The sequence below is a fragment of the Hyla sarda genome, chromosome 4 (assembly GCF_029499605.1).
Source record: "Hyla sarda isolate aHylSar1 chromosome 4, aHylSar1.hap1, whole genome shotgun sequence".
Classification (NCBI taxonomy): domain Eukaryota; kingdom Metazoa; phylum Chordata; class Amphibia; order Anura; family Hylidae; genus Hyla; species Hyla sarda.
This window is the reverse complement of record NC_079192.1, coordinates 179,789,341-179,933,519: the sequence shown is the minus strand read 5'-3', so window position 1 is coordinate 179,933,519 and position 144,179 is coordinate 179,789,341. Positions and strand designations below refer to the sequence as shown.

The 144,179-nt window shown below is 45.3% G+C and overlaps 1 protein-coding gene and 1 pseudogene across 6 annotated transcripts; both read left to right on the top strand.

Moving 5' to 3' along the window:
- Positions 1 to 56,073: 56,073 nt before the first annotated feature.
- TMEM266 (transmembrane protein 266) lies at positions 56,074 to 126,061 on the top strand. 6 transcript variants are annotated; one of them, XM_056572947.1, is made up of 10 exons: positions 56,074 to 56,288; positions 64,705 to 64,801; positions 65,230 to 65,384; positions 66,375 to 66,448; positions 66,727 to 66,783; positions 67,294 to 67,432; positions 98,120 to 98,235; positions 99,523 to 99,700; positions 124,461 to 124,523; positions 124,989 to 126,061. In XM_056572947.1, exons 2-10 carry the CDS (start codon positions 64,788 to 64,790, stop codon positions 125,519 to 125,521), a joined length of 1,329 nt encoding a protein of 442 aa, XP_056428922.1. In that variant the 5' UTR covers positions 56,074 to 56,288; positions 64,705 to 64,787; the 3' UTR covers positions 125,522 to 126,061. The 6 variants fall into 6 exon arrangements, with proteins under 6 accessions (XP_056428922.1, XP_056428923.1, XP_056428927.1 ...); XM_056572948.1 differs by having other exon boundaries at positions 56,074 to 56,322; XM_056572949.1 differs by lacking the exon at positions 56,074 to 56,288 and adding an exon at positions 58,424 to 58,444.
- Positions 68,359 to 68,433, top strand: LOC130267878 (U2 spliceosomal RNA; annotated as a pseudogene).
- Positions 126,062 to 144,179: the final 18,118 nt, after the last annotated feature.

The following is a 144,179-nucleotide window of genomic DNA, read 5'->3' as shown; positions in this document are numbered from 1 at the left end:
GTCATGCAAGTGGGTGTTTGCATAAAGAAAAGATTGAATTCTATGTAATGCCACACTGTACTTCAGAGATTCTTCTTGGCCTTCCTTGGCTGCAACACCATTCTCCCCCACCTGGATTGGAGAACTGGAGAAATTATTTGCTGGGGACAATCCTGTCAAAAGCTTTGCCTCCAATCAGTTCAGTCTAAAATTGTTTTTCATCCTCCTCCTTTACCTGGTCTACCACCACCTTACCAAGATTTTTCTGATGTTTTCTGCATGAAACAGGCTGAGTCTCTGCCTCCACATCGTCCTTACGATTGCCCTATTGATCTTCTGCCCAGTACCACTCCTCCTCTTGGAAGGACATACTCTCTATCAGTTCCTGAGACCAAAGCCATGGCTGAGTATATGCAGGAGAATCTCAAAAAGGGATTTATCCGTAAGACCTCTTCTCCTACTGGAGCTGGTTTCTTCTTTTTTGGAAAGAAGGATGGCTCACTCCGTCCATGCATTGACTACAGGGGACTTAACAAAATCATGGTCAAGAACTGTTACCCTCTACCTCTTATCTCAGAACTTTTTGACTGTCTACGTGGTGCCAAGGTCATCTCCAAATTGGACTTACGTGGAACATATAACCTCATTCGTATCTGCAAGGGAGATGAATGGAAAACGGCCTTCAATACTCGTGACGAACATTTTGAGTATCTCGTAATGCCATTTGGTCCCTGCAATGCTCCAGCCGTTTTTCAAGAGTTTGTCAATGATATCTTCTCTACACCTGTGTTGTCATATACCTAGATGACATCCTGATCTTCTCTTCCAACTTAGAGGAGCATTGTACTCATGTTTGTCTGGTTCTTCAGCAATTAGGAAGAATCATCTTTATGCCAAACTGGAGAAATACCTGTTCGAGAAATCTAGTCTTCCATTTCTTGGCTACATTGTCTCTCACCAGGGCATGCAGATGGATCCAGATAAATTGTCTGCAGTATTGGATTGGCCTCGTCCTTTGGGCCTACGTGCTATCGTTAATTTATCCCACATTTTTCCTTGTGCTTGGTTGTCCTTGGTTGCTCCAATTGTGGCTCTCACTAAGAAGGCATCTAACCCTAAGTCTTAGCCTCAAGAGGCTGAATTGGCCTTTTCCCATTCAAAGTCTGTGTTTGCCTATGCTCCTGTGCTTACAAGACCTGATCCGCAGAGGCCCTTTGCTGTGGAGGTTGATGCCTCATCTATTGGAGCGGGTGCCGTTCTAACTCAGAAAAATGCCAACGGCAAGACTGTTACTTGTGGGTTCTTCTCCAAGACCTTCTCTCCTGCTGAGAGGAATTACTCCATTGGCAATCGTGAACTCCTTGCTATCAAGCTAGGTTTGGAATAATGGCAACATTTATTGGAAGGTTCTTCTCATCCGGTCAGCATCTACACTGACCATAAGAATCTTCTATACCTTCAGTCTGCTTAGCGTTTGAACCCCCGCCAGGCAAGGTGGTCATTGATCTTTTCCAGGTTCACCTTCTTCATTCACTTCCGTCCAGCAGACAAGAACATCAGGGCTGATGCTCTCTCCAGGTCCTCTTACGTCATTGTTTTGGACTCCACACCTAGGCATATTATTCCTCCTGACCATTTGATTGCTGCAGCTCCAGACAAGATTCAGCAAGTTCCTATTGGGAAAATGCTTTGTTCCCCCCAGATTTAGATGCAAGGTCCTGAAATGGGGTCATTCTTCCTTGACAGCAGGACATCCTGGAATACGCAAGACTCTACTTCTTATCTCCCGGCACTACTGGTGGCCCCATCTTGAACGTGATGTTTCTGATTTTGTTCGTTCCTGTGAAATTTGTGCCCGTGACAAAACTCCTCGACAGAGACATGCAGGACTCTTACAGCCTGTACCTATTCCAGAGACACCCATGTCCCATATCGCTATGGATTTCATCACCGATTTGCCACTATCACCTAATAACACTGTCATCTGGGTCGTTGTAGATAGGTTTTCCAAGATGGCTCATTTCATTCCTTTACCAGGTTTTCCTTCTGCCCCGCAGCTGGCGAAATACTTCTTTTGTTTACATGGTCTTCCTCAGCATATCGTTTCGGATCGAGGTGTGCCTTTGTCTCTAAGTTCTGGCGAGCCCTTTGTAATCGTCTGGGCATCAATCTGGACTTCTCCTCGGCCCACCACCCTCAGTCCAACGGTCAGGTGGAGAGGGTTAATCAAATCCTAGGGACTTATCTTCGGCATTTTGTTTCAGCTCGGCAAGATGATTGGGTCGACCTTCTTCCCTGGGCTGAATTCTCATATAATCATAAGGATTCTGAGTCCACGAGGTCGTCTCCCTTTTTTGTTGTCTACGGAACCCATCTCTGTCCTCCTCTTCCTCTCCCAGTCTCCTCCGGTGTACCAGCTGTTGATGAGCTGGTCCGTGACTTCTCTACCATCTGGCAACAGACTCGACAGTCATTATCTCAGGCTTCTTCACGCATGAAGGCGCAAGCGGATAAAAGTAGAAGACTCCGTCCTTCTCTCCTGGTGACTAGTGTCGCTCGCGAATATTCGCGATGCAAATTTTATTCGCGAATATCGCATATTCGCGAATTCGCGAATATTCGCGAATATAGCACTATATATTCGTAATTACGAATATTCGGGTTTTTTTTCTTTCACAGTACACATAACAGTGATCACACCTCTCTGCTTCCAGCCTGTGTGGTGTAAAGAAGGCTCTAATACTGTGTGAGACTGGCGTGCGAATTTTCGCATATGCGAAAATTAGCATATGCTAATTTTCACATATGCGAATTTTCGCTTAATGTTAATTTTGAATATGTTAAGTTTCGCATATGGTAATTTTCGCATATGCGAAAATAAAACAAGAATATTACGAATATGCGAATATTCGCGGATATATGACGAATATTCGTCCATTTATTCGCGAATATTCGCGAATTCGAATATGGCCTATGCCGCTCAACACTACTGGTGACATGGTGTGGCTTTCATCCAAGTACATCCGCTATAAGACCCCCTGTTACAAGCTCAGTCCTCGCTACCTTGGTCCCTTCCAGATTCTACAAAAAATCAACCCTTTCTCCTACAAACTCTGCCTACCTGCTATGTTACGTATTCCCAATTCCTTCCACGTCTCTCTCCTCAAGCCTCTTGTCATTAACCGGTTTTCTCAGAAGAATCTCATCCCCACACCTGTCTCCGGCTCTTCTGACATCTTCAAGGTTAAAGAGATTCTTGCTACAAAAACTGTGAGAGGTAAATAATTTTTTGGGGTCGATTACGGTCCTGAGGAGAGATCTTGGGAGCCTGAGGAGAGTATCCTGGACCGTGACCTTCTCAGGAGTTTTCTGACTCGTAAAAGGAGGGGGAGACCAAAGGGGGGGGGGTACTGTTACGTTATGCGCTCCAGCTCCAGGAGTTGTAGTTTTGCAACAGCTGGAGGCACTTTTTTTCTATAAAAAAAGTGTGCCTCCAGCTGTTGCATAACTACAACTCCCAGCATGCATGGACAGCCAAAGGGCATGCTGTGAGTTGTAGTAGTGTGCCTCCAGCTGTTGCAGAACTACAACTCCCAGCATGCCCTTTGGCTCTCAGTGCATGCTGAGAGTTGTAGTTTTGCAACAGCTGAAGGCACACTAGTTGCAAAACACTGAGAGTTTGCTACCTAACTCAGTGTTTCATAATCAGTGTGCCTCCAGCTGTTGCAAACTACAACTCCCAGCATGAACTGACAGATTGAATATGCTGGCAGTTGTAGTTTTGAAATAGCTGGAGACACACTGGTTGCGAAACTCTCAGTGTTTTTGTCAGGATCCGGACTGGCGGCTGGTGAGGACACAGGAGGTGGATCCTCTGTGCCAGAGTAGCGATGGCACGGGTCATACTGGGGGATCGGTTCTAAGTAGTTACTGGTGTTCACCAGAGCCTGCCGCAAAGCGGGATGGACTTGCTGGGGCGGTAACTACCAGGTCGTGTCCCCCAGTAGCGACTTGACCTCTCTGGCAGCTGAGACTGGCACGGTACACAAGGACTAGACAGAGGCGAGGTCAGACGTAGCAGAAGGTCAGGGCGGGCGGCAAAGGTTCGTAGTCAGGGGCAACAGCAGAAGATCTGGATACACAGGCAGGGGAACACACTAACGTTTTCTCAGGGCACAAGGCAACAAGATCCGGCAAGGACAGGAAGGGGAAGTGGGTATTTATGTGTTAGGGAGGTGATTAGACTGATTGGGCCAGGCACCAATTAGCGGTGCACTGGCCCTTTAAATCTTAGAAAGCCGGCGCGCACGCGCCCTAGGGAGCGGAGCCGCGCGCGTCGGGACGAGACCGACACCGGAGGAGGAGGGTGAGTGGAAAGGGGCGCGATCTGCAAGCGGCCACGCGGATCGTGTCCCCGTCGGCACGAACACAGCAGCGCTCGTGGTCAGAGACAAAGACCAGCGCTGCTGTCAGCAGAACGCCGCGAGCGCTCCGGAGGGACAGCGGGACCCGGAGCGCTCGGCGTTACAGTTTTGTAACCAGTGTGCCCCCAGCTGTTGCATAACTACAACTTCCAGCATGCACGGACAGCCAAAGGGCATGCTGGGAGTTGTAGTAGTGTGCCTCCAGCTGTTGCATAACTACAACTCCCAGATGGACATTTTCTGCCCACCCCCCTCCATGTGACTTCACACGAGCTGAGGTTTACATCGAGTTTCCCGCTGCAAGTTTGAGATGCGGCAAATTATCTGCTGCAGCTCAAACTCCCAGCAGGAAACTCGCTGTGAACCCCCGCCTGAGTGAATGTACCCTAAAAACACTACACTACATTACACACTGATATATTATTTTATTATCCCTTGAGTATACAAATTACCTACTATAACAGATACAAGACACAACACGGTGCGTGAGATCAGTGGGAAGGGCTCTGCAGCTGCTTTTTCCCACTCCTCAGATGCAGATATGTATTTAAAAAGTACTTGTCACCAAATAAACTTTTCTAAACTAACTCAGGCTATGTTCCCTAACTACACCTAACACCCCTCCCACCCTTAAAAAAATGTCAGAGCTTTAAATAGCTCTGTATCATACCTTTATTCTTGCTCACATAGTGCAATCTCCCAGCTGGAGAAAGTGGGCGTTTTCCAGCAGGCATGACATGCTGGGGGACCAATTCCTCCCTTACATGATTGCAGCGCTGTGATGAATAGAAGACCTCAGGCTCTGCGCAGCTTTCAGTGAGGCTCTATGCATGTTTCAGTGAGGCTCTTTGTAACTTTCAATGAGTCTCTTTGCAGCTTTCAGTGAGGCTCTGTGCGTGTTTCAGCAAGGTTCTATTCATGTATTAGTGAGGCTCTGTGCATCTGTCAATCAAGCTCAGAGCAGAGAAACACTTCCTGAGTTTGGTCTCCTGTCAGGCCAGGAGTAGACCAAACTCACTGTATTAATTGTGGCAGGGAACAGAACAGAGCCACCTATTGGCTGATTTTTTGTTTACATTTTTTACATTTTTTACATTATTTTTATTAGTTTTCAACAATTAAACAACAGACATATAAACATTTCCCATAAACCCTCCCCCTCCCCCTCCCCCAAAACAGAATCAAGGAAGGGGGTCCCACACAGAAAAACAGCACACACAGACAACACCACGGACATTCCAGTCACACACATATCCAGACATACCCTACGAGCTCCTCAGCAGCCATATAGCTAGCTTAGGTCAGGGAGGCACCCCGAATCGGGGAATTTGTAGAAACATCCAGCAACAACCATGGAACCCAAACCTTGTCAAATTTTTTCGGACATTTCCTACTGACATAAAGAGCGTGATATAATGGCACATATTTATTAACTAGCGCTATCCACCGAGCCAAAGGGGGTGGGGACACATCCTTCCAGGCCATCACTATAGCCTTGCGTGCACAAAACAAAAGGAACCGGATCAAAATGCATCTATAAGTACCCTTCTCCAACCCATTAACAACTCCCAGCAGACACACTTCAGGCATTAGTACAAAGGGGAATTCTAAGTGATCCGACAAGAAAGCCATCACATCCCTCCAGAAGGGCACAACGCAGGAGCAGTTCCAAACTGCATGTAGAAAGGTCCCCCACTCTCTCCCACATCTAAAACAGACCTCCGACCCCAAGACCCCCATCCGATGCAGTCTAACAGGGGTATAATACAAACGAAGGATAAACCTACATTGAATAAGCATATCCCGGGCACTAACAACTGTAGGATAATAAGTTTTACTAACCTCTATCCACATAACCTCAGATAGATTAGGAATATCCTCAACCCACTTCCTCTGTGCCACAGCAAACGGGTCCGGACCCACTGATTGCAGTAAAGCATAACTCTGTATAAGAGGCTTTGCCTGGTCGGTGGTCCCCAGGAGCTGCTCCAATTCGTTAAAAACAGGAGTAACCTCCAGTGAGCCAAACTGCACAGAGACCGCATGTCGCAGCTGAAGATACCGGAAGTGGGCATCCTCATTTCCAAACAGGTGCATGGCAAATTTGACTCCCCTGGAGCTCAAGAATCCAGCCGCCTCCAACCCCCGTAGGTGTTCCAAATGTGGATTACCCCACAGGGGTGCCCTTGGAGAGACAACCGGCTGAGGAAAGCGACCCGTAACTACCGACCAGACCGCCGCCACTGTCTTAATAGGCAGGTAACGATAAAGAGGGAACATATCTGTACAACGTATTAGTCAGCGTCTCATAAGAACCCATGAGAGCCCCCGCCAAAGTCATACAAGTGTTGGAAAGGTCCAGGTCGATCCACCAGGCTGCGTACACCAGCTGTAAGGCTAAGAAGTACCCTGCTTCTTAGGCTCCTGGAGCAAAGCCTGTCCCAACCTCGGAGGTTTATTCTGCGAGTAGAAGGATCTCAGAGCCCGGTTAAGGTAAAAAAAAAAAAAAAAAAAAAAAAAAAAACATTGGGAGGGATAATAGGGGATAAATGAAACAGGTAGAGAAACTTGGGGAGATAGATCATTTTAAAAATATTAACCCTACCAGCCAAGGACAAGGGCAAGGAGTCCATGCCTGTAAACGAGCAAGTGTAGTGTTGAGGAGGGGATCCAAATTAAGGGCCGAAAACTCTGAGTTGTTAGGGGACACCTCCACTTCCAAATATCGAAAGCGGGACACACCCTGTAATTCATTAGGAAGCACAGAGGGCAAAACCCCATTACGGGACAGGGACATAAGAGATGACTTAGCAAAATTAACCCACAGACCCGAGACTTCCCCAAATCTCTCCAATAGACAGAACAGAGCGTCCAGTGAGTCCCCAGTGTCAGCTAAGTATACTAAGGTGTCGTCCGCATATAGAGATATCTTCTCAATCAGGGAACCCCTAGTGACCCCCCTTATCACAGCAGAGGAGTGAACTGTCGCAGCTAGGGCTTCTAAAGCTAAAGCAAACAAAAAGGGTGACACGGGGCACCCCTGCCTAGTACCCCTACCCAGTCGGAACGACTCAGAAATCTCCAAATTAGTGCGTACCCGGGCCCTGGGGGAGTCATACAGTAAGCAAACCCATTTCCGAAAAAAGAGGTCCAAAGCGGAGGATTCGCATCAGGCACCAAATATAATGCCACTCAACTGAATCAAAAGCCTTATAGATATCAAGGCTAACCACATAACCAGGGGAGACGCCCCCCTCCGCTGCGGAGATGTTGAGCTGAAGTCGTTTTACATTTGCATCAGTCACCCTCCCCGGCATGAACCCAGTCTGGTCAGGGTGAACTATAGAGGAACTGACCCCCCGGAGTTTGTTTGCAAGGACTGTCGCTAAAATGTTTATATCCACATTGAGGAGGGAAATAGGGCGATAAGAATCCGGCAAGGTCGGATCCTTCCCTGGCTAAGCCAGCACCACAATCAGAGCCTCCCTCATAGAATCAGGCAGGGCCCCAGACTCAAAGGCCCCCTTTACAAATTTAGTAGGATGGGGACCAATTTCTCCTCATTCAACCTGTACCAGTCCCCCACCAAGCCGTCAAGTCCCGGTGTCTTCCCAGAGGGCAAGTCTTTAATAACCCTGAAGACCTCTTCAGCTGTGAGTGGGTCCTCCAGTCCGAAGGGTACGCAGGGTATAGAAGCCACAGGGCGGCTTTCCCTAGACATGTAGGCCAGCAATTTACCATTTTTATCTCCAAATTCGAATATAGCTGCCTCCCTCGCAGCCAGTTTCAAGTGAACCTGATCCCTCTGGACAATTAAAAGCGACCTCTGAGCCCTAGCCCACTCCCTCTCAGCCTCCGGAGTAGGGTCCCGCTCTACCTCAGCCTCAAGAACCCCTATTTCTGACTGCAGCACCCGCTCCCAGGCCCCCAGTAGTGCCCTCCTGCCCGCAACCCCCACCATAAATGCTACCCTAACCGTGGCTTTGTAAGCGTCCCACTGGATAAGGACATCCGGATGGGAGGCATTATGGGTCCAGTAATCAGAGTGAGCAGTCTCCAAGGCAGAAGATATCTCCTCCGCCTGAAGCCACCCAGGATGTATCCTCCACAAACGTGAGGAAGGTTTAGGGCCTAGGGACAAAATAACAAGTAAGTCAGAATGATCTGAGATCCCTCTACTAGTATAGCACACCTCACTCACCGCTGGCAGAAGATCAGCTGAAGCGAAAGCGAGGTCAATTCGGGAGAAGGTTCGATACACCGAGGAGTAGTAAGAGAAAACGGAGTCATCTGGGTACTTCCACCTCCAAAGGTCTGTAAGGCCTAACCCCAGACGCCAAGAAGTTAATGCAGAGGATCCGGGGTCCACAGCACTGGTGCGATCGAGTCGGGGGTTCGGAACAACATTGAAGTCTCCTACGAAAAGAACAGGGTCAGCATGGAAGGAAGTCAGCTTATCTACAATCAAGTCCAAGAGGGTCATCTGAAAGGGAGGAGGCATGTACAAAGAGACCAGGTTAAAGCAGAAGGAGGCCAACACACAAGGAAGTATCACATACCTACCAAAATGGTTGCAGGAAACCTGGAATATTTTCAGGGGAGGGGACTTAGAGACAAGGACAACGATAAAGGATAGGGGATAAGTTATAGATCGCGGGGGGTCTGAGCGTTGGGGCCCCCGTGATCTCCGGTACGGGGCCGCGGCAATGTACAGGAAAGGGGGCGTTCCGTCCCTGCATGACGTGGCTGCTGACACGTCCCCTCCATGTACCCCATAGAGATACATGGAGGGGGCGTGTCTGCCGCGGCTTTCTGCTGGGGACAAAACTTCACTTCCTGCAGACTGCCGTGGCCCCGTTCAGGAGATCCCGGGGGGGCCCAGCGCTCGGACCCCCCGCGATCTGTAATTTCTCCCCTATCCTTTGGATAGGGGATAAGTTATTTTGCGCTGGAGTACTCCTTTAACCCCTTAAGGACAATGGACGTACTCCTACGCCCCCGTTTCCGAGTCCTTAAGGACCGAGGACGTAGGAGTACGTCCTGTCCATTCCCAGCCCCCTGCCGTTAGCCGGAGGGGAGCCGGTGCCCGATGCCTGCTGAAATCGTTCAGCAGGCATCACGGCATAACGCCCAGGGGGGTCATTATGCCCCCCCATGTCGGCGATCGCAGCGCATCGCTCGTCAATTCAGACGAGCGATGCGCTGCGATTCCGTTCCCTGCCGCTCGCCGGGCGGGGATCGGGGCCGGATGTCTGCTGATTTCTATCAGCAGACATCCCGGCAGTGTGCAGGAGGAGGTCCGGAGGACCTCCTATACCTGCGATCGCTGCAGGACACCGGTAACTACTTACCGGTGTTCTGCAGCGCTTCCGGGTCATCAGGGTCACGTGTGACCCTGTGACCCAGATATAGATGGTGACTGGTGGTGTAGTATACACCACCAATCACCATCCATGCTGTACTGGGGGCTGGCATTGTGGCCACTCCCCTCAGTACAGTTGTGATTGGGTGGCCAAAGTAGCCACACCAATCACAATGTAATGGGAGGGGATGGTGGGGGCTAGGAGCACGTTGCTCCGTTCTGCCCGCCATTCCACAGAGATCTGGTGTGCAGGACGGAGCCCCGTGCTGCCCACCATCCCCTGAGCCCCCTTTCTGTGGCCCCTTGGCACAGAAATCGCCTGGGATAGCTTTAGATTAGGTAGGGACAGGTTAGGGTTAAAAAAAAAAACGTTTTTATTTTTGTCTTTTTTTCAGCGTACCTCAGTGGGTGTCCGTGGGTCCGTAGCACCTTTAGCTGGCGTGACCCCCGGTGTGACCCATAGGCGGTCCGTGCCACCAGTAGCAGGTGTGTACTGTGTGGACGGACCGTACCTGTGTGTGCAGCGTTTTTTTGGGGGGTTCAGGTGGGTGCATTTTTTTCGGGGTAAAGCGTTTTTTTATTTTATTTTTCGTTTTTTTTTTGTGTGGGGGTCTGTGTACAAGCCACCAGCCACTGTTCTGGGCTAAGTGGCTGGACCCCCCCACTGACTTCTGCGCCCCCTGCCGCCACAAGCGCTAATCAGTGCGCACACCACTGATTAGATAAACGCTTTTTTTTTGGCGCAGGGCTTTTTTGCGCTAGAAGTCCCCCTTTTTTTTTTAAAAAGGCTCCTTTTTATTTTATATTTTTTTCTGTTAGGGCGGGTTAGTTTAGTTAGGTTAGGGAGGGTTAGGGAGGTAATATCGCACCACACCACACGCAGCACACACACCAATAAAGTTCCCCCCCACACACACACACCCTCGTATCCACATTAGAGTAGGGAAATGGCCCGCAGAGGAGGCATATGACCTAATTGCCTCCGACACCGAGAGCGGCTCAGAGGATGATGAAGACCCCACCTTCCTTATTTCATCGTCCTCCTCATCATCTAGTTCTGATGATGAGCCACCAAGGCGGCGGAGGCGCCGCCGTGCGGTGCCGCAAACCTCCTCTGCCCTTGACCCTGTGCCCCATGCTAGTATGAGTCCCTCTGGCGCTCATACTAGTGAAGCCCCCCTGCCAAGGTCACTGGTACCTCGTACCGGAGAACTTGACTGGGCTGAGCCAGCGGACCACGAGCCCGTGATTCCTGAGTTTGTTGGCGACTCAGGAATCAAAATTAACATCGCCGGGTTCACTGAAAAGGACTTTTTCGGTCATTTTTTCAGTGACGACTTTGTTAATTTGATGGTTACACAGACGAATCTGTACGCCCAACAGTTCGTCGCCACTAACCCGGGCTCACTTTCAGCTAGACCCGGCGGCTGGACTCCAGTCGATGCAGCCGAAATGAGGACCTTTTGGGGCCTCGCGCTGAATATGGGTATAGTTAAAAAACCCAGTGTCAGGCAATATTGGAGTGGGGACGTCTTTTACCAGACACCCCTCTACAGTATGGCCATGGCACGCTCCCGGTTCGAGGCCATTCGGAGATGTTTGCATTATGCTGATAATGCGGCATGTCCCCCCCGAATTGATCCCGCGTATGACCGCCTGTATAAAATCAGGCCGGTCATCAATCACTTCGGGGCCAGATTTTGGGAGGCCTATGTCCCGGGGCGGGAGGTCTCTATTGATGAGTCTCTCATCAGCTTCAAGGGGAGACTCAGCTTCCAGCAATACATCCCGACCAAGCGGGCGCGGTATGGCGTGAAGATGTATAAACTTTGCGAGAGTACCTCCGGGTACACTTGCAAGTTTATAGTGTATGAGGGACGAGATTCCCGTTTTGAACCCCCAGAATGTCCCCCCACTATGGGTGTTAGCGGGAAAATCGTTTGGGGCCTTTTGCACCCATTGCTAGATAAAGGTTACCACCTTTACGTGGATAACTTTTATACTAGTATCTCTCTCTTCACATCCCTCGCCGCCAGATCCACGGTCGCTTGTGGGACAGTCCGGAAGAATCAAAGAGGCCTTCCGCCCCATCCCCTACATGCTCCTATCCCTCGGGGTGAGTCCCGTGCCTTTTCCCATGAGAACCTGTTGTTGGTCCGGTATAAGGACAAGAGGGATGTCCTTATGCTCACCACAATTCATGGGAATGGCAGCACCGCTGTCCCTGTGCGAGGTACCGTGGGACCGGTCCTCAAGCCCGATTGTATTCTGGACTACAATCGGTATATGGGGGGAGTTGATCTTTCTGATCAAGTCCTCAAGCCATATAACGCCATGCGGAAAACACGCGTATGGTATAAGAAGGTTGCGGTCTACATGGTACAGGTTGCCATGTACAACTCTTTTATACTGTACAGGACGGAGCCCCGTGCTGCCCACCATCCCCTGAGCCCCCTTTCTGTGGCCCCTTGGCACAGAAATCGCCTGGGATAGCTTTAGATTAGGTAGGGACAGGTTAGGGTTAAAAAAAAAAAGTTTTTATTTTTGTCTTTTTTTCAGCGTACCTCAGTGGGTGTCCGTGGGTCCGTAGCGCCTTTAGCTGGCGTGACCCCCGGCATGACCCATAGGCGGTCCGTGCCACCAGTAGCAGGCGTGTACTGTGTGGACGGACCGTACCTGTGTGTGCAGCGTTTTTTTTGGGGGTTCAGGTGGGTGCATTTTTTTCGGGGTAAAGCGTTTTTTTATTTTATTTTTCGTTTTTTTTTTTTTTGTGTGTGGGGGTCTGTGTACAAGCCACCAGCCACTGTTCTGGGCTAAGTGGCTGGACCCCCCCCCCCCACTGACTTCTGCGCCCCCTGCCGCCACAAGCGCTAATCAGTGCGCACACCACTGATTAGATAAACGCTTTTTTTTGGCGCAGGGCTTTTTTGCACTAGAAGTCCCCCTTTTTAAAAAAAAAAAGGCTCCTTTTTATTTTTTTTCTGTTAGGGCGTGTCACGATGCCGGCTGGCAGGAGGTGGATCCTCTATGCCAGAGAGGGATTGGCGTGGACCGTGCTAGTGGACCGGTTCTAAGTCACTACTGGTTTTCACCAGAGCCCGCCGCAAAGCGGGATGGTCTTGCTGCGGCGGTAGTGACCAGGTCGTATCCACTAGCAACGGCTCAACCTCTCTGACTGCTGAAGATAGGCGCGGTACAAGGGAGTAGACAGAAGCAAGGTCGGACGTAGCAGAAGGTTGGGGCAGGCAGCAAGGATCGTAGTCAGGGGCAACGGCAAGAGGTCTGGAACACAGGCTAGGAACACACAAGGAAACGCTTTCACTGGCACAATGGCAACAAGATCCGGCGAGGGAGTGCAGGGGAAGTGAGGTATACATAGGGAGTGCACAGGTGAACACACTAATTAGAACCACTTGCGCCAATCAGCGGCGCAGTGGCCCTTTAAATCGCAGAGACCCGGCGCGCGCGCCCTAGGGAGCGGGGCCGCGCGCGCCGGGACAGGACCGACGGAGAGCGAGTCAGGTACGGGAGCCGGGGTGCGCATCGCGAGCGGGCGCCACCCGCATCGCGAATCGCATCCCGGCTGGAGGTGGTATCGCAGCGCACCGGGTCAGTGGATCTGACCGGAGCGCTGCAGTAGCGAGAGTGTAGCGAGCGCTCCGGGGAGGAGCGGGGACCCGGAGCGCTCGGCGTAACAGTACCCCCCCCCTTGGGTCTCCCCCTCTTCTTAGAGCCTGAGAACCTGAGGAGCAGACTTTTGTCTAGGATATTCTCCTCAGGTTCCCAGGATCTCTCTTCAGGACCACAACCCTCCCAATCGACCAAAAAAAAAGTTTTCCCTCTGACCTTCTTGGAGGCCAGTATCTCCTTTACGGAGAAGATGTCCGAGGAGCCGGAAACAGGAGTGGGAGAAACAAGTTTGGGAGAGAAACGGTTGATGATGAGTGGTTTAAGAAGAGAAACGTGAAAGGCATTAGGAATACGAAGAGAAGGAGGAAGAAGAAGTTTGTAAGAGACAGGATTAATCTGGCACAAAATTTTGAAAGGACCAAGATAGCGTGGTCCCAATTTGTAGCTAGGGACACGGAAGCGGACATATTTAGCGGAGAGCCATACCTTGTCTCCAGGAGAAAAAATGGGGGGAGCTCTTCTTTTCTTATCAGCAAACTTCTTCATGCGTAATGAAGCCTGTAAGAGAGAATTTTGGGTCTCTTTCCATATGGTGGAAAGATCACGAGATATTTCATCCACAGCGGGCAAACCAGAGGGCAAGGGAGTAGGGAGGGGGGGAAGAGGGTGACGGCCGTACACCACGAAAAATGGGGATTTGGAGGAAGATTCAGAGACTCTGAAGTTATACGAGAATTCGGCCCATGGTAGAAGATCTGCCCAGTCATCCTGGCGGGAGGAAACAAAATGCCGTAAATAATCACCCAGGACCTGGTTAATTCTTTCTACTTGCCCATTGGATTGAGGATGATAGGCAGAAGAAAAGTTTAATTTAATCTTGAGTTGTTTACAGAGAGCCCTCCAGAATTTTGACACGAATTGAACGCCTCTATCCGAGACGATCTGCGTGGGCAACCCGTGAAGACGAAAAATGTGTACAAAAAATTGTTTTGCCAACTGAGGCGCTGAAGGAAGACCAGGAAGAGGGATGAAATGTGCCATCTTGGAGAATAGATCAACGACCACCCAAACAACAGTGTTGCCACGGGATGGGGGTAAGTCTGTAATAAAGTCCATACCAATCAGAGACCAAGGCTGTTCGGGGACAGGCAGAGGATGAAGAAGACCAGCGGGCTTCTGGCGAGGAGTCTTATCCCGGGCACAGACAGTGCAGGCTCGCACAAAATCCACAACATCCGTCTCCAGAGTCGGCCACCAATAGAAACGAGAGATGAGTTGCACGGATTTCTTGATGCCCGCATGACCTGCGAGATGGGAGGAGTGACCCCATTTGAGGATTCCGAGGCGTTGGCGTGGAGAGACGAAGGTCTTCCCTGGAGGAGTTTGCCTGATGGAGGCTGGAGAAGTGGAGATCAGGCAGTCAGGAGGAATGATGTGTTGCGGAGAGAGCTCTACTTCCGAGGCATCCGAGGAACGAGAGAGAGCATCGGCCCTAATGTTCTTATCGGCAGGCCGAAAGTGAATTTCAAAATTAAATCGGGCAAAGAACAGAGACCACCTGGCCTGGCGAGGATTCAGCCGTTGGGCAGACTGGAGATAGGAGAGGTTCTTGTGATCGGTGTAAATAATAACTGGAAATCTTGATCCCTCCAGCAGATGCCTCCATTCCTCAAGTGCTAATTTAATGGCTAGTAGCTCTCGATCCCCGATGGAGTAGTTCCTTTCCGCCGGAGAGAAGGTCCTAGAAAAAAAACCACAAGTAACAGCATGCCCGGAAGAATTTTTTTTTAGAAGGACCGCTCCAGCTCCTACTGAGGAGGCATCAACCTCCAATAGGAAGGGTTTAGATGGGTCAGGTCTGGAGAGCACGGGAGCCGAAGAAAAGGCAGACTTGAGCTGTTTAAAGGCGTCTTCCGCTTGAGGAGGCCATGACTTAGGATTGGCATTCTTTTTTGTTAAAGCCACGATAGGAGCCACAATGGTAGAAAAATGTGGAATAAATTGTCTGTAATAATTGGCGAACCCCAAAAAACGTTGGATAGCACGGAGTCCGGAGGGGCGTGGCCAATCTAAGACGGCAGAGAGTTTGTCTGGATCCATTTGTAGTCCCTGGCCAGAGACCAAGTATCCTAGGAAAGGAAGAGATTGACATTCAAACAGACATTTCTCCATTTTGGCATAAAGTTGATTGTCACGAAGTCTCTGAAGAACCATGCGGACATGTTGGCGGTGTTCTTCTAGGTTGGCAGAAAAAATCAGGATATCGTCCAGATACACAACAACACAGGAATATAAGAGATCACGAAAAATTTCATTAACAAAGTCTTGGAAGACGGCAGGGGCGTTGCACAGGCCAAAGGGCATGACCAGATACTCAAAGTGTCCATCTCTAGTGTTAAATGCCGTTTTCCATTCATCCCCCTCTCTGATGCGGATGAGATTATAAGCACCTCTTAAGTCCAGTTTGGTAAAGATATGGGCACCTTGGAGGCGATCAAAGAGTTCAGAGATGAGAGGTAGGGGGTAGCGGTTCTTTACCGTGATTTTATTAAGACCACGGTAGTCAATGCAAGGACGTAGGGAGCCATCTTTTTTGGACACAAAGAAAAATCCGGCTCCGGCAGGAGAGGAGGATTTGCGGATAAAGCCCTTTTTTAAATTTTCCTGGATGTACTCAGACATAGCAAGAGTCTCTGGGGCAGAGAGAGGATAAATTCTGCCCCGGGGTGGAGTAGTGCCCGGGAGGAGGTCAATAGGACAGTCATAAGGCCTGTGAGGAGGTAGAGTCTCAGCTTGTTTTTTGCAAAAAACATCCGCAAAGTCCATATAGGCCTTAGGGAGACCGGTTACAGGGGGAACCACAGGGTCACGGCAAGGAGAACTGGGAACCGGTTTAAGGCAGTCCTTGAAACAAGAGGGACCCCAACTCTTGATCTCCCCAGTGGACCAATCCAGGGTTGGGGAATGGTGTTGAAGCCAGGGTAGTCCAAGGAGAATTTCGGAAGTGCAATTGGGGAGGACCAAAAACTCAATTTTCTCGTGATGAGGTCCGATGCACATTAGGAGGGGCTCCGTGCGGAAACGTATGGTACAGTCCAATCTTTCATTGTTAACACAATTGATGTAGAGGGGTCTGGCGAGACTGGTCACCGGGATGTTGAACCTGTTGATGAGAGAGGCCAAAATAAAATTTCCTGCAGATCCGGAATCCAAGAAGGCCATAGTAGAGAAGGAGAAGGTAGAGGCAGATATCCGCACAGGCACAGTAAGACGTGGAGAAGCAGAGTTGACATCAAGGACTGTCTCACCTTTGTGCGGAGTCAGCGTACGTCTTTCCAGGCGGGGAGGACGGATAGGACAATCCTTCAGGAAGTGTTCGGTACCGGCACAGTACAGGCAGAGATTCTCCATGCGGCGTCGTGTCCTCTCTTGAGGTGTCAGGCGAGACCGGTCGACCTGCATAGCCTCCACGGCGGGAGGCACAGGAACGGATTGCAGGGGACCAGAGGAGAGAGGAGCCGGGGAGAAAAAACGCCTCGTGCGAACAAAGTCCATATCCTGGCGGAGCTCCTGACGCCTTTCGGAAAAACGCATGTCAATGCGAGTGGCTAGATGAATGAGTTCATGTAGGTTAGCAGGGATTTCTCGTGCGGCCAGAACATCTTTAATGTTGCTGGATAGGCCTTTTTTAAAGGTCGCGCAGAGGGCCTCATTATTCCAGGATAGTTCAGAAGCAAGAGTACGGAATTGTACGGCGTACTCGCCAACGGAAGAATTACCCTGGACCAGGTTCAACAGGGCAGTCTCAGCAGAAGAGGCTCGGGCAGGTTCCTCAAAGACACTTCGAATTTCCGAGAAGAAGGAGTGTACAGAGGCAGTGACGGGGTCATTGCGGTCCCAGAGCGGTGTGGCCCATGACAGAGCTTTTCCAGACAGAAGGCTGACTACGAAAGCCACCTTAGACCTTTCAGTAGGAAACTGGTCCGACATCATCTCCAAGTGCAGGGAACATTGAGAAAGAAAGCCACGGCAAAATTTAGAGTCCCCATCAAATTTATCCGGCAAGGATAGTCGTAGGCCTGAAGCGGCCACTCGCTGCGGAGGAGGTGCAGGAGCTGGCGGAGGAGATGATTGCTGAAGCTGTGGTAGTAGCTGCTGTAGCATCACGGTCAGTTGAGACAGCTGGTGGCCTTGTTGCGCTATCTGTTGTGACTGCTGGGCGACCACCGTGGTGAGGTCGGCGACAACTGGCAGAGGAACTTCAGCGGGATCCATGGCCGGATCTACTGTCACGATGCCGGCTGGCAGGAGGTGGATCCTCTATGCCAGAGAGGGATTGGCGTGGACCGTGCTAGTGGACCGGTTCTAAGTCACTACTGGTTTTCACCAGAGCCCGCCGCAAAGCGGGATGGTCTTGCTGCGGCGGTAGTGACCAGGTCGTATCCACTAGCAACGGCTCAACCTCTCTGACTGCTGAAGATAGGCGCGGTACAAGGGAGTAGACAGAAGCAAGGTCGGACGTAGCAGAAGGTCGGGGCAGGCAGCAAGGATCGTAGTCAGGGGCAACGGCAAGAGGTCTGGAACACAGGCTAGGAACACACAAGGAAACGCTTTCACTGGCACAATGGCAACAAGATCCGGCGAGGGAGTGCAGGGGAAGTGAGGTATACATAGGGAGTGCACAGGTGAACACACTAATTAGAACCACTTGCGCCAATCAGCGGCGCAGTGGCCCTTTAAATCGCAGAGACCCGGCGCGCGCGCGCCCTAGGGAGCGGGGCCGCGCGCGCCGGGACAGGACCGACGGAGAGCGAGTCAGGTACGGGAGCCGGGGTGCGCATCGCGAGCGGGTGCCACCCGCATCGCGAATCGCATCCCGGCTGGAGGTGGTATCGCAGCGCACCGGGTCAGTGGATCTGACCGGAGCGCTGCAGTAGCGAGAGTGTAGCGAGCGCTCCGGGGAGGAGCGGGGACCCGGAGCGCTCGGCGTAACAGGGCGGGTTAGTTTAGTTAGGTTAGGTTAGGGAGGGTTAGGGAGGTAATATCGCACCACACCACACGCAGCACACACACCAATAAAGTCCCCCCCCCCACACACACACACAAACACCCTCGTATCCACATTAGAGTAGGGAAATGGCCCGCAGAGTGTTTTCGGCGGAGGAGGCATATGACCTAATTGCCTCCGACACCGAGAGCGGCTCAGAGGACGATGAAGACCCCACCTTCCTTATTTCATCGTCCTCCTCATCATCTAGTTCTGATGATGAGCCACCAAGGCGGCGGAGGCGCCGCCGTGCGGTGCTGCAAACCTCCTCTGCCCTTGACCCTGTGCCCCATGCTAGTATGTGTCCCCCTGGCGCTCATACTAGTGAAGCCCCCCTGCCAAGGTCACTGTTACCTCGTTCCGGAGAACTTGACTGGGCTGAGCCAGCGGACCACGAGCCCATGATTCCTGAGTTTGTTGGCGACTCAGGAATCAAAATTAACATCGCCGGGTTCACTGAAAAGGACTTTTTCGGTCATTTTTTCAGTGACGACTTTGTTAATTTGATGGTTACACAGACGAATCTGTACGCCCAACAGTTCGTCGCCACTAACCCGGGCTCACTTTTAGCTAGACCCGGCGGCTGGACTCCAGTCGATGCAGCCGAAATGAGGACCTTTTGGGGCCTCGCGCTGAATATGGGTATAGTTAAAAAACCCAGTGTCTTTTACCAGACACCCCTCTACAGTATGGCCATGGCACGCTCCCGGTTCGAGGCCATTCGGAGATGTTTGCATTATGCTGATAATGCGGCATGTCCCCCCCGAATTGATCCCGCGTATGACCACCTGTATAAAATCAGGCCGGTCATCAATCACTTCGGGGCCAGATTTTGGGAGGCCTATACCCGGGGAGGGAGGTCTCTATTGATGAGTCTCTCATCAGCTTCAAGGGGAGACTCAGCTTCCAGCAATACATCCCGACCAAGCGGGCGCGGTATGGCGTGAAGATGTATAAACTTTGCGAGAGTACCTCCGGGTACACTTGCAAGTTTATAGTGTATGAGGGACGAGATTCCCGTTTTGAACCCCCAGAATGTCCCCCCACTATGGGTGTTAGCGGGAAAATCATTTGGGGCCTTTTGCACCCATTGCTAGATAAAGGTTACCACCTTTACGTGGATAACTTTTATACTAGTATCTCTCTCTTCACATCCCTTGCCGCCAGATCCACGGTCGCTTGTGGGACAGTCCGGAAGAATCAAAGAGGCCTTCCGCCCCATCCCCTACATGCTCCTATCCCCCGGGGCGAGTCCTGTGCCTTTTCCCATGAGAACCTGTTGTTGGTCCGGTATAAGGACAAGAGGGATGTCCTTATGCTCACCACAATTCATGGGAATGGCAGCACCCCTGTCCCTGTGCGAGGTACCGCGGGACCGGTCCTCAAGCCCGATTGTATTCTGGACTACAATCGGTATATGGGGGGAGTTGATCTTTCTGATCAAGTCCTCAAGCCATATAACGCCATGCGGAAAATACGCGTATGGTATAAGAAGGTTCCGGTCTACATGGTACAGGTTGCCATGTACAACTCTTTTATACTGTACCAGAACGCTGGCAATACAGGGACATACCTGGAGTTCCAAGAGGTAGTTCTAAAGGCCCTCATCTTTGGTGACCGCCAAAGAGCGGGTCAGAGCACCTCTGGAACTTTAGGTCCCCGGATCGTCCCCGGCCAACACTTTCCAGGTGTGATCCCCAACACTGGAAGGACGGGACGAACCCAGAAGAAATGCAGAGTGTGTCACAAGAAGGGGAGACGGAGGGACACCACCACTCAATGTGACACTTGCCCCGATCATCCGGGCCTCTGCATAGGCTGCTTCAGGGAGTATCACACTTCCATGGAGTACTAAATTTTCCATCCTTTGCCCTCATTTTCATTCCCCAGAATTCGGCTCCAATGTACCAGTCCAGGGTACATTGACTTCCAAATTTTAAACCAAAACACCCCCCCAAAAAACAAAATCTTTTTCCCAATAGCCCAATATCTTTTTTTTTTCTTCCCCCTAAAAAATGGGTCATGGGACACAGAGTCAACAGCATTGGAGGTTTGCAGTTGCCTCAAATGCGCAACGCTCTCTCTCCCCACCTGAGCGGGTTGCGCATTTGAGGTAACAGAATAGGGATGGCCCCACACATCCCCTTCCCAGAATGATGATTCAGAGTATAGGGTTTGGGGCGGGCATCATTTTTACTTTTGGCTGTACTCTGGGTCATCATTCTGGGAAAATAATTGGCATATCAGTACTAAAATTGCAATTTTCTTCCCCCCATAGTACACTTCATCCATTCCTGGAAAATAAATGAAGGGAACACCCGTCTGTTCCAAATCTCCACTTCACCCTATACACCTTCCCTAGGGGGTGTACTGTTTGTAATAATCTCACACATGGATGTTCCTTTCTTGTATTTTCCTCTGAATGTATGTAACTGTTAGGTCTGTAACAAACATCCGCCTCAAATGTGAAGAGTTCTCGCTGAGCTCTGTCGTATTTCCAGGCGACAATTCGGAGTCACATGTTAGTTGTTCCCATAAAGATGAAGCAGAGCATAGGTTGAAAATTGCAATTTTCAAAAGCTACCCTTCATCCATTCCTGGAAAATAAATTTAGGAAACACCTGTGCATTAAAAATGTCCTCTTTACCCCTATACCCATTCCTCAGGGTGGGTACTTTCTGTAATGGTGTCACATGTGGGTGTTTCATTTTTGTATTTTCCTCGGAATGTATGTAACCGTCAGCTACTGATATGCCAGAGGCCACAAATAGAAAGTGACCTCTATGACTTCTGAGCCTTGTTGTGCACCTGCCCAGCACGTTACCCCATATGTGGATGTATTTTTATAGTCAGGGGGAAAAGCCCTCCAAAATTTGTAACCCAATTTCTCATATTACTCAATTTATGGCCCACTTTTCAAAAAAAAAAAAAAAACTGTGAGGTGTTATTTCCCACTGTACCCCTTGTTACGTTCATTGAGGGGTGTAGTTTCTAAAATGGTGTCACATGTGTTTTTTTTTTTTCCTGTTGGGGGCTTTATAAATGCACATGACCCCCGACTTCAATTACAACAAAATTTTCACTCCTTCTATTCTGAGCATTGTAGTGCGTCCACAGAGCAATTTACATCCACATATGGGGTATTTTTTTTCTCAGACAAAATTGTTCTACAAATTTTGGGGGCCTTTTGCCCTATTACCCAATGTGAAAATGAAACATTTGGGGTAACACTATCAATATAGTGCAAATAAATCAAATTTTTCACTTTTACGGCCCACTGTTCAAAAAACCTGTGAGGTGTAAGTACTCACTGTAACACTGTTACGTTCCCCAAGGGGTCTAGTTTCCAAAATGGTATGCCATGTGTTTTTTTTTTTACTGTCCTGGCACCATAGGGGCTTCCTAAATGCGGCATGCCCCCAGAGCAAAATTTGTAACTCCTTCTCTTCTGAGACCTGTAGTGCGCCAGCAGAGCACTTTTCACCCCCATATGGAGTGTTTTCTGAATAAGGAGAAATTGGGCTTCAAATTTTGGGGGGTATTTTCTGCTTTAACCCTTTGTAAAAATGTAAAATTTTGGGGAAACCAAGCATTTTAGGTAAAATGTATTATTATTTTTTTACATATGCCAAAGTCGTGAAACCCCTGTGGGGTATTAAGGTTCACTTTACCCCTTGTTACGTTCCCCAAGGGGTCTTGTTTCCAAAGTGGTATGCCATGTGGGTTTTTTTTTGCTGTCCTGACACCATAGGGGCTTCCTAAATGCCGCATGCCCCCAGAGCAAAATTAGCTTCAAAAAAGCCAAATGTGACTCCTTCTCTTCTGAGACCTGTAGTGCGCCAGCAGAGCACTTTTCACCCCCATATGGGGTGTTTTCTGAATCGGGAGAAATTGGGCTTCAAATTTTGGGGGGTATTTTCTGCTTTAACCCTTTGTAAAAATGTAAATTTTTTGGGAAACCAAGCATTTTAGATTATTATTATTTTTTTTTTTTTACATTTGCAAAAGTCGTGAAACCCCTGTGGGGTATTAAGGCTCACTTAATTCCTTGTTACATTCCTCAAGGGGTCTAGTTTCCAAAATGGTATGGCATGTGGGGGGTTTTAGCTGTTATGGCACCATAGGGGCTCCCTAAATGCAACATGCCCCCCAAAAACCATTTCAGAAAAACGTACTCTCCAAAATCCCCTTGTCGCTCCTTCGCTTCTGAGCCCTCTACTGCGCCTGCCGAACAATTAACATAGACATATGAGGTATGTGCTTACTCGAGAGAAATTGGGCTACAAACACAAGTAAAAATTTTCTCCTTTTACCGCTTGCAAACATTCAAAAATTGGGTCTACAAGAACACGCGAGTGTAAAAAATGAAGATTTTGAATTTTCTCCTTCACTTTGCTGCTATTCCTGTGAAACATCTAAAGGGTTAAAACGCTTAATGAATGTCATTTTTAATACTTTGGGGGGTGTAGTTTTTATAATGGGGTCATTTATGGGGTATTTCTAATATGAAGACCCTTCAAATCCACTTCAAACCTGAACTGGTCCCTGAAAAATATTGAGTTTGAAAATTTTGTGAAAATTTGGAAAATTGCTGCTGAACTTTGAAGCCCTCTGGTGTCTTCCAAAAGTAAAAACACGTCAATTTTATGATGCAATCATAAAGTAGACATATTTTATATGTGAATCAAAAAAAAATTATTTTGAATATCCATTTTCCTTACAAGCAGAGAGCTTCAAAGTTAGAAAAATGCAAAATTTTCAATTTTTTCATCAAATTTTGGGATATTTCACCAAGAAAGGATGCAAGTTACCATAAAATTTTACCACTATGTTAAAGTAGAATATGTCACGAAAAAACAATCTCGGAATCAGAATGATCAGTAAAAGCATTCCAGAGTTATTAATGTTTAAAGTGACATTGGTCAGATTTGCAAAAAAAAGCTCTGGTCCTTAAGGTGTAAAATGGCCTGGTCCTTAAGGGGTTAAGGGACCAAGGAGGAAATTTAACAGGGCCTACCCCACTACGCCAATACCCCATAAGTATCGGAGCTCCCATGCACACCACAGACAAACTGACAAGACGGACAAACAACCAGGACAAAACATCACCAAACAGCAGAAACAGCGAAAAACAATAAAACATCCCCAAAACAATCCCTGTCTCACACTTACTAACTAAACGAGTGCAGACCTGTACCCCAAAATAGAAATTCGTATCATGCGAGTGCAGGAGCTATACACAACCCACCAAGCACCGCCTCAGCCCCCCAAAAAAAACTGAAAGTATATATACCCTAACCCACTAACCCGGGAACCCCTAGGGAGCTCGAACCTCGGACAATTAATACTCACAGCCTATCCACTAGCTAACAATAAGAGCAGGCAGTCCATACAGGAGAATCAGTCAGGCGGCCGAGCCACTCCAGGGGCGGCCTCCGCCCACTGCATCGCTTCTGCAGGGAAGGTGAAGAACTTGGTAGTGTGTCCATCCACTACCCTCAGCCGAGCCAGGTACAACATGGCATAGCGATACCCCTTGGAACGGAGTTTGGCCCTAACTTCTGTAAATTGAGTGCGTTGTTTTCACAGTTCCACGGAGAAGTCCTGATAGAAGGAGACTCTGCTGTCGCCAAAGAGCACCTCACCCCTCATTCTCACCGCTCTCAGGATAGCGTCCCTATCTTTAAAATGAAGTGTCCGCGTGGGAAATGGCCGAGGGGGTCCCCCAGGCACAGGAGGTCTGCCAGGGACCCTATGGGCCCGCTCCACAGCGAAGAAGGGAAATAAGGTATCCTCAGGAAGCAGTTCCCTCAGCCAGGATTCTAGGAACGCCACAGGATCGGCACCCTCCGCCTTTTCAGGAAGGCCTACCAGCCGAACGTTGTTACGCCTTAGACAGTTTTCAAAGTCATCAGCTCTATACATCATACCCCGAAACTGTTTCTGTAGGTCAGAAATTTGCTGAGGAATAGGGCATAGAGTATTCTCAACCGTAGAGACTCTGTTCTCCACCTACGTGTTGCGCTCTCTCAACTTTTGATTCTAATGGCGTAGAATAACAAATTCCTGTCGCAGCTCATCCACCTTAGTGATCATAGAAGTGTGACAGGAGGTAATGGAATGGAGTGACCTCCATTCGAAGATGCGTCATCGTCCATAGCAGGAAGAAACACTCCGACTCCCATCTTGTTGCACTTGGATTTACCCCTGGATCCTCCCATGGTGAGATGCAGACTCACGAGAGGGTATGAGCAAAGTAAGGCACCAGAAGGGAGAAGCACACCGCTCCCAGTAAGATAGCAAATAGACTCTCCACAAGGAAGGTAGCAGCTGTACATAGGCCCCCAAGGGTATCAAAGCACCACAGAACCGTAACTCAGTCCAGCACAGAGGTAGTTAAATGAGCAACAGCAAAGCCCCAGAGCCAATCTTCAGCCCACCACAGGTCCCAACCAGCTCAGAGGAGGCAGATATAGGAGGCAGGAAGATGCAAAGGTACGAGCCATACAGAGAACAAGAGAGGGCAGGTATTCACAGTGTCAAACTGCTCCCCAAGCAGCCAGCAGACCAGCACAGGAGGGGTTAAACATGCACAGGAACAGTCCCAGAACTCCCCCACTGCTGCAGCTCAGGATACAGTCCAGCACAGAAAGGTTCCAAGGGCCTAGCAGCAGAGCCAGGGAGCCCACCGCGGCAACCACAATGTCCAGCAAGCCTTGAGGAGAGAGGACAGGTCCCAGGTGCCTTATAGTGTAGGTAGGTACTCACAGAGTCCGTCCAGGCATATAGCAGGCTCCAGCCACCCTCAGTGAGTCACAGCCAGCAGTCCGGAGACCCCAGAGCCCGCTTCCTGGAGCTCCAGGAGCGGGGGTTGCCTAGGCAACCGGACCAGCCACAGGCCTCTCCCACAAAGGCCAGTAATGGCGGCCAGTCCCTTGAAGTATTCGGGGCTTCCCAGATCCACAGGAGACTAAGGGGAACTCATGGGGCACCTCACCGCCACCTCCAAGCCCCGGCAGGCTACTAGAGGGCCACCTGCATTACGGCACCTCCACTTCACTGTCACTGCCGCAGCCCGGTCCTCAGACGTTGCGAGCCCACCGGCGGCACCCGCTCCAAGTGGCAAGCCGCATTGCTGCAGTCAGGAGTGTCCCTGGCAGCCAGAGGCACCCTCCGGTCAATGGTATTGTGGGTCAGGGGGAGATTAATCAGGGTAAATATGCAGAGAAAGAGGGAGCTCGGCAGCGCACGTCCGCTCAGCTCCCCATGCAGGCCACGCCCCCTTCTATTACATTTTAAACATATTTATGTTGATAATTTTAAAAGCAAGTGAATGGGAAAGTGTCTGCTAATTACACAAGCAACACTATATTAAATATTTTATTTGGTAACAGGTACTCTTTAAAGCATATGATGTGTACATGAACTATATATATTCTGATTACTGGCAAGATGTAATAATAAATGGATATGTAGTGAGATAGGATGTAGTAAATAGGAAAAATAAAATAAAATGTGAGAAAAAGTTAAAAGAATGATTGGTCTATCAAGTCCAGTTAATATTGATAAGATAAAAGACAAAACTATTTTATTACTTTTATTTGGTAAGATATATATCTACAGTCATGGCCGTAAATGTTGGCGCCCTTTTTCAAGAAAATGGAAGTATTTCTCACAGAAAAGGATTGCAGTAACACATGTTTTGCTGTACACATGTTTATTCCCTTTGTGTGTATTGGAACTAAAACAAAAAAGGGAGGAAAAAAAGCTAATTGCACATAATGTCACACCAAACAAACTCCAAAAATAGGCTGGACAAAATTATTGGCACCCTTAACTTAATATTTGGTTGCACACCCTTTGGAAAAATATAACTGAAATCAGTCGCTTCCTATAACCATCAATAATCTTCTTACACCTCTCAGCCGGAATGTTGGACCACTCTTCCTTTGCAAACTGCTCCAGGTCTCTCTTATTGGAAGGGCGCCTTTTCCCAACAGCAATTTTAAGATCTCTCCACAGATGTTCAATGGGATTTAGATCTGGACTCATTGCTGGCCACTTCAGAACGCTCCAGTGCTTTGTAGCCATCCATTTCTGGGTGCTTTTTGACGTATGTTTGGGGTCATTGTCCTGCTGGAAGACCCAAGATCTCGGACGCAAACCCAGCTTTCTGACACTGGGCTGTACAGTGCGACCCTAAATCCGTTGGTAATCCTCAGATTTCGTGATGCCTTGCACACATTCAAGGCACCCAGTGCCAGCAAAACAACCCCAAAACATAATTGAATCTCCACCATATTTCACTGTAGGTACTGTGTTCTTTTCTTTGTAGGCCTCATTCCAAATTTTGGTAAACAGTAGAATGATGTGCTTTACCAAAAAGCTCTATCTTGGTCTCATCTGTCCACAATACGTTTTCCCAGAAGGATTTTGGCTTACTCAAGTTAATTTTGGCAAAATGTAATCTTGCTTTTTTATGTCTCTGTGTCAGCAGTGGGGTCCTCCTGGGTCTCCTGCCATAGCGTTTCATTTCATTTAAATGTTGACGGATAGTTCGCACTGACAGGAAAGCTTCAATATCTTTGGAACTTGTTTGGGGCTGTTTATCCACCATCTTGACTATCCTGTGTTGACACCTTTCATCATTTTTTCTCTTACGTCCACGCCCAGGGAGATTAGCTACAGTGCCATGGGTTGCAAACTTCTTGATAATGTTGCGCACTGTGGACAAAGGCAAATCTAGATCTCTGGAGATGGACTTGAGATTAACCTTGAGATTATTGATATTTTTCCACAATTTTGGTTCTCAAGTCCTCAGACAGTTCTCTTCTCCTCTTTCTGTTGTCCATGCTCAGTATGAAGTGTCCGGCTACACACTCACCTGTCTTTCCCCCTTCGTAAGAGGAAGGAGGATCCACTCCGCTATGCCCGTGCTAGGGTGAAGATAGATTGGCAGCTGGATCAGGAGATGTCGGACGTTCTTTAGTGAGCCCTTCGGATGAAGTACTATTTGTAACGAATGCATTTGAAAAAAGTGGAGCATCCTCCAAGTTTGTACGAAAGTATATACTCGAGTATAAGCCGACCCGAATATAAGCCGAGGCCCCTAATTTCACCCCAAAAACCCAGGAAAAGTTATTGACTCGACTATAAGCCTAGTGTGGGAAATACATCATCCCCCCGTCATCATTCAGACCCCTGTCATTAACACCGTCATCATCATCACCCTGTCATCATCCCTGCCTGTCATCATCCCACACCCTCCCTTCATCATCAACGCCTGTCATCATTCCCTTGTCATCATCCCACACCCCCCCTTCATCATCACCACCTGCCATCATCCCCTTGTCATCATCCCACCCCCCCTTCATCATCACCACCTGTCATCAGCCCCCCCCCCCTTCATCAGCACCGCCTGTCTATGTCTGATTACAGTGGTCTTCAACCTGCGGACCTCCAGATTTTTCATAACTACAACTCCCAGCATGCCCCTACAGCCATCGGCTGTCCGGGCATGCTGGGAGTTGTAGTTCTGAAACATCTGGAGGTACGCAGGTTGAAGACCACTGTGGCCTTCGACATCATCCAGACCCCCCACCACACCCCCTCTAGTTTTGTACTCACCTCCGCTCGGCGGACGTTAGGGTGAGCTGGTCCGGGCCATCTGTGCTGCAGGGACCGTCCGGTGGGGAGGAATAGTCGTTCCGGGCTGTCCATCTTCATCGGGGGGGGGGCCTCTTCTCCGTGCTTCGGGCCCGGAATAGAGACGTTGCCTTGACGACGACGCACAGGGACATTGCTCATGAACGTCCCTGTGCGTCATTGTCAAGGCAACATCACTATTCCGGGGCCGGGCCCGAAGCACGGAGAAGAGGCCTCCGGTGAAGATGGACAGCCCGGAACGACTGGGAGTTGTAGTTTTGAAACATCTGGAGGTCCGCAGGTTGAAGACCACTGAGGGCCGAGAGTTCACTCGAGTATAAGCCGAGGGGGGTGTCTTCAGCATGAAAAATCGTGCTGAAAAACTCGGCTTATACTCGAGTATATACGGTATTAAGAATTTACTAAAAGCAATTTTAAAACGTACATACCTGTCCAGTGTGAATTTTCTTCTATTTTGGATAGTGATTTTTATATTATCTACACCTGTTACTTGCCCCAGGTGAGTTTAAAGGAGCATCACATGCTTGAAACAATCTTATTTTTCCACAATTTTAAAAGGGTGGCAATAATTTTGTCCAGCACATTTTTGGAGTTTGGTGTGACATTATGTCTAATTTTCTTTTTTTCCTCCCTTTTTTGGTTTAGTTCCAATACACGCAAAGGAAATAAACATGTGTATAGTAAAACATGTGTTACTGCAATCCTTTTCTGTGAGATATACTTCATTTTCTTGAAAAATTTCAGGGTGCCAACATTTACGGTCATGACTGTATAAATATATCTCAAAAAATAAAACAAATAAACAAGTTTTATCTTTAAGGGGGGCGGGGGGGGGGGGATTGTGGTGGGGCATGGAGGAAAGACAATGCTACCGAATTTGGGGAACCTGCTACTACCTAATGTGGGGAACCTGCTTCTTCCTAATGTGGGGCTATACTGCACCTAATGTGGGGAGCTTGGGGAGCTATACTGCACCTAATGTGGGGAACTATACTGCACCCAATGTGGGGGAGCTAAACTGCACCTAATGTGGGGAACTGTACTGCACCTAATGTGGGGAACTATACTGCACCCAATGTGGGGGAGCTATACTGCACCTAATGTGGGGAGCTATACTGCACCTAATGTTGGAGAGCTATACTGCACCTAATGTGGGGAACTATACTGCACATAATGTGGAGAGCTATACTGCACCTAATGTTGGGGAGCTATACTGCACCTAACGTAGGGAACTATACTGCACCTAATGTTGGGGAGCTATACTGCACCTAACGTGGGGAACTATACTGCACCTAATGTGGAGAGCTATACTGCACCTAATGTGGGGAACTATACTGCACCTAATGTTGGGGAGCTATACTGCACCTAATGTGTGGGAACTATACTGCACCTAATGTGGGGAACTATACTGCACCTAATGTGGGGAACTATACTGCACCTAATGTGAGGGACTATACTGCACCTAATGTGGGGGAGCTATACTGCACCTAATGTGGGGAACTATAGTGCAACTAATGTGGGGGAACTATACTGCATCTAATGTGGGGAACTATACTGCACCTAATGTGGGGGAGCTATACTGCACCTAATGTGGGGGACTATACTGCACCTAATGTGGGGGAACTATACTGCACCTAATGTAGGGAACTATACTGCACCTAATGTGGGGAACTATACTGCACCTAATGTGGGGGACTATACTGCACCTAATGTGGGGAACTATACTGCAAACCTAATGTGGGAGACTATACTGCAAACCTAATGTGGGGGAACTATACTGCAAACCTAATGTGGGAGACTATACTGCAAACCTAATGTGGGGGAACTATACTGCACCTAATGTGGGAAGCTATACTGCACCTAATGCGGGGAGCTATACTGCACCTAATGTGGGGGAACTATACTGCACCTAATGTGGGGAACTATACTGCACCTAATGTGGGGAACTATACTGCACCTAATGTGGGGAACTATACTGCACCTAATGTGGGGGAGCCATACTGCACCTAATGTGGGGAACTATACTGCACCTAATGTGGGGAATTATAATGCACCTAATGTGGGGGAACTATACTGCATCTAATGTGGGGAACTATATTGCACCTAATGTGGGGGAGCTATACTGCACCTAATGTGGAGAACTATACTTCACCGAATGTGGGGGAGCTATACTGCACCTAATGTGGGGAACTATACTGCACCTAATGTGGGGGAACTAAACTGCATCTAATGTGGGGAACTATACTGCACCTAATGTGGGGGAGCTATACTGCACCTAATGTGGGGAGCTATACTGCACCTAATGTGGGGAACTATACTGCACCTAATGTGGGGGATCTATACTGCACCTAATGTGGGGGAACTATACTGCACCTAATGTGGGGGAACTATACTGCACCTAATGTGGAGAGCTATACTGCACCTAATGTGGGGGAACTGTACTGCCAACCTAATGTGGAGAGCTATACTGCACCTAATGTGGGTAACTATACTGCACCTAATGTGGAGAACTATACTGCACCTAATGTGGGGGACTATACTGCATCTAATGTGGGGAACTATACTACACCTAATGTGGGGAACTATACTGCACCTAATGTGGGGGACCTATACTGCACCTTATGTGGGGCTATACTGCCAATCTAATGTGGAGAACTATACTGCACCTAATGTGGGGGAACTATACTGCACCTAATGTGGAGAACAATACTGCATCTAATGTGGGGAACTATACTGCACCTAATGTGGGGGAACTATACTGGACCTAATGTGGAGGGCTATACTGCACCTAATGTGGGGGAACTATAATGCACCTAATGTGGGGGAACTATACTGCACCTAATGTGGAGAGCTATACTGCATCTAATGTGGGGGAACTGTACTGCCAACCTATTGTGGAGAACTATACTGCACCTAATGTGGGGGAACTATACTGCATCTAATGTAGGGAACTATACTGCACCTAATGTGGGGGAACTATACTGGACCTAATGTGGAAGACTATACTGCACCTAATGTGGGGGAACTATACTGCACCTAATGTGGGGAACTATACTGCACCTAATGTGGAGAGCTATACTGCACCTAATGTGGGGGAACTGTACTGCCAACCTAATGTGGAGAGCTATACTGCACCTAAAGTGGGTAACTATACTGCACCTAATGTGGAGAACTATACTGCACCTAATGTGGGGAACTATACTGCCAACCTAATGTGGAGAGCTATACTGCGCCTAATGTGGGTAACTATACTGCACCTAATGTGGAGAACTATACTGCACCTAATGTGGGGAACTATACTGCCAACCTAATGTGGAGGGCTATACTGCACCTAATGTGGGGGAACTATACTGCACCTAATATGGGGGAACTATACTGCACCTAATGTGGAGAGCTATACTGCACCTAATGTGGGGGAACTGTACTGCCAACCTAATGTGGAGAGCTATACTGCACCTAATGTGGGGGAACTATAATGCACCTAATGTGGGGGAACTATACTGCACCTAATGTGGGGGAACTATACTGCACCTAATGTGGAGAGCTATACTGCACCTAATGTGGGGGAACTATACTGCACCTAATGTGGAGAGCTATACTGCACCTAATGTGGGGGAACTGTACTGCCAACCTATTGTGGAGAACTATACTGCACCTAATGTGGGGGAACTATACTGCATCTAATGTGGGGAACTATACTGCACCTAATGTAGGGGAACTATACTGGACCTAATGTGGAAGACTATACTGCACCTAATGTGGGGGAACTATACTGCACCTAATGTGGGGAACTATACTGCACCTAATGTGGAGAACTATACTGCACCTAATGTGGGGAACTATACTGCCAACCTAATGTGGAGAGCTATACTGCACCTAATGTGGGTAACTATACTGCACCTAATGTGGAAAACTATACTGCACCTAATGTGGGGAACTATACTGCCAACCTAATGTGGAGGGCTATACTGCACCTAATGTGGGGGAACTGTACTGCCAACCTAATGTGGAGAGCTATACTGCACCTAAAGTGGGTAACTATACTGCACCTAATGTGGAGAACTATACTGCACCTAATGTGGGGAACTATACTGCCAACCTAATGTGGAGAGCTATACTGCGCCTAATGTGGGTAACTATACTGCACCTAATGTGGAGAACTATACTGCACCTAATGTGGGGAACTATACTGCCAACCTAATGTGGAGGGCTATACTGCACCTAATGTGGGGGAACTATACTGCACCTAATATGGGGGAACTATACTGCACCTAATGTGGAGAGCTATACTGCACCTAATGTGGGGGAACTGTACTGCCAACCTAATGTGGAGAGCTATACTGCACCTAATGTGGGGGAACTATAATGCACCTAATGTGGGGGAACTATACTGCACCTAATGTGGGGGAACTATACTGCACCTAATGTGGAGAGCTATACTGCACCTAATGTGGGGGAACTATACTGCACCTAATGTGGAGAGCTATACTGCACCTAATGTGGGGGAACTGTACTGCCAACCTATTGTGGAGAACTATACTGCACCTAATGTGGGGGAACTATACTGCATCTAATGTGGGGAACTATACTGCACCTAATGTAGGGGAACTATACTGGACCTAATGTGGAAGACTATACTGCACCTAATGTGGGGGAACTATACTGCACCTAATGTGGGGAACTATACTGCACCTAATGTGTAGAACTATACTGCACCTAATGTGGGGAACTATACTGCCAACCTAATGTGGGTAACTATACTGCACCTAATGTGGAAAACTATACTGCACCTAATGTGGGGAACTATACTGCCAACCTAATGTGGAGGGCTATACTGCACCTAATGTGGGGGAACTATACTGCACCTAATGTGGGGGAACTATACTGCACCCAATGTGGGGGAGCTATACTGCACCTAATGTGGGGAGCTATACTGCACCTAATGTTGGAGAGCTATACTGCCCCTAATGTGGGGAACTATACTGCACCTAATGTGTAGAGCTATACTGCACCTAATGTTGGGGAGCTATACTGCACCTAATGTGGGGAACTATACTGCACCTAATGTGGGGAACTATACTGCACCTAATGTGGGGGAGCTATACTGCACCTAATGTGGGGAACTATAATGCACCTAATGTGGGGGAACTATACTGCATCTAATGTGGGGAACTATACTGCACCTAATGTGGGGGAGCTATACTGCACCTAATGTGGGGGAACTATACTGCACCTAATGTGGGGGACTATACTGCACCTAATGTGGGGGAACTATACTGCACCTAATGTAGGGAACTATACTGCACCTAATGTGGGGAACTATACTGCACCTAATGTGGGGAACTATACTGCACCTAATGTGGGGGAGCTATAGTGCACCTAATGTGGGGGAACTATACTGCAAACCTAATGTGGAAGACTATACTGCACCTAATGTGGGGAACTATACTGCAAACCTAATGTGGGGAACTATACTGCACCTAATGTGGGGGAGCTATACTGCACCTAATGTGGGGAACTATAATGCACCTAATGTGGGGGAACTATACTGCATCTAATGTGGGGAACTATACTGCACCTAATGTGGGGGAGCTATACTGCACCTAATGTGGGGGAACTATACTGCACCTAATGTGGGGGACTATACTGCACCTAATGTGGGGGAACTATACTGCACCTAATGTAGGGAACTATACTGCACCTAATGTGGGGAACTATACTGCACCTAATGTGGGGAACTATACTGCACCTAATGTGGGGGAGCTATAGTGCACCTAATGTGGGGGAACTATACTGCACCTAATGTGGGGAACTATACTGCAAACCTAATGTGGAAGACTATACTGCACCTAATGTGGGGAACTATACTGCAAACCTAATGTGGGAGACTATACTGCACCTAATGTGGGGGAACTATACTGCACCTAATGTGGGAAGCTATACTGCACCTAATGCGGGGAGCTATACTGCACCTAATGTGGGGGAACTATACTGCACCTAATGTGGGGAACTATACTGCAGCTAATGTGGGGAACTATACTGCACCTAATGTGGGGAACTATACTGCACCTAATGTGGGGGAGCTATACTGCACCTAATGTGGGGAACTATACTGCACCTAATGTGGGGAATTATAATGCACCTAATGTGGGGGAACTATACTGCATCTAATGTGGGGAACTATACTGCACCTAATGTGGGGGAGCTATACTGCACCTAATGTGGAGAACTATACTGCACCGAATGTGGGGGAGTTATACTGCACCTAATGTGGGGAACTATACTGCACCTAATGTGGGGGAACTAAACTGCATCTAATGTGGGGAACTATACTGCACCTAATGTGGGGGAGCTATACTGCACCTAATGTGGGGAGCTATACTGCACCTAATGTGGGGAGCTATACTGCACCTAATGTAGGGAACTATACTGCACCTAATGTGGGGGATCTATACTGCACCTAATGTGGGGGAACTATACTGCACCTAATGTAGGGGAACTATACTGCACCTAATGTGGAGAGCTATACTGCACCTAATGTGGGGGAACTGTACTGCCAACCTAATGTGGAGAGCTATACTGCACCTAATGTGGGGGAACTATACTGCACCTAATGTGGAGAACTATACTGCATCTAATGTGGGGAACTATACTGCACTTAATGTGGGGGAACTATACTGGACCTAATGTGGAGGGCTATACTGCACCTAATGTGGGGGAACTATAATGCACCTAATGTGGGGGAACTATACTGCACCTAATGTGGAGAGCTATACTGCACCTAATGTGGGGGAACTGTACTGCCAACCTATTGTGGAGAACTATACTGCACCTAATGTGGGGGAACTATACTGCATCTAATGTGGGGAACTATACTGCACCTAATGTGGGGGAACTATACTGGACCTAATGTGGAAGACTATACTGCACCTAATGTGGGGGAACTATACTGCACCTAATGTGGGGAACTATACTGCACCTAATGTGGAGAGCTATACTGCACCTAATGTGGGGGAACTGTACTGCCAACCTAATGTGGAGAGCTATACTGCACCTAATGTGGGTAACTATACTGCACCTAATGTGGAGAACTATACTGCACCTAATGTGGGGAACTATACTGCCAACCTAATGTGGAGGGCTATACTGCACCTAATGTGGGGGAACTATCCTGCACCTAATGTGGGGGAACTATACTGCACCTAATGTGGAGAGCTATACTGCACCTAATGTGGGGGAACTGTACTGCCAACCTAATGTGGAGAGCTATACTGCACCTAATGTGGGGGAACTATACTGCACCTAACGTGAGGGGAACTATACTGCACCTAATGTGGAGAACTATACTGCACCTAATGTGGAGAACTATACTGCACCTAATGTGGAGAACTATACTGCACCTAATGTGGGGAACTATACTGCACCTAATGTGGGGAACTATACTGCATCTAATGTGGGGAACTATACTGCACCCAATGAGGGGAACTATACTGCCAACCTAATGTGGAGAGCTATACTGCACCTAATGTGGGTAACTATACTGCACCTAATGTGGAGAACTATACTGCACCTAATGTGGGGAACTATACTGCCAACCTAATGTGGAGGGCTATACTGCACCTAATGTGGGGGAACTATACTGCACCTAATGTGGAGAGCTATACTGCACCTAATGTGAGGGAACTGTACTGCCAACCTAATGTGGAGAGCTATACTGCACCTAATGTGGGGGAACTATACTGCACCTAACGTGGGGGGAACTATACTGCACCTAATGTGGAGAACGATACTGCACCTAATGTGGAGAACTATACTGCACCTAATGTGGAGAACTATACTGCACCTAATGTGGGGAACTATACTGCCAACCTAATGAGGAGGGCTATACTGCACCTAATGTGGGGGAACTATACTGCACCTAATGTGGGGGAACTATACTGCACCTAATGTGGAGAGCTATACTGCACCTAATGTGGGGGAACTGTACTGCCAACCTAATGTGGAGAGCTATACTGCACCTAATGTGGGGGAACTATACTGCACCTAACGTGGGGGGAACTATACTGCACCTAATGTGGAGAACTATACTGCACCTAATGTGGAGAACTATACTGCACCTAATGTGGAGAACTATACTGCACCTAATGTGGGGAACTATACTGCACCTAATGTGGGGAACTATACTGCACCTAATGTGGGGAACTATACTGCATCTAATGTGGGGAACTATACTGCACCCAATAAGGGGAACTATACTGCCAACCTAATGTGGAGAGCTATACTGCACCTAATGTGGGTAACTATACTGCACCTAATGTGGAGAACTATACTGCACCTAATGTGGGGAACTATACTGCCAACCTAATGTGGAGGGCTATACTGCACCTAATGTGGGGGAACTATACTGCACCTAATGTGGGGGAACTATACTGCACCTAATGTGGAGAGCTATACTGCACCTAATGTGAGGGAACTGTACTGCCAACCTAATGTGGAGAGCTATACTGCACCTAATGTGGGGGAACTATACTGCACCTAACGTGGGGGGGAACTATACTGCACCTAATGTGGAGAACTATACTGCACCTAATGTGGAGAACTATACTGCACCTAATGTGGGGAACTATACTGCACCTAATGTGGGGGAACTATACTGCACCTAATGTGGGGGGGGGACTATACTGCACCTAATGTGGGGGGAACTATACTGCATCTGATTAAGGGGGACATGGGACTGATTAAGAAGGCAGGGGAACGATTAAATATAAAAAAAATATATTTGTTACAAAGATTTTTTTCCTCTTTGTGTGTGTTTATGGGGTAATAGGGGGGCGCCACAAGGTTAGCTCGCACAGGGCACCTGAACACCTAAGGCCGGCCCTGCCCCTATGTTGAGCAAGGTGCAATGTCTAAAAAGTATCTAAAACACATTAAAAAACATTGTGCAAGTCATATAAGTCAGAAGAGAAAGATGGGCTAAAAACTAAGCCATCAGACAGTCATTCTGACAGATTTAATTCTGACTGGGACTGTTCCCTAATGACATTTTCCTTTACTTTAGCGGAAGACAATTCAGAGAAAATATCATAATATGCCAAGAACAAGGCATGTTGCAATAAAAGGTTGCTAATTGTTTAGTGAGATGTGTTGGAACAAACAGAAGCTTCATTTTACTAGTGAATTCAGAGGGCTATATTAGGGAATATGAAATTATATAGGCCATAAACATAAGATAATGGTCAGCCAAACACTTATTCGTCTGTCAGATATTCCTCCAGACTTCCATACAAACATGAGCACTTTAATTGGCCAAAACTGTATGTTCAGTAGCAGTGTTTCCCAACCTTTTCGGGTCGGGGCACACCTCGGAAAAAACAATTTTGGCGGGGCACCGCTACCGAGGTTGACGAGCAAAAAAAAAATTAAAAAATTAAAAAATTAAAAACAATTAAAAGGGGGGGGGGGGGGGGGACGGTAAAAATTGCAAAAAGGGGGGGGGTGGTAAAAATTGCAATGCACTATATCTATTTATCAATGGGTATGTTGTTTAAAGTGCTGCTTTATACAGCAACTCACCAATGACGTTGTCACGATGCCGGCTGGCAGGTAGTGGACCCTCTGTGCCAGAGAGGGATTGGCGTGGACCGTGCTAGTGGACCGGTTCTAAGCCACTACTGGTTTTCACCAGAGCCCGCCGCAAAGCGGGATGGTCTTGCTGCGGCGGTAGTGACCAGGTCGTATCCACTAGCAACGGCTCACCTCTCTGGCTGCTGAAGATAGGCGCGGTACAAGGGAGTAGGCAGAAGCAAGGTCGGACGTAGCAGAAGGTCGGGGCAGGCAGCAAGGATCGTAGTCAGGGGCAACGGCAGAAGGTCAGGAAACACAGGCAAGGAACACACAAGGAACGCTTTCACTGGCACTAAGGCAACAAGATCCGGCAAGGGAGTGCAAGGGAAGTGAGGTAATATAGGGAAGTGCACAGGTGAAAACCCTAATTGGAACCACTGCGCCAATCAGCGGCGCAGTGGCCCTTTAAATCGCAGAGACCCGGCGCGCGCGCGCCCTAGGGAGCGGGGCCGCGCGCGCCGGGACAGAACAGACGGGGAGCGAGTCAGGTAGGGAAGCCGGGGTGCGCATCGCGAGCGGGCGCTACCCGCATCGCGAATCGCATCCCGGCTGGCAGCAGGATCGCAGCGCCCCGGGTCAGAGGACGTGACCGGAGCGCTGCAGCGGAGGGAGTGAAGCGAGCGCTCCGGGGAGGAGCGGGGACCCGGAGCGCTCGGCGTAACAGTACCCCCCCCCTTGGGTCTCCCCCTCTTCTTGGAGCCTGAGAACCTGAGGAGCAGACTTTTGTCAAGGATGTTGTCCTCAGGTTCCCAGGATCTCTCTTCAGGACCACAACCCTCCCAGTCAACTAAAAAAAAATTTTTCCCTCTGACCTTTTTGGCAGCCAAAATTTCCTTGACCGAGAAGACGTCCGAGGAGCCGGAAACAGGAGTGGGAGGAACAGATTTGGGAGAAAAACGGTTGAGGATGAGTGGTTTGAGAAGAGAGACGTGAAAGGCATTAGGGATACGAAGAGAAGGAGGAAGAAGAAGTTTATAAGAGACAGGATTAATTTGACACAAAATTTTGAAAGGACCAAGATAGCGTGGTCCCAACTTGTAGCTAGGGACACGGAAGCGGACATGGCAAGAGTCTCTGGGGCAGAGAGAGGATAAATTCTGCCCCGGGGTGGAGTAGTACCCGGGAGGAGGTCGATAGGGCAATCATAAGGCCTGTGAGGAGGTAGAGTCTCAGCTTGTTTTTTGCAGAAAACATCCGCGAAGTCCATATAGGCCTTAGGGAGACCGGTTACTGGAGGAACCACAGAGTTACGGCAAGGGTTACTGGGAACCGGTTTTAGACAGTTCTTGGAACAAGAGGACCCCCAACTCTTGATCTCCCCAGTGGACCAATCCAGGGTTGGGGAATGAAGTTGAAGCCAGGGAAGTCCAAGGAGAATCTCCGAGGTGCAATTGGGGAGGACCAAAAGTTCAATCCTCTCATGATGAGATCCGATGCTCATAAGAAGGGGCTCCGTGCGGAAACGTATGGTACAGTCCAATCTTTCATTATTTACACAATTGATGTAGAGGGGTCTGGCGAGACCGGTCACTGGGATGTTGAACCTGTTGACGAGAGAGGCTAAAATAAAATTTCCTGCAGATCCAGAGTCCAAGAAAGCCACTGTAGAGAAGGAGAAGGCAGAGGCAGACAACCGCACAGGCACAGTAAGACGTGGAGAAGCAGAGTAGACATCAAGGACTGTCTCACCTTTGTGCGGAGTCAGCGTACGTCTTTCCAGGCGGGGAGGACGGATAGGACAATCCCTCAGGAAGTGTTCGGTACTAGCACAGTACAGGCAGAGGTTCTCCATACGGCGTCGTGTCCTCTCTTGGGGTGTCAGGCGAGACCGGTCGACCTGCATAGCCTCCACGGCGGGGGGCACAGGAACAGATTGCAGGGGACCAGAGGAGAGAGGAGCCGAGGAGACGAAACGCCTCGTGCGAACAGAGTCCATATCTTGGCGGAGTTCCTGACGCCTTTCAGAAAAACGCATGTCAATGCGAGTGGCTAGGTGAATAAGTTCATGTAGATTAGCAGGAATTTCTCGTGCGGCCAGAACATCTTTAATGTTGCTGGATAGGCCTTTTTTGAAGGTCGCGCAGAGGGCCTCATTATTCCAGGACAATTCTGAAGCAAGTGTACGGAATTGTACGGCGTACTCGCCAACGGAAGAATTACCCTGGACCAGGTTCAACAGGGCAGTCTCAGCAGAAGAGGCTCGGGCAGGTTCCTCAAAGACACTTCGGATTTCCGAGAAGAAGGAGTGTACAGAGGCAGTGACGGGGTCATTGCGGTCCCAGAGCGGTGTGGCCCATGACAGGGCTTTTCCGGACAGAAGACTGACTACGAAAGCCACCTTAGACCTTTCAGTGGGAAACAGGTCCGACATCATCTCCAGATGCAGGGAACATTGGGAGAGAAAGCCACGGCAAAACTTAGAGTCCCCATCAAATTTATCTGGCAAGGATAAGCGTATCCCAGGAGCGGCCACTCGCTGCGGAGGAGGTGCAGGAGCTGGCGGAGGAGATGACTGCTGAAGCTGTGGTAGCAACTGTTGTAGCATAACGGTCAGTTGAGACAGCTGTTGGCCTTGTTGCGCTATCTGTTGTGACTGCTGGGCGACCACCGTGGTGAGGTCAGCGACAACTGGCAGAGGAACTTCAGCGGGATCCATGGCCGGATCTACTGTCACGATGCCGGCTGGCAGGTAGTGGACCCTCTGTGCCAGAGAGGGATTGGCGTGGACCGTGCTAGTGGACCGGTTCTAAGCCACTACTGGTTTTCACCAGAGCCCGCCGCAAAGCGGGATGGTCTTGCTGCGGCGGTAGTGACCAGGTCGTATCCACTAGCAACGGCTCACCTCTCTGGCTGCTGAAGATAGGCGCGGTACAAGGGAGTAGGCAGAAGCAAGGTCGGACGTAGCAGAAGGTCGGGGCAGGCAGCAAGGATCGTAGTCAGGGGCAACGGCAGAAGGTCAGGAAACACAGGCAAGGAACACACAAGGAACGCTTTCACTGGCACTAAGGCAACAAGATCCGGCAAGGGAGTGCAAGGGAAGTGAGGTAATATAGGGAAGTGCACAGGTGAAAACCCTAATTGGAACCACTGCGCCAATCAGCGGCGCAGTGGCCCTTTAAATCGCAGAGACCCGGCGCGCGCGCGCCCTAGGGAGCGGGGCCGCGCGCGCCGGGACAGAACAGACGGGGAGCGAGTCAGGTAGGGAAGCCGGGGTGCGCATCGCGAGCGGGCGCTACCCGCATCGCGAATCGCATCCCGGCTGGCAGCAGGATCGCAGCGCCCCGGGTCAGAGGACGTGACCGGAGCGCTGCAGCGGAGGGAGTGAAGCGAGCGCTCCGGGGAGGAGCGGGGACCCGGAGCGCTCGGCGTAACAGACGTCTTCTCCAATTTGCTTTCGTTGCCTTCTCTTCTCCATCTGGTCCGCGCCATCATCACGATTTCTTCCACACACAATTCTTCACCGTTAAACCTACAAAACCAACCTATTAGGTTCCACATGGTTTACAGAGGGGAGTAGAGGAGTGTACATGAGTGACAGAGGGGTGTAGAGGAGTGTACATGGGTGACAAAGGGGTATAGAGGAGAGTACAGAGGGGTGTAGAGGAGTGTACATGGATGACAGAGGGGAGTAAAGGGCTGTACATGGGTGACAGAGGGGTGTAGAGGAGTTTACATGGGTGACAGAGGGGTGTAGAGGGCTGTACATGGGTGACAGAGGGGTGTAGAGGAGTGTACATGGGTGACAGAGGGGTGTAGAGGAGTGTACATGGGTGACAGAGGGGTGAAGAGGAGTGTACATGGGTGACAGAGAGGTGAAGAGGAGTGTACATGGGTGACAGAGGGGTGAAGAGGAGTGTACATGGGTGACAGAGGGGTGTAGAGAAGTGTACATGGGTGACAGAGGGGTGTAGAGTAGTGTACATGGGTGACAGAGAGGTATAGAGGAGTGTACATGGGTGACAGATGGGTGTAGAGTAGAGTAAATGGGTGACAGAGGGGTGTACATGGGTGGCAGAGGGGTATAGAGGAGTGTACATGGGTGACAGAGTGGTGTAGAGGAGCGTACAGAGGAGTGTAGAGGAGTTTACATGGGTGACTGAGGGGTGTAGAGGAGTGTACATGGGTGACAGATGGGTGTAGAGTAGAGTACATGGGTGACAGAGGGGTGTACATAGGTGACAGAGGGGTATAGAGGAGTGTACATGGGTGAAAGAGGGGTGTAGAGAAGTGTACATGGGTGACAGAGGGTTGTAGAGGAGTGTACATGGGTGACAGAGGGGTGTAGAGAAGTGTACATGGGTGACAGATGGGTGTAGAGTAGTGTACATGGGTGACAGAGAGGTATAGAGGAGTGTACATGGGTGACAGAGGGGTGTAGAGGAGTGTACATGGGTGACAGAGGGGTGTAGAGTAGAGTACATGGGTGACAGAGGGGTGTACATAGATGACAGAGGGGTATAGAGGAGTGTACATGGGTGAAAGAGGGGTGTAGAGAAGTGTACATGGGTGACAGATGGGTGTACATGGGTGACAGATGGGTGTAGTGTAGTGTACATGGATGACAGAGGGGTATAGAGGAGTGTACATGGGTGACAGAGGGGTGTAGAGGAGTGTACAGAGGGGTGTAGAGGAGTGTACATGGGTGACAAAGGGGTATAGAGGAGAGTACAGAGGGGTGTGGAGGAGTGTACATGGGTGACAGAGGGGTGTAGAGGAGTGTACAGAGGGGTGTAGAGGAGTGTACATGGGTGACAAAGGGGTATAGAGGAGAGTACAGAAGGGTGTAGAGGAGTGTACATGGGTGACAGAGGGTTGTAGAGGAGTGTACATGGGTGACAGATGGGTGTAGAGTAGAGTAAATGGGTGACAGAGGGGTGTACATGGGTGGCAGAGGGGTATAGAGGAGTGTACATGGGTGACAGAGTGGTGTAGAGGAGCGTACAGAGGAGTGTAGAGGAGTGTACATGGGTGACTGAGGGGTGTAGAGGAGTGTACATGGGTGACAGATGGGTGTAGAGTAGAGTACATGGGTGACAGAGGGGTGTACATAGGTGACAGAGGGGTATAGAGGAGTGTACATGGGTGACAGAGGGGTGTAGAGAAGTGTACATGGGTGACAGATGGGTGTACATGGGTGACAGATGGGTGTAGAGGAGTGTACATGGATGACAGAGGGGTATAGAGGAGTGTACATGGGTGACAAAGGGGTATAGAGGAGAGTACAGAGGAGTGTAGAGGAGTGTACATGGGTGACAGAGGGGTGTAGAGGAGTGTACAGAGGGGTGTAGAGGAGTGTACATGGGTGACAAAGGGGTATAGAGGAGAGTACAGAAGGGTGTAGAGGAGTGTATATGGGTGACAGAGGGTTGTAGAGGAGTGTACATGGGTGACAGATGGGTGTAGAGTAGAGTAAATGGGTGACAGAGGGGTGTACATGGGTGGCAGAGGGGTATAGAGGAGTGTACATGGGTGACGAGGAGTGTATATGGGTGACAGAGGGTTGTAGAGGAGTGTACATGGGTGACAGATGGGTGTAGAGTAGAGTAAATGGGTGACAGAGGGGTGTACATGGGTGGCAGAGGGGTATAGAGGAGTGTACATGGGTGACAGAGTGGTGTAGAGGAGCGTACAGAGGAGTGTAGAGGAGTGTACATGGGTGACAGAGGGGTGTAGAGGAGTGTACAGAGGGGTGTAGAGGAGTGTACATGGGTGACAAAGGGGTATAGAGGAGAGTACAGAGGGGTGTAGAGGAGTGTACATGGGTGACAGAGGGGTGTAGAGGAGTGTACATGGGTGACAAAGGGGTATAGAGGAGAGTACAGAAGGGTGTAGAGGAGTGTACATGGGTGACAGAGGGTTGTAGAGGAGTGTACATGGGTGACAGATGGGTGAAGAGTAGAGTAAATGGGTGACAGAGGGGTGTACATGGGTGGCAGAGGGGTATAGAGGAGTGTACATGGGTGACAGAGTGGTGTAGAGGAGCGTACAGAGGAGTGTACATGGGTGACAGAGGGGTGTAGAGGGCTGTACATGGGTGACAGAGGGGTGTAGAGGGCTGTACATGGGTGACAGAGGGGTGTAGAGGAGTGTACATGGGTGACAGAGGGGTGTAGAGGGCTGTACATGGGTGACAGAGGGGTGTAGAGGAGTGTACATGGGTGACAGAGGGGTGTAGAGGGCTTTACATGGGTGACAGAGGGGTGTAGAGGAGTGTACATGGGTGACAGAGGGGTGTAGAGGAGTGTACATAGGTGACCGAGGGGTGTAGAGGAGTGTACATGGGTGACGGAGGGGTGTAGAGGAGTGTAGATGGATGACAGAGGGGTGTAGAGGAGTGTAGATGGGTGACAGAGGGGTGTAGAGGAGTGTACATGGGTGACAGAGGGGTGAAGAGGAGTGTACATGGGTGACAGAAAGGTATAGAGGAGTGTACATGGGTGACAGAGGGGTGTAGAGGAGTGTACATGGGTGACAGAGGGGTGTAGAGGAGTGTACATGGGTGACAGAGGGGTGTAGAGAAGTGTACATGGGTGACAGATGGGTGTACATGGGTGATAGATGGGTGTAGAGTAGAGTACATGGGTGACAGAGGGGTATAGATGAGTGTACATGGGTGACAGAGGGGTGTAGAGAAGTGTACATGGGTGACAGATGGGTGTACATGGGTGACAAATGGGTGTACATGGGTGACAGATGGGTGTAGAATAGTGTACATGGGTGACAGAGGGGTATATAGGAGTGTACATGGGTGACAGAGGGGTATAGAGGAGTGTACATGGGTGACAGAGGGGTGTAGAGGAGTGTACATGGGTGAAAGAGGGGTGTAGAGGAGTGTACATGGGTCACAGAGGGGTGTAGAGGAGTGTACATGGGTGACAGAGGGGTGTAGAGAAGTGTACATGGGTGACAGATGGGTGTAGAGTAGAGTACATGGGTGACAGAGAGGTGTACATGGGTGACAGAGGGGTGTAGAGGAGTGTACATGGGTGACAAAGGGGTGTAGAGGAGTGTACATGGGTGACAGGGGTGTAGAGGAGTGTACAGAGGGGTGTAGAGGGCTGCACATGGGTGTAGAGGAGTGTACATGGGTGACAGGGGGGGTGGACATGGGTGACGAGGGGGGGTAAAAGAGGGGTGGAAAGGGTACGGTACCTTAAGCAAGCCGGCACGCGCAGCTTGCAGTTCCACGGCAGGCACGGGAGTCCGGCGCACACGCAGCTCGTTCCGCCCCAGGGCACCATTTTCGGCTCGCAGCCGACGAAGGGGACGCAGCGGATGCAGGGGGGAGGGGGACGCTGCGTGCGCAGTGTGCACGCAGGCTTCCCTTCCCCCAATGCGCCATCAGTCTAAGCGCGCAGGCCGGGGCGGGACATGTAAAAAAAATAAAAATAAAAAAAAATCACGGCAAAATCTCGCGGCGTCACGAGCAGTACAAAACGGCACACACGTGTGCCGCGGCACCGCGGTGGGGAATCACTGGTTTAGTGGCATAAAGAAAGAGAGGGATAAAATGCCAGACAATTCTGACAATACTCAACACCTGGGAAAACAGAGAATCAGGCAATTTGAAACATAACATACATAGGCCCTGATTTACTAAGAGTGGAGTGGAGTTTTCTTTGTGAGTTTTAATTCCCTACAATTTTTTTCCCACAGTATTTACTAATGTTTCCCTACATTTAGAACTTTTCCCTACATTTTTTTTTTTTTTTTTTTTTACAAATGCTCTGATCTGTAGGGTTTTCCTCACCTCAAATCCACTACATTTTGGGTATGTTCACACTACGGATTTGTAGCTGAATTTCCGCTCGCGGAATTCAGCGAGCGAAGATTCAGCCTGGCAGTGAACGGGTCTCGCGGAAGACCCATTCACACTGATAATAACGTTCACTGTGCGGAAATTCCGCAGTGTGAACATACCCTTTCTATGGAAACCTCAGTAAATATGGAGGGTTTTAGTGAAAATGTCAGGGACATGCCCATTTTGTCAGCAGCAACGCCCACTTTCCATAACGACCACGCCCCCTTTTCAGGTTTTCTCAGTAAAATGTAGAGTCAGCCAGGGGGTTTTCATTTTTTCGATTCTGTTTTTTTCTGGCGCACAGCCCGACAAAACATGTAGGGTTTACAATAGTAAATCAGGGCCATAATCTTCGAGTTCCGCAATAGCAGCCATCGGGGACATTTAGGCTGGCCTAATATACATTACACAATATGGGTTGTCCAGCAAAAGAAACATCCTGTGTATGATGTCAAAAAGTTTTTTTGTCAAAATTGTTTAGCTCGGCTGTTTGGTTTGTAGCTGTGAAATTACGTCATAGTCTCTGAAAGCAGAGCTCATGTCCATGCTCCCCCTCCCCTCTCATCTGCTTATCTAAGAAAGGCTTTCTGCTGCCTGAAAATCTAATGAGCAGTAATAATAGCTCTCCTCCTCAAATGAAGAAATTATAGACGGGAATCAGGAAAAAGCAAATATATTAACCAAATTCTTCTCCACTGTATTCACTGAGGAATATTATATCCCAGGTGAAATACAGCAAGATAAGGTAAACTCCCCAGTACAGGTCACCTGTCTAACCCAGGAAGAAGTACAGTGCCACCTACAAAAAATCAAAATAGACAAATCACCAGGTCCAGATGGCATTCACCCCTGTGTGCTAAAGGAATTAAGTAATGTAATAGACAGACCCCTATTTTTAATATTCAGGGACTCTATAGTAACAGGGACTGTTCCCCAGGACTGGCACATAGCAAATGTGGTGCCAATATTTTAAAGGGGGTCAAAAGGTGACCCCGGGAATTATAGACCTGTTAGTTTAACCTCCATTGTATGTAAATGGTTTGAGGGTTTTCTAAGACATGCTATTTTGGAGTATCTTGATAAAAATAAATGTTAGACCCCATATCAGCATGGCTTTATGAGAGATCGATCCTGCCAAACTAACCTGATCAGCTTTTATGAGGAGGTGAGCTCCAGACTGTACCAGGAGGAATCGCCGGATGTCGTATATATCTGGATTTTTCCAAAGCATTTGATACGGTGCCACATAAAGGATTGGTGCATAAAATGAGAAGGATTGGGCTACGGGAAATTGTGTGTAAGTGGGTAAGTAACTGACTCTATGATAGGAAACAGAGGGTGGTTATTAATGGTACTTATTTTGATTGGGTGACTGTTACTAGTGGGGTACCACAGGGGTCAGTCTTGGGTCCAATTCTATTTAATATATTTATTAATGACCTTGCAGAGGGGTTGTATAGTAAAGTAGCAATCTTTGCAGATGATACTAAACTCTGTAAAGCGGTAAACACTATAGAGGACAGTGCACTGTAACAAATGGATCTGGATAGGTTGGAGGTTTGGGCTGGGAAGTGGCAGATGTTCACTGGTTCAACACTAATAAATGTAAGGTAATGCACATGGGGAAGAAAAATCCGGTCTGGGATTTTGTATTAAATGGGAGAACACTTGGGATGACTGACGTGGAAAAGGACTTGAGAGTTTTACTTAATAGTAAATTTAGCTGTTGTGACCAGTGTCGGGCAGCTGCTGCCAAGGCAAATAAAATCATGGGGTGCATCAATAGGGGCATAGAATCCCACGACAAGGAAATACTTCTACCGCTGTACAAATCACTAGTCAGACCACACATAGAATACTGTGTACAGTACTGGGCACCAGTGTACAAGAAAGATATAGTGGAACTAGAGAGGGTTCAAAGACGGGCAACAGGGTAATACGGGGTATGGGAGGACTACAGTACCCAGAAAGATTATCAGAATTAGGGTTATTTAGTTTAGAAAAAAGAAGGCTTAGGGGCGACCTAATAACTATGTATAAATATATTAGGGGACAGTACAGAGATCTCTCCCATGATCAATTTATACCCAGGACTGTATCTATAACAAGGGGACTGTTACACTATGCACTCCGGCCTTACACGCTGGCCGTGAGTGCATGGTCCCCTTGCCTTCTGCTGCCGACGCGCTTGCATGCGAGCCCCAGTCCGTCACTCTCCGGGTGTTTCTCCTGACTCTGCCTCCACCTCTCTGCACCGGCGCACGTGTCCCCGTCCCTTAAGGCGTGTGCGCACCGGACCTTTAAGATTTAAAGGGCCAGTACGCTCATTAGTGTAACCACCTGTGGCTTGTTTATAAATTCCTCCACCCTCCTCAGTTCTCTGCCGGATCTTTGTTGCCTTGTGCCCTAGAGAAAGCGTTCCTTTGTATTGCCTTGCCGTGTACCAGATGACCTGCTCTTCTGACTTGACCTTGCTCCTCTGCAGTCTGCCTACTGAACTCCTGCTATGTACCGAATATGCTACGGTGACGCCTGCCCTGACCTACTGCTATCCAGACTACGAGTTGCCTCATCCCTCATGTGCCTCGCATCTCCTCAGCCGCCTGTCTGGTTGAGCCGTACCAGGGGTAGCGACCTGGGTGTCGCCTGCAGCTGCAAGTCCATCCTGCTTTGCGGCAGGCTCTGGTGAAGACCAGCGGCACCTTGGACTCTGCTCCCTGGTACAGTCCAAGTCATCTGCCACACAGGTGCAGCGGATCCACATACACCGGAGTTCCTGTCTTCTGAAATGTGAGTGTTACAGGGACATCCTCTATGTCTTGGGTAAAGAAGGTTTCTACACCATCACAGACGGGGGTTCTTTACTGTAAGAGCAGTGAGACTGCGGATTTCTCTGCCTGAGGAGGTGGTCATGATGAACTCTGTAAAAGATTTCAAAAGGGGTCTGGATGCATTTTTGGAGAATAATAACATCGCTGGTTATGTACACTAGATTTATAGAGACAGAACATTGATCCAGGGATTTATTCTGACTGCCATAATTGGAGTCGGGAAGGAATTTTTACCTCGAGTATGAGGGTTTTTTTGCCTTCCTCGGGATCAACTCAATAGGGACTCATTAGGGTTATAAGTTGAACTTGATGGACTCATGTCCCAGAGCAGAGAGGAGGGGAGGGAGGAGGAAACCTACACATGAAGTTATACATATAATATAATATAATACATACATGAAGCTCGGCATTTAGAGAGTATGATGTGATGTCACAGCTACAAGGGAGAGAGCATAACTGAAATGGAGAGATCTGTACAATATGGCTCATATGATTATATTTGTAAGTGACTTATTATACTTTTTGACATCATGCACAGGTTGTTACTTTTGCTGGACAACCCCTTTAAATGAGTACTGTCATTTGGAAAAACCATTGACATGTCAAAAGTTTTGATCGAAAGGGGTCTAGGTTTCCAGACCTCCCCCAATCAAGAGAACGAGCAGGAAGAAGTTTGCACTCTCCTGGCTCCATTTCATGAGATCGAGATGGTCTCATAATATATATCTATTTAGCGTTTCTTGATCATGTGACACGGAGCAGGGAGAGGAGCATGCGTCTGCACAAAGAGGTTGAACAGTTAGATCCCCGCTGATCAGCTAGGACATCTCAAAAAATTTTTTTAGCTGACAGGTACACTTTAAAGGGGTACTCCACCCCTGGACATCTTATCCCCAAAGGATAGGGGATAAGATATCTGATCATGGGGGGTCTGGACCTCCTGCGATCTCAGGACGGCACCCTGGCGTTATGAACATCAGAAAACTGGGTTCGAGGAGCCGTGGTCATGAGGTCACACTGCGCCACCTCCATTCATGTCTATGGGAGGAGGCTTGACGGCTGTGGTCCCCCCATCAAGAGGATGCTGTAGACGGCTGCCTATTTTGCCTCTAGGCAGAACCTGCCATGGCAGCGGCCCTGTAGCGGCTGCAGTGGGTCCCGTGTCCCAGATGATCGGCATGGGGGCGGAACTTCTGTGCAGCGGTGGCTCCCAAGTCACTGAGGTTGCCTAGGACTAGGAGTAAATTTAAGCCACTTCCTCCCAGTGCTCTATGGTGCATTCGCATGGAAGCAAGCAAAAAGAGCAGGCAGGTATGGTGCATGAAATGAAGGAGAAACTCAGTTAATTTCTCTCCATATCATGTTCAGTCAGTGAAAAGTCATTAAATAAGGTAGGAAAAGGGGCATATGAAGGGGGGTACAAATGAGGAGAATGGGCATATGAATTTAATTTGCCCATTCCTCCTCATATAGCCAACCCCCCCCCCCCCTTTATGCCCATTCCCCTTATTTGCATTTGCTTATATGCCCATTCCCCCCTCATATGTCCGTTACCCTCATTTGCATTCCCCTCATTTACATTCTCTTGATATGCCCATTCCCCTCTCATATGCCTATTACCCTCATTTCATATAGCCCATTCCCCTGATAGTATGAGTGGAATGGCTATTTGAAATGAGGGGAATAGCTATCATGAAATGGAGAGGATTGGACATGAAATGGGGGAGGGGGGGGTAGGATTTCACCATTTGGTCATTATATCACAATCACACATCGAATCACATATTTTTCCATGTGTTATTTATTGTATTGTTATAATAGTTATCAGTAATTGGTATTGATGAGTACTTGAAAAAAGTGGTATCGGGGCATCTCTACTAAATATATTTCCAAAGCTGCGATTTACATGAAATTTTAACCAGATGCTGGTAACAACCCAAGTAATCCATACATACAATGAAACCAAAACAAAAAATGGCATGGAATAACTAAAGTCTATTGAAAGGTGGAAATGTATCAGCATTTCATTTGCAATTTTATCATGAATTTTTCTTTGTCCACTTTTTGTGATATTTAAAGCAGTACTTCACTGGCCAGCGTTCAGGGCATTTAATTCCGAACGCTGTGAGTGCGCTGCGGTGGTCGAATACGCCCCCTTGTTTCATCAGGCCCCGCACCCTCAATACAAGTCTATGGGAGGGGGCGTGATGGCCACTATGCCCCCTCCCATAGACTTGCATTGAGGGGCATGGCCTGATGTCAAGAGGGGGCGTGTCCGACCCCCGCAGCGAGCACACAGTGTTCGGGAACTAAATGTTCCGAACGCTGGCTAGTGGAGTACCCCTTTAAATATATATCCATTAAAGTTTTGAATTATATTTTTGGGCCTGGGGAACCACCATTTTTTCTTTACAAGATCTCAATCCCTTCTCAGGGTAGTGAGTAGAGATGAGTGAACTTACAGTAAATTCGATTCGTCACGAACTTCTCGGCTCGGCAGTTGATGATTTTTCCTGCATAAATTAGTTCAGCTTTCAGGTGCTCCAGTGGGCTGGAAAAGGTGGATACAGTCCTAGGAAAGAGTCTCCTAGGACTGTATCCACCTTTTCCAGCCCACGGGAGCACCTGAAAGCTGAACTAATTTATGCAGGAAAAGTCATCAACTGCCGAGCCGAGAAGTTTGTGACGAATCGAATTTACTGTAAAGTTCGCTCATCTCTAGAAGGGAGTTTGATTCTATCATGGAAGAACCTAACTCACCTGTCTGCTGTACACATTTGTGGGATCCGTAATAAGGTTGTCGACCAACTGAGCTGTGGACTTTCAGCACAGGGACAGATGTCTTCAGATCACTGAGCAATGGGGGATGCCAGAGATACAGTATATCTCATGGCCACAAGGTTTAACACCAAGATGGAGAGATTCTGCTCCTGATATCGGGAGGGCAATTTCTCATCCATAGATGCTCTGTCCATTCCATGGAGGGTCAGACTGGCCTATGTTTTCCCTCCAATCTCCATAATACCCAGGGTATTGATAAAGATTAGGCAAGACTAGACCTTAGTGTTAACCATCATACCATTCTGGCCGAAAAGGTCCTGGTTAACCCAGTTTATACCGATGGGCCGACAATAATATTGGAGACTTCCCCTACTACTTCGAAATTTCAGTGGTGGAACTCCACTGCTAAAAGAATGATCTTACTCATTTGGCAGAATCCGTTGCTGAATTCATTGCCGTCTGAGGGATGGCAATGTCTGCGCAGTCCTACCTCCATTCCTAACAGAATTCCAGTCCTGATACTCCATAGTAAGAACCTAGCCAAATGGATGGAATTACAGTATGAGTAGTTCAATAGAACTGACACAGTCCCATTGTTTTTCCAAAAACTACCTCTTGTTGAGACTTTGGTGTTATTTTTCCGGAAAATCTTAGCGTTTTTCTCCCATAGAAGTCTATGAGAATAAAAAAAAAAAAAGAAAAATGCCATTTGGGTTTTAACTTTGGCATCCAAAAAAGAGATGGAGATACCTTTTTTAATAAAATTTCATAGGGTACCATTAAAAAATAATAATAAAAAAAGATACAGTAGTGATGAAAAAAATAGTATTTAACAAAATGTATCTTTTTTTCTAACAACATTTTTATACATTTTTAAACAGAGATCAATTTATGTGGGCAGGCAGAGAACTAAAAATGTAATCGACAATAATAAAATTTTGAAAGGGGCCATTTAAATGTAAAAATAATATATTTGTTATAATTAATTTTGTTAAACTTTTTATTAATAATGTATTTTAATAATGTGTTGAATAAGGGGTGTGTTTATTTTTAAAAAAAATTTCTTTATTTTTTACATTTTATAGGTAGTACTACTATTACTCCCAGCATGGAACACACTGTTCCATGATAGGAGTAGTAGTACCTGTACTAATTGACAGATCACCCCGGGTGTCATTTCTGACACCCATTGCAATCCGCCTGTATAATGTATAGATGCGGCCGGCCGATCTTTTATGGTCTCCTGCACTGCCGTATATATATATATATATATATATATATATATATATATATATATATATACCTATTCATATTTCCCGCAGAGAGCTGTGATTGGCCAGATGGTTTCAGCCAATGCTAATATTAATAGACAGATCGCCCCGGGTGTCACTTCTGACGATCCTGCGATCCTCCTATATAATGTATAGAAGCCGGCGGCACGGACGCTCTTCTCCGCAATCCTGCACTAGGTTCTGCGATATGTGAAGTTATTCACATCACAGATTGATATTTCCCGCAGAGAGCTGTGATTGGCCAGATGGTTCCAACCAATCACAACTCTCTGTGGGAAATATGAATAGGTGTATATATACGTCAGTGCAGGGGACCATAGAAGAGCCGTCGGCCGCCCACATCTATACAGGAGGATCACAGCGGGTGTCAGGAGTGACACCTGCTGTGATCTTTCCTTAACTGCAAGTACTACTGCTCTCAACATGGAGCACACTGTGCTCCATGCTGGGAACTATAGTACCTGCATTAATAGACAGATCGCAACAGGTGTCAGAAGTGACACTCACTGCGATCTATTAATGCAGGTACTACAGCTCCCAGCATGGAGCAGAGTGTGCGCCATGTTGGGAGTAATAGTACCTGCAGTTAAGGACAGATCACAGTGGGTGTCACTCCTGACACCCGATGCGATCATCTTCTCTATTGCAGAGATACAGAGCGGCTCTCTACAGCGCTTGCATTTCTGCACTATACTCTGGAGGGCCAGTGATGTGAATAGAATTATTATTCATATTTCCCGCTGAGAGTAGGGATTGGTTGCCACCATCCGGCCAATCCCCACTCTGGGCAGAAAATATGAATGAGTGAATTTCTATTCACATCACTGGCTGGCCGGAGTACAAAGCAGAGATGCGAGCGCTGTATAGAGCCGCTCCCCATCTCTGCAATAGATAGGATGATCGCATTGGGTGTCAGGAGTAACACCCGGGGCGATATGTCCATTAGTATAGATACTACTACTCCCATCATGGAACAGGCTGTTCCATGCTAGGAGTAGTAGTACTACCTAAAAAAAAATTAAAAAATAGAGAAAAAAAAAAGTGAAATACACACACACATACTTTATTAAACACATTATTAAAATACATTACCAATAAAAAAAAATGTTAAAAATATATTATTTTTACATTTAAATTGCGCCTTTCTACATTTTTATTATTAATGGCTACATGTTTCGTTCCCTGCCTGCCCACATAAATTGATCCCTGTTTAAAAATTTCTAAAAGAATTTGTTTTAAAAAATATAAATTTCATTAAATACAATTTTTTCGCAAAAACACCAAAATGCACAGAAAATCTGTGGCAGTTTTCCTGGCAATTTTACTAGCGTTTTTAAGCCTAAGAAACCACAAGACAAAAACCTCAGTGGAATCTTAGCCTAAGAATGTGTTTACATGGCGGAATTCCCACAATTTCTCAGAAATTCTGTTCAGCAAAGCTTGCTTAATGGAATTGTGGCAGAATTTCTGTGCTAAATGTCTATAAAGGGCAAGTATTCTCCTTAGGGAGGAGCACCGCTTCCGGTGTAGAACGGAGATTCAAAAAGGCCATTAGCACTCCGGGCTTTCCGGGTAAGCAATATGCAAAGCAGCTCATCACACCACCTTCTCAGGTAGCATGCCCTGTGATCAGCTCTGGCTCCAGTTACGAAGTCTCAGAAACTGTTTGGGATTTATGCTAAGCCAGAATTCTCCTCAGAAGGGAAGAAGACCCATCTGCAGACAGCTGTTTTGGGTGCTTGCCCCTTGTCAGTACAGAGCAGGGTGTTCTGGATTGGCTGCGGGAAGAGGCCTGTGACTAGCTAAATGGGCAAGTATTCTCCTTAGGGAGGAGCACCGCTTCCAGTGTAGAACGGAGATTCAAAAAGGCCATTAAAGGGGTTCTCCACTGCTTTAACGTTCTTTGGCCAGTTAGTTAGTACTGTGGCTATATGTCATTAATGCTTTCTTTCCTGTTGCTAACGCTACTTTGTGTTTTTTTTTTAACCTTTTTTAACAGACCCGGAAGCTGGTTAATTCTTTAGTTTGCTGGCTTGCCTCGACCACTTTTTTTTTCTCCCGTCGCCATCTTGACATCGATACGTCACCCTGCAGGGTGTTGTGTGGAAGACCGGCCTGCCCCTCGCTCTGTTCGTGCCCGCACCTCCTTACTTTCAGCTTCTTCTAAGCTGAATGCTGATTGGGCTGCTTGCGGCAAATCGGCTCCAGTGATTGGCGCATGCGCAATTCGTCCTCGATCGTGAGGGTCATCTGCGCATGTGCCATTGTGATGTCAGCCTCGGGCCTGACGTGCTGGGGGATTGTTAACACTAACCTAGGTGAGTGTTAACAATCCCACAGCGCGTCAGGCCCGAGGCTAATATCACAATGGCACATGTGCAGATGATGAAGAATATTCATTAGCGCGGGAGGCGGGCACGAACAGAGCGTCACAAACGCGTCACTTAAAAAGTATAAAAAATTATATATTGTGTCACATCAATGGATCAAACTGGGCTATCACAAATGTTGAAGACATTGCCCATAGCCAAAAGAATAGGAAGCACAAAGGTATATACTGTTAAATGAATATCAATTGTGTTGCTACAACAAATAATCACATATACTTTAGCATTATCCCCATAGAAATATTTCACGTGTGCGTTTTCAAGTATACACATGTCATATCACATCTCCCGATGCATTCACTATTGTGATGTCATCAAGGGAGTTAAAGGATAGGGAATGAATACCACTCATATAATGGTAGCCTAGGCCCCACAGTCTAATGAGTCCTGTATACACAGTAGTGGGGCCTGAGTATAACACACCATGCAAGGGTATTGTCATCCACTTATAACCACAACAAATGTGTAGGATCCCGCTTCCATCCAGAGTGGGTACTTTACCCCCTCTGTAGGATGCATTCACGCCGATCCATTTATAAGATCGCCGTGGCAGAAAGGTCGGCACCGTGGGGATAATACTAGAGCATATGTGATTATTTGTTGTAGCAACAAAATTGGTATTGATTTATATTTATTTGGCAGAGTCGGAGATTGCCAAAGGCAGTGCTCAGGCTCTGCCATAGAGTTGTATTGAGGGCCGTTTCGTGCGATGGTCAACACGCCCCCTTCCCGTGGGCTGTCGGGGCCCCGTACAGGAGATTGCGAGGGCCCCAGCGGTCAGACCCCCGCGATCTGAAACGTATCCCCTGTCCTTATGATAGGGGATAAGTTTTTCACCACTGGATATCTCCTTTAACTATTTATTTATTTGATAAACAAAAACATTGGTGTTTCTTATTAAACAGAGGAACCTGAAAGATGGAGGTGAGGTACTTGCTCTCAGGTCACCCAAGTGCAAGTAAAAAGTGCAAAGCGTTCTCACAAAAAACTATACTCGAAGATGCGGTCCATCGCAAACCCTCCTCCAATGCGGGTGATGTGAGAAAATCCCATTAACTACCATGTGTCTGCCAGAAAAATAAAAACTGCAACAAAACAGTCCACTAGCCTTGCCTGCACGTCACACGTTTTCCCTCATTGAGAAGCTCTCCGCTCAGAACACTGATTCCCGCCCACTTGTGACACATACAATACGCAGAGCAGATAATCTCCCCCTAATCCCTAAATAGAACAGCCCACATCCAAAATGGCCGCCTCCGTTCCCCTGACAAGAACTACAGCTACTTGACCTCAGGAGAACCGACGGCGTCCTTACACAAGATTATACGCAGGGCACGTGATGCCAGCGCGCTCTCTCATTTGTTCTCAGTACTCAGTCACGTGGTACAGACTCAGCGGAGGTTCTGTGGCGGAGTCGTGGTTTCCAAGGAGACGTTTGCAGAGAAAGTGGAGGAGGAGCCGGTCCGTTTTCTTTGAGGGGAATGACCTGTGAATGGCACGTGTGGTGTGGGGTTTAGTAGGGGCAAAGCGGGAGCGGGAGCGGGGGCAGGTACTTGGTGTGTGCTGGCTGTACATGTGTTGTATAGCGCTGGGGAGAACGTGGCCTTGGGCTCTCATAATATCACACACAATGTAGAATGATAGTGACGTAGAAAGGAGAAAATGTGGTAATGGCGGTTGTGGTGCCTGAAAGAGCTGACCGGAGGACTCGTCTTTATAGGACAGCTGACAGGAGGGCTCGTCTTATAGGAGAGCTGACAGGAGGACTTGTCTTATAGGAGAGCTGACAGGAGGACGTGTCTTATAGGAGAGCTGACAGGAGGACTCGTCTTATAGGAGAGCTGACAGGAGGACTCGTCTTATAGGAGAGCTGACAGGAGGACTTGTCTTATAGGAGAGCTGACAGGAGGGCTCGTCTTATAGGAGAGCTGGGGCTCGTCTTATAGGAGAGCTGACAGGAGGGCTCGTCTTATAGGAGAGCTGACAGGAGGACTCGTCTTATAGGAGAGCTGACAGGAGGACTTGTCTTATAGGAGAGCTGACAGGAGGGCTCGTCTTATAGGAGAGCTGACAGGAGGGCTCGTCTTATAGGAGAGCTGACAGGAGGGCTCGTCTTATAGGAGAGCTGACAGGAGGGCTCGTCTTATAGGAGAGCTGACAGGAGGGCTCGTCTTATAGGAGAGCTGACAGGAGGGCTCGTCTTATAGGAGAGCTGACAGGAGGGCTCGTCTTATAGGAGAGCTGACAGGAGGGCTCGTCTTATAGGAGAGCTGACAGGAGGACTTGTCTTATAGGAGAGCTGACAGGAGGGCTTGTCTTATAGGAGAGCTGGGGCTCGTCTTATAGGAGAGCTGACAGGAGGGCTTGTCTTATAGGAGAGCTGACAGGAGGGCTCGTCTTATAGGAGAGCTGACAGGAGGGCTCGTCTTATAGGAGAGCTGACAGGAGGGCTCGTCTTATAGGAGAGCTGACAGGAGGACTCGTCTTATAGGAGAGCTGACAGGAGGACTCGTCTTATAGGAGAGCTGACAGGAGGACGTGTCTTATAGGAGAGCTGACAGGAGGACGTGTCTTATAGGAGAGCTGACAGGAGGACTTGTCTTATAGGAGAGCTGACAGGAGGACGTGTCTTATAGGAGAGCTGACAGGAGGGCTCGTCTTATAGGAGAGCTGACAGAAGGGCTCGTCTTATAGGAGAGCTGACAGGAGGGCTCGTCTTATAGGAGAGCTGACAGGAGGGCTCGTCTTATAGGAGAGCTGACAGGAGGGCTCGTCTTATAGGAGAGCTGACAGGAGGGCTCGTCTTATAGGAGAGCTGACAGGAGGGCTCGTCTTATAGGAGAGCTGACAGGAGGGCTCGTCTTATAGGAGAGCTGACAGGAGGGCTCGTCTTATAGGAGAGCTGACAGGAGGGCTCGTCTTATAGGAGAGCTGACAGGAGGGCTCGTCTTATAGGAGAGCTGACAGGAGGGCTCGTCTTATAGGAGAGCTGACAGGAGGGCTCGTCTTATAGGAGAGCTGACAGGAGGGCTCGTCTTATAGGAGAGCTGACAGGAGGGCTCGTCTTATAGGAGAGCTGACAGGAGGGCTCGTCTTATAGGAGAGCTGACAGGAGGGCTCGTCTTATAGGAGAGCTGGGGCTCGTCTTATAGGAGAGCTGACAGGAGGGCTTGTCTTATAGGAGAGCTGACAGGAGGGCTCGTCTTATAGGAGAGCTGGGGCTCGTCTTATAGGAGAGCTGACAGGAGGGCTCGTCTTATAGGAGAGCTGACAGGAGGGCTTGTCTTATAGGAGAGCTGGGGCTCGTCTTATAGGAGAGCTGACAGGAGGGCTTGTCTTATAGGAGAGCTGACAGGAGGGCTCGTCTTATATAGAGAGCTGACAGGAGGACTTGTCTAACAGGAGAGCTGACAGGAGGGCTCGTCTTATAGGAGAGCTGACAGGAGGGCTCGTCTTATAGGAGAGCTGACAGGAGGGCTTGTCTTATAGGAGAGCTGACAGGAGGGCTCGTCTTATAGGAGAGCTGACAGGAGGGCTCGTCTTATAGGAGAGCTGACAGGAGGGCTCGTCTTATAGGAGAGCTGACAGGAGGGCTCGTCTTATAGGAGAGTGGTCAGGTGGCCTTATTCCTCAAGTCAAAAATATAGACATTTAACCCCTTAAGGACTCAGGGTTTTTCCGTTTTTGCACTTTCGTTTTTTCCTCCTTACCTTTTAAAAATCATAACCCTTTCAATTTTCCACCTAAAAATCCATATTATGGCTTATTTTTTGCGTTGCCAATTCTACTTTGCAGTGACATTAGTCATTTTACCCAAAAATGCACGGCGAAACGGAAAAAAAATCATTGTGCGACAAAATCGAAAAAAAAACGCCATTTTGTAACTTTTGGGGGCTTCAGTTTCTACGCAGTGCATATTTCGGTAAAAATTACACCTTATCATTATTCTGTCGGTCCATACGGTTAAAATGATACCCTACTTATATAGGTTTGATTTTGTCGCACTTCTGGAAAAAATCATAACTACATGCAGGAAAATTTATACGTTTAAAAATGTCATCTTCTGACCCCTATAACTTTTTTATTTTTCCACGTACGGGGCGGTATGAGGACTCATTTTTTGCGCCGTGATCTGAAGTTTTTATTGGTATGATTTGTTTTGTTCTGACTTTTTGATCACTTTTTATTCATTTTTTAATGTTATAAAAAGTTACCAAAATACGCTTTTTTGGACTTTGGAATTTTTTGCGCATACGCCATTGACCGTACAGCTTAATTAATGATATATTTCTATAGTTCGGACACTTACGCACGCGGCGATACCACATATGTTTATTTATTTATTTTTTTTACACTGTTTTATTTTTTTTATGGGAAAAGGGGGGTGATTCAAACTTTTATTAGGGAAGGGGTTAAATGACCTTTATTAACACTTTTTTTTTACTTTTTTTTTGCAGTGTTATAGGTCCCATAGGGACCTATAACACTGCACACACTGATCTCTCATCCTGATCACTGGGGTGTATTAACACGCCTGTGATCAGCATTATCGGCGCTTGACTGCTCCTGCCTGGATCTCAGGCACGGAGCAGTCATTCGTCGATCGGACACCGAGGAGGCAGGTAAGAGCCCTCCCGGTGTCCAATCAGCTGTTCGGGACGCCGCGATTTCACCGCGGCGGTCCCGAACAGCCCGACTGAGCAGCCGGGATACTTTCAGTTTCACTTTAGAAGCGGCGGTCAGCTTTGACCGCCGCTTCTAAAGGGTTAATACCGCACATCGCCACGATCGGCGATGTGTGGTATTAGCCGCGGGTCCCGGCCGTTGATTAGCGCCGGGACCCACGCGATATGATGCGGGATCGCGGCGCGATCCCGCTTCATATCGCGGGAGCCGGCGCAGGACGTGAATATACGTCCTGCGTCGTTAAGGGGTTAATGTGCAAGGAGTGGCAAATGAGTATTGGTGAAAAATAGGGACCGTCCCTTTAAAAGAGAGACTCTTGGGAGATATGCAATCAATCAAGGCAGGGAAGGGTGGGGGAGGAGGCTCAGCACAGCCTCTTTGACACTTAAAGGGTTACTCCGGTGGAAAACATTTATGAGAGCACTATGGACAAGAAAAAAAAGATTAAAAAAGAATAGAATTTCCTCTGTAGCATACAGCAGCTAAAAAGTACTGGAAGGATAAAGATTTTTTAATAGAAGTCATTTACAAATCTGTTTAAAGGAGTAGTCCAGTGGTGATTCAGTGGTGAGCAACTTATCCCCTATCCTAAGGATAGGGGATAAGTTGCAGATCGCGGGGGGTCCGACCGTTGGGGCCCCCCGAGATCTCCTGTATGGAGCCCCGACAGCCGGTGGGAAGGGGGCGTGTCGACCTCCGCACGAGGCGGCGGCCGACACACACCCTCAATACAACTCTATGGCAGAGCCGAAGCGCTGCCTTCGGCAATCTCCGGCTCTGCCATAGAGATGTATTGAGGGGGCGTGTCGGCCGCCGCTTCGTGCGGGGGTCGACACCCGCTATCTCGGCGGAGAGCCGGGGCCCCGTACAGAGAGATCGCAGGGGGCCCCAGCGGTCGGACCCCCCGCGATCTCAAACTTATCCCCTATCCTTAGGATAGGGGATTAGTTTTTCACCACTGGACTACCCCTTTAACTTTCTGGCACCAGTCTATTAAAAAAAAAAAAAAAAAAAAAAAAGGTTTTCCACCTGAGTACCCCTTTAAGCTCTGAGCATAATCTAGAGCTGACAGATCCTTTAGCCTAGGTTTCCAAACAGTTTTTTTCTGCTGTTTTCTTTTTAATACTGCCGCTACAGTTTCTAAGTCAAAATCGGAAGTGGAACCCATAGGAAGGAGAATTCCGTCCTTTATATTTCCCATTCCTTTTGAATACACTTCTGACTTTGGCTCAAAAAGTGCAGTGTCAGTTTTCTAATAAACGCCAGAAAAAAGCCTGTGTGGAAACTAGCCTTAGTGTGCCATCATTAGTACATAGATTTAGTAAAAACAGACATAAATTGTCTTAATTGCCCATAGTAACCAATCAGAACTCTGCTTTCATCCCACCACAGTAATATGAAATATTAAACGTGAGCTCTTATTGGATGCTATGGGAAAATAAGACTAAGTCTGAACCATTGTGTTCATTATACCTATTCTGTGACGTTATTTCTGTACTGTGACATGACAGTATGCATTGTTTGCATACTGTCATCACTGTGAGCAGTAACCCTTTACTATGACATCATTATGCTCATTTTCAATGTACTGTGACATAATTGTACCATGCCATCAATGTGAGCGGTAACCCTTACCTTGCTATAACAGTGTTAAAACAAAACTGACAGCCTGTTCACTATCACTTAAAGGGGTTATCCAGGAAAAAAACTTTTTTAGATGTCAACTGGCTCCAGAAAGTTAAACAGATGTGTAAATTACTTCTATTAAAAAATCTTAATCCTTTTAATACTTATACTTTCTGGAGCCAGTTGATATATATATATAAACATTTTTTTCCCCCTGGATAACCCCTTTAACCCAGCACTAGGGTTCCTTTTAGAAATTGAAACCTCATTGCAAGGATGAACAGCACCTAAGAAATTCTCCTGTGCAGTGACACAGCTTTTGTGTATTTTTTGTGACACTAGTGTGTCCTGTAATATAGATATGAGGTTACAGTTACACCCAGGAAGTAGTGTCTGAGGAGGCCCACACGGAAGGGGGCGTGATAGCTCCCGTAGGCTTGCATTGAGGGGCGGAGGCGCGACGTCACACGCCGCCGGCCGTGTGGTCGCCGGTAATCAGACCCAGAGCGAACACGCTCAGGGGACTGATTACAAACGGGGTGCCACGTGCAAGATCCCGGGGGTCCCCAGCGGCGGGACTCCCACGATCAGGCATCTTATCTCCTATCCTTTGGATAGGGGATAAGATGTCTAAGCACCGGAGAACCCCTTTAACTGTTCTGAGGTCCTTTTTAAGGCAATGTGTCTTGTATGTAATTGTAGTTTTATTAATTTGACATAATAGATAGTAAATCATGTTGTTGATCTTTATGCAAAAATTTGTTACATAAAACTTTATGATAAAGGGGTACTCTGGCCCTAAGACATCTTAGCGCTTATCCAAAGGATAGGGGATAAGATGTCTGATCGCAGGGGTCCCGCCCCTGGGGACCCCCATTATCTCGCATGCAGCACCCACCACTGGGACGTGACTTTACACGGGGGCGGAGTCGTGACATCACGATACTTCGGCCCCGTAGTCGTGCCCGTCAGACTCTGAGGCTGCAGCACTGCTTGCAGCTTCCAGAGGTGGGTGCTACATGCGAGATAGCGGCGGGACCCCCGCGATCAGACATCTTATCCCCTAACCTTTGGATATGGGATAAGATGTCTTAGGGCTGGAGTACCCCTTTAAATAGGTATTTTCATGTCTGCTTTATTGCCAACTGCTGAAATAGACAGTTTCTGGTTAAGGAACACTCTTCTCCAAAATGAGTCCATTTTAGAGGGCAGAAGTCTGGCCCAGGGCTAATGCTCAATGCCAAACATTAAGAGTCCCTGCTCTTATGGTGGGAAAAGCTTGGTAGGAATAGCTACTGACCTGCTGGGAACACTGGTAGTTTGGGGCATTGTACAATACATACAGGTTAGGGCTGCACGATATATCGCAAAAGCAATCAAATCGTGATTTTTGCGATATAGCGAAATGGCCCCCTGGGAAAACTTGCGATTATCTGCTCGGGCTGGCTCACGTGCTGCTGCGGGCGGGGGTCGGCCAGAGCAGGTAAAAACTAATTTAAATACTAAAGTCAGTGTTTCCCAACCAGGGTGCCTCCAGTTGTTGCAAAACTACAACTCCCATCATGCCCAGACCGGCAAAGGTTGTACGGGCATGCTGGTAGTAGTAGTTTCACAAAAGCTGGAGGCACCCTGATAGAAAAATACTGTGCTAAGTAAAAGGGCGCAGGGAGAAAAAAGAAAAAAACCTTCTGCTCACCTACTCCCGGTCCCTGCAGACGACGTTCATCTCCGTGTGGTCTGGTGTCTTCTCTTTACCATACAAGTAGTAGGACCTTTCCCTTTTCAGCCAATCACTGGCCGCAGCTGTGTCACATGTCAAGCCAGTGATTGGCTGATGGGTAAAGGTAATTTTTGACTGAAAGCACACTGGGTTTCCCAGATCAGGTAGGAGATTTGAAAACCACCCGGGAAACACAGTGTATTGCTTCAGTACAAAAAGCTACCTACAGGGGGGATAATGTGACGGAGGGGGGGGGGGGATATGTGATGGGGAGAATGTGACAGGAGGGGAGATAAGTGACGGGGAGGGGAGTATTGTGATGGGGAGTGGGGAATGTGACGGATGGGGGGAGAATGTGACGGGGGGGGGGCGAGATGTGATATGGGGAAGAATGTGACATGGGGGGAAAATATGATGGGAGAAGATGTGACCATGAGGGGAGAATGTGACAGGGGGAGATACAAATCAATCAAATGTTATTGGGGGTGTGTTCTGCTTCTCCAGTTTATATGGTGCATTTTATTTACTCTAATTTATGTGTCAGAAAAGTTGCATTTAGTAACTAGATAACTACAACACCCAGCATGCCCTGATACAGCCTATGGTTGTGTGGGTGTTGCAGCATGTTGCACTGTATAGTAGTACAGTTAAGGTTATTGTGTAACATGCTGGGAGTAGTAGTTTTGGTTCGTGTCAGCTGCAGAGCCATAGGATGTGTCAAGGAAGACTGGGAATTGCAGCTAGTAACTACAACACCCAGCATGCCCTGATGCAGCCTATGGCTCTGCAGCTGACCCGAACCAAAACTACAAATCCCATGTTTCACTTTATAGTTCTACAGTTTTATGTTATGGTGCAACATGCTCGGAGTTGTAGTTTTGGTTCGGGCGTGTTTGCCCGACGTGTCAGTCCGCCCCTGTACAAAACATACATGCATACACATATCATACATACACATATACATACACCGGCCACTGCCTCCTGTATAATACATTACATACAAACATCATACATACAGACACATCATACATACATACACCCGCCGCCGCCCCCCCCCCCCACATCATACATTACATACACACATACACCATACACACATCATATATACACATCACACAGACACCATACACACATCAGCCGGGGGGGGGGGGGGGGGGAGGAGCTCAGAGCAGCGGCCCTCGGCTACTGAAATCAGCTGGGGGCCGCTGCCCCCTCCATACACCCTGAGCGCCGGTGTGAGGTGCAGACTTGCATCGGCTTCTGTGCCTCACACCGGCATTAAAGAAAAATAAGGGGGGAAGTCGGTCTGTCCCTGCTTGCCCAATACAGGGCTAAATCTATGAAAAATTCACCTGCCCGGCACCCAGAACTACATGTCCCGGGCGTCGGGCGGATTTCCTCATCCCTGCAAATTAAATGGGGAAATGGGAGGTGGGCATAAAATGAGTGGATAGTTGTAAAATGGAGGAGATTGGACATGAAATGGGGGGATTCCACCATTAATTTATTACATTGCATCGCATATCGAAATCGCACATTTTCCCCATATCGTGCAGCCCTAATACAGGTGTATGCTGTGCTGAGGAGCTCTGTTCCCTAACCTCATGGCGTCACTCCCTTGTTGTATTTCTTAAGTGACAACATAAATGGCTGTCATTTCATATTCTTGGCTCCTGCCTAGCTATGACAAAGGTATAGGGGATGACAGTATGTCAGCCCATAACCAGGCAGATTTGTAATAGCGTGGTCATCTCCATCAGTCCTGGAGTCATATTAGGGAATTGCTTTTTAAGGATAATATTTTTAATAGTATGATATAATGTTATTATACTTTTTATTTTTCAGATGGATTCAAGAGAAAACAATTCTCTCATGTCTGGATTGTATAACATCTGAAATATGAATGTGGGATTTTTGTGCAAATCACCATGGCTAACCCACAGTAAGTATCTCCCGATGACTTGTAGGCATATGTTTGTAAAAATAATTAATCTTTGGTGGGGTATATGCAGCATTTCTCCCAGGACTTTTTAAGTGGATTCCGCTGGATGATGTGGAGTATGTTCTGTTTTCCTCTGGAATCCAATTCCTTATCCGAAGCTCCACAGCAGAACTTCCAACATGTAGACAGAGCAGAAGAATGTCATTGAAATCAATAGAATGCTGCTGCAAGCAGAATCCTTGGGCAGAGTGTGCAGGGGGGTTCCATAGTGTACACTAGCCTGTTTTTCTTTAGTTTTTAGTATTTTTTTTTTTCCTTTCTGTTGTAATCTAATCCTGGGAACACATACCAAAGTTACATGCTAGGGCTCTAAAATTTTTATATACAATTGATAAAGAAACCTTGAGATTTTTTTTTTCTTTTTATAGGTCGAGCTGGCTGAAGCCATGCTGTGGCAAGAGGGCTACAGTGTGGCATGTATTTCTGCTAAGTGCAGGAGTGAATAGCTTTCTGGTGGCTTGTGTGATCATAGTGGTAATCCTCATGACTATGGAGCACTTGATAGACACAAAGCTACTTCAATGTGAGTTTTTTTGTAAACTGAAATGATTTTTTGTTGCTTATTTTATATTTGCTACTGAATACATTGTATATGACACGACTAGATTGTGGTCTTTAATCCAGAGCTATGTGGCCTTTTGTTCTGGTTATTATAGAGACACATATTTAAATGAAGGATCATTGGGCCAGTAATACGTTACTATAGTGAAAGTTAAAATGACAATTTATGTTAACCCATTTGAGTTCAGTATATTATAAGGGTTTGTATGATATATGAAAAAAGGGTCTCCCTTTCCCCCCAGAAACGGTGCCCATCTTGACCGTGTGCTAGGTGGTATTGCAGTTCAGCTCCAGGCTTTTCCTGTCAACAAAGTACATAAATGTATGATCACTTGTGACCCAATGCTGGTCACCCACTTATCACCAGAATGGTTGTCCTGAATGGCCTCTCCCATTCAGCCTCTTTGTATAACCACATTGAGGAATAGCTTCAATAAATCCTCAGTCAAACACGTGCTACCAGTCTATATAAAGTCTGTGGGGTTGGCAAATACAGCCGAGCACTGGACTTTAGATGGTTTGACCGTTCTAGTGAATTGTGGCCCCAGCAATCATCGTAAAGTTTATGTGTCCTGTGAATAGATTCTATAATTTGTAGAAAAACCTCTTTATGTGACTGTAGCTGAAGTTTAATATCAGACACAGCTCTTGGACAAGTCTGGTGCTGTTTGACTGTCTGGGGAAGGGGTGCATACACCAGTGAATGTCCTTTTGTAAGAGAAGAATATTTGGGGCATATTCCTAGAACTGCATCTGCCATAAAAAAAAGCCACAGTTTAAATCATTAGAGAAAATAAAAACATAGAATTCCATGATAATTTGGAAAGGTAATCTTATTCACTACTGTCAAATCTTTCCTCTGTACTAAGGCGTATCATGACTCTGCAGTGTGTATATACTTATATACTTTTTCTCGCTACATCAGTTTAATTTTGTTTCTGATTTTTCTTAGTTTCAAATGCTTCACAGTGTTCAGGGATCATTCACTGGATTAGCCTCTCCATTCTATCCTTGTTTTTTGTAGAGGTAAGTTTCATTTTACTTTCTTATCATAATCACACAAGTGGCTTTACTTGCCTCTAAAGTCCCCAGTGTTAGGTTAGGTGATGTAAACTGGATGTAGACATAGCTAGAATATGTAGTTAGAATTGCTTATCTGTATCTAGCTTTGACCAGTCATTTGCAAATTCTATAAACAACCCCATCCCAATTTATGGACATGCAGATCCAGCAGATGAAATATATGTATGTATGCATTTCATGTAAAAAAAAAACACAATGCTCAATTGCCTATTTTTTATTAGACGGTAATAAGAATCATTGTTCTGGGCATCTGGGATTATATTGAAAACAAAGTTGAGGTGAGTTTTCTTCTCCTATTTTGCTCTTTCTTATATATTTGACAATTCTATTGTTTTACTTGCTACAGTTACAAAACAAAAGGAGAAAAAAGCGGATATACTAAAGTGCAGTGCACATCAATTAATGACAACAATATTCTGTATAAAATATTAATCTTTATTAGCAAATGATCTACAAGAATACATGGATACAAAAAACACACAGTACCATTAAAAACAATTAAAATTGCTATAACCAGAGCAACCTCCTACAAAAACATGAGGGGAGGGTATAACAACCCTCAAGAGGACACATGTACTTAAATGATAGGCAGTTACACTTGCTACAATTACCGCAAAGGATGCTCTTAGTAGATCTCAAGCCATAGATGGACGTTTTTTTTTCGCCGAGTCCTTATACCAGATCTCACATTTTGAAAAACTTTGAAATAGGTGTTTTTTTTCGTACGGTTTTAATAGTTTTTATTGTTTTGTTTTTTTTAATATTGTTTTTATGTATGTATCTGACAGGTATTGGATGGAGCTGTAATTATTCTCTCACTTGCTCCCATGGTGGCATCTACAGTAGCCAATGGACCAAGTAGTCCATGGGATGCCATCAGTCTACTTATTTCTTTGAGGATATGGAGAGTGAAGAGAATTATTGATGGTAAGTGGTAGTTTATGTTTTGCAGATGATAAATATATGATTTCGTGTTTTCATATGGAAATATATTTACTGCTTACCATTCCTCTCTTATTTTCTATGTGTAATTGTTCCTCTTTGGTGGTTTTCACTATGCTCTTTAACCCATCATATGGAGGTAAAACTCTGTTCACACAGTTAGAAACACTGTGTGGCATGCATGTTTAAATACGAATTAATGGAAAAAATATTTGTCAGAAAAAACTGGTTCAGGAGCTTCAGACATTTGGCCTGGACTTTAACTTGTTTTAATATATTTACTCCAATAAATTGCTGTTGCATACTGCCCAGTATGTCTTTTTGGGGAATGGATTTTATGATGCAGCCACATGACATAGCATCACAATGAACACATTGCCAGCTAAAACAGCCTGTGCAGTGTGAAACACAAGAATGTTAATAATATTTGAAATGTTATTTTTCCACTTCTTACAAGTTTAATGGCTTTGGAAAAATTTTCAAATCTTGGGCAACTGTTTTAAAAGATTGTCCGCTTAGGACAGGTGACAAATGCACATTATGTCCCTATCGCCCATAACAGCACCCTAGGATAGACCACCTCCCACTTCTTAGGACAAGAAACAAGATCTTGGATTTGCATAAAGGACAGTCCAGGCCTTAGAAGTCAGTTGTGTCTCCTGTCCTGCAGGAGCCGGAAATGCGGGTCGTCCTGAGGGATTTGCCAAGGAGAGTGAACTGTTGGCACATCGTCAGATACCTCGATTTACAGGCCTCCCAGTGGCGTCTTTGGCAAGGAGCCAATGCAGAGTCTGGGCTCTCCCCACCTGTCAGAAGATGTACTCTGGGTCCCCTCTCTCTTCTCAAGCAGCCATCCTCTTCCATGCTCTACTCCATGGGCAGCGCAACTGAATGATGCACTTCCTTATGTGCTAGCTTCTCGGCCTTTTGGCTAAGATCAAGTGTAGTATCTGTTCTTATCACTTTTCATGCCGGTGGCAAACTATGCCGGTATGGGGCTGGTGGGGATGGGTGCTGCATGGAGGATGCAGGTGTACCAGGGCTTTCCGGGGCTGGTTCTGAGGAATCAGCTCGACGGCTGCCCCGATGTGACCTGTTCCCTCAGGGTCTCGCCATGAGGCTGAGAGGGTCTAGAGCCGAGGTACTTTTGTGCCTCGGGGAGTGGTGACCCCGAGGTGCCGTAACTCACTGGGAATACTGGCTCACTGAGTTGAAGCACGGGCACCATAATCTCTTCACCTTGTGGCACTCACCTCTTGATTCCCGGCCTTCTGGCTAGGATCAGAGACATTTTTATAGATCCGGCCGGATGTCCGGGCAGTATATCTGCACACATTCACTTATTTCTTTCTTTTTGTCTCACTGTGTCACTTTTTGCGTGTTGTGTGTTCACAGGATTTGTCAGGATGCGGTAGCCCTTCTGGGTGTCCCTCCTGGCGGTCTAGGGGAGGTGTGTGTGTGTGGCCATTAGGTTCTGCACCTCCCTGCAAACACCCTGGGTACTCCTGCTTTGGCCGGGTACCTCTACCGTTATCGGCTCTGCGGGCAGATACCTTGGCTAACGCCAGGGGGGATGCCGGGAGCATTTGTGGTCCCCTAGTAGCTTCGGCGAAAAGGGACATCGAACCTCGCAGGTACCTTTTGGTCCGGAGGCGAAGGGTAAGGTTTGTTGGGGGGCCTCTCTCCTATCGGAGAAGGGCTTGCGATAGACCGCATCCTTTTTTAGTGTAACACGTTTGCACTTTTTCTTGCACTTTGGGTGAATCGAGAGCACGTTCCTCGGCTTTAAAAAAAAAAACTTCCTTATGTGCTAGCCTGACGATGTTGCTCGTCAGTTAGGCGGCGTCATCCTGACAAGCGTGCACTAAGGAAATTCCCTTTCCCAGACGGCCAACCAGGTATCCACTTCTGTGAAATGAGGTCACTCAAAGTTATTGCCTATGGGACCCACTTAGACAGGTTGAAAGGCGGTCTGAGACCAGGACCAGGAAGGTAGCACGCTGTTACCCTGGAATCTGCACCTGAAGGTGGACCGGTAGAGTGTGGTGGGGCAAGGGGACTTCGTCCCACCTGTGTTTCCATGAAAATAGTGATTGTTACTTTCCTATTTTTAGACTTAAAGGGGTGCTCCGCCCCTTTAACCCCCGCAATTTCTCCTGCAGCACCCTGTGTCATCTGCTGCACAGAGCGAACTTTGCTCCGCGGCTGATGACGGGCGATACGGGGGCCGGAGTATCTTTAAGAGACCTCTATAAGATATCTCTAGAAAAGCAAAGTATAAGAATAAAGAATGTGTCTTATGTAGAAGGAAAATATCAACCTTTAAGGGGTTGCCCCATCTCAATGAAAACCCTTTACTAGAACCTCCCTTAAAAACAAACTTTATTAGTTTATAGCTTTATTAGTTTATACTTTATACCCCACAAATATGTTTAAAATTCCAGCCGTGTTAGGGTGATAGATGTATAGTGTGTGTTACACATTCACTTATTAGGGACATCCATTTGGATCCAGGTATTTGCTTGTTATTATGTGCTTTATATCCAGCACACCTTAGCTATTGGTGCTATCTTCTTAATCAATCGGCTTGTGTGGCGTTACTATTCGCATCTCTTGCGTGAGTTTGAAGACCTATAGGGAAAGGGTCGGGCGAGCGCGTTCACATCCCCTTCCGTGAAATAGCGGTCATGTGATGTAAACATACGTCCATAGTTTATGACAAGTATAATCATGTATAAAAGTAATTTTATTGAAATGTATAGTTTAAAAAATACATATATGTATATCTAAAATCACAGAATCAATTCATAAACGGTAGTAAAAATATATATATATAGAATATATAAAAAAATTAAATATGAAAGTATAAGGTGGATGCTGGGGTGAGAGAGCCTGTATGCCAATATAATAAAAAAGGAAATAAAATGGTTCTTTGCGAAGTCACAATGCTAGTAGTGAGCTGCAATTAATAGTTTATAAATCAATATCTGCAGGGGTTGCATGCACAAGGTGAGGGGAAGGAGGGGGGAAGGACGTAGTGCAAAATGTGCAAAAAAGATGTGCAATACTTGTGGAAATGAATTACCACGCAATGGCCGGTGAGGGCAACCAATTATATGTGATAAAATTGTGGATTAATAACCAAAACAAAAGGTAAATGAATAAAACATGACACTCAAGTGAGTTGCAACAAGTGAAAAGATTTAAAAATTAAAAATTAATTAATTAACGGTGCAACTAAAGTGGACAAGGACTTGAACATGCAGCCTAAAGAAGGGAAAATAATAATACCTGGGTAACACGGTATAGTGCTAATAGTAAGCAATAACAACCAACAGGCAGTGGGCAGCAATAGTGCAGATAGCAGCAGATAGATAGCAGCAAGTTTAGGTGGTGACTAGCAACAAGGAATAATATGTAGGGAAGAAACGGTCTAGTATAAAACTGGCACAGGACTCACCCCAATCCACCTCCACAACTCCGACGCGTTTCGCCGGAAGCGGCTTTGACAAAGCCGCTTCCGGCGAAACGCGTCGGAGTTGTGGAGGTGGATTGGGGTGAGTCCTGTGCCAGTTTTATACTAGACCGTTTCTTCCCTACATATTATTCCTTGTTGCTAGTCGCCACCTAAACTTGCTGCTATCTATCTGCTGCTATCTGCACTATTGCTGCCCACTGCCTGTTGGTTGTTATTGCTTACTATTAGCACTATACCGTGTTACCCAGGTATTATTATTTTCCCTTCTTTAGGCTGCATGTTCAAGTCCTTGTCCACTTTAGTTGCACCGTTAATTAATTAATTTTTAATTTTTAAATCTTTTCACTTGTTGCAACTCACTTGAGTGTCATGTTTTATTCATTTACCTTTTGTTTTGGTTATTAATTGAGGATTTTCCTAGTAGAGTGACGGAAAATATTGATTTTATTAAGACAGGAGGCGAATATCAGAATGCATTATCCTTCTTTATTTTGCCCATTAGCAGAAAGAATGACAGTGTTAAACATAAAAAGAAAAAGAAAACACAGGTGTCCAAGCACCTAGTAACCATAGCAACTCCCTCCTCCATCCCACCAATCCAAGCATAGACTGCCCTATAAAACCAAGCTGCAGCCCCTCCTCCTCCTCTTTCTTTATGCCGTGATTAAGTCCAGCATCGAAACTGCAGAACTCGCGCGACGGCGTCCACACGGAGGATCTTGAACCAATAACGCAGAACGTCAATCTTCAAACAGGAACGATCAACCGGATAGGTCACGCAGCTGACCCCAACAAAGAACCGTGGCAAGGCAGAACCATTCTTCAATATCCTGAAAACAACAAAGGTTATAAATAATAACGGGTAGGGGAAACGGGTGGGATGATATTCGCCTCCTGTCTTAATAAAATCAATATTTTCCGTCACTCTACTAGGAAAATCCTCAATTTTATTGCAGACAGGAGGCTCAAATCAGAATGCATGTTCAAAGCACAGTACATAGAGAAGCATCATAAATCCATCACAATACAGACATAGACACATGTACAGTAGGTTTAAAATAGAACGTACGGAATGTATCCTCGGACGACCAGTCGGCCGCCCTCAAGAGTTCCGAAAGCGAGCCACCCGTCTGAAAGACTTTGGTCGACATCGCACTCCTAGTGGAGTGAGCCGTGAATAGTGACACATCAATACCCGCTAAGGACATTGTCAATTTCGCCCATCGAGCCAATGTCGGGGAGGAAACCGGTAAATATGGCGGACAATAGGAGATGAGGAGCTGCGCCGAACCCGTCGGACGACGCGTAGCTGTCTTCAACTCATAAGATCGAAGACATCGCACGACACACAATTTCGGGCGCGTCGGAAAAAATGGGAAGAAAACCGAACGTAGATCGGTTTTGGTCCTACGACAAATGGAAAAACGAACCCCGTCGGGAACAAATTGTTTCCTGGAAATATCCAGGGCCCGTACGTCTGACACACGCTTGATGGAGACCAGGCATAACAACATTGTCAATTTAAACGACAGGAGTTTAAGAGACAAGTCGTCATTGTCTTCCCATGTCTCAAACATGCGTAATACACTGCTAACATCCCACGTGGTGAGATATCGCGAAGAAGGCGGTCTCTTAAACCGCATCCCCCTCATAAGACGGCAGACAATAGGGTGTTGTCCAACCAACAAGCCATCCACCAACCCATGGGAGGCGGAAATAGCCGAGCGATAAACGTTAATCGTGCGATAAGCTTTCCCCGCCTCAAAAGACTCCGAGAGGTAATTAATGACCTCCGCTACAGGGGCACGTACGGGATCCAAATCCCGTCGTGAGCACCAACGAAGCCAAAGTCCCCAGGCTGATCGATAAGCCGATCTGGTACCTGGAGCCCAAGCGTCATTGATGAGGTCAGAAGCCGATTGCGAAATGCGGCCCCCAAGCGAAGGTGTCCCGAAATCAACCATGCCAATAGCGGCAGTTGATCGTCCGATGTCAAGGGATGAAGATTCCCTGAGGGGTCTCGAAGCAACGTGAGTAGAGGCGGACACAACCTCGGCACATCTATGGCCATCCCCAGGACCTGGGGAAACCATGACTGAGTCGGCCACCAGGGGGTGATCAACACCAGCGTCGCTTTTTGGGACACCGTCTGCCATAATACTCTGGGGATCATGGCAAATGGCGGGAAGGCGTACAGAGTGCTCTGTGGCCACACTTGAAGAAACGCGTCCGTCGCCATGGCGTCCGGATCCGGTCGTCAACTGAAAAATCGTGGCAGCTGTCGATTGAGACGAGATGCGAATAAGTCGATACTCAATGGTCCCCACAGGGCATGGATCGCCCGGAACACCGTTGGTTCCAACATCCAATCGCTGGAGTCCGTGAGGTACCTGGAGTTCCAGTCCGCAATGGCGTTGGAAATTCCAGGAAGATACTCCGCGGTCAACAATATATTCCGCTGAAGGCAGAATTGCCAAAGGACCGTCGCGAGATCTGCGAGGATCTTGGATTTCGTGCCTCCCAGGCGGTTGATGTATTGAACGGCTGCTACATTGTCCATGCGCAGCAGGATACAACAATCCGACCTGTGGAAAGCGAAACTCCTCAGGGCAAAGGTGCCCGCGAGAAGTTCCAGGCAATTGATGTGCAAACCCATTTCTGATGGTGACCACTTGCCTCCGGACGTCGATGCCCCGCAGCGGGCACCCCAACCCCGCAGGCTGGCGTCTGATTCTATCACTAAGTCCGGTTTGGAATTGAAAATTGTCTTCCCATTCCAAACCTGGGCATGACGTAGCCACCACAGGAGTTCTCCCTTGGCTTCTGCGGATAGTGGCACTTCGGTTGAGTAGGGCAAACCCTCCCTCAAGTGCCGAATCTTCAGTCTCTGCAGCGCCCTGTAGTGTAAGGGGGCAGGGAAGATCGCCTGGATGGAGGCTGTCAGCAGACCGACCACCCGAGCGAGCGCCCGCAATGAGACCACCTCCGCACGGAGAAGCTTCCGGATCTCCTTGCGGATCGTAGTCAGTTTCCTCGTGGGCAGACTCAGGGTGGCCAAGTGGGTATCCACCTCGAACCCCAGGAACTCCGTCCGTCGAGACGGCGTGAGTACCGACTTCTCTTCGTTGAGCAGAAAGCCCAACTCCGAGAGCAGAGCGGCCGTCCATTGGACATGCTGCACGGCCAACGCGTACGTGGACGCCATGATCAGAATATCGTCGAGATAGACGATCAGGCGTACCCCCCGGCTCCTGAGCAAAGCCATGACCGGTCTCAGCAGTTTGGTGAAGCACCATGGTGCTGAAGAAAGGCCGAACGGGAGGCATGCAAATTCCCATTTGCGACCTTCCCAACAGAACTGAAGATATGGACGGGAAGAAAGGTGTATCGGCACGGTCAGATACGCGTCTTTCAGATCTATCTTCGCCAACCAGTCTCCTGGTAGCAAAAGATCTCTGAGAAGATGTATCCCCTCCATCTTGAAGTGGCGATACAAAACGTACTCGTTTAAATGTTTCAAGTTTATGACCGGGCGGTGACCTCCGTCCTTCTTTTTGACCAAGAAAATATTGCTCACATAACCCGGAGCGTCCCAAGACACCTCCTGAATGGCGTGCTTCAACTGCAGATCCATCAATTCTGAGCGGATCAGGGCCTTGTCGGCGTCCACGAAGTGTATCGCTGGCGGCCAACAAGTCTGTATCGGAGGATAGAGAAATTCTATTTGATAGCCGGTTACAGTTTGCAAGACCCACGGGTCGGATGTGATCCGGGACCAGGTCCGGGAAAAATACCCCAGCCTGCCCCCCACAGGAACCCATGTTAATGACAGAATAGGCAGTCTCACCTGTGCCCCTGGATCTTGGGTATCCGCGGCTGGCACCCCTCGCTCTCCACGGACGTCCTCTAGGCGGAAAGAATGGAGTTGAGGGCTGTGGTGGCTGGGGAACTGGTGTGTAATATTGTCTGTCAGGCATGTAGTGGCCCCTGTTATAGGGTCTATAGTTGGTGGCACGGCCGGAAGGGCGACCCCTACCCCTTCCAGCCCTGGGGAAAACCTTGTTAGCGCCCACCTTTTTTAAAGAGGATTGGGCTTTGTCAAGGCCCGAGAAAAGGCCAACATACTTATTTATATTTTTAAGAAAGGCCTCCCCGAATAGTAAACCGTCCGCTGGCGGACCAGGTTCGTCGGTAGCCAGGTGAGTAAGTTGGGGATCCAGCCGCATAAGGATGGATCTCCGGCGTTCCGTAGACGCCGCAGTGTTTGCATTGCCGAGCAAGCAAACTGCTCGTAATGCCCAGCCCCGTAAAATGTCTGCATCAATTACTTCACCTGAAGCGACAGCATGTTCGGCCAATTGTAAAATCTTAGTCACAGGCCCAAGGACATCCAACAATTTGTCCTGAACAGTTTTGAAAGATTTGTCAATACCCTTTTTAGGGTTTTTACCGGTCTTAACCAGATAGCGCACCAGAATGGGGTCCAACTCTGGCGTCATGGCGACATTATTGGGCAGTGACGGTCGTGGACACTCCGCCCTCAGTTTATTGCGGTTGCGACCATCTAAAGATTTGCGCAGCCAAGCCGAAACATAATCAGCCACCTGTGACATGGGCGACCACTCCCCCGAACGGGGGTGTTTGATATTCTCCGGGCTGAAGAATGGAATTCCCATGGAATCCAAGATCGCCCCGGGGGCGTTTGTGTCAGCGGAGCCATGTGGAGGAGAACGACTCGCGTTCCCTTCCAGATCCTCGTCCTCCAACTCATACAAATCAACATCCCCAGAGTCTGAGGTGCCATCTGAATCTTCAACAAAAGAGTCGGGTTTATTACGCCTGGAGGACCGAGAGGTTCCACCGGGCATGTCATCCCCATCCGTGGGGTTCTGAGCACTCACATTGGTATCCTCAGGAGGCACTGAGGTCTTAGTTAGTTTAGAACCACCTCCAATAGTAGGTGTATTGGTAAGGTGGGTATCTAAGTCGGAGCAATAGCGTCTCTTCCGGTCCGACTTGCCGGGTCTTAGTAGGCTGGAAGCCTGGGATTGTATGTGGGAGGCGACCAAGGGGGTATCTGAAGAGGCCGGCCCTTCCCGGTGTTGCCGTGACAACGCCATGGAAACAGACTTTGATATGCTGTCATTGACAGATGACATGGCGGAGGCTAGGGCGGATTGGACCGATGTAGACACCATCTGTTGCAATAATTCAGAAGGGGCTAGGATATGGTCCTGAGATGAATGAGTCAGCCCACCATTAGGTGGAGATAGCTGATCGTCAGACATGATGTAGTTAAAATATGTATGGATGTACAATATAAGTGTGCAGTCCCAGCTGTAAGGAGAGAACAGACAGAGGGACTAGCATTAACTGCAGTGAATAAATAACATGTAAATATACAAGAGTATACAATAAGAGAGAGAGAGAAAAAATGTTCGCAATAAGGCGCAGCGAAAAAATCCCACTCAGTTGCGAACTGGGTAAGGCGATAATAATGCGCCAGCGCCGAAAGATGAACGGAGGGGCCGCGGGGAATCCCTGAGTCGGCGACCGACGAAACGGCCGGGCCGCGCAACCAAGGGACTCGCCGGGGCACCACACAGAAGGCCCCGCACGTAGGCGAGGTAACAGTCCAAAACGCTCGCGAAGCGAACGTGCGGACACGCCCCCCTGCGGCGCGCAAAGCGCTCAGGAGATCTCAGACTGAAAGCCGGAGAAGAAGGGGGGCGGAGTCAGGAAAAATGGCGGAGCGCCAAAGGGGAGAAAAAATAAGTCAGACAGAACAACGGTACAGTTCCCTGGGTCTGAAATACCGACCCAGAGGACAAAAAAAAAAGGGGAAACGGATATAGATATATAGATGTATATAGATAGAAAAAACACGGGGAGAGGGGGGAGGGAGAGAGATAAAGATAGAGAGAGAGAGGGAGAGGGACCCTCGCTCCCTCAGAAGCTGGCCACAGAAGGCAGATGTCCCCCAACCCTGGGAGTACAGGGTCAAGGTAGAAATCACAATGTGGGTGACAGGAATGAGAATTATTAATGCACTTATCTGTTAGATACTGATGCTGCTAACGAGCAGAAAGAAAGAGGGGGAGGAGGGGCTGCAGCTTGGTTTTATAGGGCAGTCTATGCTTGGATTGGTGGGATGGAGGAGGGAGTTGCTATGGTTACTAGGTGCTTGGACACCTGTGTTTTCTTTTTCTTTTTATGTTTAACACTGTCATTCTTTCTGCTAATGGGCAAAATAAAGAAGGATAATGCATTCTGATATGAGCCTCCTGTCTGCAATAAAATCCACAATTTTATCACATATAATTGGTTGCCCTCACCGGCCATTGCGTGGTAATTCATTTCCACAAGTATTGCACATCTTTTTTGCACATTTTGCACTACGTCCTTCCCCCCTCCTTCCCCTCACCTTGTGCATGCAACCCCTGCAGATATTGATTTATAAACTATTAATTGCAGCTCACTACTAGCATTGTGACTTCGCAAAGAACCATTTTATTTCCTTTTTTATTATATTGGCATACAGGCTCTCTCACCCCAGCATCCACCTTATACTTTCATATTTAATTTTTTTATATATTCTATATATATATATTTTTACTACCGTTTATGAATTGATTCTGTGATTTTAGATATACATATATGTATTTTTTAAACTATACATTTCAATAAAATTACTTTTATACATGATTATACTTGTCATAAATTATTTTTAACTGGGGTATATTCACTATTTATTGTGTGGTCTTCCACACCTGTAGGTTGTTGTTTTAGTTGCTCTTTTCAGTGAATAATAAATCCCCTACCTTATCTACACAATATTTCTAATTTTGAGCCCTTGAGGAAAGTTTCTTTCGGTTACATACGTCCATAGTTATCGCAAGATTTCAGCCCCCTCTGCAATGCGCATGGTTCTGGATTTAGTCTGAATTTTCACCTTTCGGTTCTGTTGCGCATTACAGCCCACTTCAACTCTTATGCAGTCAAGTTTCTTATATGCCATTCACCAGACTGAAACATGGTATTCTGTAACTGTACTTTACCTGTATGTCGCTTATGGGATTTGACCTCTGTATTTGTATTAAATCAGCAGTTGTTATGGCATGTCTGGATTCTGCTGATATCTGATAACTGATGCCATATATTATCTATTGTTTGGATCTGTTAGGTTTCCTGAAGATTCACTAAAAGAATTCTTCCACTATTCCAACATGTTTGATCTTATTTAGATTTATTATTCTCTTTTTTTTAATGATTTTATCTCATATTGTCACTTTGCAATTTGCTTACCGTATTTATCGGCGTATAACACGCACTTTTTAGGCTAAAATTTTTAGTCTAAAGTCTGTGTGCGTGTTATACGCCGATACACCCCCAGGAAAGGCAGGGGGAGAGAGGCCGTCGCTGCCCGCTTCTCTCCCCCTGCCTTTCCTGGGGTCTAGAGCGCTGCTGTCGGCCCTTCTCACCCCCTGGCCGACAGCCAGGGGGAGAGAAGGGGCAGCGGCACCCATTGCCGGCACCGCTGCCCCGTTGCCTCTCCCCATCCCCGGTGGCATAATTACCTGAGTCGGGTCCGCGCTGCTGCAGGCCTCCGTCGTGCGTCCCCAGCGTCGTTGCTATGCACGGCGCGGCGCACTGACGTCATGCGCCGCGCCGTGCATAGCAACGACGCTGGGGACGCACGACGGAGGCCTGCAGCAGCGCGGACCCCACTCAGGTAATTATGCCACCGGGGATGGTGGGAGGCAACGGGGCAGCGGCGCCGGCAATGGGTGCCGCTGCCCCTTCCCTCCCCCTGGCTATCGGCGCCGGCACCGATAGTCAGGGGGACAGAACGGGCAGCGGCACCGATAACCAGGGGGTGAGAAGGGCCGGCAGCAGCGCTCTAGACCCCAGGAAAGGCAGGGGGAGAGAAGCGGGCAGTGACGGCCTCTCTCCCCCTGCCTTTCCTGGGGGTATATCGGGGTATACACGCGCACACACGCACCCTCATTTTACCATGGATATTTGGGTAAAAAACTTTTTTTACCCAAATATCCTTGGTAAAATGAGGGTGCGTGTTATAGGCCGGTGCGTGGTATACCCCGATAAATACGGTATATACTACCATATGAATTATTTGTTGTTTATAGATATTACTATATTTTTTTGAGAGTGTCATGTTGGAATATAATTGTCTCTAGTATGGCTATCATGAGTATACTGTATCTAGATCTATTTCAATATTAGATATGTTCTAATACTGACATTGGGTCATATTTATTTCCCAAAATACTGAGGAGTTCTTCTGTGGTTGTTTACTTTATCTTGTCTTTTAATTGTATCTTCATAGTTACCATCTCAGCTGCTTTTAATTTGCATACAGATCGAAGGCTACTCCGATCCTCCTTCCACGCAAAACATCCAGGTGTTCTCTGCATGTATCAGAGGTACAATACCACCACCCTTTCGCCTTTCCATCTAGGTCCTCCATGGTAAGTATTCTTCCATGGTTATAATTTATTACTCCAACCTTAAATCAGTTGTTCCATTCTGATGGAACTCAGTGGCATTGATGTGGATATGTTTCTTCATTTCATATATCTAATTGTGACTTACAGACGTGTATTAGCTTTTTCCTATGGCGGATTATAAATTTTGTCTCTTTATAACTCAAATATAGAGCAGATACTGGTAGATATCCTTACTATTCTAAGAAAGCTGTGAATGTAAATTCCTCATTAAGGCCATTAGGGCTCTTACTGTTCAAATGAGAAATCCATCTTGTTTCTTCCTTTAGTAGAAATCTATCAATATCCCCTTTTCTGGGGCCTGTCTTAATTTGCCTTATCATGTATTCCCTACTATCAACTATCAGTGTTGATTTATAATTCGCATCAAATGTCCCGATACATCCGATTAGCTTCTGTTGCGTGTTAGTCTCTCTTTTTTGACCGAGAAGTTCCATTCTGTTGAGGGTTTTGACCTTGTTGTAAGCCTTTCTCATATGCTTTTTCAGATAACCAGTGTTGCATAAGGTTTTTGCTCTCTATTTGAAAGCTCTCTTCTTCAGAGCAATTTCTCCTTGCTCTCAGTTACTGGCCATATGGTATACTGCGTCTTAATGACCCAGGATGCCAACTCTGCCAATGGAGGAAACTGTGGGTTGCAGTAGGTTTTCTATATATGTTGGTTTGGATCTTACATTCATCATCAACATATATGGTGATATCCAAAAAATGTATACTCTTGCCTCCTTCTTCTAGGGTAAATCTCATCCCTATATCATAATTATTTAGTTTATTAACAAATTCCCGAAAAAGTCTGCTGTCCCCATCCCAAAAAAATCTGTATTTCTCGGTCGCTCTTCATTGGGGGACACCTAACTGATGGGTATATGCTCTTGCCACTAGGAGGCGCTGACACTAGAAAAAAGAAAAGTCGGCTCCTCCCTGGCAGGATATACCCGCCCTCCTGCAGTGAGGTAATCAGTTTTATCTAGTGTCACTTAGGAGGTCAGACACAGGTCTGGAGCTCTAGACCTTGTCTTTTTTTTTAAATTATTTTCTAGTAAGGGCTGTTTACTTAGATTCTTTATTCCTAATGTGCTGTGTGTAGTGCTGTGATTCTTCTCCAAAAACAAAAGTGTTATCCCACCACAAATTAGCAAATGAAGGTGAACAAGTGGTCCCCATGGCTGTACCCTTTATCTGTTGGTAATGGGTACCCCCAAAAAGGAAAAAATTGTGTTTCAAAACAAATTCTAGTAGTGTAGTAGTGCTCACCACGGTGATACCTAGTTGGTGCTCAATATTGCTATACAAACTTTCTACGTCGAGGCTCATTTATTTGGTGTATGGTGTCACTGATAATTCACAAATTTTGATAACTGTGTACTTAGTGACCATTAACCCCTTAAAGGAGTAGTCCAGTGGTGATTCAGTGGTGAGCAACTTATCCCCTATCCTAAGGATAGGGGATAAGTTGCAGATCGCGGGGGGTCCGACCCCTGGGGCCCCCCGCGATCTCCTGTACGGAGCCCCGACAGCCCGCTGGAAGGGGGCGTGTCGACCTCCGCACGAGGCGACGGCCGACACGCCCCCTCAATACAACTCTATGGCAGAGCCGAAGCGCTGCCTTCGGCAATCTCCGGCTCTGCCATAGAGATGTATTGAGGGGGCGTGTCGGCCGCCGCCTCGTGCGGGGGTCGACACCCGCTATCTCGGCGGAGAGCCGGGGCCCCGTACAGAGAGATCGCAGGGGGCCCCAGCGGTCGGACCCCCCGCGATCTCAAACTTATCCCCTATCCTTAGGATAGGGGATAAGTTTTTCACCACTGGACTACCCCTTTAACGACCAAGGACGTATATTTACGTCCTTTTCCAGCTCCCGCAATATAACGCGGGGTCACACCGTGTCATATCGCTATTAACCCTTTAGACGCGTTGTTCAAAGTTGAACGCTGCTTCTAAAATGAAAGTGAAAACTGCCCGGCTGCTCAGTGGGGCTGATCGGGACCACCGCAGTGAAAATGCAGTGTCCCGATCAGCTGGGACACGAGCGGAGGTCCTCTTACCTGCCTCCGGCGTGTCCCTTCGGCGATTGATTGCTCCAAGCCTGAGATACAGGCTTGAGCAATCGACCGCCGATAACGCAGATCACTGCAAAGCTATGGCAAAAAAAATGGCGCAGAAAATAAGCCATTATATGGATTTTTAGGTGCAAAATTGAAAGGGTTATGATTTTTAAAAGGTGAGGAGGAGAAAACGAAAGTGCAAAAACCGAAAAACCCTCAGTCCTTAAGGGGTTAAATAAGAGGGGAGGCCAGAGACAAATTGGGCTAGAATTTTATCTATATAGACACTAGCTCCCTGTGTTAAATTGTTGTTCCCTGATACTATGGGAGGTCCTTTTTAACAGATTTGTACCCTTGTGGGTTTTCGACTGAGCATAAAATGTTTCTATCACTGGATGTTAATTGTAAATGAAATTGTATTCACTCTCAGAAATCAAATTGTTTTCTTTAGCTTCATGTAATATGCTCTTAAGTTCTTAGAGTTACTGTCTGGTTAGATCATTAGGTAAAACATTGTATGTGGTTCTATCATCTAATAACCGATGAACCATATCCTCATAATCTTTCCTATCTAGCAAAACAATGTTTCCCCCTTTATCAGAGGGTTTGATGATTAGATTGTCATTTCCTTGTAACCCCTTCAGTGCAGTACGTTCTTCCAGAGAAATGTTGGAGTGTATAAGACTGCTTTGTGGTTTGATTTTCTTTATATTCTGTGTCACCAAGTTAATAAAGGTCTCAATGTTCGAAAACTGAGACAGTGACGGGCTCATAGTTGATCTGGGTTTAAGGTTGGTGAAGGGTGCACGTATTGTTACTTCTGCCCCTTCGTTTTCACTCAGTAGTTCATAAAGTGTTTCTACTGCTTTAGATTCCCTGCGTCTTGAGTCATTAGTTACATGTTCATTTTGTGTATGCCATTTATGTAGGGCTAGTTTCCTGGCAAAGAGATTTATGTCCTTCATCCACCCAAATTCATCGAATCTGGGGGTTGGGGGGATGGACAAGCCACTCAACAGAAGACTTTCTTCCGGTTCTATAAGTTTATAAGAGGATAAATTGATAATCTGCATATTATGATTATTTGTTGTTTTTGATTCTGTAGCTACATGGCTTATATATGATGTATAGTCTTCAAACAGATCCTGTGTAAAGTTTATATAATCCGTGGTTGTAAGGGAGGTAATGTCCCTATTGGGGGAGATGGTGGGATCAGAGGTTGGGAGCTCATTTCGCCTGTCATGGGTCCCCCTCCCGTTCCCGGGAGTTAGCCTAAAAAAGAAATAGAGGGAATATGAGTACCTGGTGTTTGCACGGGTACAGCTGAGCGTACCATGTTTATTTGGTTCCCCTTATATGGCTCTTGTGCTGCAGAGGAACCTATTGGTCTCAGATTTCTCATATTTTGGGTTGGTATCATTTGATTTATATACGGATACATTCATGCCAGGTATATAGGATGCACCATATCCACACCCATTGTTTGCATCCCATGTTGTTTGGTTATTAGGGTTAGATCATGATTGGGTGGAACGAAGGTATGGTGCCTTTTTACTGCCAGGGACGTTTGCCTTTCCTTTCTTGAACTTTCTTTTAGTTCCTGTTTCTCTATTCTTCAGTTCCTGAGGTTTCTGTTTCGATGTATCCCTATTATAGGCATTAAATGGTGTACATCTCCTATAGTTTTTGTCTTTGTAGGTGTAATCTCTCCCTGTAGCAAAATCTGTATAATCCCTAATGTATTTCTTGTGTGTTCTTTCTTTCTGTTGTATAGAGGACTTAGATCCCCCCTCATACCGAATTCACATAGGGAGGATGAAACATTTAAGAAAGGGTGGGAATCTCTTCAAACTGAGAACTCATTGCGCCTTATTAAATACCTCCTGGAATACGAAAAGAACCATTTACAGAAAACAGATCAACAGTTAGAACAAGAGGTCCAACATATACAGGCTTTTGCCAACAATCAGGAATTTTCAAGTCTAGAAATAAAATTACAAAAAAATCTGGAAACATATAAAAACTAAATCAAAGAAAGAAAACACAAGAAATACATTAGGGATTATACAGATTTCGCTACAGGGAAAATGTACACCTACAAAGACAAAAACTATAGGAGATTTACACCATTTGTCGCCTATAATAGGGATACATCGGAAAAAGAAACCTCAGGAACTGAAGAATATCTATCAGATTCCAGTAATAGAGGCAACTAAAAGAAAGTTCAAGAAAGGAAAGGCAAACGTCCCTGGCAGTAAAAAGGCACCATACCATCATACCACCCAATCATGATCTAACCCTAATAACCAAACAACATGGAATGCAAACAATGGATGTGGATATGTGCTGGTGCACCCTTTATATCTGGCATGAAGGTATCCGCATACATGCAAATTCAAATGATGCCAACCCAAAGTATGAGCAATCTGAAACTAATAGGTTCCTCTGCAGCACAAGAGCCATATACGGGGAACCAAATAAACATGGTACGCTCAGCTGTACCCATGCAAACATTATGTATTCATACTCCCTCTACTTCTTCTTTTTAGGCCCACCCCTGGGAACGGGAGGGAGACCCATGACAGGCTCAAAGAGCTCCCAACCACTGATCCCACCATCACCCCCAATAGTGACATTATCTCCCTTACAACCACGGATGATATAAACTTTTACACAGGATCTGTTTGAAGACTATACATCATATATAAGCCATATATAAGCCAGCTACAGGATCAAAAACAACAAATAATCATAATATGCAGATTATCAATTTTGTCCTCTTATAAATTTATAGAACTGGAAGAAAGTCTTCTGTTGAGTGGCTTGTCCTACACCCCAACCCCCAGATTCGATGAATTTGGGTGGGTGAAGGACATAAATCTCTTTGCCAGGAAACTAGCCCTACATAAATGGCATACACAAAATGAACATGTAACTAATGACTCAAGACGCAGGGAATCTGAAGCAATAGAAACACTTTATGAACTACTGAGTGAAAATGAGGGGGCAGAAGTAACAATACGTGCACCCTTCACCAACCTTAAACCCAGATCAACTATGAGCCCTTCACTGTCTCAGTTTTCAAACATTGAGACCTTTGTTAACTTGGTGACACAGGATATAAAGAAAATCAAACCACAAAGCAGTCTTATACACTCCAACATTTCTCTGGAAGAACGTACTGCACTGAAGGGGTTACAAGGAAATGACAGGGGAAGGGGTTACAAGGAAAACCCACAAGGGTACAAACCTGTTAAAAGTACGTCCCATAGCATCAGGGAACAACAATTTAACACAAGAAGCTAGTGTCTATATAGATAAAATTCTAGCCCAATTTGTCTCTGGCCTCCCCTCTTATTTAAAGGACACTAAGGACACCGTTAACAAAATTTGTGAATTATCAGTGACACCACACACCAAATTAATGAGCCTTGACGTAGAAAGTTTGTATAGCAATATTGAGCACCAACTAGGTATCACCATGGTGAGCACTTTTTTGGCCACACGTAGCATTCACTTTGAGAGACATAAGTTTGTCACTACACTACTAGAATTTGTTTTGAAACACAATTTTTTCCTTTTTGGGGGTGCCCATTACCAACAGATAAAGGGGGACCACTTGTGCACCTTCGTTTGCTAATTTGTGGTGGGAGAGCACTTTTGTTTTTGGAGAAGAATCACAGCACTACACACAGCACATTTTTTTTTGGGGGGGGGGGGGGGGGAGGTATATTGACGATATACAGATTTTTTTGGGATGGGTACAGCAGACTTTTTCGGGAATTTGTTAATAAACTAAATAATTATGATATAGGGATGAGATTTACCCTAGAAGAAGGAGGCAAGAGTATAAAATTTTTGGATATCACCATATATGTTGATGATGAATGTAAGATCCAAACCAACATATATAGAAAACCTACTGCAACCAATAGTTTCCTCCATTGGCAGAGTTGGCATCCTGGGTCATTAAGACGCAGTATACCATATGGCCAGTACCTGAGAGCAAAGAGAAATTGCTCTGAAGAAGAGAGCTTTCAGATAGAGAGCAAAGACCTTATGCAACACTGGTTATCTGAAAAAGCATATTAGAAAGGCTTACAACAAGGTCAAAACCCTCAACAGAATGGAACTTCTCGGTCAAAAAAGAGAGACTAACGCGCAACAGAAGATAATCGGATGCATCAGGACATTTGATGCATATGCATCCCATATAACACGAATTCTAAATCAACGTTGGCATGTATTGAGATTGGATCCGGACCTTCAGGAGCTGATTGGACATAGACCGAACATCACATACAGAAGAGGAGCCAATATAGAAGACATGCTAGTACATGCCATTTCCAGAAAAAGATGAAGAACTAACTACATGGATCCCCAACCCACCCATGAGCTCTTTCCCATGTGGACATTGTGTTATGTGCAAGAATATGGCAAAAATAAAGAAATGTCAGAATCCAGTTGATAGTAGGAATACATGATAAGGCAATTCATGAATTTAAGCAGCCAAAATGTCATCTATATAGCAACCTGCACCTGTCCCAAATTATTTGTAGGAAAACCTACACAGGAACTGAGAAGGGTTGGTAAACATATTAGCACAATCAGAACAGGGGTGGATACACCACTTGCGAGACATGTCCGCTTGAGACATGAGAAATAAGCCGACATACTGAAATTTTGGGGCCAAATTAAGACAGGCCCCAGAAAAGGGGATATTGATAGATTACTACTAAAGGAAGAAACAAGATGGATTTATCATTTGAACAGTAAGAGCCCTAATGGCCTTAATGAGGAATTTACATTCACAGCTTTCTTAGAATAGTAAGGATATCTACCAGTATCTGCTCTATATTTGAGTTATAAAGAGACAAAATTTATAATCTGCCATAGGAAAAAGCTAATACACGTCTGCAAGTCACAATTAGATATACGAAATGAAGAAACAAATATCCACATCAATGCCACTGAATTCCATCAGAATGGAACAATTGATTTAAGGTTGGAGTAATAAATGATAACCATGGAAGAATACTTACCATGGAGGACCTAGATGGAAAGGTGAAAGGGTGGTGGTATTGTACCTCTGATACATGCAGAGGACACTTGGATGTTTTGCGTGGAAGGAGGATCGGAGTAGCCTTCGATATGTATGCGAATGAACAGCAGCTGAGACGGTAACTATGGAGATACAATTAAAAGACAAGATAAAGTAAACAATCACAGAAGTACTTCTCAGTATTTTGGGAAATAAATATGACCCAATGTCAGTATTAGAACAGATCTAATATTGAAATAGATCTAGATACAGTATACTCATGATAGCCATACTAGAGACAATTATATTCCAACATGACACTCTCAAAAAAATATAGTAATATCATATGGTAGTATATAAGCAAATTGCAAAGTGACAATATGAGATAAAATCATAAAAAGGACAGAATAATAAATCTAAATAAGATCAAACATGTTGGAATAGTGGAAGAATTCTTTTAGTGAATCTTAAGGAAACCTAACAGATCCAAACACAAGGTAATATATGGCATCAGTTATCAGATATCAGCAGAATCCAGACATGCCATAACAACTGCTGACTTAATACAAATACAGAGGTCAAATCCCATAAGAGACATACAGGTAAAGTACAGTTACAGAATACCATGTTTCAGTCTGGTGAATGCCATATAAGAAACTTGACTGCATAAGAGTTGAAGTGGGCTGTCATGTGCAATGGAACCGAAAGGTGGAAATTCAGACTAAGTCAAGAATCAAGCGCACAATTAGCTATTCCCCGAGGTCAGATGGACAAGCAGCTATACCCAAGCTGCAATATACAAAAAATGTGAAGAAAGTTTTTTTTTTTTTTTTTTTGTCCAGACCTCCAGGAGAATAAATACTATATTCCAATATAATAATAAAAGATCGTGCTTCAATTATGATTAACTATAATATGTTTTATTATAAAATTCTGATATATATATATATATATATATATATATATATATATATATATATAATATATATATGATTGTAGTTTCCTCCACAGAGGGCCCTTGTGGCGGGGATAAACAATATATATCTCACAATAAGATATTTAAGAATATTAAGAATTAATAGAATTGATAGAATTCATCACTGATGCATAAACTGTATTGAATGGGTTAAGTCCTTTTGTGCAATCCTGCTTAACTCCTTAAAGGGGTACTCCAGTGCTTACACATCTTATCCCCTATCCAAAGGATAGGGCATAAGATGCCTGATCGCGGGAGTCCCGCAGCTGGGGACGCCCGTGATCATGCACGGCGCACCCCGTTTGTAATCAGCCCCTGGGACTCCTGCGATCAGGCATCTTATCCCCTATCCTTTGGATAGGGGATAAGATGTGTAAGCACCGGAGTACCCCTTTAAGGACCCATGATGTACCGGTACTTCATGAGTCCACTCCCGATCTATAACGTGGGGCCACCATGGCTAATAGCGAGCGGCATTGATCGCGGTGCCGCGCGCTATTAACCCTTTAGACGCGGCGTTCAAAGTTGAACGCCGCGTCTAAAGTGAAAGCATGCCGGTTAGCTCAGGGAGCTGTTCGGGATAGCCGCAGCGAAATCGCGGCATCCCGAACAGCTTACAGGACAGCTGGAGGATCCCTACCTGTCTCCTCTCTGTCCGATCGCCGAATGACTGCTCAGTGCCTGAGATCCAGGCATGAGCAGTCAAGCGGCAGAATCATCGATCACTGCGGCAGTCAAGCGGCAGAATCATCGATTTCCTATGAGAAACCACTGATCAATGTAAAAGATCAGTGTGTGCAGTGTTATAGGTCCCTATGGGAGCTATAACACTGCAAAAAAAAAGTGGAAAAAAAAAGTGAATAAAGATCATTTAACCCCTTCCCTATTAAAAGTTTGAATCACCCCCCTTTTCCCATAAAAAAAAACAGTGTAAATAAAAATAAACATATATGGTATCGCTGCGTGCGGAAATGTCCGAATTATAAAAATATATTGTTAATTAAACCGCACGGTCAATGGCGTACGCGCAAAAAAATTCTAAAGTCCAAAATAGTGCATTTTTGGTCACTTTTTATATCATGAAAAAATGAATAAAAAGCGATCAATAAGTCCTATCAATGCAAGGGTACCGCTAAAAACTTCAAATCACAGCGCAAAAAATGAGCCCTCATACCACCCCATACGCGGAAAAATAAAAAAGTTATAGGGGTCAGAAGATGACAATTTTAAACTTATTAATTTTCCTGCATGCAGTTATGATTTTTTCTCAGAAGTACGACAAAATCAAACCTATATAAGTAGGATAGCATTTTAATCGTATGGACCTACAGAATAAAGATACGGTGTCATTTTTACCGAAAAATTTACTACGTAGAAACGGAAGCCCCCAAAAGTTACAAAACAGCGTTTTGTTTTTTTCCATTTTGTCTCACAATGATTTTTTTTTTCCATTTCGCCGTAGATTTTTGGGCAAAATGACTGATGTCATTACAAAGTAGAATTGATGGCGCAAAAAAATAAGCCATCGTGGATTTTTAGGTGCAAAATTGAAAGAGTTATGATTTTTTAAAAGCAAGGAGGAAAAAACGAAAATGCAAAAACGGAAAAACCCTCGGTCCTTAAAGAGTTAAAACAAAAATCCTTGGCAGTTCATAGTAGTAGATAAAATTAAATACAGTTGCAGTAGGCTTCCTTTGAAAATGAAAGTATATAGACACAAAGTATCAGCAATTGACAGTTTTAGTGATATACAATGTTACCCGTCCTTAGCAGAGATCACAGCTCAAGTTTCGCTGGTTTATGTGAGCGCTTTCAGGCGCTGATGGCTCTGATTGATGTGGCTGTAGAGAGATACATGCTGAAGAAAACAGGTCAGGATTGTGCTGGTGACCAGGAGGGAGCCTTTGGCCGGGGGAAGCTGTTCACTGTAGCTGGTAGCCTCGTGGTACTGGTGTGTGATGTCAGGATTTCCCGGACTCTCTCCACCAAGTCTCTCTGGCTTAATGGACCGGGCTGGATTAGGATGCAATGCTGGATCAGATCAAGGAAGCTTTCAATCCTTAAGGTACAGGATATGCAAATACCGCCATGTTAATTGTGCAGTTCAGATGCAGTGGTTTTTTCAGTGATGAAATCACAGACTAGCCTCGTTTCAGGGTTCTATACTCTGACCCTTTCTTCAGTAGTCATGAAGTCCAGAATCATACGCATTGCAGATGGGGCCGAAATCTTGCGATTTCTACGGACGTATGTTTACATCACAGGACCGCGATTTCGCATAAGGTGATGTGAGCACGCTCGCCCGCCCCTTTCCCTATAGGTCTTCAAACTCGCGCAAGAGACACGAATAGTGATGCCGCACAAGCCGATTAGTGGAGAAGAAACGGAAATTACATCATTCAAAGTTTATTTAAGCAGCAGACGGCGTCTGCGGATGCATTAGCCTCACTACCCTTGACAAAGCTGATTCGTTCAGCGAAATGTCGGGGAGGCTATTAGCTTGGTTTTTAATACAGCGGACACATGGGGGTTTCTAAATGAAAGGGAATACATTTGGCACCAATAGCTAAGGTGTGCTGGATATCAAGCACATAATAACAAGCAAATACCTGGATCCAAGTGTATGTCCCTAATAAGTGAATGTATAACACACACTATACATCTATCACCCTATTTCCGCTGGAATTTTAAACCTATTTGTGGGGTATATTTTCAGAGATAAACTAATAAAGTTTGTTTTTAAGGGAGGTTCTAGTTAAGGGTTTTTCCCGCGAGGGGGCAACCCCTTAAAGGTTGATGTTGACTGTTTTGCCTTGTAATCTCCAGGGACAACTCCTTTTTGTATTTTGGTTTATGTAGAGGGAAGCTAAGTGGGGCTCTTCCCAAGGCTCATAGTGATTCCTGTCTGAGCAAGTTGGTTGAGAATGTTACACCATCATTCGTGAGAAATATTCTGGAGATTATCCATGAGGTGATAAGGTCCTCAATATCCACCCTTGCATTACCTCAAAAGGGGGTTCCCTTTCTTATGAATTCTTACTTACAACAGACAAAAGTCACTCAGGTTGGGAGGCCTATGGGAAATCCCTTTTCTTTTAGGGGAAATTGGAGCCAGGAAGAGTGTTTGGATTCCAAGAATGTGAGGAAACTAAAGGGAAAATTCTATACCTTGTGCCAGTTACTTCCAAACATAAAAGGGAAGGATGTGATTTTACTTAGATAAATCAACTGCAATTGCATACATAAACCATCAGGGGGAACACGATTGGAACCCCCAAACTAGGATAGTACATCACATTTTCAGACTGATTGAAGGGCGAGTAAGATCTTTGTCAGCCGATGGTTGTTTGAAGGTTTACTTTATTTTTCTTTTCTTTATATTTTTTATTTCTTCTACTTTTGGTGGTACATTAATATTAAAATTTTATACCTAAAATTTCTGTATACTGTTATTTTTTATGTGTGTTGTTTCAATTGTAAAAACGTTTTCTTTTCAATGAAGTTAACAAGGTTGAATCAGGAGAAATGGAAAGTAAACCAGGCCATGTTTTCTCAGATTACAAGATTATGAGATGCTCCAGCAGTTGATTTATTTGTCACAAGAGAAAACGGGAAAATACAAAAAAGTATTAGCTGAACCCAAAAGAAGCTCTCCAAGCAGTAGATGCATTGTTACGCCGCGCGCTCCGGGTCCCTGCTCCTCCCTGGAGCGCTCGCGGCGTCTCTCTCTCTCTGCAGCGCCCCGGTCAGACCCGCTGACCGGGAGCGCTGCACTGACATTGCCGGCGGGGATGCGATTCGCATAGCGGGACGCGCCCGCTCGCGAATCGCATTCCAAGTCACTTACCCGTTCCGGTCCCCGGCTGTCATGTTCTGGCGCGCCAGCTCTCTAAGATTTAAAGGGCCAGTGCACCAGTGATTGGTGCCTGGCCCAATCAGTCTAATTAGCTTCCACCTGCTCCCTGTCTATATAACCTCACTTCCCCTTCCCTTCCTTGCCGGATCTTGTTGCCTTGTGCCAGTGAAAGCGTTTAGTGTTGTCCAAAGCCTGTGTTCCAGATCTCCTGCTATCCTCATTGACTATGAACCTTGCCGCCTGCCCCGACCTTCTGCTACGTCTGACCTTGCCTCTGCCTAGTCCTTCTGTCCCACGCCTTCTCAGCAGTCAGCGAGGGTGAGCCGTTGCCGGTGGATACGACCTGGTTGCTACCGCCGCAGCAAGACCATCCCGCTTTGCGGCGGGCTCTGGTGAAAACCAGTAGCAACCCTAGAACCGGTCCACCGACACGGTCCACGCCAATCCCTCGCTGACACAGAGGATCCACATCCAGCCTGCCGAATCATAACATGCATTCTCCTAGCCATGGCTTTTCCCTCCATCAGAATGATTTAGAGAGTGTTTAGAAAATCATGTTGGCCCCTTTTGGCTGAGAAGAGTATGGTTTACCTGGCTCTGCAATTTCTCAATTTGGCATGCCATGGGTGCTTTCAGAGATACCAACCCTCTTACATCGGAGGTCGGTCTTTCATCCAGCAGTGAGCAATTTACATCCGACAGCATGATTGAGAGGAGACTCTTGCTAAATACACCCTGTTCCAAATTATTATGCAAATTATATTTTTTTAATTTACCTAAATAATTGATGTAAATAAGTCAACATAATTCTCATGTTATCAACTATTCAGAGTACAATTCAAATTTTTTGAACAAACCTTCTAATAACAGTATTTTTTAAAAATAGAAAATGCACTGTTCCAAATTATTACGCACAGTTTCAAAACACTTCATAGGTTGTAAAGAACAGAAAATTGTCAGTTGTGTTTGCAGCATATTAACTGAAATCAAAAGCTATTTCAGTCAAACTTTTAACAACATTTTGACAGGTCACATTACATTTATAGGAACCCTTATTTGATAGCAGCTTCACAAGTCTTGAATTCATTGAACTTTTGAGTTTTTGGAATAGCCTCCCAGAGCTGCTGTTTGGATGTAAACTGCCTCCCACCCTCATAGCTCTTTTGCTTGAGGATGCTCCAAAGGTTCTCATTAGGGTTGAGGTCAGGGGATGATGGAGGCCACACCATGACTTTCTCTCCTTTTAACCCCATAGCAGCCATTGATGCAGAGGTATTCTTTGCAGCATGAGATGGTGCATTGTTATGCATGAAGATGATTTTATTACTGAAAGCATAGTTCTTCCTTCTGTACCAGGGAAGAAAGTGGTCAGTCAGAAACTCCACATACTTTGCAGAGGTCATATTTACACCTTTGGGGACCCTAAAGGGAGCTGGCCAGCTCTCTTCCCATGAATCCGGCCCAAAACATGACTCCACCACCATCTTGCTGACGTTGCAGCCTTGTTGGAACAGGGTAATCCAAACAAATAAAGGGTCCCGGCACTCAAATTCTTGTGAAATCTCAAAAGATTTATTTATGCAACATGCATAGCATACAGGGCAGGTACGCGTTACGGCTCAATAGCCTTTATCAACCGTGTGCAGGTAACTGTTAGAACACATCTTATATGATTGCATCCGGTTCACAGATACCACGTCCTCACTAATTACTACTATCATTCACGGCGATGGGAGCGAACGTGGCCCCTTCGTATGCAAATGCATACATGTCACATTTCAAACATCAATATGTGTATTCGCATGATCTTATCAAAAAACATGCCAGCATCTGGCGATGATTTATTGATGACATTGTATGCATTTGGGAGGGGCCAGGCATGACATTGGATGAATTTTTTTGATTCATTAACAGTATAAGACCGAAATTGAAATTTAACTTGATGGCTGATCAGCGGGAAGTGAGCTTCTTAGATACATTAGTTCAGAAGGACGGGAGAGGGGGCCTTTGCACGGATCTATATCGAAAACCGACTGATAAAAATAGTCTACTCTACTACACGAGTGCACACCCTCCCTCCATAAAAAAAAAATCAATTCCTATGTCCCAAAAAAAGAGAATAGAGAGAATAGTGATGGACCCTGAATTACGTGATGTGAGACTTAAAGAATTGGAGGATAAATTTAGCAAAAGGGGCTATCCTTAAAAAGTGTTCCATCCCACTGCTTCTTCTCACCCCCAAAACAAAGTACAGTGAACCCCCCCCTACGATGGCCCCGACATACGATAATTTCAACATGCGATGGCCTCTCAGAGGCCATCGCATGTTGAAGGCAGCATCAACATACAATGCTTTTGTATGTTGGGGCCATCGCATAAACGGCTATCCGGCAGCGCTGACTGCTTCAGCTGCCGCCGTATAACCGTTTACGGTGCCCCGTGTGCTCCGGTGACGGTCTCCTACCTGTCATCGGGGCTCCGGAGCCGGCGCTCTCCATCGCTCTCCATCGTCGTCATCACGTCGCCGCGCACGCCGTCCCGTCATGCAATAGGAGCAGCGTGCGTAGTGACGTGATGACGGCGACGTGAGAGCGACGATCCCGGGCAGCAGAGACGTTTCGGATCGGCGGGGACATCACAGGAACGCGGTTACAGCGATGGAGCGCAACATCCAGGGCAGCGGTGACGGACCGGAGCGGCGGGGACAGGTGAGTACAACTTCCTATTCTTTACATTGCACAGATCCCTCAACATACGATGGTTTCAACAAACGATGGTTCATTTGGAACGGATTACCATCGTATGTTGAGGGACCACTGTAACCCGTAACAAAGAAACTAAAACCATTCTATTCATTCGTACATATCCCCTCACATTCAAAATTGACAACATCATCAGAAATCATTGGAATATACTTGAAAAATCTTATTCCCAAATAGAAGAATTTAAAACTCCACCTTTGATCTGCAATAAACAACCCAAAAACATTAAGGATACTTTAATAAGAGCAGACATAGGTGGAAAACAAAAGAGCCGACAAACCTTTTTAGGAACAAAAAGCACAGGTACATTTCCATGTTTGAACTGTGCCCAATGCAGTAATGTGATCAAAGAAAAATAAAGTCTTACATCCACATACTGGAAAGAAATTCCCCATTACCAAGTTTTTCACATGTCAATCCCGTAATGTAATATACACAATAAAATGTCCCTGCGGTCTCCAATAGTTGGGAAGACCACCCAGGGTGTGGGAGACCGGATTGATCGTCATAAATCTAGTATCAGATGTCAAAACCTTCTTCTTCCCATTCCTGCTCATTTCAAAAATAAAAACCATTCCATATCACAATTGCAATATCAAGTCATTGACAAGGTTGTGCAACCCCGGAGGGGTGGCGATATATAAAAAAATTGCTCATCCAGAAGGAAGCTTTCTGGATACATAGTTTAGGTACTCTGGAACCGCGCAGCATGAACCGCGATTAAGAGCTTTCACAGCTACTACACTGATAGAGATATATTAGTACTCCATGGGTTAATATATTTATCTGATGATTTATCTGATGATTTTTTTACGGAGCGGAAAGTGAGTCTGCATTCTAAAAGAATCTCCGCTATGAAAGTATTCAAGTATTATGTTATTTTTTTTGTTACATTTGTTGTGTATAATTTTATTTTGTATCATGTGTTTTGAATGATAGTAGTAATTAGTGATGACGTGGTATCTGTGAACTGGATGCAATCATATAAGATGTGTTCTAATAGTTACTTGCACACAGTTGATAAAGGCTATTGAGCCGTAACGCGTACCTGCCCTGTATGCTATGCATGTTGCATTAATAAATCTTTTGAAATTTCACAAGAATTTGAGTGCCGGGACCCTTTCTTTGTTTGGATTATCTTTATACTTGGTCCTCGGGCACCAACCACCTGTCTGCAGTGCCGACCTTCCTTGGACTTTGCATTTGTTGGAACAGGGTGGCCGTCCAGCAACCATCCACTACTCCATCCATCTGGACCATCCAAGGGTTGCACGCCATTCATCAGTGAACAGGACTGTTTGAAAATCAGTCTTCATGTATTTTTCTGCACAATGCAGCCGTTTCTGCTTGTGAGCATTGGTTAGTGGTGGCCGAATAGAAGGTTTATGCACAGTTGAAAGACTCTGGAGGACTCTACACCTTGATGTCCGTGGGACTCCAGAGGCACCAGCAGCTTCAAATATCTGTTTGCTGCTATGTAATGGTATTTTTGCAGCTGATTTCTGGATCCGATGCATGGATCTGGCAGAAATCTTCTTCAATGTGCCTTTATCTGCACAAACCCGTCTGTGCTCTGAATCAGCCAAAAATCTCAATAGTGTGATGATCACGCTTAACGTTTTCGTGAAATATCTAATGTTTTCACACCTCGTCCAAGGCATTGAACTATTTAACTCTTTTCGGCAGCAGAGAGATCCTTCCCCCCCCCCCCCCCCATATTGCTTGAAAATGATGCTCTGCTTAATAATGTGGAACACCCACCTTTAGCAGTTTCTCCTTAAATTTGGGCTCACCTTGCAATCTAATTATCACAGGTGTCCGAGATTGTTTTGTAGTGATCAAAAGAGCCCTGAGACACAATGCCATCCATGAGTTAAACTGAAAAACAAAATATTTAGGCCGACATTTATCATTGTCTTTAGACTGTTTTTTGTGTCTACAAAAGGCACAAGCAGGGTTTATTTGCGCCTTTTTGTTTACAAATTTCTGCTGATTTTGAGTTGCAATCCACTGATTTTGGCAATACACATGATATAGAAGGGATTTATGAACTGCGCCTTTTTGTAAAAAGGTGCAAAAAAGCGCAAAGCCACTGAAAAGTGTCTAAACCTACACCATCCAAGACCTGGCATAGCTTTTTGGTGTATGTGAAGAGAGAAATTTCAGAAAATGTTTACCTGCATAAAATTTATCAAATGCTCTGTGAAAATTTTATAAATTTTGTGCTCCTACACATTACCAGCACACAAAAAAGGGTGTAAAAAATGCTTCACTTACACCTACAATGATAAATGTGGGCCTTAATCTTTGTGACACTTAAATAGAATTTGCATATTAATTTGGAACAGGGTGTAGAGCTTTATCTGAATAGGTGGTCACTACTGTTAGCTACCGGAAAGAAGGTTACATCTCAAATATACATGCACACATTGAGAGCTTTCTGTAGGTGTGTTGGGTTACCAGTAAATATCCTTAAGCCTCCTGAAGAGTTAAAAAAAAATCTTAGTACCAGCACCATTAAAGTACAACTTTCTGCTTTAAGTGCACTTTTTTATTTCTGTATAGTTGACCATCCATGGATGAGGAGGTTTGTCAGAGCTACAATTGCACTGAAATCAGCCATTAGATGTACCACTCCTCCCTGGGATCTAAAACTATTTTTTCTGCTCTGACAAATCCACCTTTTGAACCTTTCCAAGACCAAGCTGGCCGGGGGAGATCACAGCATTTTCCATCAGCCAACGCTACATGACCATACTTAATGCTATGGTTAGACTGTCCCCAGATCTAGCATTTAGTCCTGAATTTCACTGGTTTCTCATAGTAATAACCTGACCCTCCTGTGCTGATCCTAAGAATGAAGGGGATGAGAGCTTCCAATGCCTTGATGTTAAGAGGTCAATTGCATTACTTACAGCTTAGGCTACATTCACATCATGATTTTGCCAAATCTGGGGGCAGATGATGGGCTCTCCTGTGGCAAGAATATGTTTTACAGTCTTGAGTCTCCTCCTAGAAATGTTTATTCTACTCTAATGTTCATGGGTGCTGTCGTGGGAAATAAGGAAAACAGTAATTACCAGTAATTGTTTTTCTAGGACAGCACTCACCTTTAATCCCACCCCAAAAACAATTTGTTTTAATAGAATACAGTGGCATTAAAAAAGTATTATATATTAGTTGATCAGATTGGTATAATAAATTATGCTATGAGATATTGTTTAAAGTGCATTTATAGGATCCTAAAGTACTAGCTAAGAAGCTGGCTACTAAGGGGCAGGACTATCCTTTATGTAAATCCAAGATCCTGTTTTCTGTCCTGAAAAGTGGGAGGTGGTCTCTACAAGGTAGCTGTTGTGGGCTCAAAGAAAAACAATTACCGGTGAGTAATTACTGTTTTTGTTTTATGCACAATATGACCTACACATTTATTATCATTGTATGCTAAAAATTCTTATTTTTTTTTCAAATTCCGCACATTACCAGAAGAATTTTTTTTTATGTTTGCGCACTTTTGTCCTAAACGCAAATTTTCTTACATAGCACCTGTGACCGGACACCGCGCTGCACCAGGGTATGTCAGAGTAGACACATAAAAATGCTTTTGGGCATGTGTGGGACCTCTAGATAAGAACGATGACGTTAAGCCATGCCTTAGCTGTCATTCACCTTTAAAAGGTGTGATTAAAGCCAAACATGGTGACTACTTGCCAGAGGTGCTTGCACCAATGACTACTTGTGGCCACTTTTATTACAGTGTCATACAATTACAAAAGCAATTTTTCTCCACATCTACTTATAGTAGAGATTGCTGGCATCCAAATATGGTAGGAAACATTGTATTCAGGTACAAAACATGTTGCTTATGGTTATATAAACTAAATATTGGTGACAGGTTCCCTGTAATGTTTTGTGTGTTATATATGAGGCATAAAGTAGTAGAATTCAGATTTTGAGTAACTCAGACTGTGTAACTTCTTTTCTTGCAGCTTATGTACTACCTGTAAAAGTAGAGATGGAGATCGTGGTGCAACAATATGAGAAAACCAAGCTAATTCAGGAGGAGCAGTTGGAAAGACTGACACAGATGTGCCAAGAGCAGGCGGTCAGTTGTTTTTATTTTCTGCAATCACAAACTATGTAGAAAGAAAATATGTCCGCACTCACCAAAATGTTCAGATGCAATTCATGCTTTATTCATGGCACGATAAAATGAACAAAGTCCATAAACAAAAATCACCCGGGGTGCAGGGAGGGAATACAGCTACCAGCCGGCAGCCTGAGCAGGAGCGTATCAGCAGAACGACAGCGCGGTTTAGCGTCACAGACTCATCATCAGGAACCGGATGATGCGTCTGTGACGCGAAACCGCTCTGTCGTTCGGCTGATACGCTCCTGCTCCGGCTGCCGGCTGGTAGCCGTATTCCCTCCCTGCACCCCGGGTGATTTTTGTTTATGGGCTTTGTTCATTTTATCGTGCCATGAATAATGCCTGAATTGCATCTGAACATTTTGGTGAGTGCAGACATATTTTCTTTCTACATTGTTTGTGATTGCGTAATTGCTCATTCCTGCTAGTGTCCTGCACTCCATGTTCTTTTTGATCACCCGGACTTTGTAGCTGTTATTGCTTTTTTGAGCTTGCCATAGCTCCATCTTCACGCTGGATCTGGTATAGTGCCCATCCCCCACTCTCTTTCTTGTTTGTTTTTTATTTTCTTTATTTCGCTATCATAAAATCTTTAACACCATGTAAAGTTTAGAGTACATAGAATAGCACAGTTTTTATCATTACTATTATTTTAAAACTCCACTTATTTTATGGCTGTGTACATACTGTATGATAAAGGAGTTTAAGTAGATAACAGGAGGCAGAACAATTTAAAAACATGAACTAAATGAGTAACAGACTGGTACAGAGGAAAAGAGGCAGATACAAACAAGGGCTTACAATCTATCAGAGATGGGGGAGGCATTAACATTCTTTATGTATGTACCACTGTCATTGTTGTATTTTTGCTATGGTGAGAATACAATGTCATGATGTAAGTCATTCGGGTTTATAGTGATTTCACCACTAACTTACTGCTGCATCCTGCTTGTTTTGCATTGACCATGTATATTAGTGCAGGATCTGTAACAGTGGATTTAATTGTTGTGTTTTGCATTTGTAACACTAGGTGGTAGCATTTTACTGGTTACATGCATGGAGTGAATGCATTTACCAGTCTTAATGTACTTTATCATGTGTTACAGGTATAGGGCACTCATGTGACGTGAAAGAATAAAACCCCACAAAAAGAAAATCATACTGTATTTGTCTTTATTTCCATGTTATTCATACAATACAGTTTTGTCAATATACCTATATCTATTACCTTCTCTTTCCTAGTTTGAAATTAGGCAGCTGAGAGCTCACCTTGCACAGCAAGATTTGGATCTAGTTGCTGAGAGGGAAAGAGCCTTAAAACTCCCACATGAGCGTCATAAAAAAGATGACCGATTCAAGGTATATGGAGGCAGAGAGTCTGACGAGGAAGCAACAGAAAATATCACAGAGCTTTCACACGGTGAGTGCAAAGTATACTGATTCCTTTTAGTTATTAATTTCATATAAAATTGGCACTCAGCAATTGGCTTCCAATGGACCTTTTGCCCAAATATACCTAGAAAATTCTTCAATAGCTTATTTACTATAGCGCTAGTAGCTTCCTTACTCAAACTTGTTTATTAAAATACAGATGATACTGGTTTTGATTACAGTACATGGTGTCTGCAGCTCCTAAAAGAGTATTCCTGTCTGAAAGACATATGATAAGGCATAACAAGCTAATCAGTGGTGGTCTGACTACTGTGACTCCCACCAATCCGGAGAAAGTGAGCAAATTTGTCCCTGGAATAAAAGAATTACACCATTTGTGTGCGGCCAGAACTTCATTCCCTATGGCACTACCGGAACTTACATAGTTCAATGTGGGGCAAAGGTTGGGAAAGTTAGAGAATGAACAGAGGTCTTAGCCATGCATGGTATGCTCTGTTCATTCCGAGGACAATTGTGTCCCTTTTCTTGTAGATAGGTTGGGGTCCCTGACCTATAAGACATATATGGGGGAAATTGCCCTACTCCGAATAGAGCTTTATTCATCATGAAATGTGTGGTATTAACTAAACTGCCATTTTTGTAAATAAAGTGGTATATGATCATTAATGGTGTGCATATAAGACACTATCTGGGTGAGTTGCCTTTATCTATACAGGGGTGTGGAAATTTAAAAATAAAACTACTTGTCCAAGGGACTAAAATGGAACACAATCTACATGAAAATCCACTTGTCCTGGTAAACAAAATAATTTCAACCAAAATAGTACGTAAATTTCTGCACTTTAGTTTTTTCCTCCTCACCCTATAATAGCCATAACTCTTATTTTTTCCATCTACAGACTCATATGATGCTTGTTTTTTGCAGGACCAATTATACTTTGTAATGAGACCTTCAATTTTTCCATAACTTATGCTCTGAAACGAAAAAACATTTATTAGAGGTGAAATTGAAAGAAAAAAGCTAATTTGTGGATTTTCTTTTTTTCGCCATTCACCTTGTGTTCACACTTACATGATTACACCAATACCACATTTTTTATTTAGTTTCCATCAAGTTTTACTAATATTAAAATTATTATTATTATTATTATTATTATTTTTTTTTATTACTAACCCCTATAACATTTTTATTTTTCTGTATACTGGGCTGTATGAGGGCTAATTTTTTGGGGCTGTAATCTGTTGTACCATCGGTACCATTTTGGAATTGATCAGACTTTTTGAACACTTTTTACTTTACATTTTTTCTGGGATATGATGTTATAAACATAAAAACCGCAATTCTGTAATTTGGTATATTTTTTTTTAACTTTAATTAACCCCTTAAGGACCAATACAAATAAACCTGTACGCCCCTGAAAGACCAGGCCTGTTTTTTCAAACGGGGATGTCTGTCCTTATTAGAGAATAACTCTGGTAACGTTTTGCCAATCACGATAATTCTGACATTGTTTTTTTGTCACAAGTTGTCCTATATGTTTTTTTTTTAAAAATCATGACATTTTTACAAAAAATTACGATTTTTTGCTATTTTAACACTAATAGGTTGCATATATTTATACATACTGACCAAATAGTTTATGAAACTTATACTTTCAGATGTCTACTTTATTTTGACGTCATTTTTTTTGTTTTTAATTAACATTTTAAATTAGTTAGAAGCCTAACAATTTATCTTGAAATTTTGAAAATTTGAAAAGTACATATTTTTTTGTGTGCTATGCAGGGTTTGCAGAAATTAAAAGGTAGTAGAACATAGGAACACCCCCCCCCCCCCAAATTACCCCATTTTAAAAACTAGACCCCTCATGGTACTCGCTAGGGGGTACAGTGAGTATTTTAACACCATAGTTTTTTGGCAGGAATTATTACAAAGTCAGGGTTAAAAATTTGAAATTTGCAATTTTTCACAAATGCATCATTTGGGGGGCATATTTTTTGTACATCACTTCTGATATTGAAAGAAATGCACCCTATATTTTATTTAGCTGCTTGTCCCATGTTCGGAAATACCCCCGCTTTGGCCATATATGGTTCATTGGCCGCGTGGTAGGACTCAGAAGGAGAGGAGCGCCATTTGGCTTTCAGGGCAGAACAGTACCCCCACCCCCACAAGTGACCCCATTTATATACCGCACCCCTACAAGTGACCCCATTTATATACCGCACCCCTACAAGTTATTGGCTGGACCAGGGACCTCTCTGATTGGTCCTTGGCTGGCTAGCAGTATAACGCGTCCGTCTGTGACAATTAAGGCTCCTGATGGATATATCCGCCATGTTGTGGGAATAAGCACCCGCTCATGGCGAATATATCCATCACTGCTGCGGCTGGGTAGCTCAGTGTGTCCGCTCATGACTGCTGGCGGGAAATCCGCCACTATGAGTGGACACACAAAGCTACCCAGCCGCAGCAGGGAGCTCATTACCGTGACTGCTGCATAATGTGTAGGATCACATGGTGGACATCCGCAGCATATTACATGCTGCGGATGTCCGCCAATGCGATCCTACACATTATGCATTTTTTTTTTTATTAGATTCATTTAATAAATGTATTTTTAATATATATAATTTTTATTTTATTTTTTTTACACTTTTATTACATTTTTTTTTTTTTTTTACACTTTTATTTTATTTATTTATTTATTTTTGTTTACACTTTTTAATGCTTTGGAATACTTAGTATTCCAAAGCATTGCAGTTATATGCTGCCTGCCAGTTTTCACTAGCAGGCAGCATATTAGGACGTGCCTCTGGGATGTCCTTTCAGGCAATACCCAGGGCAGACCTGGGGTCTTTGTAGGACCCCCGGCTGCCCAGGTATGCAGCAGCACCCCGCGATGCTCCGGGGTGCTGCAGGAGAGACAGAGGGAGCCCCCTTCCTCTGTCAAACGGGGTGCCGTGTGCAAGATCACGGGGGTCCCCAGCGGCGGGACCCCCGTGATCTTGCACACGGCACCCCGTTTGTAATCAGTCCCCGGAGCGTGTTCGCTCCGGGTCTGATTACGGGCGATCACAGGGCGGGCGGCGTGTGACGTCACGCCTGCGCCCCCGTGTGACATCACGCTCCGCCCCTCAATGCAAGTCTTTGGGAGGGGGCATGATAGCATCACACGGGGGCGCAGGCGTGACGTCACATGCCGCCTGCCCTGTGGTCTCCTGTAATCAGACCCGGAGCGAACACGCTCTGGGGACTGATTACAAACGGGGTGCCGCGTGCAAGATCACGGGGGTCCCCAGCTGCGGGACTCCCGCGGTCAGGCATCTTATCCCCTATCCTTTGGATAAGGGATAAGATGTCTAAGCACCGGAGTACCCCTTTAAGGCATACTCAATCAAATGCAGATCCAAGGGGGCAGCCATGGATGAAGAGGTAAGCCCTCTGGCTACCTCCACAGTTGATCTCCCCCTCTGCGATTGCACTGCGGGGGGGGGGGGGTCTCGATCCATCCCACTAGACCACCAGGGATAGTTATAAGACCACTTTAGATGCCGCTGTCAACTTTGACAGTGGCGATTTAAAGGGTTAATAGCTATAAGCTGTGGCCCCCGGCTACTGAAATTAGCCAGGGGCCACGGGTCTCAAGTCAGGAGCCTGCTCCATACACCCTGAGCGCCGGCATTATAAAAATAAAGGGAGAAGTAGGTCCGGACCTGCCTGCTTGCCCAATACAGGCCTAATTGTATGAAAAATTCGCCTGCTTGGTGCCCGGAACTGCATGTCCCCGGGCATCGCGCAATAGAATTTGTTACATTGTTTTATTTTTATTTTTTAAATGGGAAAGGGGGAGGGGTGATTTAAATTTTTATTGTATTCGGGGGATTTAAAAAAAAAAAAAATTTAAAACTTTTTTTTTTTCTTAAACTACACAAGGGCCAGCTCTGATGTCCGTCATTACCAGCAGATGTCAGCTGCTGATAGCAGTAGGCATCTGCCTGTTATGACGCGGACCCGACTCGGGGGCCTGTGCCATATTCCCCTCACCCGACCCATGACGTGCATTATTGTCATAGGTCGGAAAGGGTTTAATCCTGGTTCAGGAAGGGGGTTAACTTTAAGTACCTCATGCATTTTAGTGGCCCATATACCTGTATGCCGCATTCTACATGTGCTGATGCCAGGGCCAGAGTGATGTCGAAGGACACCGGCGGCAAGGGAAGTAGGTGGAGAAAGAAGCCGGAGGATCTCCAGAGGGAGATCACCGCAATCCCACTGTCCGCAAGGACAGAAAAAAACACAGTGAGCTGAGGGTGATCTCTCTCTTTATAGAGGGGTTAATGGATTTATTGGTACTATTTTACTACTTGGGCTCATTAAAAATTCTGCCATCCTACCAGGCCACAGACCCATCTGTGCTGCTGGTAGAATGTAAAGGAATATATAAATATATATCCTCCATCCTTCTCTACTCAATAACCTATGATTAGAATGTGAAAATAGAATTTAGCATTTTTTTGCAAATTTATTAAAAAATGGGAAACAAAAATTTCTCATTGGCATCAGTATTCAGACCCTTAACAATAACACTTAAAAATTTTACATGTGTGAATGCTTTGCATGTTAATTAGAGATGAGCGAACTTACAGTAAATTCGATTCGTCACGAACTTCTCGGCTCGGCAGTTGATGACTTATCCTGCATAAATTAGTTAGTTCAGCTTTCAGGTGCTCCCGTGGGCTGGAAAAGGTGGATACAGTCCTAGGAGACTCTTTCCTAGGACTGTATCCACCTTTTCCAGCCCACCGGCGCACCTGAAAGCTGAACTAATTTATGCAGGAAAAGTCAGCAACCGCCGAGCTGAGAAGTTCGTGACGAATCGAATTTACTGTAAGTTCGCTCATCTCTAATGTTAATTTGTACTTCGGATGATGGTCCCGGCAGCAGAATATCTGTTTCAAGGCAACTTCAGAGCCCGAGACTATCGCGATCAGGAGACTGATTTGCCGGAGGTCCCATAGACTGGCTCTGTTTCTATAAATATTGCCCAGTTCCCTTCAGTGGCTGACGTAAAAATACATTTGGATGGTCACTAAGGTGTTGAGAAGTGTGTAACAATACCTTTGTCTATATATATATATATATATATATATATATATATATATATATATATATATAGTGAGGTTGTTTGTATGCTCTTACACACACACATCATTATTATTATGGCTTTTTTTATTTGTCTATGGGTATTGGTGATGAAAGGGTAAAGGTGTGTATGGCTTTATGTGGTCATGTGGCGACAAGTGTAAATTATAGATGAAAACCGTGGAAAGATTGAGCATCAGATAGCAGTGCATGATTCGTATAGTCTAACAGCCCACAGCTACACTCATGCTCATTCTAAACTCTTACATTAGCTCACGGCCCTCCCCTGACTGCAGGCAATTTAGCCTCAACACGGCCAAAAAAGCTTTTAAACCTCAGCCCAGAATGGCAAAGCAGACTCATTCCATCTCATTGTCAACCTTGATTGTCTTCAGGATGCTAAGAAATTAGAGGCGGTGGTTTGGGTCATTTATAGTGGAGAAAATGTTGAACAGAAAACATCTGTTTGTCTCACCTGTAAACCGCAGAGTGCTGTAGAAAGCCATGCATGTTCCCAAAGGACTGTGGGATATATGGCTCTCTGGGAAACTAGAACATTCCTGAAAATCTACAGCTTTTTACAGTTGATAAACCACAAGCCAAGTGGGTAACACTCTGTTACCAGTACCCAACTATTGAAGCACTTTAAGCTGATTTAAAAAGCATTATCAGCAATGCCTGTGGTTTATCAGCACACAGAGCTTGTGATGTAGTATTCTAGAAGATGGTGTAATGATTTCTTCCTCATTGCTCAAATCATGATATATGGAATAGATTAAAGGAAAAGGGCTGCAAAGTAATGTAAAGACAACATATGTAAAATGATGATATAGATGGGTTGGCTGTAGATCAGGTGGGCAGATTATTGGTATGTTAGGATCACTGTGATATCAGAGCACCTCAATATTTTAAATATTTTTTTTGATTGTGGTATTTACGCGTTGTCTGCACCACCTCCTCACCCTAGGGAACTGTTCAGGAAAGGAGGTGTTTCACCACCCCATCTATGCTGTCCCTTGCCTTGTAGTAAATTGCCAATTTTGCCAGTCTGCTGCTATGCTGCTGGATGGGTGCACACAACCTTTCACAGATTAATCACCATACAATATGTTGTATTCTTTCACAGTTCGATAAACATTATTTTACATTGAGTGTATTGAAATACATTGCATATGCAAATTACAGATATTCTATATAAAGTTGTGCAACAACATGGATGTTATGTGGTTAGTAATCCTAATCTCACCTAATCTCACAGGTGTTGGAAAAGGTGGAGTCAAAACTATAAAAACATTAAAATGGAATTCATCACTATGTTTTTGCTGTCCTATCTAAGCTTAGCATAAACTAGAAAAACAAGTAATAACTTAGGCCGCGTTCACACGGCGTAAATTCCATGCTGACGTCCGCTTGGTATGTCAGCACGGAATTTCCCCTGCAGTAGGGATTCAACGGGATTCTGCTGCTCTGTGCACACGGTGGAATTTTGTGTTCATTCTTTGTGCGGATTCCACACGGAATGCATAACAGTCTATGAGACTGCACATTCCGTGCAGTCCTAGTGTCGGTAGATTCTGCCAGCGCCCCGCACTGTACGTAATGTCCGCACAGAGATTTTCTGCGCGGAATTTCCGCCATGTGAACATGGCCTTAAAGTGTGTAGTGCAGCTCTGCCTTCCCCAAGTAGCAGTTTAATATTAAGGACTACCAAGGGAATTCACATAGTAGAAAGGACTTACTTCCATGTGCTCAATGTCCTGCATATGACCAAGGATAACGGCTGCATTACAAGCATCTCTGTCACTAGTTTAAGCTTCTGCCTGTTAAAATGGGCAAAGGTGTCAGCAGAGAGCTCTGTGTTCCAAAAAGAAAATAATTACCTCTGTAGTATTCAGCAGCTAATAAGTACTGGAAGGATTAAGATTTTTTTAATAGAAGTAATTTACAAATCTGTTTAACTTTCTGGCACCAGTTGATTAAAAAAAAAAAAGTTTTCCACCGGAGTACCCCTTTAAAGCGGAACTGTCATGATTTCTGAGCTATATAACCTAACAGTCTGTGAACTGGGGTTATCATAGCTATCCACCATTACCATTGCCTACTTTATAGCTGCATTTATGATCATAGAAAACTCTTTTTTTTTTTTTTTTTTGTACAGCCATCAACAGTCGGATGGGCGGGGCCAGGGTCTGTTATGCTGCGAGGCTGCATTCCTATCTCTTTTCTTTTAGTGCTGGGACCGCTGTGTGATTGACACACAGGTCCGAGTGCATACACCCTGTATCACTCCTATGTGCCTCTCCCTCTGCCTTCCTGCTCATGTGCAATGCTAAAGGCAGAGTGTGTGCGTGCTCTCTGCCTCTAGTAACCACAGCATATAGCGTGTCGCCGGCACTGATGGCACTGATTTTGTTTACACTGTGGGGACGCTCATTGAACCTGCTGGTGCATGAGGAGCGATGCAGGGCGCATGTGCTGGGACCTGTGTGTCAATCGCACAGCGTTCCCAGAGCTGAAGGAAAAGAGTTAGGCGTGGCGGCCTCGGGGCATAGCAGACCCCTGGCCCCGCCTATCCGACTGTTGATGGCTGTACAATAAAGAGTATTTTATGATAATAAATCCAGCTATAAAGAAGGCAATAGTAATGGTGGATAGCTATGATAAATCCAGTCCACAAGCAGTTGTTAGGTTATATCATGACAGTTGCGCTTAAACAGCTTCTTCAGGAAATATAATGTGAAGACATTGGGTACATAATAAAAAAATACAGTGCCAAAAATGCGCAATTTAGGTAGGAAAAAACCACCTGTTTGTGCAAATGTAAGCCAGCAAATAAAAAGTGCAAACTGAGGCAGTCTAAAAATGCTTTAGATTTTTAACAGTGGCTCAAGATGTTTAAAAATCTAGTCTAGGTTTTCATGTCTAAGCACCCATGTGCAAGAAAGGCATAGTGAAACTTGAGCGGGTTAGAAAGTAGGCAGCAAGAATTGAAATAAACTGGGTGGACTACAGTTCCCAGAAAGATTATTATATATAAAGTTTAGGGTTATTTAGTTTAGACAAAAAGACTGCTAAGGGGTAAACCAATAATTATGTATAAATACATCAGGGGGCAGTACAAAGAAGATCTATCCCAATATTTCTTTATACCCAACACTGTAACAATAACAGATAAAGCGTTTCTACACCAGCATAGATGGGGATTCTTTTCTGTAACAGCTATGAGACTGTGGAATTCTCTACCAAATGAAGTTGTCATGGTGAACTTGTGTGTATCTTTTTACAGATACTATTAAAGGTAGCTAAAATATGAAACCAAAGAAAGCAACCCATCCAAAAGGATCTTAAATTACATAAATACCCTCCAATGTTAAAATTTTGTAGGCTTCAGGATTAATTACTAGTTTTTATTAGGTTTATGGTCACACGATACAATATTTTCACTTAGCCATGGTGGCCTTTGAACAAATTAATGTGTAACTTAAAGTATTACTATTAAAAACAACTTTTGACATTTCATGCAAACGTGAAAAATTTTGATTGGTCAGGGTCTCAGTGCAGAAATCTCCACAGTTTGCTAGATGCAGCTTAGAGATATGGACGATAGTGCAGTTCACTCCCCGGCCCAGCGTTTGCAAGAGACAGGCTTTAGTATAGTTGATGGAGCCCATCACCTGCAACATAATGGATTGAGTACCAATATAGTTATCCGTGGAAGTTTCAACACTGAGACCCCAACCGATTAAAACTTGTGCATGATTTTGAAGAGGGGCCACTGCATAGATGTGGTTCACTATATGGATACATTAGCATGTTTTAAATTGTCTTCAGTAAAAGGGTTGTTCAGCAATATATATTTTACTTATAAAATTAGCCAGGCTATATAGGTAAAGAAAACCTCTACTTATCTGCTGCAATTTTCCAACTCCAATGGTGCCCGGTTTCCACTGCTCAACACTTTGTGGCCTCCATCTCAATACAAGAAAGTAGCCACCTAGCCAATCATTGGCTAGTTGGTCTTACATTTCTGAACCCCTAGAACCTAAAGGCAAGGCTTAGTACCTGAGCTTCCAACTCCCGCTCAAGATCTCCTGCGATAACTGTACCTCCTACAAGACTCTCTGCACCTTAGCATCACCAGTATGTGGTGTAGCTCCACCCACATAAAGTGACAATGGTCCATGTGAAGACATCTCACACGGGACTGGTGTCTTAGGTAAAGAAGGCTGCCTATGATATGATGTCACATTTATGACCCTTCCCCCTGCACAGCGCTCCCAAGTGGCTGTGGCAGGGCATGGTAACAGTTTTAAAAGCTGCCTCCCTCTGTAAGCACCAACATGTGAGTCCTCAATTTTGACAAACTTTTATTTGTTTTTGTTTTTTGAGAGTTCCCTAAGCCTCCAAGGACCTTATATTATTTAAATGTCCTAACGATCATATTATAAGGTCACTGGGGCACTTTAAAGCAAAAGTATATCATGGGAGATTTATCAAAACCTGTCCAGAGGAAAAGTTGCCCATAGCAACCAATCAGATTGCTTCTTTCATTTTTCAGAAATGATATAAGCAATCTGATTGGTTGATCCTCTGCCAATACCATCTGTGTGTGGGGGGGGGGGGGATGTTTGAGGAGGACACAGCTGCGCGTAATTTGTAAATCTAAGTTTCTTACTACATACACACAGGGGGAGATTTATCATTGCATTCCTGACATTTTATTGTCTGAAATTTGGCCCCAAAATTTAGCGCTATCTGAAAATAGACATCTTTGGCAAAAGTGACTGAAATGCAGTGCTTCCTTCTTGACTATGCAGTGGATGAGATTTATTAACTGCGTCTTTCAAAAAGATGCAAAAATATTGCGCAAACGTTAAAAGAACAAACAAACAAAAAAAAAAAACGCACATATATACCACCTCTGCCTTGCCTTAGAAAAATAACAGCAACTTCTGAGGTGGTTTTTCATTTGTGCAAAATGTATCAAAGTCTTGCACTGTTTTGATAAATTTGGCACACAGAAGGCTCCTTTCACACTATGAGCATTCATCCGTTTGTAAACATCCGTTTTCTGTGTAAAAACGGATGTATTATAGCGGATTAAATAGCGGGTGCTAACGGCTGAATGTCTGTCAAAATAACGGGCATATTCATCCGTTAAGACCCGTTATAAAAGATATATGGAATCGCTGGGGGGGTAATATATCTGGCCCCCACAGCGCTTCTATATATCTTGCCCTCTGCAGCGCATTTATATATGTTCCCCCCGCAGTGCTATAATAAGCCCCTGGCAGTGCTATGATTGAAAGGTATTCTACAACAGCGCATCTGGCCAGCGCGATGTGCTGCTAAAAGAATACTTGTCATTCATAGCGCTGCAGCGGCATCAGTATATAGATGCGCTGCAGGGGTCAGACATATATCCATTTGTCTGGCCCCCACAGCACTTCTATAATCATATGCCATCGTAGCGCTATGAATGAAAAGTATTCTAACAGCGGCGCATCTTGCCAGCGCAAAGTGCTGGTGAAAGAATACTTTTCATTCACAGCACTGCAATGGCATATGATTATTGAAGCGCTGTGGGGGCCAGACATATGTATATATGTCTGACCCCTGCAGCGCATCTATATACAGATGCCGCTGCAGCGCTATGAATGACAAGTATTCTTTCAGCAGCACATCACACCTGCCAGATGCGCTGCTGTAGAATACTTTTCATTCCTAGTGCTGCCGGGGGCTTATGATAGCATTGCCGGGGGAACATATGTAAATGCTCTGGGGGGGAACATATATACATGCGCTGGGGGGAACATATATAAATGCGCTGCAGGGGGCAAGATATATAGAAATATAGCAGCACTTTGGGGGCAAGATATTTCTTCCCCCCCCCCCCCCCCCCAGCAATTCTATATATCTTTCCTCTCCACAGCGCTTCTATTTGAAAACTATGCTGGGAGCCCTGAATGGCTCCTAAGTATCGGCCATTCAGGGCTCCAGGCGGGGAATTTAAAATGAAAGTAAAAATTTTTTTTTTTTTTAAAAACACTCCCCTGTTTAACTTCTAATCGCATCGGGTTTCGGAAGTGAGACCTGGTGTGATCAATCCTTCAGCCCCTGTACCACAACCCCCATCATGGAACAGAGTCTGTTCCATGATGGGGGTTGTAGTACAAACACTAATGTAGCCTCCCCAGCCACCGGCAGACTCCCGCGGCTGGGGAATTACTACTCCCATCATGGAAACAAGTAACATAGTAGCATAGTTCATAAGGTTGAAAAAAGACCGGAATCCATCAAGTTCAACCTATAACCCTAATGAGTTCCTACTGAGTTGATCCAGAGGAAGGCAAAAAACTCTCATACTAGAGGTAAAAATTACTTCCTGACTCCAAATATGGCAGTCAGAATAAATCCATGGATCAACGTTCTGTCTCTATAAATCTAGTGTACATAACCAGCGATGTTCTTATTCTCTAAAAATGCATCCAGACCCCTGTTAAATTCTTTTACAGAGTTCACCATGACCACCTCCTCCAGGAGAGAATTCCAGTCTCACTGCTCTTACAGTAAAGAACCCCTGTCTGTGCTGGTTTAGAAACCTTCTTTCCTCTAAACTTAGAGGATGCCCCCTTGTTATAGATACAATAATGGGTATGAATAGATCATGGGACAGATCTCTGTACTGTCCCTTGATATACTTATACATAGTTATTAGGTCTCCCCTGAGCCTTCTTTTTTCTAAACTAAATAATCCTAATTCTGATTATCTTTCTGGGTACTGTAATCCTCCCATTCCCCTTATTACCCTGGTTGCCCGTCTTTGAACCCTTTCCAGCTCCACTATATCTTTCTTTTACACTGGTGCCCAGTACTGTACACAGTATTCTATCTGTGGTCTGACTAGTGATTTGTACAGCGGTAGAATTATTTCCTTGTCGTGGGCATCTATGCCCCTATCGATGCACCCCATGATTTTATTTGCCTTGGCAGCAGCTATCCGACACTGGTCACTACAGCTAAATTTACTGTTAACTAAGACTCCCAAGTCCTTTTCCACGTCAGTCTTCCCAAGTGTTCTCCCATTTAATACATAATCCCAGCCCGGATTTTTCCTCCCCATGTGCATTACCTAACATTTATCAGTGTTGAACCTCATGTGCCACTTCCCAGCCAAAACCTCCAACCTATCCAGATCCATTTGTACAGTGCACTGTCCTCTATTGTGTTAACCGCTTTACAGAGTTTAGTATCATCTGCAAAGATTCCTACTTAACTATTCAACCCCTTTGCAAGGTCTTTAATGAATATATTAAATAGGACAGGACCCAAGACTGACCCCTGTGGTACACCACTAGTAACTGTCACCCAATCAGAATAAGTACCATTAATAACCACCCTCTGTTTCCTATCATTGAGCCAGTTACTTACCCACTTACACACATTGTCCTCCAGCCCAATCCCTCTCATTTTATGCACCAACCGTTTATGTGGCACCGTATCAAATGCTTTGAAAAAATCCAGATATGTGACATCCAGCGATTTCCCCTGGTCCAGTCTGGAGCTCACCTCCTCATAAAAGCTGATCAGGTTAGTTTGACAGGACCAATCCCTCATAAAGCCATGCTGATATGGGGTCATACGTTTATTTTTATCAAGATATTCCAAAATAGCGTCTCTTAGAAAACCCTCAAACAATTTACATACAACAGAGGTTAAACTAACAGGCCTATAATTCCCTGGGTCACCTTTTGTCCCCTTTTTAAATATTGGCACCACATTTGCCATGCGCCAGTCCTGGGGAACAGACCCTGTTACTATAGAGTCCCTGAATATTAAAAATAGGGGTCTATTACATTACTTAATTCCTTTAGAACACTGGGGTGAATGCCATCTGGACCTGGCAATTTGTCTATTTTGATTTTTTGTAGGCGGCCCTGTACTTCTTCCTGGGTTAGACAGGTGACCTGTAGTGGGGAGTTTACCTTATCTCGCTGTGTTTCACCTGGCATCTCATTTTCCTCAGTGAATACAGTGGAGAAGAATTTGTTTAATATATTTGCTTTTTTCCAGACCCCGTTTATAATTTCTTTATATCGTTTTTTTAAAGGCCTACACTTTCATTTTTGACCTTTTTGCTATTTATATAGTTAAAGAACATTTTGGGGTTTGTTTTACTCTCTTTGGCAACAAGTCTTTCTGTCTCTCTTTTTGCAGCTGTTCCATGATGGGAGTAGTAGTAGTCCCTCAGCACTGCAGGAGTCTGCTGATGTCACCTCTTCTGAGCATGCTTAGAAGTAATAACGGATATTATAAACCAGGTGCAAATGGATGACATAAAGGCTCATCCGTTTGCCATAGACTTCAATGTTAAAAATAACAGCCGTTAATTTACCCGTTTCTTCCGTCACAATTAACGTCCGTTATTCATGACGAGTCATAACGGATAATGAAAAAATCCCAAAGACTTGAATGGGATTTTGTAACGGATGTTTAACATCTGTTTTTAAAGCTTTTCTAATGGACGTTTATAACAGATCTTTTAACGGATGAATTTTATAGTGTGAAAGGGGCCTAAGCCAAAAACACAGCAAAAAAAAAATGCTGTGAAGTTGCTGCACACAGACACATATCAATATATCTCCTCTACAGAGCCAGCAGCCACATCACACTGATAAATCCTTGTTGTCTCAATGAGGACAGCAAGTAGTGACAAACTGTATACAATCTGACACTATTTATCAAGCTCCGTAGATTTTTTTTTTGCGTAAAAAAAGTTGCACGGACTTTTCTATACATGCTGCGACTTTTAGATTTTTGCTTATTCCAAAGCACATTTCTGAAATCTGCTCGTAATTTTTTTTTTCTTCCTTTGCAGTGGTCATGTATTTATCAAATGCGATAGCCGCTATTTATTTATGAAGAAAAAAAGTTGCATCTTCATTTAAAAGTTCCATAAGTATTCCAGGTCCAACCTGGCTTACAGAAAGTGCATACGTCTGTAGAAAAGGACACTGAAGGGGTATTCCGGGCAAAAACATCTTATCCCCTATCGAAAGGATAGGGGATAAGATGTCTGATTGCGGGTGGCCCGCCACTGGGACCCCCCGCAATCTCCCTGCAGCAGCCCGCATTCTACGCATAGCTGCGTCTGCAGTTTCAGAAACCGCTGGGCTTACGAGACAGGGACGTGACGTCACATCACGCCCCCTCCATTCATGTCTATGGAAATGAATGGAGGGGGCGTGATGTCACGTACCCGTCTCGGAAGCCCGGTGGTTTCCAAAACTGCAGATGCAGCTACGCATAGAATGCGGGCTGCTGCAGGGAGATCACGGGTGGTCCCAGCGGCGGGCCCCCCGCGATCAAACATCTTATCCCCTATCCTTTGGATAGGGGATAAGATGTTTTTGCCCGGAATACCCCTTTAACACCCACTTTAACAACTGTTCTTGTTCTGCATCATGAAACAAAGCTACTACATTAATGATAATTATAGAAAACATTTATTATATAACTAATACCTCTATTAATTTTAAGGTTGAAAATACTTACTGCTCACCTTGTTTATTTTAGGACATGTACATGCTGGCGTACCCACTACATTTAAAAATTAATGTTGTGTTAAAATAAAATAATATATATAAAAGAAGAAAGCATAGTCCAGCAACTCACCGCAAAGTAATGAATCAGCATCTTCGGGCTGCCATGGTAAGCCGGGATGGTGCGGGAAGCTAAGAGGCCTCTGAGCTTCCCGCACCATCCTGGCTTCCCATGGCATCCCGATGACGCTGATTCATTACTTTGCGGTGAGTTGCTGGACTATGCTTTCTTCTTTTACATGTATTTTCAGTCTACTGTTCCTTTGCACCACCGTTGTATTCCGATTTATTGAACCGATACCTACTATGGAATCTCACATGCACGTGTCAGTTTTTGCCAAGGTGTGCTAGTCAGGTGCCTCCAGTTCCTATTTTCCTCTACGTTATCTGCTTAAAATAAAATAAGGCACAAAATAATTGTGTAAGAATTTTTACAGACTATGTAAATAACCCATATGTGGCATTAAAATTTTTCCTTAAAAAAAAAGAAACATCCACAGTAACACAGCTTCATGTACATTTTGGGGTGGGTAACATACCGAGCCATTTTTTAAAATTATCTTCTTTTTTTTTTTTTTTACGGCTTCACTATTGTTTATGCGCCTGTTGGTGCTTCCTGATGTAAACTCCGGCCTTAGCGCATCGACGCAAGACTCCGCCCACCAACCTCACAAAATGCGGGTTCAAAAGTAAACAAAAAAGCCTCCAGAGTACGGATATTCACTGTGTGGCATAGTATGTTTTTAATATTTTTTTTATTTCTGAGGAGGGTGGATGAGTTGTTGCGGGATAGTTGGAGTGCAGTTATTTAGTGCCAGGCAGGCCAGTCAGGGTGTCACCCGATGCGATACGCCCCCCCTCCCCCATCACTCTCTAGCAATGCTACTGGTAATAAAGGGTAGATAAAGAACTTTGGCTATTAACATAAGGGAAAACTTTTCTGCTTTAAAAAATTCTTTTGTAAGCGGGTTTCCTGGGTTTTGCTTATGTGCGATTTATTTATCAAGGTCGTGCAACTATTTGATAAATAGGTCGCGCGACTATTTGATAAAAAGGTCGCATGTAAGCAAAAGTAAGTTAAAAAAAATAAAAAATAAAAATTGTCATATAAAACCCATACGTTTGAAAAGAATGATAATTCTCCTTCTATATCTTTCTCTGTGATTTTAATAAAGATGTATTGTTGGTTATATCAAGCTTGCCCTGTTTACTTTCAGTTAATTTTTCTAATGTTGTGTTAGTCTTAAAGGGGTAGTCCAGTTAAGTAAAATATAATTCTCTCATGTAATGATATATATATATTCCCAAGCAAGTATTTATAAGTAATTCACCGTTGCAGAGCTTTATAAAGCACTTATCAGGAGAAATAATATATCCTGCGTCCACTCTGTCTGGGCTTTCTTCCCCTAACTGCTTCTGGCCCCCACCCTTGGAGGCAGAGATCATGTGACTTTTATGTTGTCTTTGGGGCCTGGCTTCCAGTTCCATCTCTAAATTTGTGTTTGCCAAGCCCCCAAGAAGCATCTGCACATAAAAGGGAGTTAGGGTGTTCAGAGGCCGAGGACTTGGCTGCAGAAATCTTTAGCTGAGCAGAAGAGAGATAAAAGAGGATGCTGTGTTAGAAAAAGTGTCAAATGTTGGGGAAGCAGGAGAAGCAGAGGTGTATGTGTGTAAGTCTCATGAAGCAGAGCTGTGGGTGTGCTTGTGTTTGTCTCATGAAGCAGCACTGTGTGTGTGTGTCTCTTGAGCAGAGCTGTGTGTGTGTCTCATAAAGCAGAGCTGTGTGAGTCTCATGAAGCAGAGCTGTGTGTGTATGTGTGTCTCATGAAGCAGAGCTGTAGTCAGCTACGTTACCTCCAAGACCCAGAACATACTACCTCTGAAGCTGGGACCTCGGAGCCTGCAACTTGCTCTGGAGCCTAGCTTACTACAGCATCTCTCTGGTAAGCCAGGCCTATCTTGCAACATGGCTCCCCACCAGGGTGCCTTCAGCTGTTGCAAAACTACAACTCCCAGCATGCCCAGACAGCCTCTGGTTGACTGGGCATGATGGGAGTTGTAGTTTTGCAACAGCTGGAGGCACCCTGGTTGGGAAGCACTGATTATATATAATATATAAAAATGTATGTATATACAGGTTATTGACTTGGCCAAGATATATATCTATTGTATAGTCTAGTGTATATAGCAGTGTTTTTTCCAAAAGTTTGACCATCCAGCTAAAGTATAACTCCCATTATTGTGCCCTGTCAGCTTTTTACTTGGTGGGTATGCTGTGAGTTGTAGTTTATCCATAGGACATTTTTTGTAAATATATACACACACACACACACACACACACATATACCGTACATACAGTCAGGTCCATAAATATTGGGACATCGACACAATTCTAATATTTTTGGCTCTATACACCACTACAATGGATTTAAAATGAAATGAACAAGATATGCTTTGTCAGCAGATTGTCAGCTTTAATTTGTGGGTATTTACATCCAAATCAGGTGAACGGTTTAGGAATTACAACAGTTTGCATATGTGCCTCCCACTTGTTAAGGGACCAAAAGTAATGGGACAGAATAATAATCATAAATCAAACTTTCACTTTTTAATACTTGGTTGCAAATCCTTTGCAGTCAATTACAGCCCTAAGTCTGGAATGCATAGACATCACCAGACATTGCTGGGTTTCATCCCTGGTGATGTTCTGCCAGGCCTCTACTGCAACTGTCTTCAGTTCCTACTTGTTCTTAGGGCATTTTCCCTTCAGTTTTGTCTTCATCAAGTGAAAGGCACGCTCAATCGGATTCAGGTCAGGTGATTGACTTGGCCATTGCATAACATTTCACTTCTTTCCCTTAAAAAACTATTTGGTTGGTGTTGCAGTATGTTTTGGGTCATTGTCCATCTGCACTGTGAAGCACCGTCCACTGAGTTCTGAAGCATTTTGCTGAATATGAGCAGATAATATTCCCCTAAACACTTCAGAATTCATCCTGCTTTTTTCATCAGTCACATAATCAATAAATACAAGAGAAGCAGTTTCATTGGCAGCCATACATGCCCGCTATGGCATGACACTACCACCACCACGCTTCAGTTATGAGGTGTATGCTTAGGATCATGTTCCTTTCCTTCCCCATACTCTTCTCTTCCCATCACTCTGGTTCAAGTTGATCTTGGTCACATCTGTCCGTAGGATATTGTTCCAGAACTGTGAAGTCTTTTTTAGATGTCGTTTGTCAAACTCTAATCTGGCCTTCCCATTTTTGAGGCTCACCGATGGTTTACATCTTGTGGTAAACCCTCTGTATTAACTCTGGTGAAGTCTTCTCTTGATTGTTAAATTTGACACACATACACCTACCTCCTGGAGAGTGTTCTTGATCTGGCCAACTGTTGTGAAAGGGGTTTCCTTCAACGGGGAAAGAATTCTTCGGTCATCCACCACAGTTGTTTTCCTTGGTCTTCCGGGTCTTTTGGTGTTGCTGAGCTCACTGGTGCATTCCTTCTTTTTAAGAATGTTCCAAACAGTTGTTTTGGCCATGCCTAATGTTTTGGCTATCTCTCTGATGGGTTTGTTTTGTTTTTTCAGCCTAATGATGGCTTGCTTCACTGATAGTGACAGCTCTTTGGATCTCATCTTGAGAGTTGACAGCAACAGATTCTAAATGCAAATAGCACACTTGAAATGAACTTTGGACCTTTTATCTGCTCATTGTAATTGGGATAATGAGGGAATAACACACACCTGGCCATGGAACAGCTGAGAAGCCAATATTGTCCCATTACTTTTGGTCCCTTAACAAGTGGGAGGCACATATGCAAACTGTTGTAATTCCTATACCGTTTACCTGATTTGGATGTAAATACCCTCAAATTACAGCTGACAGTCTGCACATAAAGCACATCTTGTTCGTTTCATTTCAAATCCATTGTGGTGGTGTATAGAGCTAAAAGTTTTTGAATTGTGTCGATGTCCCAATATTTATGGACCTGACTGTATACACTGCTCAAAAAAATAAATGATACACTAAGATAACACATCCTAGATCTTAATGAATGAACTAAATACTTTCGTCTTTACATAGTTAAATGTGCTGACAACAAAATCACACAAAAATTATTAATGTAAATCAAATTTATCAACTAATGGAGGGCTGGATATGGAGTCACACTCAAAATCAAAGTGGAAAACCACACTACAGGCTGATCCAACTTTGGTGTAATGTCTTTAAAACAAGTCAAAATGAGGCTCAGTAGTGTGTGTGGCCTCCACGTGCCCGTATGACATCCCTACAATGCCTTGGCATGCTCCTGATGAGGTAGGGGATGGTCTCCTGAGGGATTCCCTCCCAGACCTGGACTAAAGGATCCAACTCCTGCACAGTCTGTGGTGCAACGTGGCATTGGTGGATGGAGCAAGACATGATGTCCCAGATGTGCTCAATCGTATTCATGTCTGGGTAACGGGCGGGCCAGTCCATAGCATCAATGCCTTCCTCTTGCAGGAACTGCTTTGCCTTTCATTAGGAGGAACACAGGGCCAACCGCATCACTATATGGTCTCACAAGGGGTCTGAAGGTCTCATCTCGGTACCTAATGGCAGTCAGGCTACCTCTGGCAAGCACATGGAGGGCTGTGCGGCCCCATAAAAGAAATGCCACCCCACACCATTACTGACCCACCGCTAAACCGTTCATGCTGGAGGATGTTGCAGGCAGCAGAACGTTCTCCACGGCGTCTCCAGACTCTGTCACGTCTGTCACATGTGCTCAGTGTGAACCTGCTTTCATCTGTGAAGAGTACAGGGCGCCAGTGGCGAATTTGCCAATCTTGATGTTCTCTGGCAAATGCCAAACATCCTGCACAGTGTTAGGCTGTAAGCACAACCCCCACCTGTGGATGTCGGGCTCTCATACCACCCTTATGGAGTCTTTTTCTGACCGTTTGAGTGTATACATGCACATTTTGCATGGCTCTGGCAGTGTTCCTCCTGCTCCTCCTTGCACAAAGGCGGAGGTAGCGGTCCTGTTGCTGGGTTGTTGCCCCCCTACGGCCTTCTCCATGTCTCCTGATGTACTGGCCTGTTTCCTGATAGCACTTCCATGCTCTGGACACTATGCTGATAGACACAGCAAACCTTTTTGCCACAGCTCGCATTGATGTGCCATCCTGGATGAGCTGCACTACTTGAGCCACTTGTGTGGGTTGGAGACTCTGTCTCATGCTACCACTAGAGTGAAAGCACCACCAGCATTCAAAAGTGACCAAAACATCAGCCAGGAAGCATAGGAACTGAGAAGTGGTCTGTGGTCACCACCTGCAGAACCACTCCTTTATTGGGGGTGTTTTGCTAATTGCCTATAATTTCCACCTGGTGTCTGTTCCATTTGCACAACAGCATGTGAAATTGATTGTCAATCAGTGTTGCTTCCTGAGTGGACAGTGTGATTTCACAGAAGTGCAATTGATTTGGAGTTACATTGTGTTGTTTAAGTGTTCCCATTTTTGTATTGCTAAATTGTGTGTGTATGTGTTATATGTGTGTGTGCACAATTACTTATATGAAAAAATACATATATGTGCGCATATATATATATATATAATTTTTTTTTTTTTTTCAAATATATTTATATATGTGTGTAAATGTAATGTGTTTAGTGTTTTTTAGTAGAGCTTTATTGGGGAGATATATCTGTCGGCACTGTATACTTATGCTACATATATATCATATAAACACGTATGTACAGTGGGGCAAAAATGTATTTAGTCAGCCACCAATTGTGCAAGTTCTCCCACTTTAAAAATAATGTAATTTTCATCATAGGTATACCTCAACTATGAGAGACCTAAGTATTTGGTCACCTACAAACAAGCAAGATTTCTGGCTCTCACAGACCTGTAAATTCTTCTTTAACCCCTTAAAGGATAGCTCCCACCATCACTTTTTTTTCTGTCCCTGCCTATTACCAATCTATCCCTAACCCCCTCCCTGCCTTAAATTTTTTTTTTTTTTTTACATATTAAAAATGCTTTTTTGTTTGCCTGGTAGCGTGCTCACTACCAGGCAGACTTCCCCAGCAGGCACAACGTCACTGATGCCTGCTGGGGCCGGCACTTCCGCCCGTAGTTGACCTATACAGGGTACCTCCAGCTGTTTCCCCACTGCAACTCCCAGCTTGCCCTCACATCTATTGGCTGTCAGGGCATGCTGGGAGTTGTAGTGAGGAAACAACTGGAGGCACCCTGTATATGTGAACACCGGAGCACATACCGCTCCCCGCCGTGCAGCCCGCAACCCCCGGCCCCGTCGCACCGCTCAACTCACTCCCCCTTAGTTCACCCAGAGTACCCCCTTCCCGCTGCGCAGCCCGCAACCCCCCCCCCCCCCCTGGCCCCGCCGCTCCGCTCAACCCACTCCCCCTCAGTTCACCTATTCAGTGTCCCTCCAGGCTTCCCCACTACAACTCCCAGGGCATGCTGGGAGTTGTAGTGGGGAAACTGGAGGCATACTGTATAGGTGAACAGTATACATAATACAGTGAACATAATACTTTACCTTGTCTCCGAGCCTACATGCGTTCTCTTCCTTCAAAGCGCTCGCTCCCGCCTGTCTGATTGACAGGCGGGAGCGAGCACAGCAGTGATTGAATTTCAACTCGTTGCCAGGCTTCAACGAGTCGAAATTCAGTGGTGACGTCACAGCTGAATGCATTCGGCCACTAGGAGGGCGACCCCTAGTAGCCGAATTTAAAAGTGATTTTAAACTGTTTTAAAATCACTTTTTTTAATTAAACTATATTAGAGATATATTGTAGTACTTAAGTACTACAACATATCAATTTTTTGTTTTCATGTCAGTGCCCATTTAAGGACGCAGGACGTAAATGTACGTCCTGGTGAGGTGGTATTTCATGCACCAGGACGTACATTTACGTCCTAAGCATAACCGCGAGCATCGGAGCGTTGCCCGGATCATGTGCAGCAGGTCCCGGCTGCTGATCGCAGCCAGTGACCCGCCCGTAATGGCGGACATCCGCGATCCTGCGGATGTCCGCATTAACCCCTCAGATGCCGTGATCAATACAGATCGCGGTCACTAAAATGGATGATCGGATTGCCTGCATCGCTGCCGCGGCGATCCGATCATCCAGCACGGCAGACGGAGGTCCCCTCAGCTGCCTTCCTGGTGTCTTCTGCTCTGATCTGCCTTCCCCCAGACCAGAGCAGAAGATGACCGATAATGCTGATCAGTGCTATGTCCTGTGCTATGTAAATATCGGAACTATTAAAATAAAATGTTAATGATACCGTACAGTGAACGGCGTGAACGTAAAAATAAAAAAAATCCAAAATAGATGCTTTTTTATAACATTTTATTCCCAAAAAAATTAATACAAAACGGATTAGAAGTTCTATATAAGCAAATATGGTATCAATAAAAAGTAAAGATCACGGTGCAAAAAATGAGCCCTCATACCGCCGCTTATACGGAAAAATGAAAAAGTTATAGATCTTCAAAATAGGGGGATTTTAATCGTACTAATATGTTTTAAAAGTTTGCGATTTTTTTTTTAAGCCCAACAGTAATAGAAAAGTATGCTATCATGGGTATCATTTTAATCGTATTGACCCAAAGAATAAAGAACACGTGTCATTTTTACCGTAAATTGTACAGCGTGTAAACAAAACCTTCCAAAATTAGCAAAATTGCGGTTTTCTTTTTAATTTCACCACACAAATAGTATTTTTTTGGTTGCGCCATACATGTTATGGTAAAGTGAGTGATGGCATTACGACGTACAACTGGTCGTGCAAAAAACAAGCCCTCATACTAGTCCGTGGATGAAAATATAAAAGTTACTATTTTTTGAAGGCGAGGAGGAAAAACGAAAACGTAAAAATGTAATTGTCTGCGTCCTTAAGGCCCAAATGGGCTGCGTCCTAAAGGGGTTAAGAGTCTCCTCTGTCCTCCACTCATTACCTGTATTAATGGCACCTATTTGAACTTGTTATCAGTATAAAAGACACCTGTCCACAACCTCAAACAGTCACACTCCAAAGTCCACTATGGCCAAGACCAAAGAGCTGTCGAAGGAGACCAGAAACAAAATTGTAGACATGCACCAGGCTGGGAAGACTGAATCTGCAATAGGCAAGCAGCTTGGTGTGAAGAAATCAACTGTGGGAGCAATTATTAGAAAATAGAAGACATACAAGAGCAATAATCTCCCTCGATTTGGGGTTCCGCGCAAGATCTCACCCCGTGGTGTCAAAATTTATCACAAGAACGGTGAGAACAAATCCCAGAACCACACGGGGGACCTAGTGATTGACCTGCAGAGAGCTGGGACCAAAGTAACAAAGGCTACCATCAGTAACACACTACGCCGCCAGGGACTCAAATCATGCAGTGCCAGACGTGTCCCCCTGCTTAAGCCAGTACATGTCCGGGCCCTTCTGAAGTTTGCTAGAGAGCATTTGGATGATCAGGAAGAGGATTGGGAGAATGTCATATGGTCAGATGAAACCAAAGTACAACTTTTTGGTAAAAACTTAACTTGTCGTGTTTGGAGGAAAAAGAATGCTGAGTTGCATCCAAAGAACACCATACCTACTGTGAAGCTTGGGGGTGGGAACATCATGCTTTGGGGCTGTTTTTCTGCTAAGGGACCAAGACGACTAATCCGTGTAAAGGAAGCATTTCAAGGTGGTGGAGTGACCTAGCCAGTCTCCAGATCTCAGCCCCATAGAAAACCTTTGGAGGGAGTTGAAAGTCCATGTTGCCCAGCGACAGCCCCAAAACATCACTGCTCTATAGGAGATCTGCATGGTGGAATGGGCCAAAATACCAGCAACAGTGCATGAAAACCTTGTGAAGACTTACAGGAAACGTTTGACCTCTGTCATTGCCAACAAAGGGTATATAACAAAGTACTGAGATGAACTTTTGTTATTGACCAAATGCTTATTTTCCACCATAATTTGCTAATAAATTCTTTACATTCAGACAATTACATTTAGACAATGAGATTTTATGGATTTTTGTTCTCATTATGTCTCTCATAGTTGAGGTATACCTATAATGATAATTACAGGCCTCCCTCATCTTTTTAAGTGGGAGAACTTGCACAATTGGTGGCACACTAAATACTTTTTTGCCCCACTGTATGATGTTAATCATTGCTATATATATAAGATCCCAAGAAAAAACTGACAGCACTCAAGAAGTTAAACAATTAAAAAGTGTTTATTGACCCATGGTCAGCAGTGGATGCAGCGTTTCGACAGCCTCACGCCGTCATTCTCAAGCAATGTGCATGCTTGAGAATGACGGCGTGAGGCTGTCGAAACGTCGCATCCACTGCTGACCATGGGTCAATAAACACTTTTTATGCTTGTTTTACTTCTGGAGTGCTGTCAGATTTTTCTTGGGATCTTGGATTTCTATACTTGGTCTGTGACTGGGACCAAGTAACTACCCACGTGCACCCGATAACTCTATTTGAAAGGTTGTGCTGCTTCCGCCATTTGTTTCTTTCTAAAATATCTATATCTCCATGGGCTTTCTGGGAAAAGGAATATGTAAAGCAGCTCGTCACCTTCACAGGTAGCATTCCCTGAAGTCAGCTTCGGCTCCAATTACAGAGTCTCAAAAACTGATCGGGATGTGATGCCAAGCCAGAATTCTCCTCAGAAGGGAAGTGGACCCATCTGCAGACAGCTGTTTCGGGGGATATATATATATTTATATATATATATATATATATATATATAATATATGTTAATGGGCTGTTTTAGGGCTAATATATTGGCAAAACGGCAAAATGATTACTATTGTGAAAGGTACAGGCTGTAAAACAGGTTTCTTGCTGATAAAAGCAGGATGGGAATGGTTGCTGGAATATTTCAAGATTTAGTTTTTTTCTGGTCACATGAATGATAAAGGAAAAAAGTTGACAAAACCTTGTGTAAACAGTACACCATTTATTAAAACTACATTCACTAGAATTACATTTTTCTTTTTTCTTTGCAGAAGTGATTATGAAGGATGACATGAACAATTACATTACCCAGTATTATAATGAAGCCAGTAGTGGTAAGTTTGGATTGCTTTCCATGTTAGAAGATACTTGTACATATATACTTGTTATCATACAATCTTCTCTTGCATGCATTGTAGTCCAGTTGAGTTTAAACTTTAAAAACCAAAGTTAAGTTTGGATTAAAGGGTTTATCCAATAGTTTAAAACTGATGGCCCATCCTCAGGATCGGCCATCAATATTAGATTGTTGGGGGTCCGACACCTAGCACCCCCTGCTGATAAATTGTTTGAAAAGACTGCAGTGCTTGCAGTATTTCCATTCAAGTATTTTAGCCAGTATTTGTTGCCACAGCCAGGAGTGGATCGGGAACATAGAAAAACTATAATGGAAAGTTTTGCACCCTTTTCTATAATTTTAGACTACACAGTTACAGAAACCACTTCCACAGGAGGTGGTGATGTTGCTTCTTGATACCATTTGTCTTATGTTATGGAATTTCCAAACCTGTTTCCTACAGAGAGTGGTGTTCCTGGGACATGTATAATCACTACAGCAGCTATTGATGTCCATCATCACCCCAACATATCATCTGACCTATACTCAGCCGAAATCCCGTTCAATGCAGAACAGGTCAGCAACTCAAGCAGTATTACCTCAGTCAGTGTATCAAGATCTCCAGAGAGCTCAGAAACACTAGCACAGAGTATTAGCAGCCAAGTATTTTGCTCCTCCACAGACTGCAGTACCAGAGAGGAATCCACAGAATACTCTCCTCTGGCTCAGCCCATCAAAAACAGAGTGAATAAAACAGTTGTACAGGAACTGTTGTCTTCCCTTTCTGACGACTCGTCCTTCATTCAGAAAGGGCTGGATCCAGCCAATTTACACCTCAGCAATCCTGTAGGTTTACGCACAGGAAGTCCTAGACATGGGCTAAACATCTACAACAGGGTAAATCGAGAGGGCTTAGGAGTCTTTCATGACAGGTCAGTCATCCCACTCAATCTCTCTCTCCTAGAGAATAAGCCTATAGATACAGAGTTAAAATAAAGCAGAGCCTTAGATTAATACCTCCTCAGTGGAATACACAGCATTAGATTCTTACAAGCCAATCGCCGTTCCTGGTGCTATAAAGGCTAGTAGATTTATCTGCATTGTTCAGAGCTAAACATGACTTCTTATCCAGAGATCATCCAGTCCAATTGGATTCCGGTGAATGTGATACTGTATTTAAGCCAAATGGAGTTCATTATTCTCAGGAGATGTAAGAAATTCCTAAATACCAATGTGCTGCTGGACCTCACACTAGAGTTTACAAGAATAATTCATTAATGCATGCATTTGTGGACAATGAACTTTGGGACATTAATACCCTGGACACAAAGTACCCAGATATATCTGGTGAGCAGGTATGACCACATAGCTGCAATATTTCCTTAAACCGTAGCTACAGATTTTGTACAAATTCTGCAATATTTTTTAATGCACACAAAGTTTTGGGAAATCCAAGTAATAAAATATCCTGTACAAGTACATACATAGTCATGTTTTTTTTATACATAATTATGTCCTTATACAGTCATGCCAAAAACTTTGAGAATGACACAAATTTTGGTTTACACAAAGATTGCTTCTTTATGGGAAAACTGACAGCAGGGTCACCAGCACTAACCTGAATATACAGGTATCTAGGGTTTGGGACCCTATTCTAACGCTTCTTGACGAAAATGGGTGCAGTTGTACAGGAGATATGTTGCTACTATGGCCTGGCCCTTTCTTCTTCACTCTCAAGGCATGACAGGGGTGGTGACATAGGCCAGAACTGGAAGGAAAATGCGTTGCTCATACAGCAGCAGCAACCAGTCTCCATTGCTCAGAAGACAAAATTACCATATTAGCAACAATATAAATTTCTTCTAAATGGTGGCACCGATCTCACGGTAAAAGCATTAAAAACAGGATCATTCCCATCTATCTATTTATTCAGGTTAATGCAGGGGACTCTGGTGTCCATTTCTTTTTAAGGGAATGTTCACACTGAGGAATTAGAGAGGAATTTACTTGAGTAATTCTGCTTGCTTATTCTGCTCCAATTCCACCTTGAATGAAAGTTCCATTGTCTTTAATGGACTAACTGCCTCTCTGTTCACACTGAGAAATTTTCGCTAGCAGAATTCAGACACTGCATTCTATTCCACCAGAAGATTAACCTCTTAAGGACGCAGGGCGTACCTGTACGCCCTGCGCCCAGTCACGGTATTTAAAACGGGTCACGCCGTGACCCCGCATCACACCGGGTCGGTATCGGCGGCTTGATGATAGCCGGGACCCTGGGCTAATACCGCGCGGCACAGATCGTCGAAGTTGATCGCTGCGTCTAAAACGAAAGTAAAAGCTTCCCAGCAGCTCAGTCGTGCTGATTGGGACTATCGCGATAAAATCACGATGTCCCGATCAGCTAGGACGCGAGCGGAGGCCCCCTTACCTTGCTCTGTTGCGTCCAATCGGCGTTTGATTGCTCAAAGCCTGAGCTACAGGCTTGAGCAATCAATCCCCTATAATGCTGATCCATGCAAAGTTATGGCTTTACAGGGATCAGGGTAAAAGATCAGTGTGTGCAGGATTATAGCTCCCTATGGGAGCTATAACACTGCAAAAAAAAAAAAGTGGAAAAAAAAGTTAATAAAGGTCATTTAACCCCTTCCCTAATAAAAGTTTGAATCCCCCCCCCCCTTTTCCCAACAACTGTGTAAATAAAAATAAACATATGTGGTATCGCTGCGTGCAGAAATGTCCGAACTATATAAATATATCGTTAATTAAACAGTCAATGGCATACGCGCAATAAAATTCCAAAGTCCAAAAGAGCGTATTTTTGGTCACTTTTTATATCATGAAAAAATGAATAAAAAGTTATCAAAAAGTCAGATCAATATAAAATGGTATTGATAAAAACTAAGAACACGGCACAAAAAATTAGCCCTCATACCGGCCCGTACGCGGAAAAATAAAAAAGTTATAGGGGTCAGAAGATGAGAGTTTTTAACGTATAAATTTTCCTGCATGTAGTTATGATTTTTTTCAGAAGTACGACAAAATCAAACCTATATAAGTAGGGTATCATTTTAATGTATGGACCATTTATCATTTTTAGGGTATCAATTTAATGTATGGACCTACAGAATAAAGATAAGGCGTCATTTTTACCGAAAAATGCACTGCGTAGAAACGGAAGCCCTCAAAAGTTACAAAATGTTTTCTTCAATTTTGTCGCACAATGAATTTTTTTCTGTTTCACCGTGGATTTTTGGGTAAAATGACTAATGTCACTACAAAGTAGAATTGGTCGTGCAAAAAATAAGCCATCATATGGAATTTTAGGTGCAAAATGTAAAGCGTTATGATTTTTAGAAGGTGATGAGAAAAAAATGAAAATGGAAAAACGCTGAGTCCTTAAGGGGTTAAACATGTCCATTCTTCTGGCAAAATCCATTTGTAAAAGTCCATTGAAGTTAATAAGATTTATTTCCACCTCGTCACAACAGCACCACCAGAGAGATGGACTCCTCCTCCAAGAACAGGAAACCTAGAGTACAAAAAGGATGCACATCCCTCTCTTCCTCAGTGGTTTCCAGTTCCTTGGAAACCTGGAGTAGTCCATGCCTCTGGTGTTGATATTGTGACGGTGGGGGGGGTCCAGGGGAGGCCTATCTCTCCTAGTTTGGATGAGTATCCTGGACCTCTGTTAAACCCCTGGTTGGGGGGGGTTTCCTTTTGTGCCCCCAGCAGCGGTACCCCGGCACCGCCACCTGCCTCCCTTCTCCCTATGCCTTCTCGTCCCTGTAGTTCAGATTCAGCCTGCACATTTTTTACCTGTAAGTAGTGTAGACGAGGGGGATCGGAGCTCCGGTGTCCTCTCGTGGGAGCCTTCCGGGAGGCGGGCTTACAGGTCACGTTAGCGTGACGGCTGGGGAGGAGAGGGGCGCATGTGACAGGCAGGATGGGACGTCATACACCGAAGTCCGGGCCTTCCAGGGCGGGAGATTCAAAAAGGAAGTCCTTTCTGCCCCCTGCCTCCACTGCACAGAGGACATCCGTCTGAAGCTGCAAGCTGCTGGCCTCCAGGAGGGAGAAGTTTGAGGAAGATGAGCTCCACTGGGGAGGTTTCTTCCAAGCGGGACCATGAGGATTCCAGATCTGCTACCACGGTACTGTTTCTTGCGGAGGGGAGTGTCTTGGCTCTTTTTGGTATAGCTTTCTTATTGTCATTCTGTTTCTTAGGATATTCCTAGGAAAGTGGTTAAGAAGATTAAGCATAGGGCATGCCTTATGTGTAAGGTTACGTTGGCATCTGATTACTCTAAGCCTAACTGTCCAGATTGTATTGATAGGATCATTGCTGCAGGTGGGTGCAGGTGTTTTTATAAAAAGAAAAAAAGGGGGAAATTTTTTTTTCCTGTTACTCAAGTTTTTTTTTGTATTTTTAGAATCACCATCATTGATTATACAGATGCAGAACATGATTAAGAGCCACATAGAGTCCACCCTTAAAGGGGTTCTACCAATTGTTACCCCTCTGCAGCTGGAAGTGGTCCCTTCTGTCCCTATTGAGGTTGAGGAGGAAGAAGGTTTGATTTTTATCGATTCTGATTTAGGTATTTGATTTATCTGATAGTGGGTTGTTTAGTTTCTATACTATGAGGTAGTCATAGTTATATATTCCCTACAGGGGATGACTCCCGTTCATCAGGGGATGACTTGTCGGGGAAGCCTCTTTTTCTGACAGAGAATTCTGAGCAACTGATTAAGGCTGTGAGATCCACTATGGGGCTTGAGGAGGCTAAAGAGCAAAAGTCTATTCAGCACATTATGTTCGAAGGCCTTGGAGAGGAAATGGAGAGTTTTTCCAGTTTATAGAACCATCTCTCAATTGATTTAGAAGTAATGGGAGTCCCCAGATAAGAAAACATTCATTCCTAGAGCTATTAAAAGGAAATATCCTTTTTCGGAGGCCGACACCAAGCATTGGGATCGCACTCCTAAAATTGATGTCACAATATCTAAAGTCTCCAGGAAAGGGTCCTTGCCATTTGAAGACTTAGGTACCTTGAAAGACCCTATGGACAGAAAAGCGGACATTTTTCTTAAAAGGGCTTGGGAGACTGAAGGGGCTGCCCTAAAACCCTCGGTCGCTGGTACCACTGTTGCAAGGCTACTTTTCTTCAGAATGATGTGCCCAAAGAGCAGACTCTTTCTTTAATGGCGTCAATGGCATTAAAAAAGCATCTGCTTTTCTGGCGGATTCATACTCAGATACGGTTAGGTTTTCCGTCAGATCTGCGGCACTTACAAACTCTGCCAGAAGAGCACTCTGGATTAAAAATTGGTCAAAATTGATCAAAAAGTAAATTATGTGCCCCTGTGAAGGAAAATATTTGTTTGGTTCGGTCCTCTCTGACGTACTAGACGAGGCGGGTGATAGAAAAAAGTGGTTCCTATCCTCCCAGCCATCTAGACACAATAGACCTTTTCGCTTTAACCCCTTAACGACCACGGACTTAAATGTACTTCGCACACCAGGACGTACATTTACGTCCTGTGTATGACCGAGCATCAAAGCGGTGCTCATGTCATACAAGGCAGGTTTTGGCTGCTATCAGCAGCCGGGACCCGCTGTTAATGGCTGACATCCGCGATCGTGCGGATGTCCGCCATTATCCCCTAAGATGTCGTGATCAGTACAGATCATGGCATCTGCGGCAATGCGCATGCTAAAATAGATGATCGGATTGCCCGCTGCCGCGGGGATCCGATCATCTTTAATGGCGGACGGAGTGAAAAATCCCCTTCCCCAATAAAAATGAAAATTGTCAGTTTTTCCCATTTTACCCCCAAAAAGCGTAATTTAAAAAAAATAAAATTTGGTATCGCCGCGTGCGTAAATGCCCGAACTATCAAAATATAATGTGAATGATCCTGTTCGGTGAAGGGCGTAAACGTAATACAAAAAGTCAAAAAATGCTGCTTAATCTAAAAGTTTTATATATGCAAATGTAAAGTATCGATAAAAAGTACAGATGAGCCCTCATACCGCCCTATATACGGAAAAATGAAAAAGTTATAGGTGGTCAAAATAGGGTGATTTTAGATTACTGATTTTGTACAAAATGTTTTAGATGGGTATGATTTTAATCGTATTGACCCACAAAATAAAGAACACGTGGTTTTTTTAAATTTCCTCCCTAAAACAATATTACAAAGTACAATTGGTCACGCAAAAAACAAGCCCTTATATGGGTAGATGGAAATATAAAAGAGTTATGGATTTTAGGTGAGGAGGAAAAACGAAAATGCAAAAATAAAATTGGCCTGGTCCTCAAGGTTAAAATGGGCTTGGTCCTTAAGGGGTTAAGTTTGTTTCCAGAATGCAGCTTTTCAGTCAACCAGCTGTTTCTCCTTGGGATCTTACATTGGTGCTCAATTCTCTCTGTAGGAGTCCTTTTGGGCCCTTCTTTTCTATACCTTTTTTTGGTTCAAAAGACTGCTTTTCTTATAGCTGTCACATCTGCCAGAAGAGTAGGGGAGCTAGCGGCCCTATCCACTAGAGAACCCTATATACAAATCTTAGATTATAGGATTATTTTAAGACCTGACCCTTCCTTTTTGCCTAAGGTTGTTTCAGATTTCCATTTATCTCAAGAAGTTGTCCTTCCATCCTTCTGTGCGAATACATCCTCAGAAGGTGAAAATTTGTTCCATATGCTGGATGTCCGTAGATGTGTAGTACAGTACTTGGAAAGGACCAAAGAATTTAGGAAATCAGATAAGCTATTTGTCCAGTTTGCAGGTGCCAATAGGGGAAATAGTGTTAGACCAGATACCATTGCTAGGTGGGTTAGGCAGGCCATTGTTGCAGTTTGTTCCTCTGCAGGTCTGTCTCCTCCAGCCAACCTGAGAGCCCATTCTACTAGAGCAGTCGCCTCATCTTGGACAGAGAAAAGAGGTGCTTCTATTGCTCAGATCTGTAGGGCGGCTACTTGGTCGTCCCCACATACTTTTTTTTCGGCACTATAGGCTCAGGGTTGATGACCTATCCTCCTTGGCTTTTGGACACAAAGTTCTTCAGACGGGGGTCCTTCCCTAGTTTCTTCTCTGGTATTCTCTCTGGTGGTGCTGTCGTGACGAGGTGGAAAGCCGGTAATTATTCACCAGTAATTCTATTTCCTCGTAGTCACAACAGCACCACATGCTATTCCCACCCTTATTCTTGTTTCTTCTTACATGTGGTGTGTTCACTGAGGTGTTGCAAAAAATAAATAAATGAATGATAATGTAGGATGCTTTTTAGGTCTCGGTAATCCACTGAGGAAGAGAGGGATGTGCATCCTTTTTGTAATCTAGTTTCCTGCTCCTGGAGGAGGAGTCCATCTCTCTGGTGGTGCTGTCGTGACTACGAGGAAATAGAATTACCAGTGAGTAATTACCGGCTTTTTCCTGACTAAATCAATTTGGGGGGAATTATATCGGAAATGGCTGAACTTCCTCCGCAACATCATTTGCTCCTCCTGAAGTCTGCTTGTAATTTCCCCTTCAATTCTACTTCTATTCAGCAAGCAGAAAATGGCAGATTTCAAAATTTTCCTGATCAAAATGCTTCCATAGTGTGAACATACCCCTAGGCTGGGTACACACTAATTTCCTCTCTGAATTTCTTCTCCTTCTCCATGCAAAAACCATGGCACACAAGTAATTTGCAGCAGATTCAAGAAGTTTTTTCCATGTGGAAATTCTTTCTGGCGTCCTTGTGGAATCAAAGCCCCATTGGTATCAATGGAAGTTACTGATGATTATTTTCAGTAAGGAAATTCTGTAGCATGAACCAAGAATTAGGGTATGTTCACACTATGGAATTCCGCATAGAGATTGCTGCTGCTTAATGGGACTCTGCTGCTGCTATCAATGGGATTTTGCTGCGCTGTGCACACGGCAGAATTTTCACAGCAGATGTTTCTGCAAAGTCAGCACGGAAATGAATTACCATCTATGAGACAGCACATTTCCGAGCGGTCCTAGTGCGGACATTGCCCGTGTGAAAATAGCCTGTGTTTAGATCTTTTCGTTAGATGTTTGTATGGTATGTAAAAAAGTTAAAAGCTCTTCATAAGGTTTAAACTTGTATTGACTGATATGTCAAGTTTATGCAAATACTTAATATTTACAGCATTGACTCTTTTTTTTCAAGACTTTTGCAATTCACCCTGGCATGCTGGATATATAAGGTTCTGGGCCGAGTTATGACTAACAGCAGTCCATTCTTGCCTAATCAGAGCTTGGAGTTTATCACAATTTGTGTTGCTGTTCCTCAACCTGCATTTTAAAACTGACCACATGATCTTTAAGGGGAACTCCAGTACAGTAAGTACTTATACCTCTATCCACAGCACAGCTGGGACTCAACCCCCCCCTCGGGCTCTCCCATAGTGATACAAGGAGGGGCATGCTGACCACTGCTTTGTGCTGTGGTTCACAGTAATCCGTGCATGGGGAGAGCCAGGGTGCCAGGCAGGAGATCCTGTAGATAGGTGATAAGTACTTTAGTACCAGAGTTCCCCATTAACCCTTTGAGAAGCGATTTTTCATTTTTGCAGCTTCGTTATTTTGCCTTGTAATAGCCATAACACTTTCAATTTCCCCCCCCTACAGACCCATATGAGGGCTTTTTTTTGTGCCACACATTGTGATTTGTAATTACATAATTTTACCCCCCAGTTTACAGTGAAATAAAATATTATTTGTGGGGCAAAATAAAAAAAATAAACACAATTTTATTTTTTAATTTTGGGGGCTTCTGTTTCTACACAATGCATTTTTCTTTTACAAAAATTATTTTGTTAGAAAATGAGTGCTTAAAGGGGTACTCCGCCCCTAGCATCCTATAAGCATCGATAAGATGTCAGATCGCCCCTCGTGATGTCATGGCCCGCCCCTTAATGAAAGTCTATGGGAGGGGGCGTGATGGCCGCCACGTCCCCTCCCATAGACTTGCATTGAGGGGGTGGGCCATGATGTCACGTGGGGCGGAGCCGTGATTTCACAATGCTCCAGCCCCTGTCATTACGCAGAGAGCGAGTTTGCTCTGTGCAGTAATGATAGCGGGGTGCTGCTTTTATTTTTTACACTGTCAGTGCTGTAAATGTGGCAACTATAAGCTTAACAGTCAGGATGGGACTCTCCACTCCAGATGGTTGCAACGGGTGCTCGGCTGTGTATGACAACTGGCTCCCACTGTGATCCCAATGGCTAAGTCCATGACCATTCATTACCTTCCCGCTATGATGTGTATACAAGTCATACAGTGGGAAGGAGTTAAAGGGAATCTGTCAGCTGTATTTGCTGCTAAGAGCTGCATATACTGTTGAACAGCTGCAGATAGTGTTGGATATAAAAGCAAACAGGGGCTTTCCTGGAGGTGATAAAATCACCTTTTTATCTCTCGGCCAAGTGTCTCAGCCTGGTATACTTCTTTACTTAGTCACCTCCCAGTCTTCTTGATTGATGTACAGGGCTCTGTATGTCAGTCAAGGAGTGGCTGAAGGGGACTGGGAGCAAAGAAGTATACCAGGTTGAGACATTTGGCCGAGAGATAAAAAGGTAATTTTATAAGTTTGGCCACCACTATCAGCTCCAGGACAGGTACAATTTACTTTTATATCCAACACTATCTGCAGGAGACAGATTTAATCACGCCATTTTCAAGATAAAAAATGACCCACGTGTCCATTCAAAGCCTTTATCACAGAATTCACTACATAGTCACTTTTTTTTGGGTCTGGTTAAAATGATTGGATGGACCCCATAAGTGGGGCTCCTTTTGGTGTCTGTCGCGCTGCAGACCATGCTGCTGCTAAACAGAATCTAACATAAAAGCCTCAAATGGAGCCTCAATTTGCTGTCAGTTGTTTACATGGAAAGGCTGGAAAACTTTACATAGCAAGTCCTGTTAATAGCTGGGAAGTGTATACAAGTAGTAGCATCCAGTCTAGACCATGCTTACACTATTACTTTTGCATGCTTCATGCTTACCAGAAAAACTTAATTTCTGTTTTATGCATATGGGGAAGAAAAACTGCTTTCATACCAACCCAAAAAATACAGATAATGGGGGGCATTTACTAAGGGGTTTAGTCATTTTTTTCTGACTATTTTTGGCGCAAAATTGTCGCAATTGCGCCTACCCTATAAATTGTGCGACTTTCCCTAGCAAGAGCTAGAAAGTAAAAAAAAAATTTCCCGCTTAATTTACGCAAGTTTTCAGTTTTTACTTGCAGTGGTCAGGAATTTATTAACTGAGACAGTCGCAGTTGCGCAATAAACTGTCGCAACGGCCATAAAAATTGACTAAACTTACTCCAGCTCCAACATGGCGCAGGAAAAGCTACTGCCGCCCGGGCTCCGACATACTTTCTCCCCGCTACCCTCACTGCGCTACCGGGACACTGCAGTGATTTATATCCCCCCCCCCTCTCACCTGCCAGCGCCACACAACTCCCATCTGTCTGCTGTTGCAAGACTACAAGTCCCAGCATGGCCTTACAGTGAGGACACGCTGGGAGTTGTAGTCTTGTAGCAGCGGGAGCTGAGCGGCGCGGGCGGGAGACCAGGGGGGGGGGGGGGTAGCGGGGAGGCCGTATGAGGAGCCCGGGCGGGAGACAAGGGGGGTAGCGGGGAGACCGTATGAGGAGCCCGGGCGGCTGCACTGTAATGTCAGCCCGGGCTCCTGCCCTGAGAGCCATAGGCTTTGGCTGTCAGGGCATGCTGGGTGTTGTAGTTTTGCAACAGCTGGAGGGCCACAGTTTGCAGACCACTGGTGTGTGGTCTGTAAACTGTAGTCCTCCAGCTGTTGCAAAACTAAACAGCTGAAGGGGACCGGCGAAGACGTTCACTTACCCTTCCGAGGCTCCAGCGACGATCGCTGACGGAGATCGTCGCGCGGCAGTGTCGTGCAGCGCTGGATCCTACGGAAGCCGGTAAGTTGCGCAAGCTTCCCAACCAGGGTGCCTCCAAATGTTGCAAGACTACAACTCCCAGCATGCCTGGACACCCTTTGGCTGTCCGGGCATGCTGGGAGTTGTAGTTTTGCAACAGCTGGAGGCACCCTTGTTGGGAAACACTGGCCTAAAACAGTGTTTCCCAACCAGGGTGCCTCCAGATGTTGCAAGACTACAACTCCCAGCATGCCTGGACAGCCATTGGCTGTCCGGGCATGCTGGGAGTTGTAGTTTTGTAACAGCTGGAGGCACCCTTGTTGGGAAACACTGGCCTAAAACAGTGTTTCCCAACCAGGGTGACTCCAGATGTTGCAAGACTACAACTCCCAGCATGCCTGGACAGCCATTGGCTGTCCAGGCATGCTGGGAGTTGTAGTTTTGCAACAGCTGGAGGGCCACAGTTTGCAGACCACTGGTTTGTGGTCTGTAAACTGTAGTCCTCCAGCTGTTGCAAAACTAAACAGCTGAAGGGGACCGGCAAAGAAGTTCACTTACCCTTCCGAGGCTCCAGCGACGATCGCTGTCGGAGATCGTCGCGCGGCAGTGTCGTGCAGCGCTGGATCCTACGGAAGCCGGTAAGTTGCGCAGGCTTCCCAACCAGGGTGCCTCCAGTTGTTGCAAGACTACAACTCCCAGCATGCCTGGACAGCCTTTGGCTGTCCAGGCATGCTGGGAGTTGTAGTTTAGCAACAGCTGGAGGCACCCTGGTTGGGAAACACTGGCCTAAAACAGTTGGGAAACACTGGCCTAAAACAGTCACCCTGGTTGGGAAACACTGTTTTAGGCCAGTGTTTCCCAGCCAGGGTGCCTCCAGATGTTGCAAGACTACAACTCCCAGCATGCCTGGACAGCCTTTGACTGTCCAGGCATGCTGGGACTTGTAGTTTTGCAACATCTGGAGGCACCCTGGTTGGGAAACACTGGCCTAAAACAGTGTTTCCCAACCAGGGTGCCTCCAGATGTTGCAAAACTACAAGTCCCAGGTTGGGAAACACTGTGCCCGGCCTCCGCCCCACCTTACTGTAAGGGCATGCTGGAAGTTGTAGTCCTGCAGCTGGGGGCAGGGGACAAGCTTGTCACTTGCCCACACATCTCCTGCACCACACAACTACAACTCCCAGCATGTCCTTACTGTAAGGGCATGCTGGCAGTTGTAGTCATGCGGGGCGGGAGATGTGTGAGCAGGTGATAATAAATGTACTAACCCATTTTTTTTGTTTTCTTCTCATTTCAGATCCGTTTATCCTGTGGACTCCTTCGGATTCGGTGGACTACTTCGATGACCAGCGTTTTTCTTTGTTTGATTTTAATAAAATGGTTAACGAGGGCTTGTGGGGGAGTGTTTTTTGTAATAAAAATTTTTTAAAACCTGTTGTGTTTTTTTCTTACTTTACTAGACAGGCTTAGTAGTGGAAGCTGTCTTATAGACAGAGTCCATTACTAACCTGGGCTTAGCGCTAGCCACAAAAACAGCTAGCGCTAACCCCCTATTATTACCCCGGTACCCAACGCCACAGGGGTGCCGGGAAGAGCCGGTACCAACAGGCCTGGAGCGTCAAAAATGGCGCTCCTGGGCCTAGGCGGTAACAGGCTGGCGTTATTTAGGCTGGGGAGGGCCAGTAACAATGGTCCTCGCCCACCCTGGGAACGTCAGGCTGTTACTGTTTGGTTGGTATTTGGCTGAGAATGAAAATAGGGGGGACCCTATGCGTTTTTTTTTTTAAAATAAATAATTAAATATATTTAAAAAACGCATAGGGTCCCCCTATTTTTATTCTCAACCAAATACCAACCAAACAGTAACAGCCTGACGTTACCAGGGTGGGCGAGGACCATTGTTACTGGCCCTCCCCAACCTAAATAACGCCAGCCTGTTACCGCCTAGGCCCAGGAGCGCCATTTTTGACGCTCCGGGCCTGTTCGTACCGGCTCTTCCCGGCACCCCTGTGGTGTTGGGTACCGGGGTAATAATTGGGGGTTATCGCTAGCTGTTTTTGTGGCTAACGCTAAGCCCGGCTTAGTAATGGACTCAGTCTATAACACAGCTTCCACTACTAAGCCTGTCTAGTAAAGTAAAATAAAAATAAAACACAACAGGTTTTAAAAAAAATTTATTACAAAAAACACTCCCCCACAAGCCCTCGTTAACCATTTTATTAACATCAAGCAAAGAAAAACGCTGGTCATCGAAGTAGTCCACCGAATCCGAAGGAGTCCACAGGATACACAGATCTGTAGAAGAAGTAACCAAAAAAAAAAAAAGTGTAAGTACATTTAGGGAGAAAAAAAACTGTGTTAAAAAAATGTAATAAACACACACACACACTAAACGCCGTTTACCACTTCTGAGCCATGACTACAATTTACAGTGATCCCTCAACTTACAATGGCCTCAACATACAATAGTTTCAACATACAATGGTCTTTTCTGGACCATCGTAAGTTGAAACCAGACTCAACATACAATGCTACAGACAGTCCAGATCTGTAAAACGTGTCAATGGCTGGAAGAACCAACCAATCAAAATGGGCATTCACTGGTAAAACCCTTGTATTACTGAAGTGTATGCACTGACTGGTGTCTGGTATTACATGTTCTGTACACTTTACCTCTATCAGGGTTAGCTGCTCTTTTGGACACCAGGTGAGGGCGACTCCATTACTTGTTTGGGACATTGCCTGTACTGTACAGGACCCCTGAAGAAGCTCCTGTCCTCTACATAGACCAGTGTTTGCCAAGCAGGGTGGCCCCATCTTTTGCAAAACTACAACTCCCAGTATGCCCGGACAGCCTTTGGCTGTCCAGGCATGCTGGGAGTTATAGTTTTGCAACAGCTGGAGGCTCCCTGCTTGGGAAACACTGACATAGACAGTGATTTACAGCTCCCAGCAGATCTTTATTACTTTTATATGGAAGGATTTGCTTTATCTATATCAGTTATCTACTTATTTTTCTTTGTCACTTTTTCCTATTTTGGATGACATTTTGGTGCCTTTAGAACCAATTACCACGTTTCCATAGAGTTATGGTCTCAACATACAATGGTTTCAACTTACAATGGTTTTCCTGGAACCAATTAATATTGTAACTTGAGGGACCACTGTAGTTATTGAATTATTTAGATGTGGTGAAAAAGCTAAAAAAAAACTCAAAAACAAAAGATCCAGAAGGAAACCTAGCAGCCACACCTATTCAGACAGCAGGAAAAAGGAACAGACTATTTTTTCTACTACATGAAGTAAATTTCCCACTTTTGCCTATGTGTGCCAAATTTATTAATGCCGTGCAACAATTTAGTAAATTTGTCGCACATAGTCAAAAATGAAGTAGAAAAAAACAGGGTAAAAACCAGACTACATAGTAAAAGATTAGTAAATGCCCCTCAATGTCTTTTGGCAGAAAAAGTTACCATGTGATGAGCAATTGTTAAAACCAAAGTGTATAAAAATATATGTACCACAACATGATGCTATTAAAAAGTAGAAAAGTCTTACAGAGATTTCCAAACTTTTCGTGTTGGTGATACCCTTTGCAAAGTTTGGTGGCACACCCCTTGTCATACCACTAATTGCATACATTACATTTCACGTCCTAGACACACGACGTGATACCAGTATCAGCATTACAAATGTGTCTGTTAACCAGTGTCATTTCATAATTCCCTACCCTTGACCTCCCTGTGCCATTCCTCCCCCTCCCTTGACCACCTCCTGTGCCACAACATTCCTCCCCTTGATCCTCCGCTGTGCCGCATCATTACCACCCCCCCGCCCCCGACCGCATCGCACCAATGTGGTATTGCATTATCGCCTGACCTGTAAGCCCAAGAGTGAGGCTACATAACTTCCTCAAACATTCTACATGTCCCCTCACAAAAAAAAGGGTTTAAAAGGTCAGCTCTATATTATGAGCCTATTACGTCTGTATTTATTATACACGACAACACTATTATATGCGTATACAGTCATGGCCGTAAATGTTGGCACCCCTGACATTTTTCTAGAAAATGAAGTATTTCTCCCAGAAAAGGATTGCAGCATCACATGTTTTGCTATACACATGTTTATTCCCTTTGTGTATATTGGAACTAAACCAAAAAAGGAAGGGAAAAAAAAGCAAATTGGACATAATGTCACACCAAACTCCAAAAATGGGTTGGACAAAATTATTGGCACACTTTCAAAATTTTTGGAAAAATAAGATTGTTTCAAGCATGTGATGATCCTTTAAACTCACCTGGGGCAAGTAACAGGTGTTGGCAATATAAAAATCATACATAAAAGCAGATTAAAAGGAGAGAAGTTAACTTAGTCTTTGCATTGTGTGTCTGTGTGTGCCACAACATAAAGAGGAAAAGATAACTGTCTGAGGACTTAAGAACCAAAAATGAAGTATTTCTCACAGAAAAGGATTGCAGTAACACATGCTTTGCTATACACATGTTTATTCCCCTTGTGTGTATTGGAACTAAACCAAAAAAAAGGGAGGAAAAAAGCTAATTGGACAATGTCACACCAAACTCCAAAAATAGGCTGGACAAAATTATTGGCACCCTTTACTTAATATTAGGTTGCACACCCTTTGGAAAAAAATAACTGAAATCAGTGGCTTCCTATAACCATCAATAAGCTTCTTCCTTTGTAAGCTGCTCCAGGTCTCTCTTATTGGAAGGGCGCCTTTTCCCAAAAGCAATTTTAAGATCTAAATCCGATTGAACACCTGTGGAGAGATCTGGACTCATTGCTGGCCACTTCAGAACTCTCTAACGCTTTGTTGTCATCCATTTCTGGGTGCTTTTTGACGTATGTTTGGGGTCATTGTCCTGCTGGAAAACCCAGGATCTCGGACACAAACCCAGCTTTCTGACACTGGGCTGTACCCAAAATCTGTTGGTAATCCTCAGATTTCATGATGCCTTGCACACATTCAGGGCACCCAGGGCCAGAGGCAGCAAAACAACCCCGAAACATCATTGAACCTCCACCATATTTCACTGTAGGTACTGTATTCTTTTCTTTGTAGGCCTCATTCCGTTTTTGGTAAACAGTAGAACGATGTGCTTTACCAAAAATCTCTATCTTGGTCTCATCTGTCTGCAAGACATTATCCCAGAAGGATTTTGGCTTACTCAAGTTCATTTTGGCAAAATTTAGTCTTGCTTTTTTATGTCTATGTGTCAGCAGTGGGGTCCTCCTGGGTCTCCTGCCATAGAGTTTCATTTCATTTAAATGTCGATGATGGTACACGCTGACACTGATGCTCCCTGAGCTTGCAGGACAGCTTGACTGTCTTTGGAACTTGTTAGGGGCTGCTTATCCACCATCCGGACTATCCTGCATTGACACCTTTCATCAATTTTTCCTCTTCCATCTACGCCCAGGGAGATTAGCTCCAGTGCCATGAGTTGCAAACTTCTTGATAATGTTGCGCACTGTGGACAAAGGCAAATCTTTCTGGAGATGGACTTGTAACCTTGAGATTGTTAATATTTTTCCACTATTTTTGGTTCTCAAGTCCACACACGGACATACAATGCAAATACTAAGTGAACTTCTCTCCTTTTAATCTGCTTTCAGGTGTGATTTTTATATTGCCCACACCTGTTACTTGCCCCAGGTGACTTTATAGGAGCATCACAATTGCTTGAAACAATCTTATTTTTCCACAATTTTGAAAGGGTGCCAATAATTTTGTCCAGCCCATTTTTGGAGTTTGGTGACATTATGTCCAATTTGCTTTTTTCCTCCCTTTTATTTGTTTAGTTCCAATACACACAAAGGGAATAAACCTGTGTATAGCAAAACATGTTACTGCAATCCTTTTCTGTGAGAACTACTTCATTTTCTAGAAAAATTTCAGGGGTGCCAACATTTACTGCCATGACTGTAAGGGACTACTGAACCTAAGGATAAAAGAGCTGTAACAGAACTTATTGAACATTGCTACATCAATGCAGATTGGTCATATTAAGTGTCTGGTTCCACTTCATTTTACTTTACATTACTATTTCAACATACTGTGATTTTCTATAGCGATCCTGACGACACACAAGGGCCCTGTGAGTCTGAGGACATAGTGTATTTTATGACCATAATTTTATATACAATAAATATTTAATTCAATATCCGTGACCCTGAGCCCCAAATTCTGTACTGTATTTAGCCTATTTTAGACACCATGGGTATAGGCGTCAGTTGGGCAGCTCAGGTTTCTATAGTTTGACAGGAGCCTCTCCAAAACCCTTTGCATTTAGCTCTAGATTACGCTTAGAGTTTCAAGGAACCTACGCCGAAAGCTAGAAGCCTTCTTGACACTTTATATACAGTTCTGTAAATTCAGCTTTGTTAACCAAATAACTCAAAATACCACCTTAAAAAGGGGTACTCCACTGGAACACATTTTCTTTTAAATCAACTGGTGCCAGAAACTTCCAGTACTTAGCTGCTGTATACTACAGAGGAAGTTCTTTTCTTTTTGAATTTCCTTTCTGCCTGACCACAGTGCTCTCTGCTGACACCACTGTCCATTTTAGGAACTGTTCAGAGCAGGAGAGGTTTGCTATGGGGATTTACTCCTACTCTTGACAGTTCCTAAAATAGACAGAGGTGTCAGCAGAGAGCACTGTGTTCACACGGAAAGAAATTCAAAAAGAAAAGAACTTCCTCTGCAGTATACAACAGCTGATAAGTACTAGGAGGATTACCATTTTTTAATAGAAGTAATTTACAAATCTGTTTAACTTTCTGGCACCACTTGATTTAGGCGGGGGCTGTGGAAGTCTTCAGTTTTTAGCTGTGTATAAATCCTCAAATGGGCTGCACAAGGCACAAAATCTTACCTTAACCCCTTAACGACGCAGGACGTATATTTACGTCCTGCGCCGGCTCCCGCGATATGAAGCGGGATCGCACCGCGATCCCGCATCATATCGCGTCGGTTCCCGGCGCTCATCAACGGCCGGGACCCGCGGCTAATACCGCACATCGCCGATCGCGGCAATGTGTGGTATTAACCCTTTAGAAGCGGCGGTCAAAGCTGACCGCCGCTTCTAAAGTGAAAGTGACCCAGCTGCTCAGTCGGGCTGTTCGGGACCGCCGCGGTGAAATCGCGGCGTCCCAAACAGCTTGCAGGACACCGGGAAGGCCCTTACCTGCCTCCTCGGTGTCCTATCGGTGAATGACTGCTCCGTGCCTGAGATCCAGGCAGGAGCAGTCAAGCGCCGATAACACTGATCACAGGAGTATTAATACACGCCTGTGATCTGTGTAAAAGATCAGTGTGTGCAGTGTTATAGGTCCCTATGGGACCTATAACACTGCAAAAAAAAAAAGCTAAAAAAAAAGTGTAAAGGTAATTTAACCCCTTCCCTAATAAAAGTTTGAATCACCCCCCTTTTCCCATAAAAAAATAAAACAGTGTAAAAAAAAAAATAAACAAACATATGTGGTATCGCCGCGTGCGTAAATGTCCGAACTATAAAAATATATCATTAATTAAACCGCACGGTCAATGGCGTACGTGCAAAAAAATTCCAAAGTAAAAAAAAACGCATTTTTGGTCACTTTTTATATCAAAAAGTCAGATCAAAACAAAAATCATACCGATAAAAACTTCAGATCACGGCGCAAAAAATGAGCCCTCATACCGCCCTGTACGTGGAAAAATAAAAAAAGTTATAGGGGTCAGAAGATGACATTTTTAAACGTATAAATTTTCCTGCATGTACCGTATTTATCGGGGTATATCACGCACCGGCCTATAACACGCACCCTCATTTTACCAAGGATATTTGGGTAAAAAAATTTTTTTTACCCAAATATCCATGGTAAAATGAGGGTGCGTGTGTGCGCGTGTATACGGCCGTTGCTGCCCGCTTCTCTCCCCCTGCCTTTCCTGGGGTCTAGAGCCCTGCTGCCGGCCCTACTCACCCCCTGGCTATCGGCGCCGCTGCCCGTTCTGTCCCCCTGACTATCGGTGCCGGCGCCGATAGCCAGGGGGAGAGAAGGGGCAGCGGCACCCGGCGCCGCTGCCCCGTTGCCTCCCCCCATCCCCGGTGGCATAATTACCTGTTGCCGGGGTCGGGTCCGCGCTGCTGCAGGCCTCCGGCGTGCGTCCCCTGCGTCGTTGCTATGTGCTGCACGGCGCGGCGCATGACGTCATGCGCTGCACCGTGCATAGCAACGACGCAGGGGACGCACGCCGGAGGCCTGCAGCAGCGTGGACCCGACCACGGCAACAGGTAATTATGCCACCGGGGATGGGGGAGGCAACGGGGCAGCGGCGCCGGGTGCCGCTGCCCCTTCTCTCCCCCTGGCTGTCGGCGCCGCTTCTCTCCCCCTGGCTATCGGCGCCGGCAATGGGGCCCAGCACCGATAGTCAGGGGGACAGAACGGGCAGCGGTGCCGATAGCCAGGGGGAGAGAAGGGCTGGCAGCAGCGCTCTAGACCCCAGGAAAGGCAGGGGGAGAGAAGCGGGCAGCGACGGCCTCTCTCCCCCTGCCTTTCCTGGGGGTGTATCGGTGTATAACACGCACATAGACTTAAGGCTAAAAATTTTAGCCTAAAAAGTGCGTGTTATACGCCGATAAATACGGAAGTTATGATTTTTTCCAGAAGTGCGACAAAATCAAACCTATATAAGTAGGGTATCATTTTAACCG

Coding starts and splice junctions, on each gene's coding strand:
- TMEM266 (XM_056572947.1), top strand. Junction 67,433..98,119: donor AGTGAAGAGAATTATTGATG/GTAAGTGGTAGT, acceptor CTTTTCTTGCAG/CTTATGTACTACCTGTAAAA. Junction 124,524..124,988: donor TTATAATGAAGCCAGTAGTG/GTAAGTTTGGAT, acceptor TGTTTCCTACAG/AGAGTGGTGTTCCTGGGACA.